The following is a 144,179-nucleotide window of genomic DNA, read 5'->3' as shown; positions in this document are numbered from 1 at the left end:
TGGTATCTTTCGCCCCTCTTTAACATCGGACATCAAAGCATTGTGATTGTGTTTACGCAGACAAATGCGTTTTGTTAAGTTCATATCGAATCGAGAACGTTGTAATATGTTTATACCTGACACTTTATCGTCGTAGTTTGTTTACACTGTTACCAAAATGTGTATTAATTATTAGCTCCCTTGGTTAAACTCCAAATTTCGTATTTAATGTATTTCATTGTTAAATGATTTACATGAAGCTTAATAAGTATATATATTTAATTGCATAGCTTTTGCTATTTGAATTCGTTGGTTAAAGATATTTATTTGTATTGCTTCCTTCTTTAGTTACCAATTTTGTCATTAACATTTATATTGTATAGGTCCCTATTCATGATAATAGATTACCAACCGTGAAAAGACTTTTTAGACAGTCATGGGATTTAGAAACATCCACTTGATATAAGATTTAGAAAAGTTTTCTGTCAGGACTGACATTCAGTCCAACCAAGGCAAGTCAAGCTTTCCAATCCCTTCATAATAGCGCATACTACTTGCCATCTTGTAATAAGGGTAAATTGAAGTATTGATTGCTCTATTTCTACTTTCAAACATTGGGCACGATGTTCCTATAAGACGACGTTACACTTAAAATGCGGCGTCGAAGAGGGTTTTTGACTTAATTTGATTAATTTTTGCAAGTTTTATTCGTTTTTTTATATGTTGGTTGATTCTGGTACTGTTCGTTTGTGATGTCATTTTATCATAAATTACTTCAAGTTGCGGAAATCGTTTTAATAATGTTTACCCTTTAAATTATTTCAACTAGAAATGCAGTACTGTCGCAAGTAATGTAGGTAGAGAAAGTGGGACGGAAGTACATATATTCGGTTTTCCATAAATATTATTTTTTTTAGATGTACAAAACTTTTATCATATGATGTTTAACTTTCAAGGTGCATATCATCTGTCATCGTAAAATTTCTTTATCTTAATTCAACCCCAATACAAATATATCTGACACTCTGCAAGTAAATCGAAACAGTTTTACCCTTGCTTAATTTTGAATAGAATTGTATTTTCCCGGGCGCATAATTTGTCCAAATACACCCCTTCAATTACTTGAACCTTGGCTTGAGAATTATTTCCCAAGTCATCTATAGTTAAAATTAAGAATGCAAATGGGGAATGTGTCAAAGAGACAACAACCCGAACATGGAAAAGACAACAGCAGAAGGTCACCAACAGGTCTTCAATGTAGCGAGAGATTCCCGCATCCGGAGGTGCTTGCTTAAATTGTTTATCTTCTGATATACATTTTAAAATATAGTAATCTACTCCTGGATCGTCCGCGAAAACGGCTTATATAATCCCAGGTTTTTATGAATTCGATGAAACGGTTTTCGTCGCTGTTTGGGATTCGTCTTTCAATTACCTCCATTTCATGCACAAGTTTATATTGATTAAAAGTTCCGGCTTCGCTAGTACATGAATTACTTTCATCACGACAGTTATAACATGAATAGCAGGACAATTCGCGAAGTAAAACATGGACGTGAACTAGTATTAAGACTTTTAATATTGGTAATTGCACCTTACTGAAGTGTCGACTTTAAATGATCTATTTCGGAGTACTTCCGCAACATAAATTTCAATTCGCATTTTACATTTAGAGGACTGTCTTGGTGTCTCCAATTTGTCTTTGCAAAAGTTGGACGAAGTTCATGTAATGATTTTTTTTCCCCATTTTACCATTCTTTTAAATATATCGTTTAAAGCTATAAACGATTAATAAAAATTATAAAATTTAACCTGTGTCGAACCTATGACGCTATGTCCCCGGGCGGAGTCTATAGCAACATGCACGGCAGCAATCATCAACCTCTTTTTCCAAATTTCATAACACGATTTGTTTTAATTACCATTAACATTTTATTGAAACTTTAGCAAATGTAACGTCGGAAATTAGTGTCTTTCGGATTTTAGACGTTTTAGACGTTTGGACAAATTGGCTACCGTTTTTTGTAATGTATGGAAGCATTTTATTCCTTTCAGACCCAAATATGTAGTTAATAAGAAAAGAATCTTGGCAGTTTTTACCAACTTTTGCAAAGACAAATTGGAGACACCAAGACAGTCCTCTAAATGTAAAATGCGAATTGAAATTTATGTTGCGGAAGTACTCCGAAATAGATCATTTAAAGTCGTCACTTCAGTAAGATGTACTCACCAATATCAAAAGACTTAATACCAGTTCACGGAATGTTTTACTTCGCGATTTGTCCTGCTATTCATGTTAAACCTGTCGTAGTGAAAGTAATTCCTGTACTAGCGAAGCCGGAACTGATCGTCAATATAAACTTATGCATGAAATGGAAGTAATTGAAAGACGAATTCCAAACAGCGACGAAAACCGTTTCATCGAATTAATAAAAAATCCGGGATTATATTAGCTGTTTTCGCGGACGATCCAAGAGTAGATTACTATATTTTAAAATGTATATCAGAAGTTAAACAATTTAAGCAAGCAACTATAGATGACTTGGGAAATAATTCTCAAGCTAAGGTTCAAGTAATTGGAGGAGTGTATTTCGACAAATTGTGTGCCCCGGAAAATACAATTCTATTCAAATTTAAGCAAGGGTAAAACTGTTTCGATTTACTTGTGTCAGATATATTTGTATTGGTGTTGAATTAAGATATAGAAATTTTACAATGACAGATGATATGCACCTTGAAAGTTAAACATCCTATGATAAAAGTTTTGTACATCTACAAAAAAATATTTATGGAAAACCGTAAACATGTACACCCGTCACAGTTTCCCTTCCTACATTACTTGCGACAGTACTGCATTTTTAGTTGAAATAACTTAAAGGGTAAACATATTTTAATCGATTTCCGCAACTTGCGGTAATTTATGATAAATAACATCACAAAACGAACAGTACCAGAATCAACCAACATATAAAAAACCGAAAAAAACTTGCAAAAAATAATCGAAGTCAAAAACCCTCTTCGATGCCGCATTTTAAGTGTAACGTCGTGTTGTAGGAACATCGTGACCAACGTTTGAAAGTAGAAAACGAGCAATCAATATTTGAATTTACCCTTGTTACAAGATGGCAAGAAATGTGCGCTTAATTGAAGGGGTTGGAAAACTTAACATGCCTTGACAGGACTGAATGTCATTCCTAAAAGGCTTGCCCTTAATAATCTTGCATCAACTGGAAGTTTAAATGAAGCCCTTGCACGGTCGGTAAAACAGCAAACAAAACACTATATAATGATACATACTTTCAGCAATAACAACAGGAATTAGGATTTTCCATCAATAAAATGTTAAGTCTCCCTATAAGTTCAAGATAAGTGTAGATTGTATTCCTTTTTTCTCTCAGTTTTGTTTTATATCAGCGTATGCACATTTTAATCGTCTCAGATATCAAAGAACGTACAACCTTCATCGTCATCGTTTTTAACATTAAGAACACATATAGTCCTTCCTCCTGTCGATACTTATATTTAAAATTTGCCAATGCAAAAAGGCATGCCTTTCTCAGCGTGTGTATGACTTCGTCATTCTAAATTTGTTTACTGATTGAAACTAAAGTCTGGAAAAACTTTTATGAGCTTTGGTTTTAGAATCTGCAGGTACTCTACGATTGATACTTTGTGGTTTTGTCTTTGTGTAATTTGTTGTTTAGCATGTGTATTGTGTCGATCTGAAGTCAATCTATTTAAAACTTTTTTAACAGTTTGTTCTTATATTTAAGAATTGAATGCTTCTTTTTGTAACTTCATTGGAGTGTAAAAGCGTTGACCGAAGTACATTTTGTATGAAGCGCGGAAGCGCTTCATACTAAAAATGTGCACACGGTCAACGCTTTTACAACCCTATGAAGTTACAAAAAGAAGCATTCAATGCTTATAATTACATTTTATTTAGCAATGATCATGAAAACACGAATTTTATTATTGTTTTATTTAATTCACCTGTGCATTTTATTGTGGGACCACGTGTTATCGTGAATGAAAAGTTTTATTGAGCAATGCAATTGCTTACGGAATAACACGTGATGTGCAGTTAGCCAATCAGAATAAAGTATCACAATGAAACATACATCTAATGTAATTATTGTTACACAACTGTCCGAGGTTATTGGTAGTTAAACGTCCATAAACAAGTTTAATATCCCGCTTACTTACATACATGCATGTCCCAAGTTATAAACATTTAGGTCTGTAGGTTGTCGTTTGTTCCTGTCGCCATATTTGGATCGCGTTTTGTTGATTTGAATATAAATCGGGGTTGTTTGTTTTCCAGTTTATTAGGTTATTTTACAGATTACTAATTGGTATATATCTGCTAATTGTAGATGGTCCTATGGTGACTTTTACTGTTTTACGTCATTGTCCTCTGGTCAAAGTGATGTTGTTTTCTTATCTCATACATCGTCTACGTATCTTTTTTGTTTTAATTACGCCAGACACATATTTCCCCTACAAACCAGTGGCGCAACCGGTCGGAAGGAAGTATAGAAGTATTGAAAGCCAAATTTTTGCCAAATCTGGCTAAAGCAATCTATGGCGAGGTGTTTTTCAAATGATTTTTTTCATTTTATGAACAGTTAATATGATTCCACTTGTAAGAATTTAATACAAAGTGGTATATTATATCCAGCTTTTATGATAATGTTATTTATATTCTTAAATCTTTTTTTTTACATTTGAAGTTATTGATTTAATACTGTTGTTTAAATTATCCGACTCTTGGCGAGATTCTGGACAGACACACATGTGTTGGTGTTACACAACCCATTTCATTGGCGGATCCAGGGGGGGGGTTCCGGGGGTTGGTTGGAAACCCCCTTTTTTTGGCCGATCAATGCATTTGAATTGGGACATTTAGTTGGACCCCCCCCCCTTTGTTCTGGGTTGGGAACCCCCCTTTTAAAATGGCTAGATCCGCCCCTGCATTTCATCCTACTACCTGAGTAAATTTCAAAAAATCTAGAAACGATATTTATTTCAATTTTATTTATCTCAAAGTCTATCATTCGTTTAAACATTAATATAAAAAGAACCAAACAGGCGCGGATCCAGCCATTTTGAAAAGAGGTTTCAAACCCCCGAAGCACCTTGAAATGTTCACATACTAGTATAGACAAAACCATCGAAAATGGGTTGGTTAGTCGTAAGTACTTTTAAACAGCAGGTTTAGATAAAAAAAAATGGATAGAACAATCGTATATGATTTTATACAGTTCTACCTATGTCAATTCATACAGTCTTGTGATATCGTTTCAAAGAATACTAATACTAGTATTACTGATGGCTGTTTACTCAATCTGCTTAATATATAGAAATTGCAAATCACATTACTGTTTTCTTTTAAAGAGTATTTTTAGTGATAGGTCCATTTCTCAAGTAAATGTTTCATTCACATAGTAAAACATCTGAATGTTGTCAAGTCGTACTGAATATTAAAGAGTCGATATCATTTACATCAGGGGCTTTCTATACTATTACTATAGAAAGTCCCTGTTTAAATGTACTTGAACTATTGTTACACAATATCACACATTTCTTAAAACCCTCAATTCTGTTCAGCGCTTCATGTTGCTGTTGAAGACATATTGAAGCAAATTTGAAAGTTTTTCGTACAATTGTCAATATTCAAAATTATCAAAATCTGTCATATTTGCGGTTTCTGGTGATTTTTATGTGTTTATAATTTAGTTTTGAAATAAGCCATACATAACAGTGTTAAAACTCGAAAGGACGTGCATTTGTCAATGATACCATGAATTTAAGCTCTGGAATTTAGGTATAGATTGAAAGCGTTTTCGAAAACAGCCCTTCTTAAAACGAATTGAGGGTAAATAGGTCCTACATCTTTATACAGTATCTCAACACGATCTAATACAGGGTCCACTATATGAATTCCAATACATAAAAGGAAAATAAATGAACAATGTTAGTTACGTTTCAAATACAGATGAGCGAACCAATAAATACAACCAGTTATATCTAATACATGTACAACCTTTATACAGATGAGCGAATCAATAAATACCACCAGTTGAACCTAGTACATGTACAACCTTTATAGAGATGAGCGAATCAATAAATACCACCAGTTGAACCTAATACATGTACAACATTTATAGAGATGAGCGAATCAATAAATACCACCAGTTGAACCTAATATATGTACAACCTTTATACAGATGAGCGAATCAATAAATACCACCAGTTGAACCTAATACATGTACAACCTTTATACAGATGAGCGAATCAATAAAAACCACCAGTTGAACCTAATACATGTACAACCTTTATACAGATGAACGAATCAATAAAAACCACCAGTTGAACCTAATACATGTACAACCTTTATACAGATGAGCGAATCAATAAATACCACCAGTTGAACCTAATACATGTACAACCTTTATACAGATGAGCGAATCAATAAAAACCACCAGTTGAACCTAATACATGTACAACCTTTATACAGATGAGCGAATCAATAAAAACCACCAGTTGAACCTAATACATGTACAACCTTTATACAGATGAGCGAATCAATAAATACCATGAACCTAATACATGTACAACCTTTATACAGATGACCGAGTCAATAAATACCACCAGTTGAACCTAATACATGTACAACCTTGATACAGATGAGCGAATCAATAAATACAACCAGTTGAACCTAATACATGTACAACCTTTATACAGATGAGCGAATCAATAAAAACCACCAGTTGAACCTAATACATGTACAGCCTTTATACAGATGAGCGAATCAATAAATACCATGAACCTAATACATGTACAACCTTGATACAGATGAGCGAATCAATAAATACCACCAGTTGAACCTAATACATGTACAACCTTTATACAGATGAGCGAATCAATAAATACCACCAGTTGAACCTAATACATGTACAACCTTTATACAGATGAGCGAATCAATAAATACCATGAACCTAATACATGTACAACCTTTATACAGATGACCGAGTCAATAAATACCACCAGTTGAACCTAATACATGTACAACCTTGATACAGATGAGCGAATCAATAAATACAACCAGTTGAACCTAATACATGTACAACCTTTATACAGATGAGCGAATCAATAAATACCATGAACCTAATACATGTACAACCTTTATACAGATGACCGAGTCAATAAAAACCACCAGTTGAACCTAATACATGTACAACCTTTATACAGATGAGCGAATCAATAAATACAACCAGTTGAACCTAATACATGTACAACCTTTATACAGATGAGCGAATCAATAAATACCACCAGTTGAACCTAATACATGTACAACCTTTATACAGATGAGCGAATCAATAAATACCATGAACCTAATACATGTACAACCTTTATACAGTTGAGCGAATCTATAAATACCACGAACCTAATACATGTACAACCTTTATTAAGCAAAAAGAAAATGAAAACAAAGTAAGTACGACAAACATATTATTACTTAATAAGTAGTGTAACAAACATTTCATAGTGACGCAACGTTAGATATTGCTACTACCACGAAAAATAGCGTTTAGTAAATATTTGGCCGGAAAATTTTTATAGAAATGCTGAAATAAATATTTCAAATTATACATGAAAATAAAGATTGATTCTTACATTTTCACATTATGATAGAGAAAGAATAAAAATATAATATTCACAGGCTTAGGAAGACACAGATTATCCGAAAAACGTTTACTAAAGCGTTGTCCCATGTAACAAACTCGGGACATAAAACTCGCACAATTCGCGAAATGTTCATGCAACTCTTCGAAATTTTGCATGAACATTCTATGACGTGATATATTTCAGTATTGGTTATAGTACGGTGACCAAGTCAGAAAAAGTCGCTTATTTAAGGAGTTTAATTGTCATTCGGACTATATGGCTAAAAATCACAGTATTGATAGTTCAAAGGTTACACTCAACATTTTGACTTGTCGTCAAAAAATCGTACGGTGCAATTTTCGTAAAATGGACTCTGAAGTACGTTAGTTTACTTGAACGAAAAATCGACTTAGAAAAGTTTTGAGGTCTACATTGTAAAGTAACATCCGTGATATAATTTCAGTTATTATATACATTGTTGTTACACCTTATTTTAACGATTTCAAATAACGTTTAGCAAAATTAACCCGTTTTTAAAGAGTCTATGGAAAAGATAAACACTACGAATATTTTGCTTTAATAGAGTACGTTTCAATTCAATTTTATCATTTTTTAACGCAAAATGTAATATAATTAACATTTATATGATATTTCATCCCCTTTTTAATCAATAATATCAAATTCATTTATCTCAGAAGCATTATTTTAGCAAATCAAGCAAGACACAAGTCCTAACACTCATATGACGGAGCTATTCGAAGCTCATATATACAGCCTCTTATAGAGACACATAAGTAATGGGGATGTGCTGTATCACATACATTCAAATACTGGGATATGTTCCTTGAAGCAGTAGACATTTTGCTGTCAAATGATAGAGCAGAACGAGATGAAAATTGGTCACTTCCTTCAGATCGTCATCTCAAATGTTACCTTATTTTTTTGTTACCAACCGTACCAATTACTGAAGGTGGATGCCAGATTACATACTCGATATGCTTCAACTTTCTGAGAATATTCGATCACCTTTTATAGATGGCTATTTTGCCTTTAGACATAAATCTGGACATTTTAACGGTACATGGACCGATATGGCAACAGAAAAGACGTTATAAAAGCTTCAAGGGGATCAGGTGGCACTGTAGGCATAACAAATCAAAAGTCTGCGCTTGTTAGATGGACCCTTACTAGACATTTCCCAGAATCCCTTAGTTGTGTAACGCTGAAAGGGGCTAGAAATGATGCAAATTCACAAGAGGAAACAAAATTAACAGCAATGAAAAGAGATGAAGAACATGTTATTGCCATTGTGGACCATCTGAAAGAACCATGACTGATCTGATCCCTTTGTTGTGGAATCCTATCCTCCATGTCATATCAATATCTCTTCTAGAATGCATGCTACAAGAGTTATTCGAGATTCTTTGCTCACCGCTGTCGAGGAAGGCTTGAACATGTCTAAACATTTCATCACGTGTGCTCTTTCTTTAGATCAGTACGGAGTTTTATAGTTCAATATTAAAGGCAAAACTAAAAACTAAAAACGTTTGCGAACATGACAACAAAAACAAACCTAAATTTAAATTTGGGGGAAATACTTTTAGGTCTCATAAATCCATAACTTGTATTTAGACGTGCACTGATTTTGAAAAAGGTAGAGATGATGTTACCATAGAACATGTGCTATCGCAACTTGTATGTTCCATTCCAATTTTTCTTTTTCAAGATGACGTCACCATGAGAAAGTCATACAAGTCTGCTTTTGTGAAGCAATTAAAATCTGAAGTCAATTGTGGGCTTTCCCTGCCTCCCTTTGCACCATCACTCACAACTTACATAAGAGATCATGTATTGATGTTAAGAAAGGTAAAACATTCGGTGACCTTGCAGCTATTAAAAAAATATGTCCCACTTAATTTCTGCAACGCACACAAAAGCAGATGTTGCAGATGTTTTTGACCGCTACGACATGAACAACTGTATGAAGTCTATCGAAAGGAAACACCGCAAAAAGTCTACAGCTTCCATCAGATTATTTAGGAGAGAAGTATTCCTAACTGGAACACTTTGACAAATCCCCTATGATTCCACCTTATGTGTGTTTTACATTGCCAGAACGTTGTGTAAATCCCGAAATTGTTTAAGTTATTTATACCGAAACTGTTACAGCAATGGCTTTCTTAACTTGTCTAGCACTCATGATCAAGAGGAGGCCGAAACTTAATGCCTTAAACTTAGACCCGGAGTTAAGAGAAATGGGAAATAGCGGAAGAACAATCATACGGACCTCTAATACAAATGTGATTGTTCTGTGTGTTCACTACTATAAATATATGAGACATACAAGCGAGTTGTGGGTAAAGATGGGGAACATAAGCAGTGTAAAGGTCGAGCGAAGATTTTCAACCATTCACTAACTACATGACTGTGTATATTTGTCTTTCTTTCCCCAAAAAGTATTGCCTGCTGTACATGCACTTACCGGATGCGACACAACTTAGTCTCTGTTTGGAGTAGGTAAGCAAACTGTCTACAAGACTTTGAAGGACGGTTTTCAGAGTTTCTGTAATATTGACAAAGATGAAGCCCTTGTTTGGGCATGAAAGTTAATTCCAAGGCTTTATGATTTGAAAAATCTCTTTGAAACCATCCAATCATAATAATTATCAAATGCACATCAAGCTTGCCGCCAGAAAAGATGTAAGTTTAGTCAGATTACTTCCCCGTGAGGCGACACTGAAGCAGCATGTTTTACTTACTTCGTTTCAAACTAAAAATTTGGACCGCATTACACATTGCTAAACCCCCTATTCCGTAAATTTTAGAATACGGTTGGTGAGAGATAAATGATTCATTACACCCCGTGTATTTCAAAGGGCATATGTCAGCAGAATTATTGCAGGATCTTGTGTTTTCATTGAAGGGAAAATCTCCATGTAAAAAGTCATTTGTTTGTTCGCAACAAAATTTTACATGTCCGGAGCTTTGACGGTAAACGGTCATAATTATGTAGATATTTCAAATCATGTTCCTTGACAGATGAATCAGAAGATACTCCTGGCATAATTCTGTTGTGTGGATCTGTTTGATTTGAGTTTTGAATTGCAACTGTTTTCGAGGTATTGAGTGCTTCTTAGATTTAAAGAATTACATGAATGAGCTTATGCAAAACACGCCTTCAATCATGGTAGTAGGCTTCGGGTACACTAATAATATTTATCCTTTATTGCTGAGGTTGAATGGCAGCCGGCAAGGTAACTACTGTAACTTTAACATAATATGTGTACAATAGATCAAGCGTTTGAAAAACGCCAATATCCAGAATAAATCGATTTCCTAATTAATTGTTTTTTACACTTTCAAGATAATTCATTGTTAATTGATTTGAAGAAATGACTGTTTCTGAAATTTAACCTAAATTGTTGTATATATCTTCAAATTTTGAAAGTATGGAAGAAAACAAATAAAAACAGAATTTGATCTTTGACCTTATTTTATGCAAAACTGTTACCACATTTTTTTTTGACGACATCGATTTTTCAAAAGTACTAATTTTTCCGAATCCAATGATATATAATATAGCCATATAGTATCTTTGACGATTAAATCTTTAAAAAATTGGGTCTGGTCACCGTACTATTAACATGGCTGTCTCCATTTAAAATTTGCATACATATTTTCAAAAGAATATGATGTACGGAAATGTCCCATCGGAAATTTAATTTGGAAACTTCAAACATTTCAGTTCAAAAATAAAATTTTGACAGAAAATCCATTAAATTGTAAGCACGATCGTTTTGTACTAAGTGTCAGCTTCCAAAATTCGAATTGAAAAATAAATTGAGCTACATATTCAATTCAAAACAATAGATTTGCAATGTCTTGCGGAAATGTCTGAGTTAAACTTTCATGCCTTCACAAAACTTTTACGGCCAAAAAAACAGAGATTTGATTTCGTGAAGATTATTTTTCGGCTTTGATAACCATACAAATAAAAAGAACTTTTAAAGTTGAAGTTGGTACACCAAATAGAATTAACATTACAGGGTTATCTATAGAAAATACAGATTAATGAAAATGTCTTGCAAGTTTGTCCGTTATCATAATTTGACGTCGCCAGAAGCGTTATGCTAGCTATAGGGACGGCATAAACTGCATTCGCTTGTTCCTTCCTCCACTAAATATAAATGTCCTGCTTTCAACTAAACTAAATGATGCACACATTACAAAAATACACATCTATAAGACGATCAAAAAGTAAGAAAACTTCAGTTTCATAACTATAAGCTATTGTATGTTACTGATTGAATAAAATCATACTCGGGTTGAATATATAATGCAGCAATATTCCTCCAAAAACACATAATTACTAGCAGTAAAATTGCATTTCCTATATTAATTATAAAATCATATTGGGTTGGATTCTCACGGCATTTACACTTGTGTGTTATACTTTGCATTTACCAAAAAAGGAAAGCAGGAAGAATTAGATAGTGTGCGTTTTCAATTTAACGTCATTTTTCTGTTACACTAAACGGTAGCAATATCTGACGTTGCCTCAGTGTGTCTCGTTTAGATGAGTAAACATTTTGAAAATATGTTTTCTTATTTCTAAAAGCCTCTTCAGCTAACAGCTTGCCTGCACTCCGTTTTTTTTTTTGTTTTTTTTTTGTCTGAAAGGAATACAAAAGATACAAAGAAGGCAATCAAAATCAAAAGGCAACATGTAAAGAAAAACAGACAGAATTCAAAAGTAGCATGTGCGGTATGCCTACATAGAAGTAAAATGAGGTTTAAGAATTTTATAATTTTATGTTGATACCACAATTCCTATAGAATGTTAATCCATATGATGCAAAGTTGTAGGATATTCCTCCAAAAATCATAACATGACCTACGATGATCTATCATACAACTGAAGGAAAACTCCCCAACTGACCACAAGGCGACGGTTATCATGACGTTGAATCATAATTACTGAATAAAGCTGTTTGCCTGTTTAAAAGATTTTATTTGCCTACTGCATAGTACCATCTGACATATGCGCTTCGACGTTGCCTTCTTAGAATATCGCCACAACAATGCATACTTGCCCGACATTTGTGCTGACTATGCGAAGAAAACGTGTGTTTGCTGCTAGGTATTAATTGTTGCGCTGCTTTTGTGCAGAAGGAAACCAGATATACCGATCGTGAACTGCAATTGAAAAACGAGGTCATATTTATACCGAAAACAGGAAATTTAACGAGTAACATCATAAAACCTTAGTTTAACCATCTTCTTATCTGTTGTATTATGGTGTTATGGCGGGAACGAAACATGACCGATGAATTACGATGTTGACTCGGTGGGATTGGAACAAGCTTTGCTTGAAAAAGGATGATGTTTCCATTTTTTATTCATTCGCCGTTTAATGTTTTACATTGGATGACATAACACTTATCAATTTTATTTTATCAATAACTGTATACCAGCAGCGAGATGACCACCAAAGATGATGTTTAATTTGTGCACAAAGTTGACCCTATATACAAATGTATCATCTCCATTTTTCAACTGTCCTAAAGTGTTCATTAACTACAGCGCAAAAATGCTGACCACCATGCACCGTAAAGCCAAGGTTGCAATAATTCGACTTGCATTTTTATATTAGTAATTTTCTTTGTCTATTAGCATGCTGTGAACCCTAGACAGGATCTGTCAACGCCTTAGTCCAGAAGAAACCTTTGTGAGTCATAGATCACCCTCCATAGCGTTAAAGTATTGGTTTTAGCATGAGTTACGAGAAAGCCGAAAATTTATGAGACAACCATTATTGCTGAAGAAATTTAAATCAATATCTTACCGTTTTATCCTGTAAGATGCATGTTTACTTCAATTACAAGTAATTTGAAAATTTTAATTGGATTTAATGCAGGTTTAAATTAATTGTATTTTTTATTCACAGCGACATTACTGAAATATTTTTCTCCAATTCTGATAGAGTGTATAGGTGCTTTACTTTTGTAAACTATATACATAGAGCTTTGTGTGTGTGTTTTTTTTTTTTTGTTTTTTTTTTTCATTTCGCTTCGAAAGTCACGATGTAAGAAAATACAGAAATATATGACTGCAACATGTGTTTACGTGTTTTTGAAATGTAGCCTTGGTTAAGCCACAAAAAAAATCTTAGTCTTTCACAATGAAAGACTAAGAATCTTTTGGCTTAACCCAGTTACTTTTGTTATACCAACAAACATTTGCAAAACAACGTGGAAACCTTATTGATATGCAATTTTGTTAGAAAAAATATAGGACTTTGTAAACAAGTCTATAAACAAATTCTCTGCATACTACCATTGTTTTCTGTCATAGTTTGATTTCATATATAAATACGACGGCAACATGTGAGTACATGGTTCTTATAAATATACATAGCCCTCACTGCTTTATTCCTTGTGAAATTTTAGTTATTATTACCTTGTCAGTTTTTGTCTTTCTACACACGTGATAAAACGTGACATGTGAAACGTATGGATCTCGTGTGACAAAACGGGACGTATGAAACGTATGCCATAAAACTGAAATCTTGTGTATAACAATTGTATTTGAATTCGTCTGAAAGACCATATCAATTTTCTGCTGCAATGCTTTATTCAATAAAAAAAGATGGAGAATATAGTCTTTTACTTATTATGGAAAGGGGCATTGTGGTCATTTTTGAAAGAACAAACACTTATAAGTCAATAGTAGTTTAAAGATGATTAATTGCAAGTGATTTAATAGCAGTTTCATCCAGTGTTAATGTGTATATGACCTTTTAATTTTCGTGACTTAATGACTATTCTACTTTATGAAAATAAATAAGTTTCTGTAATTAGTTCATGATTGCATCGTTCGGTAACCTCTTTTATCTTTTTTAACAAACGTGAACTTATGTTTTTGCGGATCAGAAAGATTGAATAGAAATTGCCTGATCTCGGCGTTGCTTGTCACTCTCAATTTCAGTGACGACGTTGTGATATCGTATACAAAGAAATAAGATCTTTTAGAAAATCGAACATTATATGAACTTCAAGTTAAATTCATGTAATCATATAATTACTTCGTTGTCGGAATACGTCTTTTCCGAAAAGGTATCACGCAACTAATTTTCTCCTCGGACTACTTTTTTAATGGATTAATGTATCAATGCGCCAACGTATGATTGGATGTTAACGTTATTCCGCAAGAAGCTATCACATTTACATTTTCATTTTGTTTTTGTTTTAATGGTTCAAAGAAAAACTTAAGCATACCGTTCAAAGCATTTCATTTTCATTTGAAAGCTTCTTCACTTGGTGTATTTTTTTATTTTTTTGTTTTTGTTTCGATTGAGTGACACGTTGATCTGTTCCCATTATTCAGTTTTGGGGCGGTAAAAAGCAGTAATATCCGACCAGTACAAAAGTGCTTAAGTAAACTCTGGAAAAAGTTGAAAATCAAATTTTAATTTTACACAACATAAGGTTCCTACTGAACCTTTTTACGGTTATTAATTTTCAAATTAGGCCGGGAATAACTTATTACATAATTCCAAAAGAAACACATGAAAATAAAATATGTATATCAGTTTATAAAAACCTGGAGAGCAATAAACTAAAATATGATAAGAACAAAAACTTAATTAAAACCATCCAGATGAGGAACATTTTGCATATTGCAAGTAAATATTTTAAAGACAATTAGAAGAAACAGCGGTTTTGGCTGAATTGTTATATATTGTCATTACTGCGACAAAATGTAAGATTTTTACTTTAGATATATTCTTTAAATTGAAATGAGAATTATCGCAGTATATCTATATTAGTTTAATATTGTGACAGTAAACTTTATATAAGTCTGTACCCGAGTCGAGATATTTCATTATAAAGTCATCTACCTTTATAGTACATTAAACGAAAAACTCTATTAATATTAACATTAACGGTACCTCTTTTATTGCACCAGATGAGTATTTCGAACATTACTGCAGTGATGATCGAGGCTAACATATTTGAGAGTCCAAAAACCTACACAAAGGTTGAAGAGGTAATAACTAAAAAGGACAAAAAGAAAAGACAAACTGGACAAGAAATCAAAACTAAGCATAGAAATTTATCCGCATTTTCGCGCAAATAGCAGTTGATAAATATAAAGAATTGTTAGGAAAAAGGATGTTTTTTGCTTTTAATACATATGTCAATGCTTGCCTTCATTTCTAAATGTAAAAGAAACAAATTATCTCAATGTACCTGATATGGTATGAACCTCGCGCTTCAAGTAAAGAAATAACGCATTCACCTTCAGTCTTTGAATCTAGATTCTAAATGAATCTTGACCAATAAAATATTTAAAAGTATCGTTGATACATTAATAAATTTGTCATCTTTTGTTGTCTTTCTCGAGTTTGAATTATGCTGTTGACCTTGGAAATATTTTTTGATTGATTGCAGTTATTTTGATAGCCTTGTTGCTTTTTTTTTTTTAGATATATTAAAGTGGATTTAATGTTTTAACTTTCACCTCCAGAGCAGAAATATATAAGTGTGAAAAGATTGGTCAGGAATTTCTTGAAAAACAATGCCAATGATATCAATGGTGTTTCTTTTGCAAACAATAATGGCAATAAAATCTAATTACAATATGTTGAAATAATGCTGTTGTTTCATCTCATTTATAGGTCTTAATGAACAAGTGTATAATTTGATTGCGTTATTTTTATTATTGAATTCTATATTTCTTTTTATCTAGAAGATTGAAAATTGTCGTGATTTATAAACATTACGGAGTTATAAAAATGCTTTTTATTGCAGATGTTGCGAAATTAGTCTTTGCTCCTCATTAATGTTTGTCTTGTACCTATTACCATTGACCACTTGTAGTCCAAGCACGGACGTTCGTCTTTTATCTTTCAAAATATCAAGTCAGCTGTTAGAAATTAACTTCCTTATTCAGAATGAGTGACGCAACCCTGCACTTCTGATCTGAATTTCTTCAAAGCAATGATCTGGTTATCAACGCCATAAATATTAGAAAATGACACTTGCACCTCGTGTCAGAATGTCTGGTTCTCAAGATGGACTTACTACAGGGGTTAATATAACAATTATTCTAATTAGATCAATCAAGTTTTATAAGCAGAGGCAGAAGGTTATATAAAGCTCATCAACAGTTAACATCTAAAACAGACCTTTCGCTTTGTGGGTACATAGGCTAATTGTCAGTGCACTTGAGGGTAATGTAGAAACTATTCCTCTGTGAGTTCATTCGTACATGCTCTGGTGTTTCCCTTTGATATTAATTGGATTTCAGATGACGGTAATTAGAAAAGGTTGCAGCATATGTAACAAGTTAATATGGAACTATTTCACTTATTCCGACGGCTCTCCGCCAATTTGAAAGAAATGCAAGTGTAAAAATTAGATTATAAAAAAAGAAATGCGGGCATCGTCATTTGTTGGTTATAGCTCTTTTCGTCCAAAATGTTTTTCGCAATATTCTTAATATGGTTCATTTGGTTTGTGTACTATTGCTATCTCATTGGCGTATACTAAGTACCCCAAATCTTCGTTTATTGTAAAGAGCACAAAATTAATAATTAATTATACCACTGGGCATGAAATGATACGGGGTTAGTGAGTTGACCGTAGGAGTCATCTCCCCTGAAGTTATAGTCTTTGAATCTGGCATTAATCATGATAAACAGCTTGATTGTAAATTTTCAGTTTATGAATTTTGTATTAGTTCTTATTAGAACGATTTTGTTTGTCTTTAGTTCTGTTTGGCAAATAATGTTGTCCGACCGGAAAACTTCTTTCTAAAGTTGGAAGTCCGTTTATCTGAGCGGGATGTAAAGATACTCAGCCAAGTCATGTCAGAAAGGGACGGTAGATCTGATGGTTCATATATATAAAGTGGGCACTATGATAAAAAAAAAACACAACATTGCAACAACTTTCTGAGGGTTCATAAGTGACCCGAAACAGGGCACAAATTCAGCCCTTATTCCTATCTATCACCATTGACCTACCTTGCAGAACCTACCGTCGTTTTAATTGTAAATATACTAGTCAACAAAAGAAACGATACAAGACTTTTTTTCAAATTAAAGATAAATTTTTCCGTTCATTGGACCAATATTGAAGGAAGTAATACTTAATCATTAAGGAAATATAAATCCGTTTAAAAAAAATTTTTTTTTTGCTTTTGTGACGTTTTTACGCGATTTTTTTTTTTCTTTTTTACAAAATTTACATAAAACGACAATTTTAAAAACAGAAGTTCCAACTAATGATGCCAACCTCTCATTTAAAGGTAAAGACAGTGTTTGCCATCAATTTGTTCTTAAAAATCATACAGTTTCTTCGTTTATTAGTTAAGCAAAGTTCGGCCCCACGAGAAATCGTTAAAATGTATACATTATCAACTGATTTACCATAGACAGTATGTGTAAAGTGATATTCAAAAAGCAGTAACAATCTTAAAACTAATCCGAAAGGTTCCAAATTTACTGTGTATTATTTTCATATCTAAAGCATTGATTTGAGACGAAAATAAAAATTTTTTTTTGCAATTTTTGAGATTTCAAAAAACACTTTTTTTCCCAAAAATTTAAAAAAAAAAACAATATTTCAACCCATTAGTTACAACATGAACATAACTTGATTAGCATATTGAATATTTTTAAACAAATTTGAAATTTTATTTAGTACTTAGAAAATTATGTGTCGATTTTTTATTCAACTTTCCGCAAAACTAATTTACACCCTATGATCGTTTACACGGAATTTAGATACTTTCCGAAAAGTTTTGATTTTCATAATCACATGTGCATACATTGCAAATGAAAACTTTTTAAAATAGTGTATATCATTTTGTTTTATATGTAACATTTTTGATAAATTTTATTTTAAAGTCGTGTATCGTTTCTTTTGTTGACTAGTATATATTCATATTCATTTTGTTTATTTTGTTTTGTTACCTCTTCTGACATCGGACTCTGTCTTCTCTTGAACTGAATTTTACTGTGCGTATTGTTATGCGTTTACTTTTCTACATTGGCTAGAGGTATAGGGGAGGGTTGAGATCTCAAAAAACGTGTTTAACCCCGCCGCATTTTTGCGCTTTTCCTAAGTCAGGAGCATCTGGCCTTTGTGAGTCTTGTATAATTTTCAATTTTATTTTCTTGTGTATAATTCGGAGTTAAGTATGGCGTCCATTATGACTGTACTAGTATAGATATTTGTTTAGGGACCAGCTGAAGGACGCCTCCGGCTGTGGGAGTTTCTCGTTGCATTGAAGTCCTATTGGTGACCTTCTGCTGTTGTCTGTTCTATGGTCGGGTTGTTGTCTATTTGATATTTGATATTTTCTCATCCAAACAATCTTCAAACCTCAGGGAATATTTTAACACAATAAGTAGTTTTCCAAACTAGAATTTGAAAAATGAGAAAATAGCGGGACGGGGGGGGGGGGGGGGGGGGGCAAAACAGGCCTTATCGTACCTTATCCTTCACTGCTTGCGTTTCAAGAATATTAATCCATGCATTGAAGTTAGGAAGCTGCTTCAAATAGGGTCACAAAAAAGGTCTAAACTTTCTGTTCAAAACATAGAAATTGTAAGCTACATATATAAACTCTTGTTTATAAACATTAAACTATTATATCACCAGGTAAACATATATTTTTGTTTCATTATATTAGTTTGTTTTGGTGTTTTTTAATTGTTTGTTGGTTGGTTTTTGTTTATTTCTTAGTTTTGTTCTTTTTGTTGGGCTTTTATTTTTGACTTTTGACTTTTTTGTTTCATTCTGTATATTATTCCAAATATGATCAAGTTCAATAAGTGACAAAAAAAAAACGTTCGGTCAGTTTTATAGTGTTTAAGGTGGTATGGGAGTCTAAAATAAAAATGATAGAATTTATTCATACTTTGCCAAAATGTTGTATCTATTGATACATGTTGAAAAATATAATAAAAATGATAGGTCACTGCGCATTTTCTCAAGCTACAGGACGGGACAAAATGACACATTTTGTATGGATTATACAGGAAAACACACCATTTTGTGATTAGAAACTAAACAAAATGATAGAATTGTTAAATACTTCAGGAAAAGATAGCTTTCAGACACTGCTTTGAGAATATCAAAAGAAAAGATAGGGTCACCGTACGTTTTTTCCGGCTAAAATACAAAATAGGAAAATTCCATACAGAATCCTTCAGAAAATGCACTTTTTTAGAGTTACCTCCCCTGAAAATGCCAATTTAAAAAAAAAATAAAAACAACCAAAAATAATTAACATTTGCAAAAATATCAATATTTAGAAGTTATATTCTTATAAATTGGTACTTTTAAATGAAAATGTACATTAAACATCTGCATTCCTGCATCAAATTTTGCTAACTTGATGGAAAATCTGGACCTTTGATTCTCTGTTTTTTTACAATCCAAGATGGAGGAAGACACCCATACCACCTTAATTCAGGTATGTATTTCATCTGTTGGATTTTCAGGATCAGAATAAATGCACTTTTTATAAGTTGGAAATATGGTTTTGCGTCTGAAATCAATGATGAAATAAAAACAATCTTTAAATCAATCAATTATCGTGATCACGATTCAAACCAACAGAACTGTTATATTTAAATAATAATTTAAAGAAATTGAGTTTCATATTTGAAATAGAAGATTAGATTGTTTAATTTCATAAAAAAAAAATATTTCTAAAGGTTAATCGAAAATTGAAAATGTGGGCCCCATGGGAACACACAATTCATTTGACGCACGATAAACTCGTAGAATCTGATTCTCTAAGATTGCGTAAGACCCTAATGCAAATAGATGATATAACATCAATACTTTATAAAGTTATTATTCTGTTGCTGATAAAAATCTACTGTTTATTGCAATTTACATAGAATTTAGAAGAAAATTGATAATAAGTGTCTTCAGAATATCAAGGGATGAATTTTGTCGCCATTGAATGTGTTTTTGAGATTGGCCTCGATCTGAATATGAGGATCCTGTAATACTATAGTGTCGTTGTAAGACAAGCCGAGTTTATCGATATCAGTGATATTTCAGGGGTGCTCCGAACGGAATGGAAATAGGCAATGGTTCATTGGACCGCAAAAGTCGCATGCAGACCAAGGTCATGACCATGCTATGGCATCTGATGAAGTTAAAGTCCATCTGAAGAATCTCCATCTTACCTGTATTTGATTCTCTCTCTCTCTCTCTCTCTCTCTCTCTCTCTCTCTCTCTCTCTCTCTCTCTCTCTCTCTCTCTCTCCTCTCTCTCTCTCTCTCTCTCTCTCTCTCTCTCTCTCTCTCTCTCTCTCTCTCTCTCTCTCTCTCTCTCTCTCTCTCTCTCTCTCTCTCTCTCTCTCTCTCTCTCTCTCTCACCCGCTCTTTCTCTCTTTCTGTACTTTACATCCCACTTCTTTTTTTGTAGTAAATTTTTACTAGGTTGAACATATATAAAGTGCCAATAATAACCTAATCAAATAATTGATGTTTTATCCTTAAAGAATAAGTATTTCATTGATTGTAGTAAACGCATAGTGATTAGAATGAAAAGAATATGTCCAACGCCATTTTTTAAGTTACAGAGTAAAATAAACATGTAAAAATCAACTGAATGGCATCTTTATTATTTCAATTAATTACAAATATAGCCAAAAAGAGGTAGAATCGTTCACAACACATTTATGCCTTTTGGTCTCATATACGGGTCTTGATCTTATCACAATATTCTAATTTAAGTTCAATCAAATTAAACAAGATTTGCTATTTGGTACAGTGAATACAGTATAACTCCTGGGGATGACTTTCAAATATTGCTTTGTCAGAAAATGAGATTTTTTGAATTATTGTTTCGACTTTTATACGATTGTTACTAATTACAATCATAGCCTTGTCAACAGTGATCAAGATGGAAGTGCACCCTGGCTTCCAAAGCATGTTTTTATGCCATCATAGAGGTCGTAAAACTATCATGCGTGTGGGAAATATAATGTAGTTAGGATTCTTTCTTTCCTGACGAACAAATGGAATTTAAATAAGCGTTTTTCTGACCTGGTATCTCTGTCTCTCTTTCGAGAAAAAGAACGATTTATGAATGTCGTAAATATTTCAGAATCTATTACATTAGTTATGTTCAAAAGACACCGACTGGTTGTTTATTTTAAAAAATCAGAAAACGTCTAATCATGTGGAAATACAATATCACAATCTGATTAAAAGTTTGTATCATACAAATTGCTTCACGCAGTGGACCACGTGCAGCATTGAATTAAAGCAAAGGTTTGGCTTCTGTAGGTGCAAACACAAATGTACTTCGCACAGGTGAAGTAAGTCTGTTTTAAACGTTACTTTATGTTTTTCCATACGTACAGTATACTGCTTTAACCATTTTATATAAAGGCTTTAAAGTTTTGCTATGAATATTGTTATATAACTATGAATATAATGTGAACTTTGTCTCATTAGCAATCATTCTGCATCCTCTAGTTTGTATACCAAGTCACGAAATGGACAAACCGCGGGACAAAACAAAAAGTATTATTACTTGATATAGATTTTTCCTCCCCGCGAGGACTTAATAATGATTGTTTTATTGAAATGTAGTACCATTCCTAACAGAATAATACTCAAAGCTGCTTTGCATAAAATCGGGTAGGGACATATGGTTGAAATCATAAATTGAAGCATCATATTTGTTGTGTACTAAAAATTCATAATGAATCAGATATAAGCTGAAACGATATGTACTACATATTTAGTCTGACTATGACTCTTTATCTTGTAATACAAATCTGTTTTTATAATAGAAAAGAAGCGATATGGTTTATCTATTCATAAATCCCCTTCTTGGACTTGTTCCATATGGTTCTTCTTCTAAACATCACAGTGAAGCCTTCATCTTAGTTTTCTGTCGATATATAAATTATCTTGGCGAACTCCCCTCCAACTGTATATTTGACAACTTAAATTAGCCTTAGCGAGAAAGCCCCACATTATATGAATATATTTACAATCATTCACAAAAGTTTATAAATCTCATCGGCTAAAGTTACATAAAAATCAAACCTTGTAAGTTAGAATTAACGAACAACTTGGTTTTCGATATACCTAAATTGCAGAAGCCAACCTTAGCATTCTTTTAGAAGTGAGATAATGTCTTTGTAATTGGCATATGCACATTACAAGTCTCGAATATGTTTGAACAAAATAGCACATATTTGGCACACATTTATAAAGTTGCACTCTTCATTACCTAATCATAAAAACAGGATGACCGGCAAATCCTTTGAATTAGCCCCCTTCTCGTTATAATGTTACAGAACACCCCTGCTCAGAAAGGAGTTGAATGTAATATGCAATTGAGACATATCAATACGACAGACAGCAGTAGATATGCAATTAAAGACATGTTCACAAGAATAACTCATTAATACAATAGTGTACAAACAGTAATATCATTATTCTATGTATAGGCAAATACAAATTCAGACTCTGTTTGCTTGTGTCACTCGAAAAAAGTATTAACACAACAGATCTGGTAAAATATATCAGGGGGTGTTCAGAATGGTTTTTATTTTGATAAATATCCGAGTGTTTCATAAATCAAAGAGAAACACACCGATTTCACTTACTGTTATGAAGTATAAAACAAATGACTTGTTAGGAGGGATCTGATAAAAGAAAAGATCGTCCATTTTCTTAAAAGAAAACATCCGCAAAGTACCAATTTTGTTACGTAATACTGTACCCATTATACTGGTATGTCATCTGCTGGAAAATTAAAAAAGCGCGCCAAGAATAAAAAAACAGAAATATACGGGTTTCAAATGTCTTTACAGTGTTGCTTTTGGAATAAAACAAGAATCACAACAAATGTTGAAGATTCTTATCAGAAAGTATGCTTTATCCAAACATCTAAACTATCCATAGGTCAACGAATATTGTCACGGACCAATATGGCGGACTGTCAGTTCTGACAGATCTACGACTAAGAATAATCTCCCTTGGAGCCCACTTCAGAAACAATTGTATCAGTTGCATAATACACTTCATAACATTAAGATTTATTTTTGAATTTGGTGAATCCGAGGGATCTGAAGAAACACATAAATGCTGACAAGTTTACAAGAATAGTTTTGATTTAGAAGTCCTTAGATTCTCCTCCAAGATTTTCACAATTGAAATACTTGAAGACGTATACAAATTACCTAATTATTATGATCAATACAATTATCTTGAAATTCGGAATTGGAAGAAAAACATTTAAATGATGCTACAACTAACCACAAGCAAATTACTCCATTGTAAAATGGAAGCATTAAATTTCGTTGTCACTTAAAGGAGAATTAAAAAGAAATTTACATCTTGTTCATTTTATATCATGTACACGTTCTATCCATATAATGAAACGGTTCCGCATTAAAAGCCAGAAAACAGGATTATAAACCTAATTTATTTTCTGAAATACACTAATTCCTAATTTTCTTTTGAAATTTATAAAGCTAGTATTAAATAAATCCATTTGAACGTAGATGGGTTTTTGGAATTGTTACGACGCTGTTGACGATGTATTTTTGTTTTCGAGTTTTTCACGAACAGTTTGTGACTTTCTTAAAACAAACACTTGGTTTGTTGCCGGAAATAGTACAAAAAGGTCGCGGTTTGTGCGATTTTTGCGCTGGTCTGTATAGACAGATCGTCAAGAGTACTTAATGGTCAAGTGTGATGTCCTCTTGTTCAACGAATTACATATAAGTTAAATTAATGTACAAGACATTCTGTACAAAATAGAGTTTGTAACATTACAAATGCAAAATCAAGGGGACACAGCTTTTATGCATTTTTAATCGTATGGTTTAGCATGATTTATATTTATAATGTTGGTCAATGTAAACTTGTTAATTGAATTAAAAAACAGCAGTACCATCGAGAATTCAAGCTTTGTATGTCTTTTTTCTTTTTTCTTTTTTAAATGGTCTGCCCGTTCTTATTAGGGCTGAAAATCCATCACATGTGTTTGGGGAATTTTATTTTCAAGTTATGTAAAAACGGGAAGAAAGACTTCGAAGAATACGCCACATATTTAAGGGCAAGAATCCGTTTCTTCACTTGGCGCCGGACGTTTGCGCTTTAATTTGTACGACAGCTACGCTTTTAAAAAAGGATACTTGCGCTTTCTCAGTAGTACATTTGCGCTTCATCAACACAACATTTGGGTTACATTATGATTACAAGTTAAAAAGATTATTTAAAACAAAAACACCATGAATTCATATATTTACAGACTAAAGATTGGATTTTTAGTCATCATCCTTGTGCCAGATAAACAAAACGGAAACATTTCAAGAGGACGAATGGAAGTAAATTCCTCATAACAACCATGACTCTTTCTAAAAGACAATATTAACAGCAGATGGTTTAAAAAAAATCAAATTTTGGTCCACACAAATTGAAACAAGCTTGCTAGATAAGTCATGAACGTATACAGTTCTACGAAATGTCTATGCAATACAGTGTAGTCCATTTTGAATCAAAGAATTGTTTTAAGCTGAGTTAGGAATTTATGGCAAATTTAAATGTTTCATTCATAAAAAAAATCGTTTTCTCTATCGCTTAGCCGTATAATTATTCTCTGATTTGTTTTTTGTTCAGAGGAACTTTCAAAGAATATGATAACATCTCTCTAAGGAATTAATTTGGTTAAAACTAAAGGTATAAACTAGCATAAAGCGCAAATGTCCGGTCAATTAAGTTCATGTGTATCATAGGTTTAAAGTGTAAATGTCCATAGTGAAAATTTAGAGCGCAAATATCCTTTCGAGCTACAGATTAAAAATCTCAAACGTTCTACCCTTCTCCACGGACACTCAAAATAAACGAATTATCAGGGAATATATATTATCACGTTTGCAACTTAAGATTTATATTTTGTACCTTCTTTTCGATACAAAAAAAAATATTCCTCTATATTTTGCAATACGTTATACTAGAAAAAAAAATATTTATCTGAAAAAGATTCTGGTAAATTATTTTTAGACTCTTTACATTTCTTTAAAAATATATTTTTCAAACAAATTAAACCATTTATAATTTCTGTTCACATGACTGAAAAAGAGTGAGCAGGAGACACTTTCCCGCCAAAACACGGACTATTTTCAAAATTGTTTGGATACAATTATGTATCTTTTAAAATAAATATAAATTATGCAAATGTTTTAAATTCTGTCGCATTCTGAAGCTTACAATAAACTGTTCAAGTAATTCTTTATACAGTTCAATTTGTAATAATCGTAATGCCAATCATACACATTTATAAGAATAAGAAAGTAAAGTGCAAACTATTATTAGTTATGAATAAAATAATGATAATTTTCAGTTATCATATTAATCAATTTTATAAAAACAAACTAATTTAGGTTTAAATAAATAATTATTATACAAATTTCACTTCTATAATTGATATTAAACTTTAAAATTTCTAATCATTCCACAGTGAAAGAATATGCAAATTGTGATGTTAGCAGCCAGTGACTCATAACGTATAAAAAAGCATAGAATCCTCTTGCAGAAGTCGTAAGCATGTGCGAATTTATTTTAGACACTCGTAAAATCTTCACATCGAATTTAAAATGAGGCAATAAACTAAGTTAATGATCTAACTTTACAAAAACGTTGATTTATATGTTATAAGTACCAAGTTGCTCTCGAACGGACAAAAGCACTTTATTGGTCCTTTTTCTGTTTTCATACATAAGTATGCTAATGTAGCGTTGGCTGAAACAACAATTCAGCACTACGTTTTGCCCATAAAAAGTGACATTTTGGATAATTACCCTCAAAATTAGTAAAGCATAATTACATATATTTATACGTTTTTATGTAAAGACATGAAAGACCATTTGAAAATGTTTACATATAGAAAAAACATTAGTCTTAGTGCATTCTTTTATCAGCTATATAATGGTGGTATAATGACACATAACTGATTGATGCCATGAAAAATTTGCGACGTTATTCAATCAAAATAAACGTTGTTGCATTAGAATGACACATGACTGTATTTAGAAGTTAGAACTCCGTTCCTTTATTATCGTATCGTATTTGATCATTCCATCCTAAGGGTGCATTGCAGGCAATCATGTGGTTTGCGGCTGTCGATTCCCTATATATATAAAAAGACGTGAATGGTTAGAAGAACTAGATAAATATTCATTGGGAACAATTTTATGTGGTTTATAGTATCATCCATACCCTGTAGTATACAAAGTAATATAAGTAAACTCTGACATATGCATAGTCCGATTTATTGATTGTATATCTCAGTAATGAATGAATTGAGATTAAAAGAATAAATAGAAAAAATCAGAAGAATGGGACACAGTTGGTACCTATTAATATGCCTTTTGTTTAATTGATGTAACGCCGTATCGATACGTAATTCTTGCCGAAATGCATACAGCATCCGCTAACGGTTTCTACAAAGTTAAGACAAAATGTTTCTTTGAAATTCTTTTGCAATGCAATATGCCATATTGAGGGATTTAAAGGTACATGTACCGTAGTGCTTGTTTGTGTTTTCACTGAAAATACATTTTTTGCAGTAACCATTTAGGTATATAAGATAAGAAATTATACATTGTATAAGGGGTCGGCAGGTGGCCTGTTGCAGAGCTATTTTTTCCCCTATCCAATATACCCACATTTTACAGTGGCATTTCAAATTTCCCGCCTTTTGTCCTGGTCCATCTAATATTAGACCCACCTTCTGTTTCAATTGTAAAATGTGTACATTTCCTGAACAGCATTACATATTTGCCACTGGACGTTAAGCAAATAGAAATCTATGTAAAGCCCCAGCCACACTGTCACGTTTCAAGAGCTACGTTTTACTACGTTTTGAAAGCGTAGCGAAACGGGAATATACGTAACGAAGCGTATCGAAACGTAGTGATCATTTGTTCAAAACGGGACCTGCCTCAAATGTTTTGAAAATTCAACAACAAACGTAGCGAAAACTGAAACGAAATAGAAACCTAGTAAATACGTATCAAAGCCTAGTGGAATGTAACAAAACGTGCTTACTACGTATCGAAACGTATCAATGCGTGGTGGAAACGTGGGTCTATACGTTCTAAAACGTAGCAAAACGTGATAAGAACGTAGCACAAACCTAGTAAACCTAGCTTTCGAAATAGCGGGACATTTTTATTCAAAACGTAGTTGAAACGTAGTATTTTAAAACGGAATAAAACGTGAAAGTGTGACTGGGGCTTTAGGCAAGTTTATTGGAAATTGGATTTTTATTGATGATTAAGGTTATTTACCATTGATAACATCGAATTTCTTTACGTTTGTACACTAAACTTCGTATAAAACGAAGATTGGAGTGCCTACCTTCTAAATTAATTTCAACATTTCAATGTATGAATGTGATGCTTATGAGGTGAATTAAGTCTTGTATCTATCGTAAACTCTTCAATTTTTCAAATTCCGAAACCATTAACACCTTACAAATTGATGAAAAGCTGAGAGCTTTTAATAGGTTGTTATATAAACTGTTGTGTTCCCCTCAATCTGGAGAATACTTGATGAGGGGACTAATTCATTATCAAAAGATCAACTGACAATAGTCTCCGTAGAGCAAATTATCTTCTAATTGTATAAAGCACTTAAAACTTTGGTAATATTCTCAAGGTCTGTTGCCACTAGTAGTGTGTTTTAAATGAAAGTGTAAAACACATTTCACCATAAATTTTAGATCAAAGCAGAAAAAGGCTATAGACCGCCCTGAACATTCACATTAAGATAAAATATGTACAATTCAACACAGTCAGATTGGATATTTCTCTTGTAAATATTATTTGAAATGGGATCACTCCTGGGTAGATTTAGAGAAATGGAGTAGTCGTATATTAACCCTATACCGCACAAGTAGGTGACAAAGATTGTGTTTTCATACTTTAAACAATTCATAGTTTTCTCCATTCAAGCGTAATGAGTCAGAAAGGCAATTCATGTACAAAAAACAACCAAACCGCTATTTACTCTTCTGAATTTAAATTTAAGCTTAAGTAAGAAATAAATTCTAACAACAATGAGTTGAAGCGTTTAACAGATATTGAGAAACAAACGACCAAGAGTCCATTAGAGCAAGAATTTTGAAATATGTTATACCCGAGCAAAATTAGTTTTATGAATAATCATTTTGTGTTTTCTTAAAATAATTGTTTTCCAAAAATCTGACCAATTATTTTAAAAGCTGAAATGAATGAAAACTTGAAAAAGTCTTTTTCTTATTTATTTGAATTTTTATTGAAAGTTTGTTTATATTAAATTGAACATTCAATGTACAATGGACTAAATAAATTTATTTTGATTAAAAGTCCTGGTTCAAAATCAAACATACATACAAGACCACAATGGTAAAGTTTCATTGGCTCATTTTCAAAGAAGTTTGAATATTGTATATTTTCCAGTTAGTTCGATTTGCATGTAATTCCAGTGTTTTCGTTAAAAAAAAATAACAAGAGGTATGGAGTGACAGAAAACGGTAAAATCTTTCACCTATAACTTCATAACAAATGTGGGATTTTTTTTTGGATTTATAATTCTAAAATTAATTCAAAATCTGGGGTATTTCAAACCTAACTGTTTATAAATCAAACATAAAAAGGAAATGTCCTTCAGAACAATGTCTATGTTAATTAAAATCATTTAAGAAAGGAATTGTTGTTGTTAAAAATAATAGGCAGCCAGGTCAAATATTTGGGCTTCGTTGTAGAAACTGCGTGAGAGTATTCCTAAATAATAATAATATGTTTTTGGTATTTAATTGTATCACTTGTATGTGTATGCTTTTACAGATATTGATTGCGTACCATAGAGTGCAAACGCTTTTTTTGGGGCTCCCATAGGTGACTGGAGAAAAGAAATATGGTCAGTTTTGGTATTCTTCCGGCCGGCAGTAAAATCTTTCAGATTTGCTGAGCTGGATGTACAAATACATAACCACGTTCGGTCAAATTCAATACGTCTTGTAAAGAGAGTTACATGATCTCTGCACGTTTAGAAGCCTAACAACAACTCGATGGGGATCGTTGGGGCCTGTTCCAAGGTAAAATTGATTTGCCTTTCCAATATACCCTCTTGCTCAGTCTCAGAAACAAGTTGGCTGAAACGTCTCGAAAGCCTCAATTTCTGTGGCAGTTCAAAATTTTCCAACCGTCATCCCGAACGACCTTTATTACAGGACCTACACATACTGAAATTATTATTAATATAGTGTTGTACTAAACATACATGAAATGTTTATCACTCAAACAATCAATAAAATGTTTTTTTGAGATACATTTTATTGCACTTTTTTTTTATCAAACTTTCCTCTTTCATTGCTCGAGATTAAAGGTTGGAGAGTTCAATGTTACAAAATAGTTTGACCAGCTGTCGCAAGTTAAGACTCTGGTGATGTTTGGAGTTATACATAAATTCGCATGTTTTAAAATAGTTTAAAGTACGATTAAACTGATATTCCGTTCAAATTTCCGTTGCGGGTTGTTAAAACTTGTACAATCTTTTAGTATTAAAGTAAACAGCCCCCGAAATCACAGTGTATAAAAAGTATAAACCCATTTCAACAATTTATGTACTGTGAAAAAAACCGGGAAAATCAAAACTAATGCATTGAAGCAAAACGACGAAAAAGACAAACAAATTTGCAAAACACAAAAATAAACCTAGAAATTGTGCAACTCGAACCCAAATGAAATCCGTTGGTGAAATCCGAATGTACACTGTAAAAATGATGTTTAGATCCTAAACACATTTCTAAGCACATCATGTGTGCACTTTTTTTACATGTTTAGGTCAAAACGTGTCTCGGGTGTAAAGGATTGTGTTTAGAATCGTGTATAGCTTAGAAATATGTGTTTAATTTCTAAACACTTTCATTTTTAAACGTGTTTAAATTCGTGATGTTTCGATATTATGTGCTTATTTAGAAATGTGTTTAGAATTTAAACACAATCCTAAACACGCTTAGATCTGAACATGTAACACAAGTGTTTATTTTCTAAGCACGAGTTTTACAGTGTAGTGTTTTGATTTCATAGACGCCTTTACAGTAGGGATATGGATTTCACAAACTGGTCAACATTTTTACTTAAAACTATATCACAAAATATACAGATATGTTATAAAAGTATGATTGTAAGAAAATATAAAACATGGCAGAATAAAGCTGATAGATTTGAGAATCCGTATCTTTGTCTTATTAGACTTTTTAATCTAATTATCAAGGTTGTCATATCGCTAATTCATTATTTGCAGTATACTTCAAATTGCATGAATTCGATAAAGAATGGCTTTTTGCATAAAATAAATTTATGTTGATGATTTTTATAAAGCTAATAAGTTTGGGAACTGCTTTTCAATCATGTCTCTTTGACTGAATAAACTTATTCATAAATGTTATCAATTGACTAATTCATAGCTTAAAATAGATGCTTTGTTGTTGTTTTATTTATTGACACTCATACCACATCTTCTTATTTCTACGTTATGTGGTATGTTTTTAGGAAACTTCATGTTAAAAAAAGTCCCCGTTTTGTCGGCAGCAAACTAACTGTACATAAACACAACCAGCTGAAACTTTTAACCTTTACTTCATGAGTTGCTGTTCCAGTTCTATGTTGTCTTCAATTTCAATCCAATTGATTATTTATTTGTCAAACACAAACCATAAAATTTGCATTTTTTTTAATTTCAATGTTTATAAATCTGAAAAGTTGAAAACAAAATGAAGGTAATTGAACGAAAACTGTATATTATTGTTGTCCATGATATTCCATATATTCCAATCCATTCGACAAGAGACCTTTTTTATCTTGAATCTGTTAAATTATTTGTTTTAATTTAACTTGAAGTAAATGAACTATAACATATAACATGCTGCGCCATGATGTTTTCCGTCTCTATTTGAATTATATTATTTTATTGTGCCTTTGGTACTTAACTTTTTTCTTTTCCTTCGCCACACGAGGGAAATACGAACAAGGGAAAATAAAATACACACCCCAGCTGTTCAGTTTATTATTTGCAGAATAATTGTAAAACAGTAAATGAAATTTTAAAATAGTTGATATTAAGCTCTGCAAATATCTGCATTGCATAGCGTACCTCACATATGCATGGAGTATTTTTTACTGCCTAGCTTTTACAAAAATATGTTAAATTATCCATCGATATGAAAGAAACCCCAAAAAAAATTGATTAGCATTTTTATTTTTTTTAATAATTGGTAAGTTTGAATTTATAGAAATAGCGTTTTACCAAGTAAAATTTAGAGCTTGACTAGACACTGTCCTGTTTTATGCTGGAGGCTGTATATGAACTTTCATAGATCTATGTCTTTTGGTTATCTGTGTTGTCAAGTTGCTGTCTCATGACGTATACCAACATCGCCTTATTTCATTAATCTGAAAGACTTTGTTATTATAGTGTGTCTTTCTATGCTGTGATGTTACACTATTGTTTCAGATAAGGGTGAAGGTTGGTACCTATTAAAACGTTTAAACATGCTGCATTTGTTTGCACCTGTTCTAAGTCGGGAATATGATGTTTAGTAGTTGTCGTATGTTGATGAGTTTCATAAGTTTTTTTCATTTCTCGTTTTTAACATAGATTAGACCGTTGGTTTTCCCGTTTGAATGGGTTTTACACTAGTTGACCACTTTAGAGCTTGCTGTTCGGTGTTAGCCGAAGCTCCGTGTTGAAGATAACGGTTTACTTTTACAAATTGTGATTCACTTAGATGGAGAGTTGTCTCATTGGCACTCATACCACATCTTATTATATGTATTTGCAATTCATGATATGCGGCGAGTTTAAGTTTAATGCATGGACTATTTTACCCATCATGGTTTCCGTATAAAAAAAAATGTATCCGAGCACCGTTTTGAAAAAAAAACTTAATTCCGAGTATTTTTCTATATTTTCACCACAAATCGCATTGCTTGAACTTGCAAAATGGTTAACGAAGTCAGTACTTAATTAAAGTAAGTATAATTATAAAAAAGAAATGAAATTATTTCAAATTTTTGCATTCAATAAAAGAATATAAGATACCATAGAGAATTTGGGTTCCTTTTAAAGTATGCTCATGTTGAACAGATGCATCTTATTAAGAGCCGTTCCAGATTGCATTTTATTTGATTTTTATTTGTTTTTTACTGTGGTTTTATTTCAGTAACGATTAATGTTTAATGTTATTCTCACGTTTCACGTTTCCCAAGATACTCTCTGAAGTTTCGTACCTAATTCACTTAAGACAATTATTATGCAACTATAATTAAGTAAAGTACAAAAAAATGCTTAAACAATGGGTTGACAATGTGGCGTTTATACGTCCAAATGGTGATATATTATATGGATCAAATCAATCTCTACAGAAACTAAAAAAATCTAAAGAATTACGTCTTAATCAGTGGGAAACTTCTTTGATATTTATTTATTTGTTATTCATTTATCTATTTTATTGATTTTATTTCTTTATTTAACTTTATCAGTCTTTCTGTTTTGATTTCCACGGTAAGATTCTTATACGTCCTTATACTCAAGTTATAGCTTTCAAATAATCGGTTTTGAGCGTTCCTGATGAAGGTAAATCCAGAATAAGCGCATCGAACGCATGACTTATATGAACTCTTTGTTTCATTTTTTGCTAGTTTGCAATAAGTGGGTCGAATTTCCTCGAAATGCAGCTTTTTTCAAATTACTAGAATAACATTCTTCATACATGTCCAAAACATTTGTATGACAGAGTCAGTGCTGAGTTATATATATATATGAATTTTGTGTACATCGAAATGATTCAATTTTTTGCAATTTTTTGGTCCAAAATGAAGCCGAAATTTACCCTTTCCACTTATAATGGTTCACATACAATGTTATAAAAATATATACAAGTATTTCCTTTAATGCGACTCAACCATACGTTAAGCATATGCATTACATAATTTTTAATTGGAATTTATCATTTACTGACATAAAATTTTGATCTCTTTATTTTTTTTTGTATGTTTTTATATTTTTTCAAATGTACCCTTTTCAAAGATTGTGAACAGTCACTATTAAGTTGCAATTAAAACGAAATGACATATAAGTCTGAACCTAACCATCATGGTCTCATCTATATAAAGATTCTATAAAAATTCCGCTTAAGGTAATTTCTATGATCCATAAAATACCAATAATGATTTGGTTCTTGTGGACTATCAATTAGAGTAACCGATTTTTTAATATAAATAAATTAAAGGTTAGTTGGTGTAAGCTGTTTAAAATTTCAAACGATCTATGAATGCTAAAACTATGACCTTTTTATAAAGGACATTAATTGACTTAATTTCACAGATCTATATCTGTTCCATTAAAAAATGAAAGCCAAAGCCGACAAAAACGACAAAAACGAACTTAATAAGTTCACAGATCATAAATCATTAACGCAATAAAACGAATTTTTAAAAATAGGATAAAAGTAAACAACAAGGAAGCTATGGTTGACTTTCAATTTAAAAAAGAGGCGAGAGATACCAAAGGTATATTGAAACTTATAAGTCGAAAACAAACTGGCAATGGCATGGCAACAACAAGAGACAAGAATCTATACACAAAAAACATTAAAGAAAACTGAGAAAAATTAAAGACTGAGCCAGATGAACCTCCATCAAACACCGTTTAAGTATCAGAAGACGGTTAGAGGGACCCTTTAATATTCAAAAGTTTGAACTTCAAACAAAAATCAAATCCATCCATAACACTATTTTTTCATAATGGTGGGCAAATCAAAAGCTCAATTTCAAATATTGAAATAAAATAACTGTCTACTGCGGTTTGCAAATCTATTTACAAATATACTTTATGTTACTCAATTTCTTCCGCGGAAACAGCACATTGCATGCATGTTTTAATTTAAAGAATACAATATCATTTTCTGTCTCAGTTAACTCGCAAATGAGAAGTGACGTTTATTATCATTGGAAGAAACACGATGGTTTCTAGTTTTTAGTTTTATTGCCAAAAACGTGAAAAAAATAAACACGAAAGATTTAGAGGAATTTAACTTTTATTGCTTGTGAAGTCAGTAAGACGAAGTCTGGAGTCATCTAAGATTTCAGTGGTAATTGCACCTAAAAGAAAGAAAAGAAAGATTGCATTCCTACCACATGTCGGACTGCTTAATACATTTGTTTTGTCTAAAATATGGGATATATCAAATATTTAATTTTTGTTTTAATTGTATTGTTGTGTCGTTATTTATTATTATTTTTACAAAGTGAATAATAATTTAGATTTTAAAAATAGCAGTTAAAGGGGGACAACTTAATTTAAATCGTGTGCCAAGTAAACCTGAGTTGCACATCTTTGTTTGGCGATAGCAAACATTTTCAAACTCAATAATTCAATTGTAAATTTTGCCTTTTTACATGTTAAAAGACAGGTGGGTTTATGTATAATAAAGAGAAACATCAAATAACTTGTGGTTCTTTTAATACTAAATAGGTATAACAGTAGTACATTTAATTATACCATATTTTTTTTATGTGTACACTGGTTTCGCTCAAAGAAAATTGGAATAACACCAGCTCAGGCAGACACAGAGTAAGTATCGTCTGCTATGAAACACACCCGTCGTACGAATCCAAAGGCATATAAATTGGAGTCCTTTATTTATTGATTCTTCAATTTTATAGACTATTTTCTCAGTGCTCTTTATCAATTTCAGTTTTCACTTTTTTATCTATATTTTTCGGCAACCCATCATTCTCTAATCTTTAATTTTTTGCTCTTAGTTCTGGACTTGTTGCCAATGATACTCTACTAGTATATTGTAAACCCTTCCATACCATCATATATCCCGTATACAAAAATGGAAAACCGCAGTCTTATAACCAGATGCTGATGATATTGGGCATGCTGTATTTTAAGAATTGAATGCTTCTTTTTGTAACTGCATTGGGGTGTTAAAGCGTTGACCGAAGTACATTTTGTATAAAGCGCGGAAGCGCTTCATTCTAAAAAAAAATGTGCGCACGGTCAACGCTTTTACAACCCTATGAAGTTACAAAAGAAGCATTCAATACTTATAGTTACATTTTTTAGCTATGATCATGAAAACACGAATTTTATAAAAAAAAAATTATTTAAGTCACCTGTGCACTTTATTGTTGCACTCTCTCTGTACCTATGTATCTGCAATGGTTATGAGAATAAAGATGATGATGAAGGCCACGTGTTATCATGAATGAAAAGTTTTATTGAGTAATGCAATTGCTTAAGGAATAACACGTGATGTGCAGTTAGCCAATCAGAATAAAGTATTAAAATGAAACATACATCTAATGTAATTATAGTGGTATAGATACCATGAAAGATAATTATTTGATCTGCTGCCTGCACCCCACAGCCGAAATCCTTAGTCACTTGTTAACAGGCGTAGTCACAGTGATAAGAACATACAACGGACGTTACCGGAATATTCTCCGTTTGAATTTTTATGGTTAAGAATAGGGCATAAAAACAAATTGAACACAACTGTTAGTAACTCCTGCTTTGTATTGTAATTGTTGCATTATTTGTATGAGACTATACTAGACAATTCTTAAAAACAATTGATTCCAGTAAACTACATCTTAGGTGGGAACTATAAGATGATTCACGTACACATGTACGTTCACAGATGAGGTCATTTATAAAACTCCCTTCAGGTATTTCGGAATCTGCAATTGGTGGATACACTTTGATATTCTGTTAATATTTCCCTTTCCATATTGGGTCATTATGCATTTATTTAAGGTTTTCTAAAAGTAACTTTAAAATTTCTGAATATGTTATCCTCAACGGGGATTCCTTTTCAAGGCATGTCTCTATTATTCTATCGAGATGGTTCTCATTGTCCGTTTTTGTGAACAGTGGATACATTAGTCCACTTTTGTACATGACGTTTGGGTTCGGGATTTCCAAAGGAAACATGAATAGACCATCTAGATCGTATAATATGTCTATCACAATCTGGAGTTTCTGAAATTCATGTAACAGTGCAATATCAAATGGCACTCTGTAGTCGTCTGCACAGTACTCAAACACCTTATCTACACATGCCGAGTCTACAGGGAGATCGTAGATATGTCCATATTCTTTGCTCAGCAGAAGCATGTGACAAAACAAAAGACATTTCATGCCTTTGGTTGATTCCTTCAATCCAGAATTTTTAGCGAGGTAGTTTAAGGCAAGTATGAACATTCGAGACACCTTTGGAATCATTACTAACTTTTCTAATGGAAACAGGAAAATATTTGCTAAGCATTTTAGCCTCACTTCTTCCTCGGTACCTTGCATCATATTCAAGGTAGGTATTTTGCCTAATTTTAAATTGCTGGTAATAGGTAAAATCCGTGTTTGCACCATGTGACAGTTTTCTCTGTGGTGTTCGACTATCACCTCCTGTAATTTTTTGCCAGTCGCCATCTTGTATATAATTTGACGGATCGGCGATGCAATTTCGTAAATGAATTCTTGTGTTAAGTCTTCAAGATTTGGTTTCAGTAAAACTCTTTTGTCAAGAACATTTATAATGAAAGGCGATATCTCGCAATTCCTAAAACTTTGAATAAGCCAAGAAGGAAACGGAATTACTGGTGTTACTTCAATCTTTTCTTCCGAATTAAAGAGATTATTGTTTTCTGTTTCGGTTACATTTTCCAGAGTAAACTGTTTTAAAATAACTTTTGCGTTATCAATAATTTGGCATTTTTCTTCGTTCGATAAGAATGCGATATGATTGTCAAGACATCTCGATAAAGCATCGATACCCTCACTTGTATCGGCGAAGGGTCGTAATACTTCTACCATAACATCGATTGGCTTCTTAAGCTTGTGTTCAGCTTTTTTGGCTGAAATCTTAAGTTCTTTTGACACGAACTGCTTAATAATTGCCTTATCTAACTTATAATAGTCATTGTCCAGAAAGACCGCAAGCAGAGGTAAAACAGATGGTGAAATTCCAAGCGATTCGTGAATATTCTCTGAATAGTATATTGAAGTATCAATATAGGTAATGCACTCAGTTTTGGTACGCCTGTTAAAATTTAGATCATTTAGGCGAATAAATCCTCCTGGAAGATCATATATGTAAAAATCATTGTCGTTTGACAGAACTGGACATTTCCAGGATTTAGCAAGACTGGCTATTTCATGATCAGCTTCGTAGTTACATGACTCGATTGGTATGCCAAGTTTTTTAATAGTGTAAGTAAAACATCTGTGGGACAAGATTGGGAAACATTTTTTACTTCCTTTTGATATATTATATATCCTGTTCTCGCATCTTTCTAAGAGACAATCGATCTTTTTATCGTCGGAATCGTAAGCACCATCCATGACCACATACGGTTGAACGTTGCAATTTCGTAATAAATTAAAAAAATTTTCCATGTGCTCTGAGAATACATCATAATTCCCGCCATATTTAGTTCCTGTGTATGATGTTTCCATTAAAACGTGGGAAAGATTTTTCCCATCTATGATTAATTTGGTATCTTGAAGACGATATTTTTTGGCAACATTCCGTCGTTGAATGTAACATCTTAGATTTGTAATTCCCATCGTTTATTTCAAAAATCTGAAAATAAAATGATTTCATATATATGGTCAACACGACAAAGAAATGAACCAATAAATTAAGATCGTGCAATGTGATATCAAACAAGAGAAGTAGTCCACAAAACTAGTTGTTCCAAACCATACTTAATCAGGTTTATGAAAGAAAAGGTGAAAAGATGAAGACCTTGAACACAAATCAACAGTACATCGGTCTTATACGAAAACGTCGTGGAACTGATGGAACTTCCTCTGATCTTAAGACGAATCCATAGTTCAGTTTATAACATAGATTGAAACGTTACTTCGACTTGGTTCCTTAATTGTAAAGCTTGGATTTGTCACAAAGAAGGGAGACTAGTGTTACGATTCATATAATGGCGTAAAAGTTTCGTGTATACATATATATATATAGAGAGAGAGAAAAAACGAATGTTGATAGCCGAACAAATTCACTACTGAACGATTCTGTTAGTTTTTCGTAAACGTTTGTATCGATAACGGTACATCTTGCATTAATTTTTGATACCCATAAACTCATTAAACTATTTTCTTCAATTTACATAAACGCTTGAAGGGTAATAGTCAAGTATATGTTGCTGACACAGTAGCATAGGGTGAAATTTGAAAGTATATAATGTGAATCTATTATATACCAAGGATATCTTGTATGAAATGTGTGATTTTATAAAACAAAATGAAAAATACTCATGATTCATACCATTGTTTGTAGATTTTGTGTATTCTCTTTTCTTCTTAGAGTATTGGGACAGGTTGTACTAGAGGCTGCATCCAAATCCAAATATTTTTACACAGAAATTTTACACAATATATTACTATGTCCTTTCAGCACTTGCCCTTGGTGGCTCCTGCATTTGGATAACTACATATTGATCTTATTTATGTGCTTTAGCCACAAGGAGGACTATAATATAGTAATTCTTTTTTAAGTATTAGTTGCTTGTGTTGTAAAATGTTTAAATTTTTCAGATTTCTCTGAAGAGGCTTGAGTGTCCTTTAAGCACCTGCCCTTGGTGACTCCTGCATATGAACAACAATACTATTTGCTCATATGCATCAGCCACGAGGAAGGACTTAACTCATAGTTGGTTTTTCTATAATGGATGTGATGCTGCTTCTGGTGCATGGTCAATAATCACCAAACATACAGGTTTTGATATGTGACTACATGTATTATTAACTCAATTTATATTTCATGTTTTTTGTCAAACGTATTTCAATTTTTATTTTTGTTTATTGTCTATTGCAAATGCGTGATAAAAAATCAATGTACTGATTATGCCCGTAATGGGTCCACTATTGGAAATAAAATATATCTTATCTTATCTTATCTTATACCTGATTGTGTCCACGCTCTGTTTGCAAGGATGATATGCACTTTTCTTCTCTCTGCATAAGGCCAAACAATATATAAAAGGTCAGTACTCATTGGAGCGTACCACCTTGATATAGAACAGGTTAGCAAAAGTATGTGAGTTTACAGTATCCCTACCTATTTAAATGTTTATCCCCTACCCTGAAGTTTTTTTGCCATTTTTGATTAACTATTAAAGTCACAATGTTGCTCAATGCAAAATAAATTTTAAAAAATTGTGAAATTTCCTACCTATCCACCTATTTTTTCAGCATGTGACAGTACACACACATATTTTCTTTGTTTGCCCTGAGGAATCTTTCAGAATTCTCTTGTTTTTTTAAATGATACAGACCTTCCAAAAATTGCTGAAATTAATTTGGCTGCTGCAACAGTTTCTATGAAATCTCTTGTAATTCATGTAGATTTCAGACCATAGGTTTTAAAATTTTTGTCAGCAATATCAACTCTTGGCCAAGGACTTTATCAAAAAGATTGCTCACTTCAAGATGTATAACGAAATCAGAGATATATAATTTAATTAGATTGCAAGATTTTTAACATATATAGATGTTGACAAAGTGTCTGTTCTGATAAGATATTGCCGCTCGTATCTAATTTGACTAAAAATTATGTGTAAAATCACCATCTTATATCAGATATGTCAATTTATGACGACATAGTACAATCTTGATCCCAAATAATATTTCTATTTTAAAATTTACAGAGGATTTTTTACGGGGATTCTGATGTCTGTTTTTGTATGTTTTTTAATCCTCAATCTGAAAGCCTGTTTGGCCCGTGAAAAATTGCCTCGAGTGTGCAGGTTTAATCTTTCGTGCTTTATGCTCAACGTGTAAATTTAATTATATATGTGTACAACTTTTGTATAATACAATGACCAACCCTTGATCAATATAATCCATCGATAGTGTTTGCTATATTGATCTGTGGCTCTGGTGTGTATCAACACCCGCGGTCACAATTAATTCATGCAAAAATATAAAAAAGAATTTTCCTGTGAGAAATCATCAAACCATGACACAAAAACTTACGTTCACGAATAGTGACTAAAATTGTGACCTACGAATTTGATATCTTATGGTAGCTTTGTAATGTAGAAGTCTTGATCTGCCAGTTAAATAATTAATAATATATGTTCGTATGTCCATTTTACCTTTGTTTATACCAAACATCAACTACTCTACACATGTGTTTATACCAAACATCAACTACTCTACACATGTGTTTATACCAAACATCAACTACTCTACATATGTGTTTATACCAAACATCAACTACTCTACACATGTGTTTATACCAAACATCAACTACTCTACACATGTGTTTATACCAAACATCAACTACTCTACATATGTGTTTATACCAAACATCAACTACTCTACACATGTGTTTATACCAAACATCAACTACTCTACACATGTGTTTATACCAAACATCAACTTCTCTACATATGTGTTTATACCAAACATCAACTACTCTACACATGTGTTTATACCAAACATCAACTACTCTACATATGTGTTTATACCAAACATCAACTACTCTACACATGTGTTTATACCAAACATCAACTACTCTACACATGTGTTTATACCAAACATCAACTTCTCTACATATGTGTTTATACCAAACATCAACTACTCTACACATGTGTTTATACCAAACATCAACTACTCTACATATGCGTTTATACCAAACATCAACTACTCTACATATGTGTTTCTCCTCTACATACACCATGTTGGCCATCTTATCCCAGAGCAGCTATGACAACGTCCATCTTAATGGCGTCACAATCATGACGTCCAAAGCGAACAATTAATTAAACAATTGTTACGAGTTTGATTATAACAAGTGTAAAACAGGTCAGCACTCATTGGAGCGTACCACTTTGATATAGTATAACAAGTGTAAAATAGGTCAGCAATCATTGGAGCGTCCCACCTTGATATAGTAGAACAAGTGTAAAACAGGTCAGTAATCATTAGAGCGTACCACCTTGATATAGTATAACAAGTGTAAAACAGGTCAGCACTCATTGGAGCGTACCACCTTGATATAGAAGATTGTACAAGTGTAAAACAGGTCAGCACTCATTGGAGCGTTCCACCTTGATATAGAAGATTATAACAAGTGTAAAACAGGTCAGCACTCATTGGAGCGTACCACCTTGATATAGAAGATTATAACAAGTGTAAAACAGGTCAGCACTCATTGGAGCGTACCACCTTGATATAGAACAGGTCAGCACTCATTGGAGCTTACCACCTTGATATAAAAGTAAAACAGGTCAGCACTCATTAGAGCGTACCACCTTGATATAGAAGATTATAACAAGTGTCAAACAGGTCAGCACTCATTGGAGCGTTCCACCTTGATATAGAAGATTATAACAAGTGTAAAACAGGTCAGCACTCATTGGAGCGTACCACCTTGATATAAAAGATTATAACAAGTGTTAAACAGGTCAGCACTCATTGGAGCGTAGCACCTTGATATAGAACAGGTCAGCACTCATTGGAGCGTTCCACCTTGATATAGAAGTAAAACAGGTCAGCACTCATTGGAGCGTACCACCTTGATACAGAAGTAAAACAAGTCAGCACTCATTGGAGCGTATCACCTTGATATAGAACAGGTCAGCACTCATTGGAGCGTACCACCTTGATATAGAACAGGTCAGCACTCATTGGAGCGTACCACCTTGATATAGAACAGGTCAGCACTCTTTGGAGCGTACCACCTTGATATAGAACAGGTCAGCACTCATTGGATCATACCACCTTGATATAGAACAGGTCAGCACTCATTCGAGCGTACCACCTTGATATAGAACAGGTCAGCATTCATTAGAGCGTACCACCTTGATATATAAAAGGTCAGCACTCATTGGAGCGTACCACCTTGATATAGAACAGGTCAGCACTCATTGGAGCGTACCACCTTGATATAGAACAGGTCAACACTCATTGGAGCGTACCACCTTGATATAGAACAGGTCAGCACTCATTGGAGCGTACCACCTTGATATAGAACAGGTCAGTACTCATTGGAGCGTACCACCTTGATAAAGAACAGGTCAGCACTCATTGGAGCGTACCACCTTGATATAGAACAGGTCAGCACTCATTGGAGCATACCACCTTGATATAGAACAGGTCAGCACTCATTGGAGCGTTCCACCTTGATATAGAAGATTATAACAAGTGTAAAACAGGTCAGCACTCATTGGAGCGTACCACCTTGATATAAAAGATTATAACAAGTGTTAAACAGGTCAGCACTCATTGGAGCGTAGCACCTTGATATAGAACAGGTCAGCACTCATTGGAGCGTACCACCTTGATATAGAAGTAAAACAGGTCAGCACTCATTGGAGCGTACCACCTTGATACAGAAGTAAAACAAGTCAGCACTCATTGGAGCGTATCACCTTGATATAGAACAGGTCAGCACTCATTGGAGCGTACCACCTTGATATAGAATAGGTCAGCACTCATTGGAGCGTACCACCTTGATATAGAACAGGTCAGCACTCATTGGAACGTACCACCTCGATATAGAACAGGTCATCACTCATTGGAGCGTACCACCTTGATATAGAACAGGTCAGCACTCATTGGAGCGTACCACCTTGATATAGAATAGGTCAGCGTTCATTGGAGCGTACCACCTTGATATAAAACAGGTCAGCACTCATTGGAGCGTACCACCTTGATATAGAACAGGTCAACACTCATTGGAGCGTACCACCTTGATATAGAACAGGTCAGCACTCATTGGAGCGTACCACCTTGATATAGAACAGGTCAGCACTCATTGGAGCGTACCACCTTGATATAGAACAGGTCAGCACTCTTTGGAGCGTACCACCTTGATATAGAACAGGTCAGCACTCATTGGAGCATACCACCTTGATATAGAACAGGTCAGCACTCATTCGAGCGTACCACCTTGATATAGAACAGGTCAGCATTCATTAGAGCGTACCACCTTGATATATAAAAGGTCAGCACTCATTGGAGCGTACCACCTTGATATAGAACAGGTCAGCACTCATTGGAGCGTACCACCTTGATATAGAACAGGTCAGCACTCATTGGAGCGTACCACCTTGATGTAGAACAGGTCAACACTCATTGGAGCGTACCACCTTGATATAGAACAGGTCAGCACTCATTGGAGCGTACCACCTTGATATAGAACAGGTCAGCACTCATTGGAGCGTACCACCTTGATATAGAACAGGTCAGCACTCATTGGAGCGTACCACCTTGATATAGAACAGGTCAACACTCATTGGAGCATACCACCTTGATATAGAACAGGTCAGCACTCATTGGAGCGTACCACCTTGATATAGAACAGGTCAGCACTCATTGGAGCGTACCACCTTGATATAGAACAGGTCAGCACTCATTGGAGCGTACCACTTTGATATAGAACAGGTCAGCACTCATTGGAGCATACCACCTTGATATAGAACAGGTCAGCACTCATTCGAGCGTACCACCTTGATATAGAACAGGTCAGCACTCATTAGAGCGTACCACCTTGATATATAAAAGGTCAGCACTCATTGAAGAGTACCACCTTGATATAGAACAGGTTAGCACTCATTGGAACGTACCACCTTGATATAGAACAGGTCAGCACTCATTGGAGCGTACCACCTTGATATAGAACAGGTCAGCACTCATTGGAGCGTACCACCTTGATATAGAACAGGTCAGCACTCATTGGAGCGTACCACTTTGATATAGAAGTTAAACAAGTCAGCACTCATTGGAGCGTATCACCTTGATATAGAACAGGTCAGCACTCATTGGAGCGTACCACCTTGATATAAAACAGGTCAGCAATCATTGGAGCATACCACCTTGATATAGAACAGGTCAGCAATCATCAGAGCGTACCACCTTGATTTAGAAGTAAAACAGGTCAGCACTCATTGGAGCTTATCACCTTGATATAGAAGTAGAACAGGTCATCACTCATTGGAGCGTACCACCTTGAATAGAAGTAAAACAGGTCAGCTCTCATTGGAGCGAACCACCTTGATATAGAAGTAAAACAGGTCAGCACTCATTGGAGCGTACCACCTTGATAAAGAACAGGTCAGCACTAATTGGAGCGTACCACCTTGAATAGAAGTAAAACAGGTGAGCTCTCATTGGAGCGAACCACCTTGATATAGAAGTAAAACAGGTCAGCTCTCATTGGAGCGAACCACCTTGATATAGAAGTAAAACAGGTCAGCACTCATTGGAGCGTACCACCTTGATATAGAAGAACTTATTTCATGTTTTTGAACTTCTATGTAGTCTTTACCGCTTTAACGACTACAAAATTGTAGGCCATACGAACAGTGCAAAACTCTTTCAGAATACTTTTTTGTTTCAGTGAATCACAGAAATGACGTAATATTTAATTTAACCTTTTAGTATTTTCTAAATCATTTTCGAAACGTCATCAAGAAAATCAACTATATATAAGCTTCGTTTTTGCTCTGTTTTGAAATTTCTTTCCCAAAACGAAAGCGCTATTAAAAGGACCCTTGAGGTGGATGTTACCTCCCATTTTATGGCAAATGTCGCGAATTGCGATTTACATCATTAATGTTTAAACATATTTCTCCTTTGATATTTTGTTTTACATGAAACTGTTTCTCCGTTATTCATATTTGAGTATCTCCGTTAACTTTTATAGAAAACTTGATATTCACTTAATTCTCGTCCTTTATGCTTTATTTGTCCATATATGTTAAACTGCTGATGTGTTTTTCATTATAAAATGAGGAATTAGTGTTGAACCTCTCAAACAAGCCAAACAAAAAAAATACAGTGTTCGTTAAAAATTACCTACGCACCACCAAAGTTGAAAAAAAAAATCATACAAACATATTGTGTTTTTTTTAAAACATACAGCCGTAAATTTGATAAATCACACAATTTCTTTATCAAAATGAAAAGTCTTACACATGAATTACATACTACCCTCAAAATTTGCATATTTCATGAAAGATCAAGACCGATTAGTATCTGCTTCTTTAAGATACAAGACGGAGAAAGACACCTCAGCCACATTAATGTGGATAGAACTGCTCATGCTTACTTCTTTACTTTAAAATGCTTGCTTGAATATACCAAGGAGAAATTCACCTAATATTGTATGATGCAGCATTATTATTTTCACCCTGTTTTTTGTTTCTTATCATTGGCGTTTTTGATTTTATAAACCTGTTTTTCAAAGTGTCACATCCACTGAATGCATGGACGAAAGAAAAGTAGCTACACAAGGACCAAACGCATTTGATATGTCACGTACAGGAAGCCAACAAAAGTCTTTATTCCTTCCATTACCTATCCACAATGTGTTCTACCTAGATTTGCGATTGCTGCAATTTTGATACTATTACATCTGTGTCAGTACTACCTAAAATTACATTGCAGTACATTTGGTAAAAAGGTTGTTGTGGTGTGTTATTGTTAGAAATTTATCAATGGTGTTAGTTGGAATTTAAAATGTTTTTTATAAGAAACAATCTGGCAAAAGTTTGTCGATTTAAAAAGGTCGTTGTGGTGCGTTATTTCTAAAACATTATAAGTGGTAATAGCTGAATTTACAATGGTTCTTGAAAGAAACAATCTGGCTATGGTTTTGTCGATTAAAATGGTCCTAGTGGTGCGTTAGTTCTTACACATTATAAATATTTTAGCTGGAGTTTTAATGGTTCTTAAAAGAAACAATCTGGCAATAGTTTGTCGATTAGAAAAGGTCGTTGTGGTGCGTTATTTCTAAAAAAAAGAGAATGATTTAGTTGGATGTTTAAATGGTTCTTATAAAAGCAATCTTCCTTACATGACTTAGTACTAAATATAACAAAAAAATGGAATTTCACAAAACAATAAAATGCTTCGGTGAGCACAGCATGACACAACCGCAGAGGTCAAACGCTGAACAGTTGGGCGGCAAGTTTGGACAAACTATTCAAGCTTGATAGTGTCTAAATTTGGATTGTAATAATTTTTTTTATATAATATAGATTTCTGCCACAAAATAAATGCGATTAAAGATGATCAAAGATCTTAAAATTTTGAAATGGGACATTTAATTGACCAAGAATGGTTTAATATCCACAATCTAACAACATGGTTAGATTCAACATATATAAAAAAAAATAAGATAATAATTTAAGTTGAAATCAAACAAATTTAAATTTTGGACCCTTCAAACCTTTGGACCAATTTGTAAACAGGACCAAAACTAAAATCCACATAAGATTCAGCATATCATTCAGCCGCCGTAATTCAGTTTTTGATGAAATCAAACAAAGTTTAGTTTTTTACCCTCGACCTCAGTGTAGACCAATGGGGCCCATAAACAAAAAAAGTAATACAAGGTCATAACCCCCAATATTAAAAACTTTAGATTAATCCCATTTAAATTGGTAAAAAGATTTGTATTTATTTTCAATTGAAGTTTTCTATTTATTGCGCAATACTGTGCATTTGAGATTTGTTTTATACTTGTGCAATACCGTGTTATTGCACAATACTGTGTTGTTGTGCAGTACTGTGCAATTGAAGATTTCTTGCTATTGTGCAATTCTGTGTAATTAAAGATTTCTTGCTATTGTGCAATACTGTGCAATTGAAGATTTCTTGCCTTTGCACAATACTGTGATATTGCTCAATACTGTGCAATTGACGATTTCCTGCTATTGGGCAATACTGTGTAATTGAAGATTTTTTGGCCACGTTTAAGCCCCATGACAGCGGAAATATAAAGTATTTTAAATTTATCAAACAATATCAATCAGATACTGTAAATCACTTCGCGACAAGGAAAAAAAAACAAAAGCAAAGATCTTCCATTCAAAATCACAGACTCTAAACAATGCTTACATTTTCATTCTTGTCACCCAAAACACATAAGAACAAACATACCGTTCAATTTGGAGAGAAGAATATGTACTATTGTCTCCAGTATTGAAATGAGAAATAAAAGACTCGAACAACTATGTCGTATGTCCATTTTACCTTTGTATACAGCATATATCACTGACTTCTGTACATACATATTTCTCCGCTACCAAAAGCATGCTGGCCATTTCATCCAAGAGCAGCTATGCCAACGTTTATCTTGATGGCGTCACAATCATGACGTTCAAAGCGCAAACCCAAATAGTTACGAGTTTGATGATAACAAATTTAAAATAGATCATGTATCATGAAAATACAGCCGTAAATATGATAAAACACATAATTGTCTTTACCAAAATGAAAAGTCTTACACATGAATTATACACATTACTCTCAAAATTTGCATTTGATTTAGACCGAAGAAAGAGGAAGACACATCAGCCATATTAAATGTTACGACACACAAATAAGAATTAAAGTTTCTGACGGCAAAGCGCAAGCGTGATTTTTGTAAAACATCAGTTAGTTTACATGTCGAAAAATCACGGGTCAAGTGACGATGAGAGTCTTATAGTCGTTTTGTAGGTCAGTATGCATATTCAGTCAATGTTAGGTTATTCACTTCGATTTCGAAAATATTTTTTTTTCTCCTCTCCTGTAAAAGGAAAGTTCAGATATTTAATGAACATATTGTTGTTTTTTAGAATAGAATATAGATTTTTTTTTATTTTCCAAATTACAGGGCACATAAAGAGCATACAGATCAAGTACAATGATTGAAGTCTTTTAGTCAACAATGAGACATTCCAGTATAAGATATCAACAAAAGCCATAACGAGCAGTCAGAATCAGAGCTAAAACAACTGTACACAACAAACAAATTTGTATTAAATAACAGTATTAAAACCTGAGTTCTTCTTATTAAAGTCAAAGGAACTAAATGTACAAATAAAATCACCAATTTCTTCCATAATAGTACAGTTTTCTTTTGTATACAAATTTTGAATATTCGTCTTACATTTGTAATTATAAAAGTTCTGACAAGACTGAAGTGCTTCAAATATACAAATTTACTTCCTCTATGATAGAGATTTGTTGTACATTTCAAGTTAACGAAGAGAAAATATGAGCACGGTCAGTAATGGTTCATCCTCAACTTGATCAGCTGTACAATTTTCAAAAACAGTTGCGCAATACGATTTTTTTCAATGAAATATAAGTGTCAAGTTTTCCTTTGTCAGTCACGGTTTGATTGTTTGATATTTTAGATGATTCAACAAGAGAAAAATTGACTTAAAGGGAAACTCCGCAAAAAAATCAAAAATTGATATTATGTCCATTCTGTATAAAAATGCTCAAATTCATAGATATTAAAGTTTTATTCTGCTTGATAAAAGATCACCATCGATTTTTAATTTAGAGTATCAATTCTCTGCGTGTAGCCATTTTGACCATCTTCTCCGTTTAACTGTTTATAAAACATATAGGCATACAATACATAATCCATCTTTCAAGCCTTTATAGCACACGCTTACTTCTTCACTGTAACATATTTTCTTAAACATTCAAAGGAGAAATCCACTTTACTGTATGATGCGTCATTATTATTTTCACCCTATTTTTTTATTTCTTATTATAAGATTTTTTTTTCATTTTGTAGTCTGTTGAGCAGTACATTCGATTTAAAAGGGTTGTTGTGGTCCGTTATTTCTAGAAATTTATTGATGGTATTAATCGGAATTTAAAATGGTTTTCAAAAGAACCAATCTGACAATAGTTTGTCGAAGTAAAAAGGTCGTTGTGGTGCGTTATTTCTAAAACCTTGTCACCCCTTTTTAGTTGAATTTACAATGGTTCTTAAAAGAAACGGTCTTAGTGGTGCGTTATTTCTAAAACATTATAAAAAATATAGCTAGATTTTTAATGGTTCTCAAAAGAAACAATCTGGCGATAGTTTGTCGTTTTAAAAAGGATCGTTCTGGTGCGTTATTTCTAAAACATAATTGGTTTTAGCTGGAGTTTTTAAAATGGTCAAAGTGGTGCGTTATTTCTTAATCATTAAATGGTTTTGGTTGGATTTTAAAATGGTTCTAAAAAGAAACAATCTTGCCATAGTTTGTCGATTATAAAGGTCGTTGTGATGCACTATTTCTATAAAAAATAGTTAGATTTTTAAATGGTTCCTAAAAGAATCAATGTGGCAAGAGTTTTGTCGATCTAAAAAGGTCGTTGTTGTGCGTTATTTTTACAAGATTAGTTGGATTTTTCAATAGTTCATAAAATAAACAATCTGGCTATAGTTTTGTCGACATAAAGGGTCGTTTTATAGGATATAAAGTACTAAATGGTGGCCCCATTGCCGGCAATGCTATTTTTAGCAATTATCTCCTTAAAAGGCGCTTTTAATAAACTAATTATGGAAAAACTGCTGTTGTCTAATTGAAGCTCGATATCTTTTTGCGATTTTACCGCACTCAAATATATATGGTCCCATGGCTTTTCTTGGTGAATTTTGGGGTTTTTCACGATACCTGACGATTTCGCAGAAAAATTTTCCTAATTATGAGCAACATAAAAAAAATATTTCCGGCCCTTCATACTATACATTTAAGGACAAATTTGTGCTTGCATGAAACTTCATTCATAATGCATTCCAGAAGAAAAATATGTAAAAGATATAACAACCAATCACAGAGAGCCATCTATTTTTATCTCTATGTCATGTTCTCTTCATAAAATGGCTGCGCCCATGTAATGTTATTTGGTACATTGTAACCTATACGGTAATAAACAATTTTTGAAATTTGATTTTTTTTGCCGCATTAGTTACTTGCACATTGCTTGACTTCATTCTACTATGCAAAATATCTCATTGAAAACTGTATAATACACAGGAATTAATTTCTGGAGCCTACCCCTGTTTAAAAATTGGTAAAAAATTACACTGATTTTTATAGACATTACGGTACTGTTTGTTGCAGGTGTAATATTTTGTCTCTTTGTTAGTATTGCCTTTTCGAAGTAATCATGTGCTTCTGATATTGATCAACAGAAAATTTAATTTGAGTGATGCTGTGCCGAAAACCAAATTAAAAATTCGGACCAGTTCAATATGAAATAAATTCACTATTTTGAAACGGACTATAGCTTTATAAATCGGATACATGTGCACACTTTGGCTTCTTTTCGTAAAAAACAGCTTCTGGTGGTCTATATTAGCTATACAAGTAGTCTGGTAAATGTTTTGAATGATGCGAAATCGTTTAGCATATGAATATACCCTTGGAGCCGTTTTTACCAAAAAAGGGGGAGGGTTAAATCCGAAGATTTCTGTGTCATGTGATGTGACAAGATCTAACAAGTATCGCCAAAAGTTAGGCCTATATATGGCTATCAAGCCTGTAAGACAAATTTTGGATAAAAACAGAAAAGACACATCAAGGCGATGTAATCCTGTACCTACCCGTATTTTGAATGCAAATAAGAAACAGACTATAGCATGAAAACGGAATTATTCACACATATCACAACACTAGTAAAGCGTTTTTGATGTCTAAATCTTTCTTTAAATACAATTTTTGACATATTTTGAGACCATTATAGGATATAAAGTACTAAATGGTGGCCCCATTGCCGGCAATGCTATTTTTAGCAATTATCTCCTTAAAAGGCGCTTTTAATAAACTAATTATGGAAAAACTGCTGTTGTCTAATTGAAGCTCGATATCTTTTTGCGATTTTACCGCACTCAAATATATATGGTCCCATGGCTTTTCTTGGTGAATTTTGGGGTTTTTCACGATACCTGACGATTTCGCAGAAAAATTTTCCTAATTATGAGCAACATAAAAAAAATATTTCCGGCCCTTCATACTATACATTTAAGGACAAATTTGTGCTTGCATGAAACTTCATTCATAATGCATTCCAGAAGAAAAATATGTAAAAGATATAACAACCAATCACAGAGAGCCATCTATTTTTATCTCTATGTCATGTTCTCTTCATAAAATGGCTGCGCCCATGTAATGTTATTTGGTACATTGTAACCTATACGGTAATAAACAATTTTTGAAATTTGATTTTTTTTGCCGCATTAGTTACTTGCACATTGCTTGACTTCATTCTACTATGCAAAATATCTCATTGAAAACTGTATAATACACAGGAATTAATTTCTGGAGCCTACCCCTGTTTAAAAATTGGTAAAAAATTACACTGATTTTTATAGACATTACGGTACTGTTTGTTGCAGGTGTAATATTTTGTCTCTTTGTTAGTATTGCCTTTTCGAAGTAATCATGTGCTTCTGATATTGATCAACAGAAAATTTAATTTGAGTGATGCTGTGCCGAAAACCAAATTAAAAATTCGGACCAGTTCAATATGAAATAAATTCACTATTTTGAAACGGACTATAGCTTTATAAATCGGATACATGTGCACACTTTGGCTTCTTTTCGTAAAAAACAGCTTCTGGTGGTCTATATTAGCTATACAAGTAGTCTGGTAAATGTTTTGAATGATGCGAAATCGTTTAGCATATGAATATACCCTTGGAGCCGTTTTTACCAAAAAAGGGGGAGGGTTAAATCCGAAGATTTCTGTGTCATGTGATGTGACAAGATCTAACAAGTATCGCCAAAAGTTAGGCCTATATATGGCTATCAAGCCTGTAAGACAAATTTTGGATAAAAACAGAAAAGACACATCAAGGCGATGTAATCCTGTACCTACCCGTATTTTGAATGCAAATAAGAAACAGACTATAGCATGAAAACGGAATTATTCACACATATCACAACACTAGTAAAGCGTTTTTGATGTCTAAATCTTTCTTTAAATACAATTTTTGACATATTTTGAGACCATTATAGGATATAAAGTACTAAATGGTGGCCCCATTGCCGGCAATGCTATTTTTAGCAATTATCTCCTTAAAAGGCGCTTTTAATAAACTAATTATGGAAAAACTGCTGTTGTCTAATTGAAGCTCGATATCTTTTTGCGATTTTACCGCACTCAAATATATATGGTCCCATGGCTTTTCTTGGTGAATTTTGGGGTTTTTCACGATACCTGACGATTTCGCAGAAAAATTTTCCTAATTATGAGCAACATAAAAAAAATATTTCCGGCCCTTCATACTATACATTTAAGGACAAATTTGTGCTTGCATGAAACTTCATTCATAATGCATTCCAGAAGAAAAATATGTAAAAGATATAACAACCAATCACAGAGAGCCATCTATTTTTATCTCTATGTCATGTTCTCTTCATAAAATGGCTGCGCCCATGTAATGTTATTTGGTACATTGTAACCTATACGGTAATAAACAATTTTTGAAATTTGATTTTTTTTGCCGCATTAGTTACTTGCACATTGCTTGACTTCATTCTACTATGCAAAATATCTCATTGAAAACTGTATAATACACAGGAATTAATTTCTGGAGCCTACCCCTGTTTAAAAATTGGTAAAAAATTACACTGATTTTTATAGACATTACGGTACTGTTTGTTGCAGGTGTAATATTTTGTCTCTTTGTTAGTATTGCCTTTTCGAAGTAATCATGTGCTTCTGATATTGATCAACAGAAAATTTAATTTGAGTGATGCTGTGCCGAAAACCAAATTAAAAATTCGGACCAGTTCAATATGAAATAAATTCACTATTTTGAAACGGACTATAGCTTTATAAATCGGATACATGTGCACACTTTGGCTTCTTTTCGTAAAAAACAGCTTCTGGTGGTCTATATTAGCTATACAAGTAGTCTGGTAAATGTTTTGAATGATGCGAAATCGTTTAGCATATGAATATACCCTTGGAGCCGTTTTTACCAAAAAAGGGGGAGGGTTAAATCCGAAGATTTCTGTGTCATGTGATGTGACAAGATCTAACAAGTATCGCCAAAAGTTAGGCCTATATATGGCTATCAAGCCTGTAAGACAAATTTTGGATAAAAACAGAAAAGACACATCAAGGCGATGTAATCCTGTACCTACCCGTATTTTGAATGCAAATAAGAAACAGACTATAGCATGAAAACGGAATTATTCACACATATCACAACACTAGTAAAGCGTTTTTGATGTCTAAATCTTTCTTTAAATACAATTTTTGACATATTTTGAGACCATTATAGGATATAAAGTACTAAATGGTGGCCCCATTGCCGGCAATGCTATTTTTAGCAATTATCTCCTTAAAAGGCGCTTTTAATAAACTAATTATGGAAAAACTGCTGTTGTCTAATTGAAGCTCGATATCTTTTTGCGATTTTACCGCACTCAAATATATATGGTCCCATGGCTTTTCTTGGTGAATTTTGGGGTTTTTCACGATACCTGACGATTTCGCAGAAAAATTTTCCTAATTATGAGCAACATAAAAAAAATATTTCCGGCCCTTCATACTATACATTTAAGGACAAATTTGTGCTTGCATGAAACTTCATTCATAATGCATTCCAGAAGAAAAATATGTAAAAGATATAACAACCAATCACAGAGAGCCATCTATTTTTATCTCTATGTCATGTTCTCTTCATAAAATGGCTGCGCCCATGTAATGTTATTTGGTACATTGTAACCTATACGGTAATAAACAATTTTTGAAATTTGATTTTTTTTGCCGCATTAGTTACTTGCACATTGCTTGACTTCATTCTACTATGCAAAATATCTCATTGAAAACTGTATAATACACAGGAATTAATTTCTGGAGCCTACCCCTGTTTAAAAATTGGTAAAAAATTACACTGATTTTTATAGACATTACGGTACTGTTTGTTGCAGGTGTAATATTTTGTCTCTTTGTTAGTATTGCCTTTTCGAAGTAATCATGTGCTTCTGATATTGATCAACAGAAAATTTAATTTGAGTGATGCTGTGCCGAAAACCAAATTAAAAATTCGGACCAGTTCAATATGAAATAAATTCACTATTTTGAAACGGACTATAGCTTTATAAATCGGATACATGTGCACACTTTGGCTTCTTTTCGTAAAAAACAGCTTCTGGTGGTCTATATTAGCTATACAAGTAGTCTGGTAAATGTTTTGAATGATGCGAAATCGTTTAGCATATGAATATACCCTTGGAGCCGTTTTTACCAAAAAAGGGGGAGGGTTAAATCCGAAGATTTCTGTGTCATGTGATGTGACAAGATCTAACAAGTATCGCCAAAAGTTAGGCCTATATATGGCTATCAAGCCTGTAAGACAAATTTTGGATAAAAACAGAAAAGACACATCAAGGCGATGTAATCCTGTACCTACCCGTATTTTGAATGCAAATAAGAAACAGACTATAGCATGAAAACGGAATTATTCACACATATCACAACACTAGTAAAGCGTTTTTGATGTCTAAATCTTTCTTTAAATACAATTTTTGACATATTTTGAGACCATTATAGGATATAAAGTACTAAATGGTGGCCCCATTGCCGGCAATGCTATTTTTAGCAATTATCTCCTTAAAAGGCGCTTTTAATAAACTAATTATGGAAAAACTGCTGTTGTCTAATTGAAGCTCGATATCTTTTTGCGATTTTACCGCACTCAAATATATATGGTCCCATGGCTTTTCTTGGTGAATTTTGGGGTTTTTCACGATACCTGACGATTTCGCAGAAAAATTTTCCTAATTATGAGCAACATAAAAAAAATATTTCCGGCCCTTCATACTATACATTTAAGGACAAATTTGTGCTTGCATGAAACTTCATTCATAATGCATTCCAGAAGAAAAATATGTAAAAGATATAACAACCAATCACAGAGAGCCATCTATTTTTATCTCTATGTCATGTTCTCTTCATAAAATGGCTGCGCCCATGTAATGTTATTTGGTACATTGTAACCTATACGGTAATAAACAATTTTTGAAATTTGATTTTTTTTGCCGCATTAGTTACTTGCACATTGCTTGACTTCATTCTACTATGCAAAATATCTCATTGAAAACTGTATAATACACAGGAATTAATTTCTGGAGCCTACCCCTGTTTAAAAATTGGTAAAAAATTACACTGATTTTTATAGACATTACGGTACTGTTTGTTGCAGGTGTAATATTTTGTCTCTTTGTTAGTATTGCCTTTTCGAAGTAATCATGTGCTTCTGATATTGATCAACAGAAAATTTAATTTGAGTGATGCTGTGCCGAAAACCAAATTAAAAATTCGGACCAGTTCAATATGAAATAAATTCACTATTTTGAAACGGACTATAGCTTTATAAATCGGATACATGTGCACACTTTGGCTTCTTTTCGTAAAAAACAGCTTCTGGTGGTCTATATTAGCTATACAAGTAGTCTGGTAAATGTTTTGAATGATGCGAAATCGTTTAGCATATGAATATACCCTTGGAGCCGTTTTTACCAAAAAAGGGGGAGGGTTAAATCCGAAGATTTCTGTGTCATGTGATGTGACAAGATCTAACAAGTATCGCCAAAAGTTAGGCCTATATATGGCTATCAAGCCTGTAAGACAAATTTTGGATAAAAACAGAAAAGACACATCAAGGCGATGTAATCCTGTACCTACCCGTATTTTGAATGCAAATAAGAAACAGACTATAGCATGAAAACGGAATTATTCACACATATCACAACACTAGTAAAGCGTTTTTGATGTCTAAATCTTTCTTTAAATACAATTTTTGACATATTTTGAGACCATTATAGGATATAAAGTACTAAATGGTGGCCCCATTGCCGGCAATGCTATTTTTAGCAATTATCTCCTTAAAAGGCGCTTTTAATAAACTAATTATGGAAAAACTGCTGTTGTCTAATTGAAGCTCGATATCTTTTTGCGATTTTACCGCACTCAAATATATATGGTCCCATGGCTTTTCTTGGTGAATTTTGGGGTTTTTCACGATACCTGACGATTTCGCAGAAAAATTTTCCTAATTATGAGCAACATAAAAAAAATATTTCCGGCCCTTCATACTATACATTTAAGGACAAATTTGTGCTTGCATGAAACTTCATTCATAATGCATTCCAGAAGAAAAATATGTAAAAGATATAACAACCAATCACAGAGAGCCATCTATTTTTATCTCTATGTCATGTTCTCTTCATAAAATGGCTGCGCCCATGTAATGTTATTTGGTACATTGTAACCTATACGGTAATAAACAATTTTTGAAATTTGATTTTTTTTGCCGCATTAGTTACTTGCACATTGCTTGACTTCATTCTACTATGCAAAATATCTCATTGAAAACTGTATAATACACAGGAATTAATTTCTGGAGCCTACCCCTGTTTAAAAATTGGTAAAAAATTACACTGATTTTTATAGACATTACGGTACTGTTTGTTGCAGGTGTAATATTTTGTCTCTTTGTTAGTATTGCCTTTTCGAAGTAATCATGTGCTTCTGATATTGATCAACAGAAAATTTAATTTGAGTGATGCTGTGCCGAAAACCAAATTAAAAATTCGGACCAGTTCAATATGAAATAAATTCACTATTTTGAAACGGACTATAGCTTTATAAATCGGATACATGTGCACACTTTGGCTTCTTTTCGTAAAAAACAGCTTCTGGTGGTCTATATTAGCTATACAAGTAGTCTGGTAAATGTTTTGAATGATGCGAAATCGTTTAGCATATGAATATACCCTTGGAGCCGTTTTTACCAAAAAAGGGGGAGGGTTAAATCCGAAGATTTCTGTGTCATGTGATGTGACAAGATCTAACAAGTATCGCCAAAAGTTAGGCCTATATATGGCTATCAAGCCTGTAAGACAAATTTTGGATAAAAACAGAAAAGACACATCAAGGCGATGTAATCCTGTACCTACCCGTATTTTGAATGCAAATAAGAAACAGACTATAGCATGAAAACGGAATTATTCACACATATCACAACACTAGTAAAGCGTTTTTGATGTCTAAATCTTTCTTTAAATACAATTTTTGACATATTTTGAGACCATTATAGGATATAAAGTACTAAATGGTGGCCCCATTGCCGGCAATGCTATTTTTAGCAATTATCTCCTTAAAAGGCGCTTTTAATAAACTAATTATGGAAAAACTGCTGTTGTCTAATTGAAGCTCGATATCTTTTTGCGATTTTACCGCACTCAAATATATATGGTCCCATGGCTTTTCTTGGTGAATTTTGGGGTTTTTCACGATACCTGACGATTTCGCAGAAAAATTTTCCTAATTATGAGCAACATAAAAAAAATATTTCCGGCCCTTCATACTATACATTTAAGGACAAATTTGTGCTTGCATGAAACTTCATTCATAATGCATTCCAGAAGAAAAATATGTAAAAGATATAACAACCAATCACAGAGAGCCATCTATTTTTATCTCTATGTCATGTTCTCTTCATAAAATGGCTGCGCCCATGTAATGTTATTTGGTACATTGTAACCTATACGGTAATAAACAATTTTTGAAATTTGATTTTTTTTGCCGCATTAGTTACTTGCACATTGCTTGACTTCATTCTACTATGCAAAATATCTCATTGAAAACTGTATAATACACAGGAATTAATTTCTGGAGCCTACCCCTGTTTAAAAATTGGTAAAAAATTACACTGATTTTTATAGACATTACGGTACTGTTTGTTGCAGGTGTAATATTTTGTCTCTTTGTTAGTATTGCCTTTTCGAAGTAATCATGTGCTTCTGATATTGATCAACAGAAAATTTAATTTGAGTGATGCTGTGCCGAAAACCAAATTAAAAATTCGGACCAGTTCAATATGAAATAAATTCACTATTTTGAAACGGACTATAGCTTTATAAATCGGATACATGTGCACACTTTGGCTTCTTTTCGTAAAAAACAGCTTCTGGTGGTCTATATTAGCTATACAAGTAGTCTGGTAAATGTTTTGAATGATGCGAAATCGTTTAGCATATGAATATACCCTTGGAGCCGTTTTTACCAAAAAAGGGGGAGGGTTAAATCCGAAGATTTCTGTGTCATGTGATGTGACAAGATCTAACAAGTATCGCCAAAAGTTAGGCCTATATATGGCTATCAAGCCTGTAAGACAAATTTTGGATAAAAACAGAAAAGACACATCAAGGCGATGTAATCCTGTACCTACCCGTATTTTGAATGCAAATAAGAAACAGACTATAGCATGAAAACGGAATTATTCACACATATCACAACACTAGTAAAGCGTTTTTGATGTCTAAATCTTTCTTTAAATACAATTTTTGACATATTTTGAGACCATTATAGGATATAAAGTACTAAATGGTGGCCCCATTGCCGGCAATGCTATTTTTAGCAATTATCTCCTTAAAAGGCGCTTTTAATAAACTAATTATGGAAAAACTGCTGTTGTCTAATTGAAGCTCGATATCTTTTTGCGATTTTACCGCACTCAAATATATATGGTCCCATGGCTTTTCTTGGTGAATTTTGGGGTTTTTCACGATACCTGACGATTTCGCAGAAAAATTTTCCTAATTATGAGCAACATAAAAAAAATATTTCCGGCCCTTCATACTATACATTTAAGGACAAATTTGTGCTTGCATGAAACTTCATTCATAATGCATTCCAGAAGAAAAATATGTAAAAGATATAACAACCAATCACAGAGAGCCATCTATTTTTATCTCTATGTCATGTTCTCTTCATAAAATGGCTGCGCCCATGTAATGTTATTTGGTACATTGTAACCTATACGGTAATAAACAATTTTTGAAATTTGATTTTTTTTGCCGCATTAGTTACTTGCACATTGCTTGACTTCATTCTACTATGCAAAATATCTCATTGAAAACTGTATAATACACAGGAATTAATTTCTGGAGCCTACCCCTGTTTAAAAATTGGTAAAAAATTACACTGATTTTTATAGACATTACGGTACTGTTTGTTGCAGGTGTAATATTTTGTCTCTTTGTTAGTATTGCCTTTTCGAAGTAATCATGTGCTTCTGATATTGATCAACAGAAAATTTAATTTGAGTGATGCTGTGCCGAAAACCAAATTAAAAATTCGGACCAGTTCAATATGAAATAAATTCACTATTTTGAAACGGACTATAGCTTTATAAATCGGATACATGTGCACACTTTGGCTTCTTTTCGTAAAAAACAGCTTCTGGTGGTCTATATTAGCTATACAAGTAGTCTGGTAAATGTTTTGAATGATGCGAAATCGTTTAGCATATGAATATACCCTTGGAGCCGTTTTTACCAAAAAAGGGGGAGGGTTAAATCCGAAGATTTCTGTGTCATGTGATGTGACAAGATCTAACAAGTATCGCCAAAAGTTAGGCCTATATATGGCTATCAAGCCTGTAAGACAAATTTTGGATAAAAACAGAAAAGACACATCAAGGCGATGTAATCCTGTACCTACCCGTATTTTGAATGCAAATAAGAAACAGACTATAGCATGAAAACGGAATTATTCACACATATCACAACACTAGTAAAGCGTTTTTGATGTCTAAATCTTTCTTTAAATACAATTTTTGACATATTTTGAGACCATTATAGGATATAAAGTACTAAATGGTGGCCCCATTGCCGGCAATGCTATTTTTAGCAATTATCTCCTTAAAAGGCGCTTTTAATAAACTAATTATGGAAAAACTGCTGTTGTCTAATTGAAGCTCGATATCTTTTTGCGATTTTACCGCACTCAAATATATATGGTCCCATGGCTTTTCTTGGTGAATTTTGGGGTTTTTCACGATACCTGACGATTTCGCAGAAAAATTTTCCTAATTATGAGCAACATAAAAAAAATATTTCCGGCCCTTCATACTATACATTTAAGGACAAATTTGTGCTTGCATGAAACTTCATTCATAATGCATTCCAGAAGAAAAATATGTAAAAGATATAACAACCAATCACAGAGAGCCATCTATTTTTATCTCTATGTCATGTTCTCTTCATAAAATGGCTGCGCCCATGTAATGTTATTTGGTACATTGTAACCTATACGGTAATAAACAATTTTTGAAATTTGATTTTTTTTGCCGCATTAGTTACTTGCACATTGCTTGACTTCATTCTACTATGCAAAATATCTCATTGAAAACTGTATAATACACAGGAATTAATTTCTGGAGCCTACCCCTGTTTAAAAATTGGTAAAAAATTACACTGATTTTTATAGACATTACGGTACTGTTTGTTGCAGGTGTAATATTTTGTCTCTTTGTTAGTATTGCCTTTTCGAAGTAATCATGTGCTTCTGATATTGATCAACAGAAAATTTAATTTGAGTGATGCTGTGCCGAAAACCAAATTAAAAATTCGGACCAGTTCAATATGAAATAAATTCACTATTTTGAAACGGACTATAGCTTTATAAATCGGATACATGTGCACACTTTGGCTTCTTTTCGTAAAAAACAGCTTCTGGTGGTCTATATTAGCTATACAAGTAGTCTGGTAAATGTTTTGAATGATGCGAAATCGTTTAGCATATGAATATACCCTTGGAGCCGTTTTTACCAAAAAAGGGGGAGGGTTAAATCCGAAGATTTCTGTGTCATGTGATGTGACAAGATCTAACAAGTATCGCCAAAAGTTAGGCCTATATATGGCTATCAAGCCTGTAAGACAAATTTTGGATAAAAACAGAAAAGACACATCAAGGCGATGTAATCCTGTACCTACCCGTATTTTGAATGCAAATAAGAAACAGACTATAGCATGAAAACGGAATTATTCACACATATCACAACACTAGTAAAGCGTTTTTGATGTCTAAATCTTTCTTTAAATACAATTTTTGACATATTTTGAGACCATTATAGGATATAAAGTACTAAATGGTGGCCCCATTGCCGGCAATGCTATTTTTAGCAATTATCTCCTTAAAAGGCGCTTTTAATAAACTAATTATGGAAAAACTGCTGTTGTCTAATTGAAGCTCGATATCTTTTTGCGATTTTACCGCACTCAAATATATATGGTCCCATGGCTTTTCTTGGTGAATTTTGGGGTTTTTCACGATACCTGACGATTTCGCAGAAAAATTTTCCTAATTATGAGCAACATAAAAAAAATATTTCCGGCCCTTCATACTATACATTTAAGGACAAATTTGTGCTTGCATGAAACTTCATTCATAATGCATTCCAGAAGAAAAATATGTAAAAGATATAACAACCAATCACAGAGAGCCATCTATTTTTATCTCTATGTCATGTTCTCTTCATAAAATGGCTGCGCCCATGTAATGTTATTTGGTACATTGTAACCTATACGGTAATAAACAATTTTTGAAATTTGATTTTTTTTGCCGCATTAGTTACTTGCACATTGCTTGACTTCATTCTACTATGCAAAATATCTCATTGAAAACTGTATAATACACAGGAATTAATTTCTGGAGCCTACCCCTGTTTAAAAATTGGTAAAAAATTACACTGATTTTTATAGACATTACGGTACTGTTTGTTGCAGGTGTAATATTTTGTCTCTTTGTTAGTATTGCCTTTTCGAAGTAATCATGTGCTTCTGATATTGATCAACAGAAAATTTAATTTGAGTGATGCTGTGCCGAAAACCAAATTAAAAATTCGGACCAGTTCAATATGAAATAAATTCACTATTTTGAAACGGACTATAGCTTTATAAATCGGATACATGTGCACACTTTGGCTTCTTTTCGTAAAAAACAGCTTCTGGTGGTCTATATTAGCTATACAAGTAGTCTGGTAAATGTTTTGAATGATGCGAAATCGTTTAGCATATGAATATACCCTTGGAGCCGTTTTTACCAAAAAAGGGGGAGGGTTAAATCCGAAGATTTCTGTGTCATGTGATGTGACAAGATCTAACAAGTATCGCCAAAAGTTAGGCCTATATATGGCTATCAAGCCTGTAAGACAAATTTTGGATAAAAACAGAAAAGACACATCAAGGCGATGTAATCCTGTACCTACCCGTATTTTGAATGCAAATAAGAAACAGACTATAGCATGAAAACGGAATTATTCACACATATCACAACACTAGTAAAGCGTTTTTGATGTCTAAATCTTTCTTTAAATACAATTTTTGACATATTTTGAGACCATTATAGGATATAAAGTACTAAATGGTGGCCCCATTGCCGGCAATGCTATTTTTAGCAATTATCTCCTTAAAAGGCGCTTTTAATAAACTAATTATGGAAAAACTGCTGTTGTCTAATTGAAGCTCGATATCTTTTTGCGATTTTACCGCACTCAAATATATATGGTCCCATGGCTTTTCTTGGTGAATTTTGGGGTTTTTCACGATACCTGACGATTTCGCAGAAAAATTTTCCTAATTATGAGCAACATAAAAAAAATATTTCCGGCCCTTCATACTATACATTTAAGGACAAATTTGTGCTTGCATGAAACTTCATTCATAATGCATTCCAGAAGAAAAATATGTAAAAGATATAACAACCAATCACAGAGAGCCATCTATTTTTATCTCTATGTCATGTTCTCTTCATAAAATGGCTGCGCCCATGTAATGTTATTTGGTACATTGTAACCTATACGGTAATAAACAATTTTTGAAATTTGATTTTTTTTGCCGCATTAGTTACTTGCACATTGCTTGACTTCATTCTACTATGCAAAATATCTCATTGAAAACTGTATAATACACAGGAATTAATTTCTGGAGCCTACCCCTGTTTAAAAATTGGTAAAAAATTACACTGATTTTTATAGACATTACGGTACTGTTTGTTGCAGGTGTAATATTTTGTCTCTTTGTTAGTATTGCCTTTTCGAAGTAATCATGTGCTTCTGATATTGATCAACAGAAAATTTAATTTGAGTGATGCTGTGCCGAAAACCAAATTAAAAATTCGGACCAGTTCAATATGAAATAAATTCACTATTTTGAAACGGACTATAGCTTTATAAATCGGATACATGTGCACACTTTGGCTTCTTTTCGTAAAAAACAGCTTCTGGTGGTCTATATTAGCTATACAAGTAGTCTGGTAAATGTTTTGAATGATGCGAAATCGTTTAGCATATGAATATACCCTTGGAGCCGTTTTTACCAAAAAAGGGGGAGGGTTAAATCCGAAGATTTCTGTGTCATGTGATGTGACAAGATCTAACAAGTATCGCCAAAAGTTAGGCCTATATATGGCTATCAAGCCTGTAAGACAAATTTTGGATAAAAACAGAAAAGACACATCAAGGCGATGTAATCCTGTACCTACCCGTATTTTGAATGCAAATAAGAAACAGACTATAGCATGAAAACGGAATTATTCACACATATCACAACACTAGTAAAGCGTTTTTGATGTCTAAATCTTTCTTTAAATACAATTTTTGACATATTTTGAGACCATTATACGGTAATAAACAATTTTTGAAATTTGATTTTTTTTGCCGCATTAGTTACTTGCACATTGCTTGACTTCATTCTACTATGCAAAATATCTCATTGAAAACTGTATAATACACAGGAATTAATTTCTGGAGCCTACCCCTGTTTAAAAATTGGTAAAAAATTACACTGATTTTTATAGACATTACGGTACTGTTTGTTGCAGGTGTAATATTTTGTCTCTTTGTTAGTATTGCCTTTTCGAAGTAATCATGTGCTTCTGATATTGATCAACAGAAAATTTAATTTGAGTGATGCTGTGCCGAAAACCAAATTAAAAATTCGGACCAGTTCAATATGAAATAAATTCACTATTTTGAAACGGACTATAGCTTTATAAATCGGATACATGTGCACACTTTGGCTTCTTTTCGTAAAAAACAGCTTCTGGTGGTCTATATTAGCTATACAAGTAGTCTGGTAAATGTTTTGAATGATGCGAAATCGTTTAGCATATGAATATACCCTTGGAGCCGTTTTTACCAAAAAAGGGGGAGGGTTAAATCCGAAGATTTCTGTGTCATGTGATGTGACAAGATCTAACAAGTATCGCCAAAAGTTAGGCCTATATATGGCTATCAAGCCTGTAAGACAAATTTTGGATAAAAACAGAAAAGACACATCAAGGCGATGTAATCCTGTACCTACCCGTATTTTGAATGCAAATAAGAAACAGACTATAGCATGAAAACGGAATTATTCACACATATCACAACACTAGTAAAGCGTTTTTGATGTCTAAATCTTTCTTTAAATACAATTTTTGACATATTTTGAGACCATTATAGGATATAAAGTACTAAATGGTGGCCCCATTGCCGGCAATGCTATTTTTAGCAATTATCTCCTTAAAAGGCGCTTTTAATAAACTAATTATGGAAAAACTGCTGTTGTCTAATTGAAGCTCGATATCTTTTTGCGATTTTACCGCACTCAAATATATATGGTCCCATGGCTTTTCTTGGTGAATTTTGGGGTTTTTCACGATACCTGACGATTTCGCAGAAAAATTTTCCTAATTATGAGCAACATAAAAAAAATATTTCCGGCCCTTCATACTATACATTTAAGGACAAATTTGTGCTTGCATGAAACTTCATTCATAATGCATTCCAGAAGAAAAATATGTAAAAGATATAACAACCAATCACAGAGAGCCATCTATTTTTATCTCTATGTCATGTTCTCTTCATAAAATGGCTGCGCCCATGTAATGTTATTTGGTACATTGTAACCTATACGGTAATAAACAATTTTTGAAATTTGATTTTTTTTGCCGCATTAGTTACTTGCACATTGCTTGACTTCATTCTACTATGCAAAATATCTCATTGAAAACTGTATAATACACAGGAATTAATTTCTGGAGCCTACCCCTGTTTAAAAATTGGTAAAAAATTACACTGATTTTTATAGACATTACGGTACTGTTTGTTGCAGGTGTAATATTTTGTCTCTTTGTTAGTATTGCCTTTTCGAAGTAATCATGTGCTTCTGATATTGATCAACAGAAAATTTAATTTGAGTGATGCTGTGCCGAAAACCAAATTAAAAATTCGGACCAGTTCAATATGAAATAAATTCACTATTTTGAAACGGACTATAGCTTTATAAATCGGATACATGTGCACACTTTGGCTTCTTTTCGTAAAAAACAGCTTCTGGTGGTCTATATTAGCTATACAAGTAGTCTGGTAAATGTTTTGAATGATGCGAAATCGTTTAGCATATGAATATACCCTTGGAGCCGTTTTTACCAAAAAAGGGGGAGGGTTAAATCCGAAGATTTCTGTGTCATGTGATGTGACAAGATCTAACAAGTATCGCCAAAAGTTAGGCCTATATATGGCTATCAAGCCTGTAAGACAAATTTTGGATAAAAACAGAAAAGACACATCAAGGCGATGTAATCCTGTACCTACCCGTATTTTGAATGCAAATAAGAAACAGACTATAGCATGAAAACGGAATTATTCACACATATCACAACACTAGTAAAGCGTTTTTGATGTCTAAATCTTTCTTTAAATACAATTTTTGACATATTTTGAGACCATTATACGGTAATAAACAATTTTTGAAATTTGATTTTTTTTGCCGCATTAGTTACTTGCACATTGCTTGACTTCATTCTACTATGCAAAATATCTCATTGAAAACTGTATAATACACAGGAATTAATTTCTGGAGCCTACCCCTGTTTAAAAATTGGTAAAAAATTACACTGATTTTTATAGACATTACGGTACTGTTTGTTGCAGGTGTAATATTTTGTCTCTTTGTTAGTATTGCCTTTTCGAAGTAATCATGTGCTTCTGATATTGATCAACAGAAAATTTAATTTGAGTGATGCTGTGCCGAAAACCAAATTAAAAATTCGGACCAGTTCAATATGAAATAAATTCACTATTTTGAAACGGACTATAGCTTTATAAATCGGATACATGTGCACACTTTGGCTTCTTTTCGTAAAAAACAGCTTCTGGTGGTCTATATTAGCTATACAAGTAGTCTGGTAAATGTTTTGAATGATGCGAAATCGTTTAGCATATGAATATACCCTTGGAGCCGTTTTTACCAAAAAAGGGGGAGGGTTAAATCCGAAGATTTCTGTGTCATGTGATGTGACAAGATCTAACAAGTATCGCCAAAAGTTAGGCCTATATATGGCTATCAAGCCTGTAAGACAAATTTTGGATAAAAACAGAAAAGACACATCAAGGCGATGTAATCCTGTACCTACCCGTATTTTGAATGCAAATAAGAAACAGACTATAGCATGAAAACGGAATTATTCACACATATCACAACACTAGTAAAGCGTTTTTGATGTCTAAATCTTTCTTTAAATACAATTTTTGACATATTTTGAGACCATTATAGGATATAAAGTACTAAATGGTGGCCCCATTGCCGGCAATGCTATTTTTAGCAATTATCTCCTTAAAAGGCGCTTTTAATAAACTAATTATGGAAAAACTGCTGTTGTCTAATTGAAGCTCGATATCTTTTTGCGATTTTACCGCACTCAAATATATATGGTCCCATGGCTTTTCTTGGTGAATTTTGGGGTTTTTCACGATACCTGACGATTTCGCAGAAAAATTTTCCTAATTATGAGCAACATAAAAAAAATATTTCCGGCCCTTCATACTATACATTTAAGGACAAATTTGTGCTTGCATGAAACTTCATTCATAATGCATTCCAGAAGAAAAATATGTAAAAGATATAACAACCAATCACAGAGAGCCATCTATTTTTATCTCTATGTCATGTTCTCTTCATAAAATGGCTGCGCCCATGTAATGTTATTTGGTACATTGTAACCTATACGGTAATAAACAATTTTTGAAATTTGATTTTTTTTGCCGCATTAGTTACTTGCACATTGCTTGACTTCATTCTACTATGCAAAATATCTCATTGAAAACTGTATAATACACAGGAATTAATTTCTGGAGCCTACCCCTGTTTAAAAATTGGTAAAAAATTACACTGATTTTTATAGACATTACGGTACTGTTTGTTGCAGGTGTAATATTTTGTCTCTTTGTTAGTATTGCCTTTTCGAAGTAATCATGTGCTTCTGATATTGATCAACAGAAAATTTAATTTGAGTGATGCTGTGCCGAAAACCAAATTAAAAATTCGGACCAGTTCAATATGAAATAAATTCACTATTTTGAAACGGACTATAGCTTTATAAATCGGATACATGTGCACACTTTGGCTTCTTTTCGTAAAAAACAGCTTCTGGTGGTCTATATTAGCTATACAAGTAGTCTGGTAAATGTTTTGAATGATGCGAAATCGTTTAGCATATGAATATACCCTTGGAGCCGTTTTTACCAAAAAAGGGGGAGGGTTAAATCCGAAGATTTCTGTGTCATGTGATGTGACAAGATCTAACAAGTATCGCCAAAAGTTAGGCCTATATATGGCTATCAAGCCTGTAAGACAAATTTTGGATAAAAACAGAAAAGACACATCAAGGCGATGTAATCCTGTACCTACCCGTATTTTGAATGCAAATAAGAAACAGACTATAGCATGAAAACGGAATTATTCACACATATCACAACACTAGTAAAGCGTTTTTGATGTCTAAATCTTTCTTTAAATACAATTTTTGACATATTTTGAGACCATTATAGGATATAAAGTACTAAATGGTGGCCCCATTGCCGGCAATGCTATTTTTAGCAATTATCTCCTTAAAAGGCGCTTTTAATAAACTAATTATGGAAAAACTGCTGTTGTCTAATTGAAGCTCGATATCTTTTTGCGATTTTACCGCACTCAAATATATATGGTCCCATGGCTTTTCTTGGTGAATTTTGGGGTTTTTCACGATACCTGACGATTTCGCAGAAAAATTTTCCTAATTATGAGCAACATAAAAAAAATATTTCCGGCCCTTCATACTATACATTTAAGGACAAATTTGTGCTTGCATGAAACTTCATTCATAATGCATTCCAGAAGAAAAATATGTAAAAGATATAACAACCAATCACAGAGAGCCATCTATTTTTATCTCTATGTCATGTTCTCTTCATAAAATGGCTGCGCCCATGTAATGTTATTTGGTACATTGTAACCTATACGGTAATAAACAATTTTTGAAATTTGATTTTTTTTGCCGCATTAGTTACTTGCACATTGCTTGACTTCATTCTACTATGCAAAATATCTCATTGAAAACTGTATAATACACAGGAATTAATTTCTGGAGCCTACCCCTGTTTAAAAATTGGTAAAAAATTACACTGATTTTTATAGACATTACGGTACTGTTTGTTGCAGGTGTAATATTTTGTCTCTTTGTTAGTATTGCCTTTTCGAAGTAATCATGTGCTTCTGATATTGATCAACAGAAAATTTAATTTGAGTGATGCTGTGCCGAAAACCAAATTAAAAATTCGGACCAGTTCAATATGAAATAAATTCACTATTTTGAAACGGACTATAGCTTTATAAATCGGATACATGTGCACACTTTGGCTTCTTTTCGTAAAAAACAGCTTCTGGTGGTCTATATTAGCTATACAAGTAGTCTGGTAAATGTTTTGAATGATGCGAAATCGTTTAGCATATGAATATACCCTTGGAGCCGTTTTTACCAAAAAAGGGGGAGGGTTAAATCCGAAGATTTCTGTGTCATGTGATGTGACAAGATCTAACAAGTATCGCCAAAAGTTAGGCCTATATATGGCTATCAAGCCTGTAAGACAAATTTTGGATAAAAACAGAAAAGACACATCAAGGCGATGTAATCCTGTACCTACCCGTATTTTGAATGCAAATAAGAAACAGACTATAGCATGAAAACGGAATTATTCACACATATCACAACACTAGTAAAGCGTTTTTGATGTCTAAATCTTTCTTTAAATACAATTTTTGACATATTTTGAGACCATTATAGGATATAAAGTACTAAATGGTGGCCCCATTGCCGGCAATGCTATTTTTAGCAATTATCTCCTTAAAAGGCGCTTTTAATAAACTAATTATGGAAAAACTGCTGTTGTCTAATTGAAGCTCGATATCTTTTTGCGATTTTACCGCACTCAAATATATATGGTCCCATGGCTTTTCTTGGTGAATTTTGGGGTTTTTCACGATACCTGACGATTTCGCAGAAAAATTTTCCTAATTATGAGCAACATAAAAAAAATATTTCCGGCCCTTCATACTATACATTTAAGGACAAATTTGTGCTTGCATGAAACTTCATTCATAATGCATTCCAGAAGAAAAATATGTAAAAGATATAACAACCAATCACAGAGAGCCATCTATTTTTATCTCTATGTCATGTTCTCTTCATAAAATGGCTGCGCCCATGTAATGTTATTTGGTACATTGTAACCTATACGGTAATAAACAATTTTTGAAATTTGATTTTTTTTGCCGCATTAGTTACTTGCACATTGCTTGACTTCATTCTACTATGCAAAATATCTCATTGAAAACTGTATAATACACAGGAATTAATTTCTGGAGCCTACCCCTGTTTAAAAATTGGTAAAAAATTACACTGATTTTTATAGACATTACGGTACTGTTTGTTGCAGGTGTAATATTTTGTCTCTTTGTTAGTATTGCCTTTTCGAAGTAATCATGTGCTTCTGATATTGATCAACAGAAAATTTAATTTGAGTGATGCTGTGCCGAAAACCAAATTAAAAATTCGGACCAGTTCAATATGAAATAAATTCACTATTTTGAAACGGACTATAGCTTTATAAATCGGATACATGTGCACACTTTGGCTTCTTTTCGTAAAAAACAGCTTCTGGTGGTCTATATTAGCTATACAAGTAGTCTGGTAAATGTTTTGAATGATGCGAAATCGTTTAGCATATGAATATACCCTTGGAGCCGTTTTTACCAAAAAAGGGGGAGGGTTAAATCCGAAGATTTCTGTGTCATGTGATGTGACAAGATCTAACAAGTATCGCCAAAAGTTAGGCCTATATATGGCTATCAAGCCTGTAAGACAAATTTTGGATAAAAACAGAAAAGACACATCAAGGCGATGTAATCCTGTACCTACCCGTATTTTGAATGCAAATAAGAAACAGACTATAGCATGAAAACGGAATTATTCACACATATCACAACACTAGTAAAGCGTTTTTGATGTCTAAATCTTTCTTTAAATACAATTTTTGACATATTTTGAGACCATTATACGGTAATAAACAATTTTTGAAATTTGATTTTTTTTGCCGCATTAGTTACTTGCACATTGCTTGACTTCATTCTACTATGCAAAATATCTCATTGAAAACTGTATAATACACAGGAATTAATTTCTGGAGCCTACCCCTGTTTAAAAATTGGTAAAAAATTACACTGATTTTTATAGACATTACGGTACTGTTTGTTGCAGGTGTAATATTTTGTCTCTTTGTTAGTATTGCCTTTTCGAAGTAATCATGTGCTTCTGATATTGATCAACAGAAAATTTAATTTGAGTGATGCTGTGCCGAAAACCAAATTAAAAATTCGGACCAGTTCAATATGAAATAAATTCACTATTTTGAAACGGACTATAGCTTTATAAATCGGATACATGTGCACACTTTGGCTTCTTTTCGTAAAAAACAGCTTCTGGTGGTCTATATTAGCTATACAAGTAGTCTGGTAAATGTTTTGAATGATGCGAAATCGTTTAGCATATGAATATACCCTTGGAGCCGTTTTTACCAAAAAAGGGGGAGGGTTAAATCCGAAGATTTCTGTGTCATGTGATGTGACAAGATCTAACAAGTATCGCCAAAAGTTAGGCCTATATATGGCTATCAAGCCTGTAAGACAAATTTTGGATAAAAACAGAAAAGACACATCAAGGCGATGTAATCCTGTACCTACCCGTATTTTGAATGCAAATAAGAAACAGACTATAGCATGAAAACGGAATTATTCACACATATCACAACACTAGTAAAGCGTTTTTGATGTCTAAATCTTTCTTTAAATACAATTTTTGACATATTTTGAGACCATTATAGGATATAAAGTACTAAATGGTGGCCCCATTGCCGGCAATGCTATTTTTAGCAATTATCTCCTTAAAAGGCGCTTTTAATAAACTAATTATGGAAAAACTGCTGTTGTCTAATTGAAGCTCGATATCTTTTTGCGATTTTACCGCACTCAAATATATATGGTCCCATGGCTTTTCTTGGTGAATTTTGGGGTTTTTCACGATACCTGACGATTTCGCAGAAAAATTTTCCTAATTATGAGCAACATAAAAAAAATATTTCCGGCCCTTCATACTATACATTTAAGGACAAATTTGTGCTTGCATGAAACTTCATTCATAATGCATTCCAGAAGAAAAATATGTAAAAGATATAACAACCAATCACAGAGAGCCATCTATTTTTATCTCTATGTCATGTTCTCTTCATAAAATGGCTGCGCCCATGTAATGTTATTTGGTACATTGTAACCTATACGGTAATAAACAATTTTTGAAATTTGATTTTTTTTGCCGCATTAGTTACTTGCACATTGCTTGACTTCATTCTACTATGCAAAATATCTCATTGAAAACTGTATAATACACAGGAATTAATTTCTGGAGCCTACCCCTGTTTAAAAATTGGTAAAAAATTACACTGATTTTTATAGACATTACGGTACTGTTTGTTGCAGGTGTAATATTTTGTCTCTTTGTTAGTATTGCCTTTTCGAAGTAATCATGTGCTTCTGATATTGATCAACAGAAAATTTAATTTGAGTGATGCTGTGCCGAAAACCAAATTAAAAATTCGGACCAGTTCAATATGAAATAAATTCACTATTTTGAAACGGACTATAGCTTTATAAATCGGATACATGTGCACACTTTGGCTTCTTTTCGTAAAAAACAGCTTCTGGTGGTCTATATTAGCTATACAAGTAGTCTGGTAAATGTTTTGAATGATGCGAAATCGTTTAGCATATGAATATACCCTTGGAGCCGTTTTTACCAAAAAAGGGGGAGGGTTAAATCCGAAGATTTCTGTGTCATGTGATGTGACAAGATCTAACAAGTATCGCCAAAAGTTAGGCCTATATATGGCTATCAAGCCTGTAAGACAAATTTTGGATAAAAACAGAAAAGACACATCAAGGCGATGTAATCCTGTACCTACCCGTATTTTGAATGCAAATAAGAAACAGACTATAGCATGAAAACGGAATTATTCACACATATCACAACACTAGTAAAGCGTTTTTGATGTCTAAATCTTTCTTTAAATACAATTTTTGACATATTTTGAGACCATTATACGGTAATAAACAATTTTTGAAATTTGATTTTTTTTGCCGCATTAGTTACTTGCACATTGCTTGACTTCATTCTACTATGCAAAATATCTCATTGAAAACTGTATAATACACAGGAATTAATTTCTGGAGCCTACCCCTGTTTAAAAATTGGTAAAAAATTACACTGATTTTTATAGACATTACGGTACTGTTTGTTGCAGGTGTAATATTTTGTCTCTTTGTTAGTATTGCCTTTTCGAAGTAATCATGTGCTTCTGATATTGATCAACAGAAAATTTAATTTGAGTGATGCTGTGCCGAAAACCAAATTAAAAATTCGGACCAGTTCAATATGAAATAAATTCACTATTTTGAAACGGACTATAGCTTTATAAATCGGATACATGTGCACACTTTGGCTTCTTTTCGTAAAAAACAGCTTCTGGTGGTCTATATTAGCTATACAAGTAGTCTGGTAAATGTTTTGAATGATGCGAAATCGTTTAGCATATGAATATACCCTTGGAGCCGTTTTTACCAAAAAAGGGGGAGGGTTAAATCCGAAGATTTCTGTGTCATGTGATGTGACAAGATCTAACAAGTATCGCCAAAAGTTAGGCCTATATATGGCTATCAAGCCTGTAAGACAAATTTTGGATAAAAACAGAAAAGACACATCAAGGCGATGTAATCCTGTACCTACCCGTATTTTGAATGCAAATAAGAAACAGACTATAGCATGAAAACGGAATTATTCACACATATCACAACACTAGTAAAGCGTTTTTGATGTCTAAATCTTTCTTTAAATACAATTTTTGACATATTTTGAGACCATTATAGGATATAAAGTACTAAATGGTGGCCCCATTGCCGGCAATGCTATTTTTAGCAATTATCTCCTTAAAAGGCGCTTTTAATAAACTAATTATGGAAAAACTGCTGTTGTCTAATTGAAGCTCGATATCTTTTTGCGATTTTACCGCACTCAAATATATATGGTCCCATGGCTTTTCTTGGTGAATTTTGGGGTTTTTCACGATACCTGACGATTTCGCAGAAAAATTTTCCTAATTATGAGCAACATAAAAAAAATATTTCCGGCCCTTCATACTATACATTTAAGGACAAATTTGTGCTTGCATGAAACTTCATTCATAATGCATTCCAGAAGAAAAATATGTAAAAGATATAACAACCAATCACAGAGAGCCATCTATTTTTATCTCTATGTCATGTTCTCTTCATAAAATGGCTGCGCCCATGTAATGTTATTTGGTACATTGTAACCTATACGGTAATAAACAATTTTTGAAATTTGATTTTTTTTGCCGCATTAGTTACTTGCACATTGCTTGACTTCATTCTACTATGCAAAATATCTCATTGAAAACTGTATAATACACAGGAATTAATTTCTGGAGCCTACCCCTGTTTAAAAATTGGTAAAAAATTACACTGATTTTTATAGACATTACGGTACTGTTTGTTGCAGGTGTAATATTTTGTCTCTTTGTTAGTATTGCCTTTTCGAAGTAATCATGTGCTTCTGATATTGATCAACAGAAAATTTAATTTGAGTGATGCTGTGCCGAAAACCAAATTAAAAATTCGGACCAGTTCAATATGAAATAAATTCACTATTTTGAAACGGACTATAGCTTTATAAATCGGATACATGTGCACACTTTGGCTTCTTTTCGTAAAAAACAGCTTCTGGTGGTCTATATTAGCTATACAAGTAGTCTGGTAAATGTTTTGAATGATGCGAAATCGTTTAGCATATGAATATACCCTTGGAGCCGTTTTTACCAAAAAAGGGGGAGGGTTAAATCCGAAGATTTCTGTGTCATGTGATGTGACAAGATCTAACAAGTATCGCCAAAAGTTAGGCCTATATATGGCTATCAAGCCTGTAAGACAAATTTTGGATAAAAACAGAAAAGACACATCAAGGCGATGTAATCCTGTACCTACCCGTATTTTGAATGCAAATAAGAAACAGACTATAGCATGAAAACGGAATTATTCACACATATCACAACACTAGTAAAGCGTTTTTGATGTCTAAATCTTTCTTTAAATACAATTTTTGACATATTTTGAGACCATTATAGGATATAAAGTACTAAATGGTGGCCCCATTGCCGGCAATGCTATTTTTAGCAATTATCTCCTTAAAAGGCGCTTTTAATAAACTAATTATGGAAAAACTGCTGTTGTCTAATTGAAGCTCGATATCTTTTTGCGATTTTACCGCACTCAAATATATATGGTCCCATGGCTTTTCTTGGTGAATTTTGGGGTTTTTCACGATACCTGACGATTTCGCAGAAAAATTTTCCTAATTATGAGCAACATAAAAAAAATATTTCCGGCCCTTCATACTATACATTTAAGGACAAATTTGTGCTTGCATGAAACTTCATTCATAATGCATTCCAGAAGAAAAATATGTAAAAGATATAACAACCAATCACAGAGAGCCATCTATTTTTATCTCTATGTCATGTTCTCTTCATAAAATGGCTGCGCCCATGTAATGTTATTTGGTACATTGTAACCTATACGGTAATAAACAATTTTTGAAATTTGATTTTTTTTGCCGCATTAGTTACTTGCACATTGCTTGACTTCATTCTACTATGCAAAATATCTCATTGAAAACTGTATAATACACAGGAATTAATTTCTGGAGCCTACCCCTGTTTAAAAATTGGTAAAAAATTACACTGATTTTTATAGACATTACGGTACTGTTTGTTGCAGGTGTAATATTTTGTCTCTTTGTTAGTATTGCCTTTTCGAAGTAATCATGTGCTTCTGATATTGATCAACAGAAAATTTAATTTGAGTGATGCTGTGCCGAAAACCAAATTAAAAATTCGGACCAGTTCAATATGAAATAAATTCACTATTTTGAAACGGACTATAGCTTTATAAATCGGATACATGTGCACACTTTGGCTTCTTTTCGTAAAAAACAGCTTCTGGTGGTCTATATTAGCTATACAAGTAGTCTGGTAAATGTTTTGAATGATGCGAAATCGTTTAGCATATGAATATACCCTTGGAGCCGTTTTTACCAAAAAAGGGGGAGGGTTAAATCCGAAGATTTCTGTGTCATGTGATGTGACAAGATCTAACAAGTATCGCCAAAAGTTAGGCCTATATATGGCTATCAAGCCTGTAAGACAAATTTTGGATAAAAACAGAAAAGACACATCAAGGCGATGTAATCCTGTACCTACCCGTATTTTGAATGCAAATAAGAAACAGACTATAGCATGAAAACGGAATTATTCACACATATCACAACACTAGTAAAGCGTTTTTGATGTCTAAATCTTTCTTTAAATACAATTTTTGACATATTTTGAGACCATTATAGGATATAAAGTACTAAATGGTGGCCCCATTGCCGGCAATGCTATTTTTAGCAATTATCTCCTTAAAAGGCGCTTTTAATAAACTAATTATGGAAAAACTGCTGTTGTCTAATTGAAGCTCGATATCTTTTTGCGATTTTACCGCACTCAAATATATATGGTCCCATGGCTTTTCTTGGTGAATTTTGGGGTTTTTCACGATACCTGACGATTTCGCAGAAAAATTTTCCTAATTATGAGCAACATAAAAAAAATATTTCCGGCCCTTCATACTATACATTTAAGGACAAATTTGTGCTTGCATGAAACTTCATTCATAATGCATTCCAGAAGAAAAATATGTAAAAGATATAACAACCAATCACAGAGAGCCATCTATTTTTATCTCTATGTCATGTTCTCTTCATAAAATGGCTGCGCCCATGTAATGTTATTTGGTACATTGTAACCTATACGGTAATAAACAATTTTTGAAATTTGATTTTTTTTGCCGCATTAGTTACTTGCACATTGCTTGACTTCATTCTACTATGCAAAATATCTCATTGAAAACTGTATAATACACAGGAATTAATTTCTGGAGCCTACCCCTGTTTAAAAATTGGTAAAAAATTACACTGATTTTTATAGACATTACGGTACTGTTTGTTGCAGGTGTAATATTTTGTCTCTTTGTTAGTATTGCCTTTTCGAAGTAATCATGTGCTTCTGATATTGATCAACAGAAAATTTAATTTGAGTGATGCTGTGCCGAAAACCAAATTAAAAATTCGGACCAGTTCAATATGAAATAAATTCACTATTTTGAAACGGACTATAGCTTTATAAATCGGATACATGTGCACACTTTGGCTTCTTTTCGTAAAAAACAGCTTCTGGTGGTCTATATTAGCTATACAAGTAGTCTGGTAAATGTTTTGAATGATGCGAAATCGTTTAGCATATGAATATACCCTTGGAGCCGTTTTTACCAAAAAAGGGGGAGGGTTAAATCCGAAGATTTCTGTGTCATGTGATGTGACAAGATCTAACAAGTATCGCCAAAAGTTAGGCCTATATATGGCTATCAAGCCTGTAAGACAAATTTTGGATAAAAACAGAAAAGACACATCAAGGCGATGTAATCCTGTACCTACCCGTATTTTGAATGCAAATAAGAAACAGACTATAGCATGAAAACGGAATTATTCACACATATCACAACACTAGTAAAGCGTTTTTGATGTCTAAATCTTTCTTTAAATACAATTTTTGACATATTTTGAGACCATTATACGGTAATAAACAATTTTTGAAATTTGATTTTTTTTGCCGCATTAGTTACTTGCACATTGCTTGACTTCATTCTACTATGCAAAATATCTCATTGAAAACTGTATAATACACAGGAATTAATTTCTGGAGCCTACCCCTGTTTAAAAATTGGTAAAAAATTACACTGATTTTTATAGACATTACGGTACTGTTTGTTGCAGGTGTAATATTTTGTCTCTTTGTTAGTATTGCCTTTTCGAAGTAATCATGTGCTTCTGATATTGATCAACAGAAAATTTAATTTGAGTGATGCTGTGCCGAAAACCAAATTAAAAATTCGGACCAGTTCAATATGAAATAAATTCACTATTTTGAAACGGACTATAGCTTTATAAATCGGATACATGTGCACACTTTGGCTTCTTTTCGTAAAAAACAGCTTCTGGTGGTCTATATTAGCTATACAAGTAGTCTGGTAAATGTTTTGAATGATGCGAAATCGTTTAGCATATGAATATACCCTTGGAGCCGTTTTTACCAAAAAAGGGGGAGGGTTAAATCCGAAGATTTCTGTGTCATGTGATGTGACAAGATCTAACAAGTATCGCCAAAAGTTAGGCCTATATATGGCTATCAAGCCTGTAAGACAAATTTTGGATAAAAACAGAAAAGACACATCAAGGCGATGTAATCCTGTACCTACCCGTATTTTGAATGCAAATAAGAAACAGACTATAGCATGAAAACGGAATTATTCACACATATCACAACACTAGTAAAGCGTTTTTGATGTCTAAATCTTTCTTTAAATACAATTTTTGACATATTTTGAGACCATTATAGGATATAAAGTACTAAATGGTGGCCCCATTGCCGGCAATGCTATTTTTAGCAATTATCTCCTTAAAAGGCGCTTTTAATAAACTAATTATGGAAAAACTGCTGTTGTCTAATTGAAGCTCGATATCTTTTTGCGATTTTACCGCACTCAAATATATATGGTCCCATGGCTTTTCTTGGTGAATTTTGGGGTTTTTCACGATACCTGACGATTTCGCAGAAAAATTTTCCTAATTATGAGCAACATAAAAAAAATATTTCCGGCCCTTCATACTATACATTTAAGGACAAATTTGTGCTTGCATGAAACTTCATTCATAATGCATTCCAGAAGAAAAATATGTAAAAGATATAACAACCAATCACAGAGAGCCATCTATTTTTATCTCTATGTCATGTTCTCTTCATAAAATGGCTGCGCCCATGTAATGTTATTTGGTACATTGTAACCTATACGGTAATAAACAATTTTTGAAATTTGATTTTTTTTGCCGCATTAGTTACTTGCACATTGCTTGACTTCATTCTACTATGCAAAATATCTCATTGAAAACTGTATAATACACAGGAATTAATTTCTGGAGCCTACCCCTGTTTAAAAATTGGTAAAAAATTACACTGATTTTTATAGACATTACGGTACTGTTTGTTGCAGGTGTAATATTTTGTCTCTTTGTTAGTATTGCCTTTTCGAAGTAATCATGTGCTTCTGATATTGATCAACAGAAAATTTAATTTGAGTGATGCTGTGCCGAAAACCAAATTAAAAATTCGGACCAGTTCAATATGAAATAAATTCACTATTTTGAAACGGACTATAGCTTTATAAATCGGATACATGTGCACACTTTGGCTTCTTTTCGTAAAAAACAGCTTCTGGTGGTCTATATTAGCTATACAAGTAGTCTGGTAAATGTTTTGAATGATGCGAAATCGTTTAGCATATGAATATACCCTTGGAGCCGTTTTTACCAAAAAAGGGGGAGGGTTAAATCCGAAGATTTCTGTGTCATGTGATGTGACAAGATCTAACAAGTATCGCCAAAAGTTAGGCCTATATATGGCTATCAAGCCTGTAAGACAAATTTTGGATAAAAACAGAAAAGACACATCAAGGCGATGTAATCCTGTACCTACCCGTATTTTGAATGCAAATAAGAAACAGACTATAGCATGAAAACGGAATTATTCACACATATCACAACACTAGTAAAGCGTTTTTGATGTCTAAATCTTTCTTTAAATACAATTTTTGACATATTTTGAGACCATTATAGGATATAAAGTACTAAATGGTGGCCCCATTGCCGGCAATGCTATTTTTAGCAATTATCTCCTTAAAAGGCGCTTTTAATAAACTAATTATGGAAAAACTGCTGTTGTCTAATTGAAGCTCGATATCTTTTTGCGATTTTACCGCACTCAAATATATATGGTCCCATGGCTTTTCTTGGTGAATTTTGGGGTTTTTCACGATACCTGACGATTTCGCAGAAAAATTTTCCTAATTATGAGCAACATAAAAAAAATATTTCCGGCCCTTCATACTATACATTTAAGGACAAATTTGTGCTTGCATGAAACTTCATTCATAATGCATTCCAGAAGAAAAATATGTAAAAGATATAACAACCAATCACAGAGAGCCATCTATTTTTATCTCTATGTCATGTTCTCTTCATAAAATGGCTGCGCCCATGTAATGTTATTTGGTACATTGTAACCTATACGGTAATAAACAATTTTTGAAATTTGATTTTTTTTGCCGCATTAGTTACTTGCACATTGCTTGACTTCATTCTACTATGCAAAATATCTCATTGAAAACTGTATAATACACAGGAATTAATTTCTGGAGCCTACCCCTGTTTAAAAATTGGTAAAAAATTACACTGATTTTTATAGACATTACGGTACTGTTTGTTGCAGGTGTAATATTTTGTCTCTTTGTTAGTATTGCCTTTTCGAAGTAATCATGTGCTTCTGATATTGATCAACAGAAAATTTAATTTGAGTGATGCTGTGCCGAAAACCAAATTAAAAATTCGGACCAGTTCAATATGAAATAAATTCACTATTTTGAAACGGACTATAGCTTTATAAATCGGATACATGTGCACACTTTGGCTTCTTTTCGTAAAAAACAGCTTCTGGTGGTCTATATTAGCTATACAAGTAGTCTGGTAAATGTTTTGAATGATGCGAAATCGTTTAGCATATGAATATACCCTTGGAGCCGTTTTTACCAAAAAAGGGGGAGGGTTAAATCCGAAGATTTCTGTGTCATGTGATGTGACAAGATCTAACAAGTATCGCCAAAAGTTAGGCCTATATATGGCTATCAAGCCTGTAAGACAAATTTTGGATAAAAACAGAAAAGACACATCAAGGCGATGTAATCCTGTACCTACCCGTATTTTGAATGCAAATAAGAAACAGACTATAGCATGAAAACGGAATTATTCACACATATCACAACACTAGTAAAGCGTTTTTGATGTCTAAATCTTTCTTTAAATACAATTTTTGACATATTTTGAGACCATTATACGGTAATAAACAATTTTTGAAATTTGATTTTTTTTGCCGCATTAGTTACTTGCACATTGCTTGACTTCATTCTACTATGCAAAATATCTCATTGAAAACTGTATAATACACAGGAATTAATTTCTGGAGCCTACCCCTGTTTAAAAATTGGTAAAAAATTACACTGATTTTTATAGACATTACGGTACTGTTTGTTGCAGGTGTAATATTTTGTCTCTTTGTTAGTATTGCCTTTTCGAAGTAATCATGTGCTTCTGATATTGATCAACAGAAAATTTAATTTGAGTGATGCTGTGCCGAAAACCAAATTAAAAATTCGGACCAGTTCAATATGAAATAAATTCACTATTTTGAAACGGACTATAGCTTTATAAATCGGATACATGTGCACACTTTGGCTTCTTTTCGTAAAAAACAGCTTCTGGTGGTCTATATTAGCTATACAAGTAGTCTGGTAAATGTTTTGAATGATGCGAAATCGTTTAGCATATGAATATACCCTTGGAGCCGTTTTTACCAAAAAAGGGGGAGGGTTAAATCCGAAGATTTCTGTGTCATGTGATGTGACAAGATCTAACAAGTATCGCCAAAAGTTAGGCCTATATATGGCTATCAAGCCTGTAAGACAAATTTTGGATAAAAACAGAAAAGACACATCAAGGCGATGTAATCCTGTACCTACCCGTATTTTGAATGCAAATAAGAAACAGACTATAGCATGAAAACGGAATTATTCACACATATCACAACACTAGTAAAGCGTTTTTGATGTCTAAATCTTTCTTTAAATACAATTTTTGACATATTTTGAGACCATTATAGGATATAAAGTACTAAATGGTGGCCCCATTGCCGGCAATGCTATTTTTAGCAATTATCTCCTTAAAAGGCGCTTTTAATAAACTAATTATGGAAAAACTGCTGTTGTCTAATTGAAGCTCGATATCTTTTTGCGATTTTACCGCACTCAAATATATATGGTCCCATGGCTTTTCTTGGTGAATTTTGGGGTTTTTCACGATACCTGACGATTTCGCAGAAAAATTTTCCTAATTATGAGCAACATAAAAAAAATATTTCCGGCCCTTCATACTATACATTTAAGGACAAATTTGTGCTTGCATGAAACTTCATTCATAATGCATTCCAGAAGAAAAATATGTAAAAGATATAACAACCAATCACAGAGAGCCATCTATTTTTATCTCTATGTCATGTTCTCTTCATAAAATGGCTGCGCCCATGTAATGTTATTTGGTACATTGTAACCTATACGGTAATAAACAATTTTTGAAATTTGATTTTTTTTGCCGCATTAGTTACTTGCATATTGCTTGACTTCATTCTACTATGCAAAATATCTCATTGAAAACTGTATAATACACAGGAATTAATTTCTGGAGCCTACCCCTGTTTAAAAATTGGTAAAAAATTACACTGATTTTTATAGACATTACGGTACTGTTTGTTGCAGGTGTAATATTTTGTCTCTTTGTTAGTATTGCCTTTTCGAAGTAATCATGTGCTTCTGATATTGATCAACAGAAAATTTAATTTGAGTGATGCTGTGCCGAAAACCAAATTAAAAATTCGGACCAGTTCAATATGAAATAAATTCACTATTTTGAAACGGACTATAGCTTTATAAATCGGATACATGTGCACACTTTGGCTTCTTTTCGTAAAAAACAGCTTCTGGTGGTCTATATTAGCTATACAAGTAGTCTGGTAAATGTTTTGAATGATGCGAAATCGTTTAGCATATGAATATACCCTTGGAGCCGTTTTTACCAAAAAAGGGGGAGGGTTAAATCCGAAGATTTCTGTGTCATGTGATGTGACAAGATCTAACAAGTATCGCCAAAAGTTAGGCCTATATATGGCTATCAAGCCTGTAAGACAAATTTTGGATAAAAACAGAAAAGACACATCAAGGCGATGTAATCCTGTACCTACCCGTATTTTGAATGCAAATAAGAAACAGACTATAGCATGAAAACGGAATTATTCACACATATCACAACACTAGTAAAGCGTTTTTGATGTCTAAATCTTTCTTTAAATACAATTTTTGACATATTTTGAGACCATTATAGGATATAAAGTACTAAATGGTGGCCCCATTGCCGGCAATGCTATTTTTAGCAATTATCTCCTTAAAAGGCGCTTTTAATAAACTAATTATGGAAAAACTGCTGTTGTCTAATTGAAGCTCGATATCTTTTTGCGATTTTACCGCACTCAAATATATATGGTCCCATGGCTTTTCTTGGTGAATTTTGGGGTTTTTCACGATACCTGACGATTTCGCAGAAAAATTTTCCTAATTATGAGCAACATAAAAAAAATATTTCCGGCCCTTCATACTATACATTTAAGGACAAATTTGTGCTTGCATGAAACTTCATTCATAATGCATTCCAGAAGAAAAATATGTAAAAGATATAACAACCAATCACAGAGAGCCATCTATTTTTATCTCTATGTCATGTTCTCTTCATAAAATGGCTGCGCCCATGTAATGTTATTTGGTACATTGTAACCTATACGGTAATAAACAATTTTTGAAATTTGATTTTTTTTGCCGCATTAGTTACTTGCATATTGCTTGACTTCATTCTACTATGCAAAATATCTCATTGAAAACTGTATAATACACAGGAATTAATTTCTGGAGCCTACCCCTGTTTAAAAATTGGTAAAAAATTACACTGATTTTTATAGACATTACGGTACTGTTTGTTGCAGGTGTAATATTTTGTCTCTTTGTTAGTATTGCCTTTTCGAAGTAATCATGTGCTTCTGATATTGATCAACAGAAAATTTAATTTGAGTGATGCTGTGCCGAAAACCAAATTAAAAATTCGGACCAGTTCAATATGAAATAAATTCACTATTTTGAAACGGACTATAGCTTTATAAATCGGATACATGTGCACACTTTGGCTTCTTTTCGTAAAAAACAGCTTCTGGTGGTCTATATTAGCTATACAAGTAGTCTGGTAAATGTTTTGAATGATGCGAAATCGTTTAGCATATGAATATACCCTTGGAGCCGTTTTTACCAAAAAAGGGGGAGGGTTAAATCCGAAGATTTCTGTGTCATGTGATGTGACAAGATCTAACAAGTATCGCCAAAAGTTAGGCCTATATATGGCTATCAAGCCTGTAAGACAAATTTTGGATAAAAACAGAAAAGACACATCAAGGCGATGTAATCCTGTACCTACCCGTATTTTGAATGCAAATAAGAAACAGACTATAGCATGAAAACGGAATTATTCACACATATCACAACACTAGTAAAGCGTTTTTGATGTCTAAATCTTTCTTTAAATACAATTTTTGACATATTTTGAGACCATTATAGGATATAAAGTACTAAATGGTGGCCCCATTGCCGGCAATGCTATTTTTAGCAATTATCTCCTTAAAAGGCGCTTTTAATAAACTAATTATGGAAAAACTGCTGTTGTCTAATTGAAGCTCGATATCTTTTTGCGATTTTACCGCACTCAAATATATATGGTCCCATGGCTTTTCTTGGTGAATTTTGGGGTTTTTCACGATACCTGACGATTTCGCAGAAAAATTTTCCTAATTATGAGCAACATAAAAAAAATATTTCCGGCCCTTCATACTATACATTTAAGGACAAATTTGTGCTTGCATGAAACTTCATTCATAATGCATTCCAGAAGAAAAATATGTAAAAGATATAACAACCAATCACAGAGAGCCATCTATTTTTATCTCTATGTCATGTTCTCTTCATAAAATGGCTGCGCCCATGTAATGTTATTTGGTACATTGTAACCTATACGGTAATAAACAATTTTTGAAATTTGATTTTTTTTGCCGCATTAGTTACTTGCATATTGCTTGACTTCATTCTACTATGCAAAATATCTCATTGAAAACTGTATAATACACAGGAATTAATTTCTGGAGCCTACCCCTGTTTAAAAATTGGTAAAAAATTACACTGATTTTTATAGACATTACGGTACTGTTTGTTGCAGGTGTAATATTTTGTCTCTTTGTTAGTATTGCCTTTTCGAAGTAATCATGTGCTTCTGATATTGATCAACAGAAAATTTAATTTGAGTGATGCTGTGCCGAAAACCAAATTAAAAATTCGGACCAGTTCAATATGAAATAAATTCACTATTTTGAAACGGACTATAGCTTTATAAATCGGATACATGTGCACACTTTGGCTTCTTTTCGTAAAAAACAGCTTCTGGTGGTCTATATTAGCTATACAAGTAGTCTGGTAAATGTTTTGAATGATGCGAAATCGTTTAGCATATGAATATACCCTTGGAGCCGTTTTTACCAAAAAAGGGGGAGGGTTAAATCCGAAGATTTCTGTGTCATGTGATGTGACAAGATCTAACAAGTATCGCCAAAAGTTAGGCCTATATATGGCTATCAAGCCTGTAAGACAAATTTTGGATAAAAACAGAAAAGACACATCAAGGCGATGTAATCCTGTACCTACCCGTATTTTGAATGCAAATAAGAAACAGACTATAGCATGAAAACGGAATTATTCACACATATCACAACACTAGTAAAGCGTTTTTGATGTCTAAATCTTTCTTTAAATACAATTTTTGACATATTTTGAGACCATTATAGGATATAAAGTACTAAATGGTGGCCCCATTGCCGGCAATGCTATTTTTAGCAATTATCTCCTTAAAAGGCGCTTTTAATAAACTAATTATGGAAAAACTGCTGTTGTCTAATTGAAGCTCGATATCTTTTTGCGATTTTACCGCACTCAAATATATATGGTCCCATGGCTTTTCTTGGTGAATTTTGGGGTTTTTCACGATACCTGACGATTTCGCAGAAAAATTTTCCTAATTATGAGCAACATAAAAAAAATATTTCCGGCCCTTCATACTATACATTTAAGGACAAATTTGTGCTTGCATGAAACTTCATTCATAATGCATTCCAGAAGAAAAATATGTAAAAGATATAACAACCAATCACAGAGAGCCATCTATTTTTATCTCTATGTCATGTTCTCTTCATAAAATGGCTGCGCCCATGTAATGTTATTTGGTACATTGTAACCTATACGGTAATAAACAATTTTTGAAATTTGATTTTTTTTGCCGCATTAGTTACTTGCATATTGCTTGACTTCATTCTACTATGCAAAATATCTCATTGAAAACTGTATAATACACAGGAATTAATTTCTGGAGCCTACCCCTGTTTAAAAATTGGTAAAAAATTACACTGATTTTTATAGACATTACGGTACTGTTTGTTGCAGGTGTAATATTTTGTCTCTTTGTTAGTATTGCCTTTTCGAAGTAATCATGTGCTTCTGATATTGATCAACAGAAAATTTAATTTGAGTGATGCTGTGCCGAAAACCAAATTAAAAATTCGGACCAGTTCAATATGAAATAAATTCACTATTTTGAAACGGACTATAGCTTTATAAATCGGATACATGTGCACACTTTGGCTTCTTTTCGTAAAAAACAGCTTCTGGTGGTCTATATTAGCTATACAAGTAGTCTGGTAAATGTTTTGAATGATGCGAAATCGTTTAGCATATGAATATACCCTTGGAGCCGTTTTTACCAAAAAAGGGGGAGGGTTAAATCCGAAGATTTCTGTGTCATGTGATGTGACAAGATCTAACAAGTATCGCCAAAAGTTAGGCCTATATATGGCTATCAAGCCTGTAAGACAAATTTTGGATAAAAACAGAAAAGACACATCAAGGCGATGTAATCCTGTACCTACCCGTATTTTGAATGCAAATAAGAAACAGACTATAGCATGAAAACGGAATTATTCACACATATCACAACACTAGTAAAGCGTTTTTGATGTCTAAATCTTTCTTTAAATACAATTTTTGACATATTTTGAGACCATTATAGGATATAAAGTACTAAATGGTGGCCCCATTGCCGGCAATGCTATTTTTAGCAATTATCTCCTTAAAAGGCGCTTTTAATAAACTAATTATGGAAAAACTGCTGTTGTCTAATTGAAGCTCGATATCTTTTTGCGATTTTACCGCACTCAAATATATATGGTCCCATGGCTTTTCTTGGTGAATTTTGGGGTTTTTCACGATACCTGACGATTTCGCAGAAAAATTTTCCTAATTATGAGCAACATAAAAAAAATATTTCCGGCCCTTCATACTATACATTTAAGGACAAATTTGTGCTTGCATGAAACTTCATTCATAATGCATTCCAGAAGAAAAATATGTAAAAGATATAACAACCAATCACAGAGAGCCATCTATTTTTATCTCTATGTCATGTTCTCTTCATAAAATGGCTGCGCCCATGTAATGTTATTTGGTACATTGTAACCTATACGGTAATAAACAATTTTTGAAATTTGATTTTTTTTGCCGCATTAGTTACTTGCATATTGCTTGACTTCATTCTACTATGCAAAATATCTCATTGAAAACTGTATAATACACAGGAATTAATTTCTGGAGCCTACCCCTGTTTAAAAATTGGTAAAAAATTACACTGATTTTTATAGACATTACGGTACTGTTTGTTGCAGGTGTAATATTTTGTCTCTTTGTTAGTATTGCCTTTTCGAAGTAATCATGTGCTTCTGATATTGATCAACAGAAAATTTAATTTGAGTGATGCTGTGCCGAAAACCAAATTAAAAATTCGGACCAGTTCAATATGAAATAAATTCACTATTTTGAAACGGACTATAGCTTTATAAATCGGATACATGTGCACACTTTGGCTTCTTTTCGTAAAAAACAGCTTCTGGTGGTCTATATTAGCTATACAAGTAGTCTGGTAAATGTTTTGAATGATGCGAAATCGTTTAGCATATGAATATACCCTTGGAGCCGTTTTTACCAAAAAAGGGGGAGGGTTAAATCCGAAGATTTCTGTGTCATGTGATGTGACAAGATCTAACAAGTATCGCCAAAAGTTAGGCCTATATATGGCTATCAAGCCTGTAAGACAAATTTTGGATAAAAACAGAAAAGACACATCAAGGCGATGTAATCCTGTACCTACCCGTATTTTGAATGCAAATAAGAAACAGACTATAGCATGAAAACGGAATTATTCACACATATCACAACACTAGTAAAGCGTTTTTGATGTCTAAATCTTTCTTTAAATACAATTTTTGACATATTTTGAGACCATTATAGGATATAAAGTACTAAATGGTGGCCCCATTGCCGGCAATGCTATTTTTAGCAATTATCTCCTTAAAAGGCGCTTTTAATAAACTAATTATGGAAAAACTGCTGTTGTCTAATTGAAGCTCGATATCTTTTTGCGATTTTACCGCACTCAAATATATATGGTCCCATGGCTTTTCTTGGTGAATTTTGGGGTTTTTCACGATACCTGACGATTTCGCAGAAAAATTTTCCTAATTATGAGCAACATAAAAAAAATATTTCCGGCCCTTCATACTATACATTTAAGGACAAATTTGTGCTTGCATGAAACTTCATTCATAATGCATTCCAGAAGAAAAATATGTAAAAGATATAACAACCAATCACAGAGAGCCATCTATTTTTATCTCTATGTCATGTTCTCTTCATAAAATGGCTGCGCCCATGTAATGTTATTTGGTACATTGTAACCTATACGGTAATAAACAATTTTTGAAATTTGATTTTTTTTGCCGCATTAGTTACTTGCATATTGCTTGACTTCATTCTACTATGCAAAATATCTCATTGAAAACTGTATAATACACAGGAATTAATTTCTGGAGCCTACCCCTGTTTAAAAATTGGTAAAAAATTACACTGATTTTTATAGACATTACGGTACTGTTTGTTGCAGGTGTAATATTTTGTCTCTTTGTTAGTATTGCCTTTTCGAAGTAATCATGTGCTTCTGATATTGATCAACAGAAAATTTAATTTGAGTGATGCTGTGCCGAAAACCAAATTAAAAATTCGGACCAGTTCAATATGAAATAAATTCACTATTTTGAAACGGACTATAGCTTTATAAATCGGATACATGTGCACACTTTGGCTTCTTTTCGTAAAAAACAGCTTCTGGTGGTCTATATTAGCTATACAAGTAGTCTGGTAAATGTTTTGAATGATGCGAAATCGTTTAGCATATGAATATACCCTTGGAGCCGTTTTTACCAAAAAAGGGGGAGGGTTAAATCCGAAGATTTCTGTGTCATGTGATGTGACAAGATCTAACAAGTATCGCCAAAAGTTAGGCCTATATATGGCTATCAAGCCTGTAAGACAAATTTTGGATAAAAACAGAAAAGACACATCAAGGCGATGTAATCCTGTACCTACCCGTATTTTGAATGCAAATAAGAAACAGACTATAGCATGAAAACGGAATTATTCACACATATCACAACACTAGTAAAGCGTTTTTGATGTCTAAATCTTTCTTTAAATACAATTTTTGACATATTTTGAGACCATTATAGGATATAAAGTACTAAATGGTGGCCCCATTGCCGGCAATGCTATTTTTAGCAATTATCTCCTTAAAAGGCGCTTTTAATAAACTAATTATGGAAAAACTGCTGTTGTCTAATTGAAGCTCGATATCTTTTTGCGATTTTACCGCACTCAAATATATATGGTCCCATGGCTTTTCTTGGTGAATTTTGGGGTTTTTCACGATACCTGACGATTTCGCAGAAAAATTTTCCTAATTATGAGCAACATAAAAAAAATATTTCCGGCCCTTCATACTATACATTTAAGGACAAATTTGTGCTTGCATGAAACTTCATTCATAATGCATTCCAGAAGAAAAATATGTAAAAGATATAACAACCAATCACAGAGAGCCATCTATTTTTATCTCTATGTCATGTTCTCTTCATAAAATGGCTGCGCCCATGTAATGTTATTTGGTACATTGTAACCTATACGGTAATAAACAATTTTTGAAATTTGATTTTTTTTGCCGCATTAGTTACTTGCATATTGCTTGACTTCATTCTACTATGCAAAATATCTCATTGAAAACTGTATAATACACAGGAATTAATTTCTGGAGCCTACCCCTGTTTAAAAATTGGTAAAAAATTACACTGATTTTTATAGACATTACGGTACTGTTTGTTGCAGGTGTAATATTTTGTCTCTTTGTTAGTATTGCCTTTTCGAAGTAATCATGTGCTTCTGATATTGATCAACAGAAAATTTAATTTGAGTGATGCTGTGCCGAAAACCAAATTAAAAATTCGGACCAGTTCAATATGAAATAAATTCACTATTTTGAAACGGACTATAGCTTTATAAATCGGATACATGTGCACACTTTGGCTTCTTTTCGTAAAAAACAGCTTCTGGTGGTCTATATTAGCTATACAAGTAGTCTGGTAAATGTTTTGAATGATGCGAAATCGTTTAGCATATGAATATACCCTTGGAGCCGTTTTTACCAAAAAAGGGGGAGGGTTAAATCCGAAGATTTCTGTGTCATGTGATGTGACAAGATCTAACAAGTATCGCCAAAAGTTAGGCCTATATATGGCTATCAAGCCTGTAAGACAAATTTTGGATAAAAACAGAAAAGACACATCAAGGCGATGTAATCCTGTACCTACCCGTATTTTGAATGCAAATAAGAAACAGACTATAGCATGAAAACGGAATTATTCACACATATCACAACACTAGTAAAGCGTTTTTGATGTCTAAATCTTTCTTTAAATACAATTTTTGACATATTTTGAGACCATTATAGGATATAAAGTACTAAATGGTGGCCCCATTGCCGGCAATGCTATTTTTAGCAATTATCTCCTTAAAAGGCGCTTTTAATAAACTAATTATGGAAAAACTGCTGTTGTCTAATTGAAGCTCGATATCTTTTTGCGATTTTACCGCACTCAAATATATATGGTCCCATGGCTTTTCTTGGTGAATTTTGGGGTTTTTCACGATACCTGACGATTTCGCAGAAAAATTTTCCTAATTATGAGCAACATAAAAAAAATATTTCCGGCCCTTCATACTATACATTTAAGGACAAATTTGTGCTTGCATGAAACTTCATTCATAATGCATTCCAGAAGAAAAATATGTAAAAGATATAACAACCAATCACAGAGAGCCATCTATTTTTATCTCTATGTCATGTTCTCTTCATAAAATGGCTGCGCCCATGTAATGTTATTTGGTACATTGTAACCTATTTGTAAAATGTTATCAATGTCAGTGAATGTGTTTAGTTTGATATTTTTTAAAGGTCCTTTAAAGAAACTATCTTGCAAAAGGATTTGTTGTGTTGAAATACTCTCTCTTAAAAAGATAAGTTGTGTGTAGTTAAGCAGAGTGAATTTCAACTCGATTTTTCAATATTCTATTACTACTACTACAATGTTCAGAGTTGTCACTGCACATTCTAACTTGACCAATACTCAATGCTTCTGGTGGGCGCAAGTAATACGGTAATTTCATAAGATAAAACCAAAAATATATTGAGCACCACCCCTTGGTGTATGATGCAGTACAGAAGCCTACACTATTCTCAATACCTATTACTGCAGTATATTTTATTTACATGAACTTCTTTTACATTTATGTTTGTTTTTCTGCATAAGAGAAGAGGAGGATTGTAAGAGCTTTGAAGCTCACAATTCTAGAGCATCGTCCCTTGGTGCCTGTTGCATCTAAACAATGATCAATCGATCATTTATATTTATGCATTTCCAGCAAAAATATGATAAAATCAAATAAGAAAAAAAGTTTGCCACATCTCTGGAGTAAAACCTTAATATGGACTAATTTGTAGACTCATTTGTAAACAGTTCCCAAAATAAAATACACAATAAGATTCAACATATCATACAACCGCAATATTTCAGATTTGATGCAATCAAACAAAGTTTAAATTTGAACCTTTAGACCTCAATGTAGACCAATTTAATATGGGACTCAATAACCAAAATAGTAATACAAGGTTAGAACACCCAAAAATTAAATACTTTAAATTGATCCCATTTAAATTGGTGAAAAGATTTGTATTTATTTTCAATCGAAGATTTATTGCTATTGCGCTATACTGTGTAAATAAAGATTTCTTGCTATTGCGCAATACTGTGCAATTGAAGATTTCTTGCTTTTGCTCAATACTGTGAAATTAAAGATTTCTTGCTATTGCGCAATACTGTGCTATTGTGCAATACTGTGCTATTATGCAATACTGTGCTATTGGAAATATTTTGCTATTGCACAATACTGTGCAATTGAAGACTTCCTGCTATTGCTCAAAACTGTGCAATTAATTTTTTTGACCACGTTTTAGCCCCATGACAACGGAAATATTAATGTATTATAAATCTATCAAATAACATCAATCAGATACTGGAAAAGGGAATATTCCACTCAAATTCACAGCGAGAACTTTATAACGGATAAAAAATACCATCACACTGAGGGCTGTCCAAGACGCAATAGCAGTGGTAAGACATTAACAGATGGCCATAAGACATAATAGTCTACCAGATATTTAGGTCACTTTAGCAGCTTCATTTTTCAACTGTGTCTTACATATTTTCTTATTTGCAGAATCCTAACCTCTAGAATTTATGAAAACTACACAAACTGTCAAAATAGAAATCTTTTGAAAGTTTGTCATCAATATTTATTCTTGTTCAAAATCTTAATCAAAAAGATAGCGAGGTATACAAGATGTTTTACACCAGGATGAATTTTAAATGTTGGTTATAAGTATCTTTTAAGATAAGACATTGGATCAAATATCTATTTTTACTAAAAAAAAATATGTAGCGTTACCATATCAAATCAATTCAGTTCAAATATGTCAATTACAGCAGATTTATGAAGATTATTAAAGTAAAAGCTAAACATTGACATTTCTAATTTACAGAATGTATCAACCTATTCGCAATAGAACTTACATAATTTGAAACAATTGAAGAATTTTCCCTTTTTCATTGGGGAGGGGGGCTTTAGGATCATCTCATATTGCATGGACCAACACTCAATCATTATAGGCCCTCGATCGTGTTGTCCATATTGCCGCGTGATTGTTGGATTGACTCGGGTTTGTCTGGCGAAATCGTCCAACATCAGCAGTAAAAAAATCTATCATGCGAAAATGCAGAAACATCTTTTCCTATTTATAGAGAAATATAAAAAAAAACCATCATGACACGAAAACTCCTTTTTTTACCCTTTTTCTCGATTAGTGACTGAAATTGTGACCTTCAAAATTGATGTCTTATGGTAGCACACCTTTGTTATAAATCCGTCTTCTTCTGGCAGTTAAATATATATATATTATATATATATATATAAGTGCCTATAAATAGCAGCACATGACATACAAATCTATGAGAGTGTGGATTAATCAGTACAGAGATCAATTCAATTACACAAATAAAATTATAGATTGCCTATCAGTGTAATTTTAACACACTATGATTTTTATCATTTTGTAAATATTTTAAACATTTTAATATTTACATACTAAATAGTGTGTTAAAATTACATTGATAGGCAATCTATTTTATATATATACGAGTCTAAATTGAAAACTACGTTCAAACCTATGATTGCGTTGGATAAAAACCGCAATTTTTATACGTGTGCACGTAAAACAAATTTCGTTGTAGAAGGGTCTAAATACAGCACAAACAACATTTTCCAAAAGACCAAAAAAGTGAAGAAGTATATTTAAACAAAACGCATTTGACTAACAGGTCGAACAACTGATGTTCTTTAACCCTGCTGACTGCCATTGGCGATTGCCATATAAAATTGATCACAAGATGTAACAAAATGGATCTTAATATAAATTTAATACTAAACAGAATTTTTTTTTTTACTTCTGGCCACGATGTTATGCCACAAACATAAGGTGTCAATATTTTTTCAGTACACCAGGTCCGGATTTCGACAATAAATGTCTCTTCAGTGATGTTAGGGATCGAAACGGTATTTGGAAGGCCATATAAAAAGTACCCTCATTTTTAGATAAGGTACCCTCATTTTAGATAGACTCTTTAATTTTAAGAGTCAATATAGGATGAACGGATCATATAAACTGGAGGGAAATTATGATACAAGCCCAAACGAAAAAATATAAACGAGTCTAAATTGAAAACTACGTTCAAACCTATGATTGCGTTGGATAAAAACCGCAATTTTTATACGTGTGCACGTAAAACAAATTTCGTTGTAGAAGGGTCTAAATACAGCACAAACAACATTTTCCAAAAGACCAAAAAAGTGAAGAAGTATATTTAAACAAAATGCATTTGACTAACAGGTCGAACAACTGATGTTCTTTAACCCATATATCTTTGTATGTCCATTTTACCTTTGTATACAGCAAATATCACTGACTTTTGTACATACATATTTCTCCGCAACCAAAACCATGCTGGTCATTTTATCCGCAAGAGCAGCTATGCCAACGTTCATCTTGATGGCGTCACAATCATGACGTTCAAAGATCGTGGTGAGGTCGCGGTATGAGCGGCATGAAAATGTAAATTTTCGTTGCTTTCACGATGCTACTACGTCCTCATTACGCTTCTACAACGATCCCGCTACGATTATAACACGTTTTCACCGCGCTTATTCTGCGACCTTACTACGCTTATCAAGATCTTTCTACGCTCATCACGTTCTCACTACGACCATGCCAGGAGTTATCCGATTGCAACACGATCTTACCACGCTTCTACTGCGATTATTGCACGTTCTTACCACGATTACACTACGTTCAAACCACGATCTTACTACGCTCTCAGCAATAACGTCAACATCGTGTTCCATATCAATACAGTATCATTCCTTCAGTTATATTTCTGATTAATACGTAGATTTCTCGAAGAAAAAAATACAGCCATGCCACCAAAATCTACTAGAACACGTGGGCGTGGTGTTAGGGTTGATGTAGAGGCAAATGGAGCTCTGATAGTAACGAATCTTGATCAAGTAGAGATGTCGGACCGACCAATCCGACCTAAATTACAACCTATTGCTGGTCCATAAAGCTGAAATGACGATATTTTAGTGAACGATAGCAGATATGAAACAGATGTGTCAATAGATATAGAAAGATGTGGTATTAGTGCCAATGAGACAACTCTCAATCCAAGTAACAATTTTTAAAAGTAACAATTATAGGCCAAGATACGGCCTGCAAGACGGAGCCTTGGCTTACACCGAACAGCAAGATATAAAAGGCCCCAAAAATTACTAGTGTAAAACCATTCAAACGGGAAAACCAACGGTCTAATCTATATGAAAACAAGAAGCATAGTTGAGCCGTTAGAGAAAATGGTCAAGAAGTCCCAATTACCTACAGACAAACAAAACCTGGAGAGAATTAATATATTTTATAGGAAAATGACAATGAGAATAATGGTCGTAGTATGAACGTAGTCAGGTCGTAAGAAGATTGTGATGAGGACGGTAAGGGCGTGCTAGAATCGTACTATGGTCGTGAACAGCGTGGTTTAGTCGTAGTGGAAGCGTAGTTTGGTCGCGGTGAGAACGTGATAGTCGTAGTGAGGTCGTAATAACGTCGCAATGAGATCGTAGCGCAGTTTCTCCGAATAAAATCACGCTTTCGCTACGCTCTCATTACGATGGTACAGCGACCTTTGCGATCTTACTACGATCTTAGTGCGCTCTCACTACGCTTCTACTACGACCTGATTTCGCCACGACCGCACCACGATTGTTTTGAACATGTTCAAAGTTTGCCACGCTCATCACGATCTTGAAGACCTCACCACGACCGTGATACGACCTTACTGCGATCTACAAGATCGTACTACGATCATTAAAATTTGCATTTTTTTCACAGATCGTAGTGCGATCGTGGCCTAGTGGGACTGGGGTATAACATCTACAAAATAAACACAGAATGGAAACTTTTGTCTGGATCATAAAAAAAACGTAGGTGAAAAATGGTAAAAATATAGGTGCAATTTAACTATTGTAACTATGTATATTGTTTTGGCGAATTATTAAAAAAAAAAATGATAATGATACATTGTATTAATTCGTTCATTGTGAGCTCTTTTAATGGAAATAAAACATCCTCTTTTTAAACGCTTTGTCGATTACCACTGTGCCTGAAGTGAAACATCTATAAATTGATACCAGAACGCGGACGTGATAGAAAGCCTATTTAGAACATTGTCTAGTCTAGAAGAAAGCCGGGAAGGAAATAAGATGAGTTAAAAGTGGATTTGCATTGTATACCGCTAATACGTCCGCCAGTTCTTATAGGAAACAAATCCCCCTTTTGCGTAGTACTTAGCGCGTCTCAGTGTATCCGACATAATATCCATTTCATTTCAAATTGTTCAAATGAAGAAAGACAGTGTGGTTCCAATATTAAGATTCGTCTTCGTCTTTTCACATTTGCGGCATCTTTATACCGTTACAGTAGAGAATAATGAACGCTGCAGTCATCTTAGCTATTATGGTTTAATCACAGTCGTTTGAATATATCTAGCGACTTTTTTTTATTTTTTGTTTTTGTTTATTTATCACTAAAATTCAAACGACTGTGGTAAAAATCGAATGAAAATCGAATGGAAAATCGTATCGTATGAATGCACCTTAACATATGTTTATACAACTCGTCTTAACATCAACCCAACAATGTTAGATCTGTAAACTTGAATTTTCATAATGTTGAGATCTCCCTACCGTCTTTTTACGTCAAAACTGTCTGACGAGCTCGCGTTGGAGTTAAATTGTTTGTGCTCTTAACTGAAAATAAATTGCCTAATACTTAGTAATTAACTCACCAATAGATAGAAACTTTAAGGTTCGTCGGAATCCTGTGTTTAGCCTATGATTGTTGCGGTCAGTGAAAAGGTGTAAGATTGACATAAAAGGTGAGTCCATATATCAGTCAAATACAGAATGGAATTGAAATAGAATCAAACTCTTTAAGATGCTATTTCTTGGTCTTGAAGATTAGCGTCTGTCCAAGTTTCATAACAATCCATGAAGTTTTACAAATTCGTCATGTTAAAAAAATATCAATCCCAGACTGTCTGTAAATGCAAACAGTAAAAACTAGAGGCTCTAAAGAACCTGTGTCGCTCACCTTGGTATGTGTGCATATTAAACAAAGGACACAAATGGATTCATGACAAAATTGTGTTTACTTATTTTTAGGACTTACTTTTCTGTACATTATTGCTCTATCTATAGTTTATCTCTATCTATAATAATAATCAAGATAATAACCAAAAACGGCAAAATGTACTTAAAATTACCAATTCAGGGGCAACAACCCAACAACTGGTTGCCTGAATGGTCTGATGATTTCAGGACATATAGATCTTGACCTAATGAACAATTTTACTCAGTCAGATTTGCTATAAATGCTTTGGTTTCAGAGATATAAGCCAAAATCTACATTTCTTTTTTTTTTTTGCCAAGTCTGCCATCTTGGTTCGCAGGCGGGTTCATCGGACACAATTTTAAAACTAGATAACCTTATGATGATTGTAGAAAAGTTTGGTTAAATTTGTCTTAATAGTTTCAGAGAAGAAGATTTTTGTAAAAGATTACAAAAATTTATGAAAAGTTGTTAAACATTGACTATAAAGGGCAATAACTCCTTAAGGGGTCAACTGACCATGTTGGTCAAGTGACTTCTTTGTAGATCTAACTTTGCTGAACATTATTGCTGTTTACAGTTTATCCCTATCTATACTTTTATTCCAGATAATAACCAAAAACGGCAATATTTCCTTAAAATTACCAATTCAGGGGAAGCAACCTAATAACAGGTTGTCTGATTCATCTAAAAATTTCAGGGCAGATAGATCTTGACCTGATAAACAATTTTACTCAGTCAGATTTGCTATAAATGCTTTGGTTTCAGAGATATAAGCCAAACACTACATTTTATCCCTATGTTCTTTGTTTAGCCATGGTGGCCATCTTGGTTGGTTGACCAGGTCACCGGACACATTTTTTTAAACAAGGTACCCCAATGATGATTGTGGCCAAGTCTGGTTGAACTTGGTCCAGTACTTTCAGAAGAGAAGATTTTTTGTAAATTTCAACGACGACGGATGACCGACGGTCGACGGACGCCAAGTGATAAGAAAAGCTCACTAGACCCTTTGGTCAGGTGAGCTAAACACTAAGTCCATCTAGCAGAAAAATACTGAAATGAAAAGAAAAAAAACTAAAGTTTGCTTCAGACATTATCTCTTAAACATAAAGAAGCTTCTGCAAAAGCTTTATAAAATTTTATGAAGGTATGCCAAAGTAATTGATGTGTAACATATTTATCCCCAGACTGTAACTATATGTTTTCGAAAATTTGCCCTGGATACTGTATTTGAAGGTTTGACAAAGTTATTAAAAATACTTTAATTTAATGTTGACGCCGCTGTCACCAACGAGAGAATCTAGGAACCCTGTCTCACTTTCCCGATATAAATAGTGCAGTATGGCGATATAAATTATCAGCATAACAAGATGTGCAAACAATTCATTATGTCTAAACTCGTCAGTTTACTTCTAATTTGAGTTATTGCATGTCCTTTTTTTTAACTTTGAGATACGTATTATTAATTTGTTATATAGTATATATAATCTTTGTTTATCTGTGAAAAAAAAATAACAGATAATTTCTCATATTTTTGTATTTTTAACGTAATTGTTAAATGACGGCCAATGTAGGTATTATTTTCTTTAATAGATATTAACAACAAGACAAATGCTTAAACGATAGAATAGAAAGAAATCTGTTTTTGACTCCAATGGCAAGTAAGAAACAGAAAATAGAAAATTTTCCAAATTGCCGCCAAATTATTTTTTCCGCGAAATTAACTCAATTTCAGAATGGATAGTCTTGGGGTCCTGACTAAACCTTGTCAGTATGGTCTTGTTCTTGATGATTAATGATTAATGTTTTTTTGAAAATATTTTTTTTATTGAAAAATGTATGTCTTGATGAGTTTCTCAAGCTTTAACACTTGATTATTCAATAAATCATAATTTTCCGCATTTTATAAGTTTCAAGGTGTTGAAATTGGTTATTTTCGTAGAAAAATGGAAAATCTGGCTCCCTGTCATTATATCATCTCATAGCTGGGACCAGAGGAAATATTGTTTATGAACTTCTTTGGTAATGTTGTTGGCACACTTAACAAGATTTCAATCAAATCTGATCATTTGTGGTCCATTTTGCATGGTTTTATTTTAGACTTGGTGTTAAAAAAAAGAATTGATCTGGCGATAGTTTTGTCGATTTAAAAAGGTCGTTGTTGTGCGTTTTTACTAAAAAATTATAAATGGTTTTAGTTGGATTTTTATGATTCTTAAAAGAAACAATCTGGCGATGTTTTGACTTTAAAAAAAGGTCGTTGTGGTTTGTGTGATTTTTTAAAACAAATGGTTTTAGTTGAATTTTTAAATGGTTCTTAAAAGATACAATCTGGCGAAAGTTTTGTCGATTAAAATGGTCGTTGTGGTGCGTTATTTCTAAAACATTATAAATGGTTTTAGGTGGATTTTTAATGGTCCCTAAAAGAAACAATCTGGCGAAAGTTTTGTCGATAAAAATGGTCGTTGTGGTGCGTTATTTCTAAAACATTATAAATGGTTTTAGGTGGATTTTTAATGGTTCCTAAAAGAAACAATCTTGCGAAAGTTTTGTCGATAAAAATGGTCGTTGTGGTGCGTTATTTCTAAAACATTATAAATGGTTTTGGTTGGATTTTTAATGGTTCATTTATGAAACAATCTGGCGAAAGTTTTGTCGATAAAAATGATCGTTGTAGTGCGTTATTTCTAAAACATTATAAATAGTTTTAGGTGGATTTTTAATGGTTCTTAAAAAAAACAATCTGGCGAAAGGTTTGTCGATAAAAATGGTCGTTGTGGTGCGTTATTTCTAAAATATTATAAATGGTTTTAGTTGTATTTTTAGATGGTTCTTAAAAGAAACAAACTGTCGATAGAAATTGTTGTGTTGAAATACTCTTTTATGAAAAGATAAATTGTGTGTAGTGAAGCAGAGGGAATTTCAACTCGAATTTACAATATTTTTGATGGTACATATTCATATAAAATTACAAATGTCTCAGTTAAAGTACATTTTATGAAGATTTATAGCTTATTCCGCAGCTAGTATTCATGTGTTTAAGAAAGAAATTATGCTGACTGAGTGACTCCGACCTGGCTTTATCCACTGACCATTTGTCGTCTGCAAATCAAACTTTACTGTTTTTACTACGAAAACACCATAAATATTGCATATTCTACATAGCGATCAGCTTTGCCTCTTGATATTTAGGTAATAAATGTTAGGGAGTTACCATTTGATTTTTATGGGGGGGCTAGGATGAAAAATTTTGTCCTGCTTTTTTTTTAGTTGTAATCTCTGTCCTGCCTTTTTATTTTTTACTCTATTCGGTCCTGCCTTTTTTTTTACGAGTTATCCTGACTTTTTTTTACACAAATTGTCATCCTGCCTTTTTTTTTTTACCAAGTTGCTCATACCTTGGCTTATACATCAGCAAGGACCTGTCTTGGCGTGAGCACATTAACCAGACCACAGCCAAAGCCTCCAGATCTGTTGGATTCCTGCGAAGGAACCTCAGGAGTTGTCCTCAGGAAGTAAAAAGTCGAGCCTACACAACTTTAGTAAGACTCGTCCTCGAGTCTGGGATCCCTACCAGCAACAACAAATCAAACAACTGGAAAACGTACAACACCAGGCTGCTAGATTCGTAATGGGGGACTTTTTCTCGAGGGAACCAGGTTGTGTGACTAAAATGACCCAGCAACTAGGTTGGGAACCACTGGAACATAGGAGAGCCAGGAGCAGAGTCATCATGTTTTACAAGATAATAAACCATATTGTAGAAGTTCCTGTTCACCACCTGCTCAGCCATCATGATACCAGAACCTGTGGTTCCGTGTCAAATAACATCAGACAGATAAGGACCAGACTGGACTGCTTTAAATATTTATTCATCCCAGCCACCATCATATCCTGGAACAACATACCTCCAGATATCCGAGCTTCCCCGTCTGTGGAACACTTTCGACATGCCATCCAAGATGTCAGCGTGTCGACACTACTCCACATCTAAATTACAGCACCGTTTTTAACTGTACATACAGATCTCTTTTTAACTGTACATACTTGAAGGTTTTTAGCTGTTCACTCACTCTGGAGTATATACACTCAAATATGAGTCCACTCCTTGACGGGAAGATAGATAGATAGATAAGATCCTGCCTTTTTTTTATTCAAAACTCCTGTCCTGCCTATTTTTTTCAAATTTCATCCTAGCCCCCCCCCCCCCCCCCCCCCCTAAAAATCAAATGGTAGCTCCCTTATACATTGTTTAATTGTCCACTTCAAGCCTTGCAAGACGTCATAATTTTTTTTTATAGGTCTCACTATATTAACATCTACTCTAGTGAATCCGGGTTCGTTCGCGCCCATTCATGTTCGCACCCACTCATGTTCGCCCCCTTTCACTTTCGCACCCTACATGTTCGCGCCCAATTTTAATTGGTTTTGTGTTTAATAACTTTGTTATCAAGTTTTGGCAAGTAGTATTCTTATAAGTATAATTGTTTTCATTGTCTCAAAATAAAGTGAAACAGCATTTTTTTTTTGTGTTGAATAAATCTTAATCATGTTTTGGATAGTGTATTGTTAAAAAAAAATAATATTCCTTTCTAAATTAAGTGGGATTCTGTCAACGTTTTATTTTGTGTTGAATAAACTCTTAATCATGTTTTGGTTAGTGTATTGTTATTACTTTGTTTCATTGACTTGTTTAAAAATGAAGTGAGATTCTGACTACTTTTATTTTTTTAGGTTTGTTGAATAAATTTTATCATGTTTTGGTTATAATAGTGTATTGCTATATTTTATTGTTTCATTGTTTCAGATCAAAGGGACCAAGCTGTTAAAAACAATTATCTTTTGTGTTTTTCATTTAAAATCTTCAATCTTTTACTCATACCAAGCTGTAAATACATTTAGTATTTACACGAAAGCAATTAAAACAACAATCATGATTTTCCAATTATTAAACTGGAATTTGAATTAAAATTGGGTGCAAACGTGTAGAGTGCGAACGGACCTTGGGTGCGAACATGCGAGGTGCGAACGTGTAGGGTGCGAAAGTATATTGGGCGCGAACGGACCTGATACCACTCTAGTGATCTACATTCATTGTACTTGAACTGTCACACTTGACCAATTCTTAACTCTTCCAGAGGGTGCAAGAAATACGTTAATAAAACCAAAAATATATAAGCAACCATAAAGTATAATCAGGGATGATTCCACTATATAGTTTAGGGCCGCTTAGCGTTTTAAAACAAGTGGCCCTTAAATTCTAGTCCAAGATTACTCTGACGTCCAACTCCAACGGCTGTTTTGCCAGACAAGCTGGGGTCCCACGGCCCCAGCTTGTCTGGCAAAATAGCCGTTGGACATCAGAGTAATCTCAGACTAGTACCTTTCCAGGTCGACAGTGAAGCCTTATATAAACGATGTTTGTGACCAAAATTAGGTGTACACTTTCGAAATGAAAACAAGCGGCCCAAAAAAATGTACATGAAAATGAATTCCCAATTCAGGAAAATAAAATAAAAATCGATATTTCCGGAAAAGTTTCTGTCACCGATTAAGGCAACTATAATTTTTCATAGTTTGTTGTCAAAACGTTTTAAAATCCGGATAAGAATGCTGTTTACGATCGCATCTTAGTAACAACGATTTAATTATGTCAACATGTGGGAAACAATTTTAGCAGCCGAATACAATTGATTAATACTAGAACACACCCGCAAAATCGCAGGCATTCAGAGCGTAGTTTAAAGTATGTAAAGTGTTGTTGGAAGAATTTTGTGAAATATTGAATGATTGGAGAATTTCAGCAAAATTATCATAAATCATAGGTTATTGGGGACAGGAAAATGTTTTTTTTAATCCCTCCTCCTTTATTTCCAAAATTCCCAATGTGTGGTTTTCTATCAATTTCAATATGAATATATACATTTAGTATGTTATGAACATTTAAGTAAGGAGCCTGTACTTCAGTGGTTGTCGTTTGTTTATGCGTTACATATTTGTTTTTCGTTCATTTTTTGTACATAAATAAGGCCGCTAGTTTCCTCGTTTGAATTGTTTTACATTTTCATTTTGGTGCCTTTTAAAGCTGAGTATGCGGTATGGTCTTTGCTCGTTGTTGAAGGCCGAATGATGACCTATAGTTGTTAATTTCTGTGTCATTTTGGTCTCTTGTGGAGAGTTGTCAACATGGCAATCATACCACATCTTCTTTTTTTTGTAATCAATGAATTTTGTAAAAGATTTAATGACTGGAGAATTTCAGAAAAGGTATCAAAAGTGCACATGAATAATTTTAGCGCTTATCTGTATATTATGAACATTCACTATATAAATAAAGTGTATTTACTTTCAATTGTAAGTTTTCTAATCGATCCATGGTGGTCATTGATATAGTATACAGACCCTCTCTATTTAATAAACTCTGTGACCACCGTGGATAGTAAACTTGAAAATGATAGCAGATAGAATTCTGAAAATACACTTTATTCGTAGTTTATGTATGTTCAAAGTATACAGAAAAACGCAAACCGGAAGTATAATCTGACTTAAAATTTTGTCCAAGGACGACGGGACAATATCCGGAAGGCCCTTTTTCTCGATTTTCTCCCAAAATAACTCAATCTGAATAATCATATGAATGGATGACAAATGCCACTATGCACTGTACCTATAGGACACAGAGGCGTGTTGATTAATTTATTGTGGAAAGAAGAGAAGCGACACCCATAATGAGGTCTTCTCGTTTAATAGTATAGATGTTATGGGAGTATTGGATCTTGTAAAAGCAGATCCCCCAGCAGGTTGATAAAAATGGGTGTCAAAGCAGACCTCGGCAGAGAGCAAATTAAAATTTTGATATAACATTGATGGATAAGGTTTAATGGACGCCGGTCTCGTAAAAGCAGATCGCCCAGCAGAGCTGGTTATATAATATGATGAAAACTTGTTTTGTAGCAGAAATTATTTCCTCAAAAGACAAAAGTTTGAGCGTTTTTTTGAAAATAATGTTGATGATAGACCATTATATTCATGAAATACGATGTCATCATTATTGAACTATTTCAAAAGTTTTAAAGATGATCCAAATAATTTTAAAGAACACTGGTTCAATGCTTTAAATACCTTATCAATTAAGTATATAACTTTTGTAATTGCTTTTCTGAATTCGACAATTGACCAGTTCAATTTGAAATCCATTTGAATTAAGGTAAATATATAGAGATGACCTGCTGTTGAAAAAATACCCGATGAATGATTTTTTTCAGTGGTTTTTGTTAGCTGAAATATACATTTTTGTAATAGGCCTAGGTAACTATAGCTAAGATGATAAACTAGTTCATCATGTTCAATGATATTCATGTAATAACAGTAGCCCAACCAGAATTATTCAAAATGTTACAACTTACATTAACATCAGTGTACAGGTTAAACTTAATAATATACATTTTCTGTTTTTCAGGAAAATAATGTTATTTCGTCTTAGATTTTATGCTTAAAAAATTCCCAATTAGAATAAAAATTCCCAATTTGATGTTCAAGGGACCCAGTTGAAAACACCTGGAATCATCCCTGATAATAGAGAGAAAAAAGAAAAAAAAAATTATAAAAATTAATAAAGGGGGAGGGGTACCCATTTGTTGTCTTTCATCTGGCCTGAACCAACCTGGCTTCCATGGCAGTATGAGGAAATAATCCTTGCCGGCACAGCTCCAGTCCATCATTTGACTTGAATGACACAGACTAGAAAGAAAGTATTGAAAAATACCAAGGCAGGAGCCTCAGCTTATTGTTGCTTGTAAAAGAGTTCCAAACAGTTGCTTATAAATAGGAAAACACTGTGCTTGTAGCCATTAGTCTTAGTTGAATGTTGCAGGAACTTCTTGGTATGTGATGATCTTGTTCTTGATGCGTGGTGTTAAACAAGTGTTGCATGGTTACTGTTAATATCCGCAAGATCTATTTAACCACTTTGTAGAGTAATGTTAAATTAGGGACAAGAAGATTTATAAAGCAACAAGATTTATACACATTTAGCTTCCAGTTATAAATATAGTTAATTCAAATAAGATATATAGAAATAGAAATGTTTTTTTTAAATATAGATCTTATGATGATTGTGCTTTTTCATAGAGTTCGCAGGATTGCTCTTTCTGGGAAAAAATAAAATAATCCCAGGTGTTCTCATTCCAAAATTTTGAACATCAGAAAATAATAAAATGTTTTGCTGAGCTCAGTCTGATATGACTGCAGAGGTCAAACCCTGAAAAGTTTGGGCAAGTAAATTAGTTTGGACACAATATTCAAGCTTAATTCTGTCTGAATTTGGATTGTGATAAAAATTTTGACATAATATAGGATTAATAACCAACTTAGTACATTATTGTCAAAAATGTGCAATTGAAGATTTCTTGCCATTGCACAATACTGTGCTAAAATGCAAAATGCTGTGCAATAATGTGTAACTCTTTTAATTTTATAAGATTAATATTTATCTGTGAAATTTAAGTTATTTCAGCATTTTTCATTTTGATATCGTTTTTGAAAAACAAGTTGTGATCCATTATTATCTGTATTTTGAAATAGTATTGATATATTATTGTTTGAATTGGAACATTCATACTTGTTTTTGTGCTTAAATTACAAATGTCTATTATCTGAATTTGCAAAATACATGTCTAAAATTTAAAAAAAAAATCAATGTGCATAACTTATTTCATTGACACAAAGTTGTCTCATGCCAATAAAATTTCTATATATTTCCCCCAGCGCCTTTTCTTTTCACCAGGCGCTTTTTTTCTTGCCAGTGCTCTTTTTCTTTTCCCTGGGCGCTTTTTCTTCTCCCAGGCGCTTTTTAGTAGGACCCCAATACTGTGTTATTGTGCAATTGAAGATTTCATGCTATTGTGCAATACTGTGCAATTATTTGAATTTTTAAAAAAATAAATTAAAAAATATGAACCCTGTAAAAAAATTGAAAAAAAATCCCCCTTTTCCCTTTTTGAAGTTATTCCCCCAAACTTAATCCTAGACTTCCCTTTGTTGTATGGAACCTTGAAGTACAGTTATAGAGTAATCCTCACTCTTAAACACAAGTTATTGTCTGGAAACTAGAAAAAAATGCTTGTTTTTTGGCCCCTTTTTTGGCCTTAATTCCTTATCTTTTGGGACAATTACCCTCAAAACTTAATCCCAGCCTTCCTTTTGTGATATGTAACCTTGTGCTATAATTCCAGAGAGATCTATACATTTCTTGATAAAAGAAAATCAAATTGTCCAACTCCTAAGGCTGCTGAAATTCTAATCTCACTTGTGTGTTTCCAAAGTATTAGATATAAATTAGATAATACATGTACTGTTGTTAACTGTTGACACAATTATTACAAAATGTAAAACCCATGTACTTCACAGAGGCGGATTTAAGGCCCAGCCCAGCCCCCTCCCCCCTTTTTGGGAAAAAATTGGGTTGCTTATATAGGGAATCACTGAAGCGTGACTGGAGCGGCCCCTCACCCTTAGGCAGTCAGTGGGCCCCCACTTATGAACTAGATCCGCCAGTGCTTTTTATGCAAAAATGCTACAAATGTTACTTATAATACATTCTATGTAGTGTAATCTAGGAAATGGCCTTTACTCAAATTATTCATTATTTGTAATACTTAAATTTTTAACACAACCTTCAAATAAATTGCTTCACTGAGCCCAGCTGGATACCACCGCAGAGATCCAACCCTGAACAGTTGGTGCAAAAATTTGACACAATATTTGAGCTTGATACAGGTCCGAATTTGGATTGTAATTAAATATTCGACACATAATAGGTTTCTGACACACAGGATAACTGTATTCAATTTTTTTGCTTTTGTGCAATACCACTATGCTGTTGCAAATTGTAACTTCTAAAATAATTGACAGCTTTTCACCTCAAGACAATACAACATTTCTTTATAGTAATTTACAAGCAGTGTAAGGGAGGTAATCCAAATATACACAACATTGGACTTTAAATGTGATTGGATTACCTTCCTTACACTGATTTGAAATTTTTGAAATTGTCTTAATTGTCCATTAACCAGGAAACCCTTGTTTGCCCATAATTCCATGAGCCATAACAACACCCCCCACAAAGTCAATCTTAATCATCCCTTTGTTGTATTGAAACTTGTGGTATATTTCAGAGAAACTCATACACTTTTTAAACACAGTTTATTGTCTGGAAACTACAAAAATGCTTATTTGGGCCCCTTTTATTGCCCTTAATTCCTAAACTATTTGGACCATGACCCCCTTAATCAATCCCGACCTTCCTTTTGAGGTTATAAACTTTGAGTTAAAATTTCATAGATTTTTTACTAGAGTTATTGTCCGGAAACCAACTGTCTTTAGAAAAGGCAGAGGACGACATGATACCAAAATATGACTGCAAAAAACTTTTGCGTTCGTATTAAAAGGGAAATAACCAAAATCCTAGTTTAAGTCTTAAAATTCACAGATAACAAACAGACCTCTAGGTATCTTTTGATAATTTGTGAAATTGGGTTGTGATCTGTTTTGTGTATATATAACCAACCTCAGTTTTTATTCATAAATATGTGATAGTCACAGGGTTAAACATGATTGTTTCTCTCTTAGCACTAACCTTAACTTCATTCAGACTGAAATTTTAGTTTGGTCTGTGTTTCTTTAAAGTTTGTTAATACAATGTGCTGATTTTTATGCTGCAAAGACAAAAAAAATGTTTTAAAATTATTGTCATTCTGTGGTTTTACGTTTGCAAAATCCACTCAATATACTATTAATTATTAGACAATGTGCCTCTTTTCAGATCTCTTCAAGTCTTGCAAGCTATATTCCATATTATTGCAAGATCAAACATTAGATAAGGAGTCTTTTTATTTCAGGATAGAGGGAAAAGTACACCTGTTCCAATTTTTAACTACAGAAAGAGACCAAGGCAAGCAGTTATTGCTGATCCTCAGGATGGACATTCTATTTCAAACAAATATCAAGGTACAGTCATTTATAGATAGGTTTATAGTCACTTCCTTATATTAATTTTTCTTAGCACTTATCCAAGCATTGTTCATAATTAAATATATGTTCCAATTCATTATGCATGCATGTACACATTCAATTCAGATTACTTAATCCCTCAGTAACAAAATAAACAAATAGCACAAAATGCAAAATGCATAATAATAACTAAAATAGCTATTTTTTTTGTATCTGATATTCATAGGTGTCAGAACTCATCTAGTCTGGTCAAAAGCCATCAGATATTTAGAAATTATTCATAGTGCAATAAGTTACTGAGGATTTTGAAAGATGCATTTTAATAAAGTAAGGAGTTTATGGCAAATATGAAATGAAAAATAGTTTAAATTATCTCCCATGGTGTACTACAAGCCTAAAGCAACATTCTGGTGACCTTTGATCGGTATGCTACTTTTTCTATGGTTATTTTTAAAATATCTTTAACACTTTCACTACTGAATTTAATTTTTTCGCGGGATTCCCTGGCCGAAATTTATTTGCACGAGCCGTTTGCCTGACCGGGATTAATTTCACATGTGCTTCAGCAAAAACGACCTCGTAGTTTTGGTCATTGAAAACTCGGGAACTGTAGCGAGTTGTGCGGTCAAATTTTGATAAAATGTAGATAAATATCATAGGTTGAGCGTCCGTAACCTTTTCATAGAGTGAAAAGCAGTTTACCTTAAAAACGCGTGTCGAAAACGTAGATTGATTGAATCGGAAGATAATTTTTGTCATTGCCTACCGTATATCACTTTCACTTCCATTCGGAAACATTTGTTAAGCACACGTGTGTTTCAAAATTCTATTTCTATGAGCTACTGAATTATTTTCTTTCAAAACCCGTTTCCGTTTTCGTTTTCTTGGCAATAATACTTGTAAATCGAGACTGTCGTTCACGTAGATTTTGGCCGCCATTTGTTTACGGTTTCGAAAGAAGAAAGATAACTCGGGCTCGATAACGGACAATAACTCTTCGAGACGAGTTGTATAATACCCCCAGCGTTGATGTGCGATTACTGAACTAATTAAAAATAATTGTTAACTGCAATAATAATCGATGGGACTTCATTACTTTATGACTTAACCCCAGTAATGCCTTAATTCTTCCACATGTGAATGAGATAAAGCTTTCCAATAGATAAAATAAATGAACCCAAAAAGTGATTTTTTTTTTAAAGTTCTAAATCCATGAAATTTCCTATAAATTTGATTTGAGTCATGGGGGTTGTATAATATAAAAAAATATTTAAGCATTAATAAATGTACTACAAATAAGCAAATATTCAGCTGTATCTCAAGATAAAGAGCCTAGTGAATTTTTTTTTTTTTTGAAAATTGTTGAAATTAAATTTGAACTTTGTAGTCAAAATTTAGGATGTATAAGACAACATAAAATTGACAAATACATCAACTGATGTTTGTTAAAGCAGCACAAATAAATACTAAAAGCTGGCAATTAATATTTTATAAATTTATTTTCATCATAGTTAAATTTATTTTCATCATAGTTAAATTTATTTTCATCATAGTTAAATTTATTAATCATATTCAGTAGAGGTAAAGAAGATAATATATGCTGACAACTACTGGGTACTGTTTTATTTAAACTCATGATATGTAGACACAGATGCAAGTCGTTGAAAACTATTGCCAAAAAGGGATTAAAATACATCATGTACATGTTTTACTGCAAAATGCAGTTTTAAAATTTATTGATGGAAAGCTACACCAGGGAGCTGCATGATATAGTTTGTAATAACATTTGGAAGCTATGAAATTTGTTTTAGTTTATAATGCTGCATACTCATTGAATAGGAGGATTCATATCATAAATTTTGATTTTAAAATTGAGTGAGGACAATGGAAACTATTTTTTTTAATTTTCTGTTTATATTGTTGGGTTAATTAATGGAATGGTTTGTCAAAAAGTGAATAAAAATTACTTGAGTGAGGTTGTTATACTATAACCATTGTTACCACCAGTCTATTAATTAATCTTTTACATCCAGCAGCAAGTGTTACTTACATATAAGCCTATATATTAATGTGGTATGAAGATACCTGCTTATGTGTACTAGTCCCATAAACAGTGTTAATTTAAGAAGCTGACTTACAAGGTGACAGCTACAAGACCCTAATGTGGTCCCATTATCCCATTTCCAATTTGATCAGTTTTTTCTCTTACTCCTTACTACTACATGTATATGACTTGGCATCTGAGAGAAGAAGCAATTTATCTACCATTTGAAGTCCCTTTTTGAACACAAAAAAGATGTTTCCTAGTGTTAAAAATGGTTGCTTATATTGGCATTACAAATTGTAATAAACTTTAGGCACAGCCGCACTGGTCATTCATCTTTTGTGTTAGTGTGCTACATGAGGGGGAGTTCTTCCTCATAATTTCCAAAACAAAAAATTTAACCCCTATATTGTTTTCAGAAACATACAGGAACAGTATTATTTTACAATAATAAATGATGCCATCTCAAGATTAATCAGAAGCAACAGACAACACCTTATGTTATTTCACTTTGGGGAAAAAAATCACTTCCCTCCAGCAAAAAAAAAATTTTTTTTTCCCCTTTCCAATTCTGAAAAATTTTTTTTCCCTTCCCTTCTAAAACAAATATAATTTTTTTCACTTCCCTTCTTTGACAATGTTTTTTTTTTTAAATGAGAAAGAAAACAATTTATTACATAAAATAATCATCTTGGCATCTTTCAGGATTTTTTTACTCTCTGTCTGTCAACATTATTTGTTTTTCAAAACAACTTTTAAAATTTTTGTATGCTGAACAAGACTTTTAAAAACCTCTGTCTCAAGACGAGATACATCATGGAAAATAATTTACAATCGATTAAAATACGAATAAGATTGCAGAATATTGTCTCATCTTTCGAAACCACTTTTATGTAAAATAATAAATCTATGAGATGTAACAACACGTGTTTTTATGAACCGCACTATTTATAGACTCAGCTGTCAATTTTGTCAATATCCGGTTCTATTTAAAATAAAAGTGGACTTTCGTTTTGTCGACCTACATACTGCAGTACAGCCTTTCAATGAAAAGAAATAAAACCCGTAGCACTACAGACTCCTGAGAGTGTCTAAAACGATGATAAAAGACTCTGACTCAATCGGTAATGAAAGGTTGACTGTCAAACGGCAACGAGAAATAATTATTTACAGTCGTGCACCTGATGGCGACAATCAAAGTCTCGATTTCAGGTTGTTTTACAAATATCCTTCTCACAACTCCAAAATATACGTACAATCACTACTTTTGTTCAATTTAAACGACTTTCATGACCGCAGGTTAAGTTTTCTCAATGTTTCAACTCGAAATGAAACTCCTGACCACGATTGTTTATGATTCCGCCATTTTGTTTTTCACGAGGTTTTTTTTTTCTCAACAATCTTTGAAAAAACATATTTTGACAGTGTTTTTACGCCCGATACTAAAATATCGAATGCATTTGGTGTTTATCATAACATCCATGGAGCAACGGGGCCAAGAAACATGTTTAAACGTTACTTTTACTGTTTGCACTGTGACCGTCTAAAAATAGAAGGCACTGGCTACGGTTACATGGAAATGTAACAATAATAAAAAATATTATTGTTACATTGGAGACTAATTGCCGGAATGCAAAGTTGGGTGAGGAACCGATTAATTTCAAATGTAACAATAATTACCGAGGCTACGGTTACATTACGTTATTGTTACATGAAAAACAGCAATGTACGCTAGATTGATTAAACTTAAATCTTCTATAGTTGTATTGCCTCATTCTTTCATATGTACTAAACAATACTTGTAATTTAATACTGATAAATAATAAATATTATTATTCAACAAATGGTGTACAACTTGAATAGTTTTACTACGTATTAATGGTTTTGATGTTCTTAAAGATACTACTCAAGATTAGGAGTGTGACTGTCAAAGGCGAAAAATATAGTTCAATGGTTTCACTTTTTAAAAGTATTTAACTGCACACCTACTCTTATTACTGTCATTATACTTTGGACCAATTTAGTTTATGGTGAAAAAAATAAAACTTGGGATGCGTTTTAAACGAAACTGAAACAATATCAAGACATACATTTCATACAGCTTTATAACTTGACGCAAATGAATAATCAAAAGCAAAGTTTGCTAACTGTAACTTAAATACTAAGAAATTCTGTATGTACGTGAACGTATATTATATGTGGAGGACGTAATTTCGTTCATCAAAAATGTGTCGGACTTTAAAAACAACTTACTGGATTTGTAGAAATTGTCATTGTAAATAAAAAATTACAGTAAATAAATTGTATGTTATAAATGTATGTAATAAATGTCCTCAACTTTTATCATTTAGTACATACTACTAGTCCCATCGTACATTGCTTTTTTTCATGTAACAATAACGCAATGTAACCGTAGCCTCAATAATTATTGTTACATTCGTAATTAAACAGGTCCTTACCCAACCATGCATTCCGGCATTTAGTCTACAATGTAACAATAATATTTTTATTATTGTTACATTTCCATGTAACCGTAGCCAGTGCCAAAATAGAAATCTATGTATCCTTAAGGATACATTCGGCATCTACACGGGGGTGCCAAAAGGATACATTCGGCATGCGCGCGGGTGTGCCAAAAGGATACATTCGGCATGAAAGGGTTAAAGTTCCTTGTCATAGCGCAAAAATGACAGGTTTGAAGATTATATATTCATAAATCTTTCAATACAAATTCAAGATCTGTAAACAGTAAAATTAGTTGAACATTTTTAGCTTTAAAATTTAACCTTAAATAAATGTTTTACTCTCTTACTCAAACTGATGTAGGGTCCTTGAGGTATGACAATCATAAATATTTATCAGTCTTGTCAGGCTTAATTTACCATAAAAAGGAACATAGTTCAGCATACTGTCAATTTTGAGATGTTTCATCATTTCACAATTTTGAAATACATGTATTTCATCATTTTACAATTTTATATGAATTTGGTTAAATATACTTACCATGAAATTACATTTATATTATATAGAATATGTTTGCTTTCACAACATGTTCTCATCGCAATTAACTAGGTGATTAAAAATTACATCCATGAGATGTACTCACCTACGTCATAGTTCACCTGTGTAACATACACTAGCTTTAGTTTTAATTTTTGCGTTCAAGAGAACGCATGTTTCTCGTCGGCAAGGATTTTTAACAGTTTACTGTTGAAAATCCTTATGTTTTATAAAAGACATTATTTGTTTTCGGAATATCGATATACGATTAATTTAATGTAAATTAGAATACAGCGCTTCTGCCAAGTTTCTGATATGCACGTTTTCGTCACACTTACAGCTTACGAGTCTGGAAATACGACGACATAGAAAATGACCTTTGTTTAGCCGCCATTTTCAAACATTAAATCGGGTCCGAGGAAAGGCAGAATTTAGCTGTCAAAATCGGACATGTTACGTGAGTGCTACGTTTTTAAAAAGATATATATTTAAACGGATGTTTATTTCTTTATTCACGCTCAGCTGACCGGATTTTTCACTGCATTAGAGCAATGCTACGAAACGGGTCGAGTGTAAAGTTTGGATAAAGTCGATTGTTTACAATTTGCAGTCTGTACACGAGACTGTGTAAACACATCACTATATTAAAATCAGAATAGGTATTATGACCAGATCTGATTGTTTTTTCATGTGGAAAACGTCCGTATGGGAGCGTATACCACTATTGTCACTAGAACCTCAATTGGTTCGGTACGTCTAAACACTGCTAAGGACTCCTTAGTGCACTAAGGACTATACAATGCCACTAAGGACTAGAAGGAGTGCTGTTGTGTGTATTATTTTTACATATTATGTTAGAGATTGATATTTTATGCATAAATTTCAAATTTTATAGAAAAATAATCATAAATAAACAAGATATTCAACATTATTTAGGCACGTGACCGTTTTTCTTTGATATGCCGAAAATCAATGAACCGTTTGACACGTGCCAAATGACAAAACAATTCATTAAACAATCATAATCTTTTTATTTTAGGTAATAAACAATTGTATCTAAAAAAATGTATGCTTAATATTTATAATTAAATGTGTTGTTCTTATGAAAAATTATTACAGAACAAATAATTTTGTTTTTGTTTTACTTCTTTCCCGACAAAGTTATTTGCCACAGGTGCACGACTTTGATGTGCGCCTACTAAATGACTAATAAGTTGGGCGCACTACGTTTGCGCGCATTTGGGGATTAAAATGTTTTACGTTTGCGCGCAGCTTTTGATTACATTTGCGCGCATTCATTTTACAGGTAAATTCAGGTAAAAATTTAAATTAAATTACAATTGACTATATATATTTTTCATTTTCATAATAAACATGACTATCAATTATTAATTTTGAAAATATTTATTAATTCAAATTATAATTTGTTCATATAAAATTGTAAAACAAATTTTAAAGTGAGCATTATAAACTCCGTAGTATAGCTTAAGACATACATGTAACTTCATTGCGAATGTTTCAGAATAAAAAGTGTTTCAATGAATAGTGATCGTTTTTAAAATTAGTAGATAATTTAAGTTATTTTTTTAAAGTTACACCAAGGCACAAACATGGAGTTTCGGCACGTAACAACATGTGAAGTAATGAATTTATCAATTATACCTTTACCTTTTTTAAGATTAGCTATGTTTAAGCATTTTAACAATTTTATCTGTATAGATTTCTAGGATTTAGTGTTTGTGCAAAATAAAACGGAATTATCTTGCTCGAAATCCCACTTCCACCTCATCGTTGGTGAGCAGGGTAAATAATTGAACAAATTATAAATAAATAAGTATTATTACCTGTATTTTACCTGGGTTTACCTGTCAAAAAAATGCGCGCAATTGTAATCAAAAGCTGCGCGCAAACGTAATGATTTTTGCGCGCAAATGTAGTGGTAATGCGCGCAAACGTAATGCACCGAATAAGTTAGAGTGTGGTCAGCTTGTTATGTAAGAGATATGAAGACAAAATAAATATATATATTGATAAGTGTTTTGTTTTTATTTTAATTTCGACAAAGATGCGTGTATATATACAAATGGTTTCACTAAAACAATACGATGGAATTGAGAGAGAGAAAATTATGTGTCGTTCTTGGGGTTTATCCAAACCACTAGTTTTCAACCAGCTTGATATTTGTTTACAAAGGCTTCATACGGTACTTATTTGTTTGTATATTTCGACATTTTATTATTCTTCTAAAAGTAAAAGAAGTTAAAAAAATCATTTCCCGATTTTAAGTCAGATTAAGTTTCATTTTCAAATATATAAAAGAGACAAATGTTTTAAAAATGTTCCACATTTTTTAGTACAGTATTCACGAATTTTTTTTTCAGTATGTGTAAATTTAGAGCTAAAGATACAATTCTGACAGAGAAAGAGAATGCTTCGTATGAATGCCTTGAAAATATGCCTTTACCACATGATGTGTAAATAATTATTTTTTGTAATGCAATATAATCAGAATATTTAAACCTAAATATATCACGCGAAAAAAAGAAAAAGCCGACAGAAATATTTTCAACTATAATTTCTTTAAATCTACTTTTCTTAAAGAAGAACAAGTATCACAGGCACTTGTCTCAGAAAAGGTATATAGGAATTTTTTTCTGAGACAAATGCCTGTGGCAAGTATGTCAGAAGGAAATCCGATTTGTATTGTTTTTAACAAATTGTCTGCTTAACATATCGTACGAAATAATTTATGAAATAATGACTATGTGCTATGCGCTTTACTCACTGTTGAAGGCCCGAAATATATTACTCAAACGGGTCATATATGAACTTAGTGTGTTGCATGTAGTAAAAATGCATTATCTTATTGGTTTCGTTTTGTCCAGTTATACATTTCTTAAAATGTCTTCATATATGAAAATAAATTTTGAACAGTGCACCATAAGAAACAAACTAAAGTGTTCCAGCTCCAAACCAGTCTATTGTTCAAACGCATGTCCGTCGTCGCCTGTCACCACATTAAAGCACGCTTGCAAGAAAAAATAAACAGAATAGAGATACGGGTACAAAACACATTATAGATAATGTGTCCGACCACCTGAAAAATAAAATTGGTTCAAGAGACAAAGAACGCTACGAAATATTAGATTAATTTTTCGGTACTACCGTGCTTATCACAGCCCAATAACAAGATGAATTTTATGAAAACGCAACAAGCATCTGCCGGTTATCCAAACTTCAACACGTACTTTAAAAAAAATATATATAAATGTGAATTAAATATCTATAAAAAAATTTATTTCAGTCACTTATTAATATGAACATCAAATAAAAATCCGACATTAGATATATTTCTCTGGTGACAAATTTATTATTTACAAGAAATATACACTTGAGAAAATACTTCTTCATTCAGATTATTTTGTTAATAAAATTTCAACAACAATTCATTTATTAGTATCCAACTTTACCAAAAGGATTCCCGTGTAATCAATTAATATGTAATTTGACACGTGTCAAACGGTTCATGGATTTTCGGCATATCAAAGAAAAACAGGCACGTGTCTAAATAATGTTGAATATCTCCTTAATTTATTATTATTTTTCTATAAAATTTGAAATTTATGCATTAAATATCAATTTCTACCGTAATATGAAAAGAAATTGCATGTAACAGCTCTCAATCTAGTTCTTAGTGGCATGTTATCAGTCCTTAGTGCACTAAGGACTCCTTAGCAGTGTTTAGACACACCCCAATTGGTTCGATTGTTTACAATTTGCAGTCTGTTACGTGTACACCTGGTACACGAGACTGTGTAAACACATAACTATTAAATCAGAATAGGTATTTTGACCAGATCTGATTATTTTAATGTGGATAACGTCCGTATGGGAGCGTATACCACTATTGTGACTAGAACCTCAATTGGTTCAATAAATTTCAATCAGAAAAGGGAATCTGCCCATTTCTGATTGTTTTATTTGGAAAACGTTCCATACAGGGAGCGTAGACCAACAGTGATACTGTTTTAACAGTTGATAAATACATCACAATCAGAATAGGGATTTTGCCCACAACTGATGATGTTTATTTGGTTAACCTTTCATTCAGGGAACATAAACCATATTTATTGAAAATAAAACGTGCTCAATGGATCACTATAGACTTAAAATAGAATAGGGATTTTGCCCAAGTCTATTTGATTAATGTTGACATGTTTCATACAGGAAACATAGGAACTAGAACAACATGCATGATTTAGAATCTGTAAGTTGCATTCATTCTAATAAAATACAGATTTGATATCTTACATAAAATTAGATCATAACTATTTATTTATTGCACATTGATATTTATGGAGCATAGAATTGCACGTGGATGATTGTTGCAAATACAATAAATTAGAATCAGACTAGTGAATTTAAGTCCAGGTCTATCTGACTTTTCTAGACATCCTTCCACCCAGGGAACATTATGTCTATTTTTATTATATTTTAAAACACCACAAGCATAGCTAATATTTGGTTGCACATTGTTTTTTGTGATGAACCAACAGTTTAGTCAATAACATATTTGCTCATATTGATAATATATTGAGCAAGTGTCTGGAAATAGTCAAGACAGATATTAAAGACACTGAAAATGATAAATTGTTATCTAGTACAATACAAATGTGATTGTAGTTTAAGCATACCAATACATACTTCTTTTAAATATGTCCAGTTTAAATCAGGACAGTAATTCTTAGAAGCCTGAAATATTTTTCCAGAACAGCAAATTGCTGTAAATATTTAATTATTTTTTTACTGATAAATAATTCTCCAATGCTCTAACAGACATGGAGACAGTAAGAATGGAGCACTGTTCTAAATACAGTTGATAGCTTGTGACAACTCTTTTTACTTATATTAAATTTCATGGTCAGTTTACTTATGACAAGAAGAACATGAATATTATAAGTATGAACTGCTATAACCAATTGTTTGTTTTTGTCGGCAGTAAGGAAACAAAGGCTTTTATATGTTTTTATGTAAACATTAGATTGTCTATTGAATAAAGAATTTAGGGGATGCCATGATGCATTTCACAAAGACTCATTCAAGGTAATGGCTTATATATTGATTACATAATTCAGAGTGTACATTGCCAATGCATTTATTAAATATAATATGTACTAATTCTGTTTTGTTTTGAGTACAAAAAAAAAAAAAAAAAAAAAAAAAAAAAAAAAAAAAAAAAAAAAAAAAAAAAAAAAAAAAAAAAAAAAAAAAAAAAAAAAAAGAGGTGATAACGTAAGACTTAAGAGACTATCTTACCCTCACTATATGGGAATCACTGTCAAATTATACATATATCTTCCAATCATGAAAGCAAAAGGAGTTTGGATGCTCTTTTAAAGATAGAAAATTATGCCTTAATTTACATCTTAAGTTTTCTAAGCAATGCCAACAGATGGGCAAGTTTCTGCTATAAGGATTCATTCATTGGGTCCGTTTTATTCTTATTGTGAGATTGGTAGAACCCAACAGTTTATGCAATGGCTACACATTGTTTTTCCTAGAGTTAAATATTGATTCAGAATTCTGAAGTATAGAGGACTCAAATATGCTGATTTATAGAAACAAGATTATCATTAATTTAGATCTTGTAAAAAAATTAGTAAAATATTGGTAAATAAATAAATAAGATTTAAAGCATTGTGGATGCAGGATTTATTTAAAATGCTAGACATGGTCTAGGAAATTGAAGTAGTTCTCAAGATTTGAAACTATCTATTATACAGCTCTTTATATAAACCTTTTATTTAGTCAGTCTTTACAAGATGCAGAAAAAAAAAAAAAAGAAGAGGTTTTTTTTGGAGTAACACATGATGTACCAATATAAACATATAATATATATACATTTCAATTGGTTCTCAAATTTTAGCACCAGTGTAGAAGCAGTTAATCTTACAGCAAAATGTAGGAAAAGCAATTTATTTAAAAGACTGATTAATAGTTAGCAAATAGCTTTCAATAGTCTAAGAATAGTACATGGAAGTAAAATATAGTATGATAATTCCATGATTATATCAAATCAAATGCGAGACATTTTCTTAATATTATACCTAAATATTAAAATGTCACTGTTTATGTTTATTTTTGCTCATTATAAGCATAAAGTTACAAAAATCTAGTCTGGTCAAAGTCAAGTTGTATATTATCTATATGCAGGAAGGTTTTCCGAATGCATGTGATTTTAACCTCGGAATTGATGGTAATTATTCACTTTTCAATTTCCATATTACCAGCCAGAATAATATAAATATATAGCATACAGTTAGTATCTTATGCAAGAATATGCTACACAAAATTGAAATGTGTTTATTTTAAACAATTACTTTGAATTTTGATTCAATATTGTTTTGAAAGATGTGATTATTTAAATCACATTAATTTTGTTTTTGCCAAATCTGGGGACAAATGCAAAATTCTTCTGAGTGACTAAGTTAACCAAATGACTGGGTTGAAGTCACAAAATACTACCAAAAGCTGTTTGGTTGATATATACATGTATTGAATCATATCAGAATGTATAGGATTCAGATGAGGTGAACCAAGACAGAAATAAAATGAGCATTTTTGATAGTGAAACCATTTCTGAAATAACTAAGAACACTTAAGGATACTGCAAGTTGGTACAAGTGTTTTCCATATTGCCAAACAAGTGTTTTTCTTTAAATACAACTATAGAACTATATTTGACAAGTTGCATTTTAGTATTTCTGATAGCGAAATAATTTCTGAAATTAATATAAACAATTGTCAAGAGCAACATACAAGAGTTGTTCATTATGTCAAATTTTTGTTTCTTTAAATTTGGAACTGTACATGGCAAGATATTCTAGAAAGTTAACCGTTGTGAATGTTAATTATAAATATCAAAACATTTTATTTTAGACAGATTTTTCATAGCTGGAGAAAATCATCTGTTAGCATTCTTTTTGGACTTATAAGGACAACAATCATGGCTTTAATTCAGCTCAACATCCAAATGTTCTGTGGAAGCAGTATATCAATGGAAACATGTATACTGAAACTTTTCCACTGATTTGTCCATTTCTGTATTTTTACACTTGAGTAGTCCATTACAAAACAAAAATATTGTTCATGGTTGAAATGGTAGACATTGTATTCAAAGGTTCTACCACTCATAGAAATTTTATCAGATTTTTTAAATTTAGTCAGTTTAGAGAATTGTCATTATACAATAGTACAGGACTTCTCTTGATGAAAATATTTTATTCTAAATCTATGAAATATTAAAAGTAGTATATCTAGCAGAGAAGCAAATTCTCAGGGACTATAACTTTAAAAAAGTTTAAAGATTAATCCAGATTTAACATAATCATGAAACAACTTTGGTTTGAGTCTTTAATAAACTTTGATTGTATTAAGGACACCTATTTACAAAGTATATTTTAATGGTTTATAATTCTTTAATTAAGTAGAAAAGAATTTATTTCGAAAGATGTGATATTGATCAGGTTATCAAAAGACGACAGCAATCATATATTATCTGTTATTATATTAATATAGAGAAAACAATGGAAAGTTAAAGAAAGGTAATAATGTTTCCAAATAAACTTAATTTTCAAAGTGGAAAGTAATGAAATTAAGGTTGGATTAGTTCTTGTCGATTTGTACAAGCAACAAGAACAACCTATTCAGAAATAAATGCTTATTTACTGTTGCATAAATATTACAACACATTTAGCTCATAATGAAGGAGCTTTAATATAATTATTTCTATACTGACCTGCAGATTATTTATTCATCAGATATAGAAATATGGGGTATATATATACATGTGAGTGCCATTGAGACAACTCTACATCAAGTCTATTAATTTTGCATACTTGTATTTATACAATCTGCAAAGTTTGCCATTGATACATATAGTTATGCAGCATAGCTTCATTGTATAATAAATTCAGTAATTTTGGTTTTTACTAATATCCGTATTTACAAAATTTAATGGAGTTACTTTTTAAAAAATTTCACATAATTTTTTATATGTTGAAATTGTATGTGTGTGAGAGAATTTATCCTCCACCAAATGAAATACTGCTTGTTAATCAGTAAATATTCTATATAATATAAATGTAATTTCATGGTAAGTATATTTAACCAAATTCATATAAAATGGTAATTTTTGAAATCTCAAGAAGAGATTTTATATGAATTTATAGGGTTAAATATACTTACCACAATCCACCACCACCCCTGGAATAAATTCAGTTTTTTTGTTCACTTAATTGAAATTATTCAATTAAACGACAAATTAAAACTAAAGCTAGTGTATGTTACACAGGTGAACTATGACGTAGGTGAGTACATCTCATGGATGTAATTTTTAATCACCTAGTTAATTGCGATGAGAACATGTTGTGAAAGCAAACATATTCTATATAATATAAATGTAATTTCATGGTAAGTATATTTAACCCTATAAATTCATATAAAATCTCTTCTTGAGATTTCAAAAATTACCATTTTATAATTTTGAGATACATGTATTTCATCATTTTACAATTTTAAGATATTTCATCATATTAACACTGAAATAGTGTGATTATGTTGAGCAATTTTATTGTTTCCAACACTGCAAGTGAGACAAATAGTAATAAAATTGATGGTTAAATGTGTAATGAAGAAATTTTTATATCTGTCCATATTTTTGTAGGTTTGATGCCAGTTGGTGGATTTGAAAACAAGTCAAGAAATAACAGTTTGTACCTTATGTTAATGTTACTTATATATATATATGTGTGTGTGTGTGGGGGGTAGATGTTGATATAAGAACCTTACAACACAGACAGATGAAAGAAAAAGATATACAAATACAGATGTCAATTGATAAAATAAATTGAAATAATACTAGTTTCACCTCTCCATAATTAAAACATACAAATTGGAATCCATGGAAGGCACTTTGATATCTCAACTATAAGAATTGTCAAATACTTTTTTTAAAGAGAAAATGTAAGTGTAATTTTAAAATTGTGTCTGCAGTTGGTTATCCATTTTCAATATCATGGTTTTGCCAAATTCTGCATATCATCTTTTAGAAAGTGTGTAACTTATTAAATATTTAAAGGAGTAGGTCCGGTAAGGACAGATTTTGGCCTCAAATTTTAGATTCATCTGACAAAAGATTTTGACCACTTTATAAACACTTAAGTGTCTATTTCATTTGATTCAATTAATTTATGTGAAAGATTTTAACTAATTTAGTCATTAAAAACATCTGATTCAGGCTTAAATATGAAAAATCTACCAAACATGCCGAAAAATGTCACTTTTCAGATGGTTTTTGTCAAAAATAAAAGTGGCCGCATCCGTGTTCATCCTCAACCTTTATATATATGTTAATGTATTATCATCAAATACAACTTACATTCCAATATTTAGGATGAACGCAACTGCGGCCACTTTCGTTTTACACGGAAACCGTCTAATCTTTAACTAAAATACCAGAATTATGAAGATTTCAGTAATTTAGCATGACTTATTGGTGCTAGTACCCAATATATGTGCATTGTATTGTCAAAAACAGCCCATATTTATGAAGCAGAAGCATTCTACTGTCCATTAAATAACTAAAAGTTTACATTTTAACAATTTTGTAAAACTGCTATATTTTGGGGCCAAAAAGGGGTCTTACTGAACCTACTCCTTTGTGGTTAACATGTACCCATGGCATCTACAAATACTAATCCTGCAAATAGTAATGAATCCACAGAAGGCCGGCCGGTGTTCTGGAGTAATTAGACTGTAAAAATCTGAAATTAAGAAACGCATGCTTATCATGAGATCATATTGCAACTGATTATTTTTTGTTTATACTTGATTTGATTTTCATGTTGGAATTTATTGCAGGTCAAGGTTTCCAGAGGTACTCAGCTTTACAGAATGGTCAAATCAGTGAAAGGGGAGATCAACCAACACATCCCTTTCAGCAAAGAAACTATGGTAACCAGCAGGAAAATGGTCAAAAGCCAATCAATCAGTCAAATACTGGAGCATCATTCACCACAAATAGAAATTCTTTTTCTAATATAAATCAAATGGGAGATTCTTCCAGACCAATGAAACAGCAAACTAAGGGAAATAACTCCGTTCCACAGCAACAGAGTGTTCTTTACCTAAAAGGAGGATATGCAAGTCAAAGTAAGACAAGTTATGTTGATCAGAGTAAAGTCAACCAACCAAGAAGATTTCCAAGTGCTACCATCACATCTGCAAATCAAAGAGTCTGTAGTACTAATTTCGGACTTCAGTATGGTCAGGAACAAGGAAACAAAAGAAATCAGCAGCAACCTACACAAACTCCAATGGTTAAAACATATCAAGGTCTTCAAAATAATCAACAGAATTATAGAAGTTATAAACAAAACACTCAGCAGAGCTATGGATCAGCCCAAAACACTCAACACAGCTATGGATCAGCCCAAAACACTCAGCAGAGCTATGGATCAGCCCAAAATACTCAGCAGAGCTATGGATCAGCCCAAAACACTCAGCAGACCCATGGATCAGCCCAGCAACAAGGTTATCAACAGAGCTCTAAAAGTAATCAACAAAATAAACCTTTCAACAAAGTTGCCATGCCAAGTATGTTTCAACAAGAAAGGTAAGCACTGCTATATTTGTTGTTTAACTTACCTTTCTTCTGTTTCCTGTAGTTATCTTTCTTCAATTATCATAGATATAGGAAGATGTGGTGTGAGTGCCAATGAGACAACTCTCCATCCAAATAACAATTTATAAAAGAAAACCATTATAGGTCAATGTACGGCCTTCAACACGGAGCCTTGGCTCACACCGAACAACAAGCTATAAAGAACCCCCAAAATTACTAGTGTAAAACCATTCAAACGGGAAAACCAACGGTCTAATCTTTATAAAAAACAAGAAACGAGAAACACGTATAAATTACATAAACATATGACAACTACTGTACATTGGATTCCTGACTTAGGACAGGTGCAAACATTTGCAGTGGGATTAAACATTTTAATGGTACCGAACCTTCTCCCTGTTTCAGAAAAATAGTATAACATCACAACATAGAAAAACACATAGCCTATTAAAGACTCATTTTGTTCTTGTAGTAAATTCATAATCATTATCTTAAGCATTTTCAATTGGAGAATTAATGGTCATAAAATATGTGAATTTTTTGGGGTTTATTTGGCACTATAACCACCCCTTTTTTATCGCAGATTTATTATTAAATTAAAAATAGATGGGTTTTTTATTTGTTATTTTTTGTTTTTTTTATTCAAGTGGTACAAGGGGTAGCCCTTTTACTGGCGGTATTCCTATTGACAAGAGTCCAGCTAGGGGTGTTGTTTATCCTGGAAAGGTTTTTAGTAATGGATCCCAAACCAGAGATAGCTTTCAGAAAGAGGTGTAGTATTTTTAATTTATTCCATATTAAAAAATATCCAAATTAAATAGCTCTTGCTTGATAAGAAAGTAATAATACGTACTTCAACACTAATATGATTGATAATGTACAATTTTATAGAATTTCAATGTTTTATTTTTTTTTTATTTTGGGGTCAGATCACAAATTGAAAATCATTATCTATTTAATCAAATTTTTGGACTTTCACAGCTTTCCAAAAAATATACTAAAGTAAGTTTAACTTCATAGAAACCAGATATGAGTTGTACATGTATCACCATTTTACATACAAATTTAAATTTTTTAAAGTCTTGTAGTGAAACGCATCAATTAAAGAAACTCTTTTCTCTACATGATGTAGAGTCAGATCCTTGCTATAGGAGCCTTGGACATGATCTGTTTTTCAAGATTATTGAAAAATTTCAGACAGATTGAAAATGCTTCATTTTCTTGATGAAATTCCATTGGGAACACTAAAACTAAAAAAATATATAAAGGAAACAGCCAAGTTCATTTAGATTCAACTTTACCTAATAAGATTTTTGCTGAGTTGAAAAATTGAAAACACTTTATTTTCTTGATGTACTTTCATTGGGAACACTCAAACTAAAAAGAATCTAAAAGAAACAGCCCAATTCACATTTAGATTCAACTTTTGTCACTTAATAAAATTTTTGCTGAGTTGAAAAAACGGCTATATTTTTTAAAAACTGAAATGTTTATTTTTATTTCAGAAACAGCAGAACAAAAAGCCTAGCGAGAGGAAGATAGACCCAAGTTTACATGTGATGACTCTTCATCTCTCGAGCGTGCCTCACTGGGCCAAGTATAGAGATAACATCAATATGATATTTGAAGTATTTGGTAAATATTAATGTTATAACAGGTTCTGTATTGGCAATATGGTCACACAAAGACTCCATGAGGTCCTTAATTTATATGCTTATATGGGCAAGAAGATGGTAACCTATTACAGTAATGAGAATATATGATATAAAATTATAAAAAGAAAAGTAGGGTTTAAGCCAGCAAATTTTTTTATAGATTTGCAATATCTGACAGACATATATTTTGGAGAAGACGTTACTAAGTTGAAAAATTAACTAATTGTGTCTAATCAATTTGTCATTTTTGAACAGTAAAATATTTTAAACTAATATCTGACAAAAAGATTAAAGACCGGAGTAGCAAACAATACCTCCTGTAAGAACTGTGACACCCGTATATGACATGGAAACCAGGCGTAAAAACCATACTTTATCCTGGCGGCGTTGCAGTGTTTACAAAATGCATGTCCAGGCGTCAACCAGGCGTAAACCAAGCGTAACTGAGGCGTAAACCAGGCGTAAAATTAGGCGTAATATTTAAATGAGTAAGCCTGGTTCACAAAAAAATAGGCGTAATATGCAAAAGAGTACGCCTGGTCAATAAATAAACCAGGCGTAATATCCTTACATAATACTACACTTATTTTAGTTCAGTGTATTAACCTAGCTGTGTACTTTTGTGTATTTGATACAAACTTCTGTACTGTTGCTTTTATTTCTTATTGTTTGACAACAAACTTGAAATATTAACCATTGAAGAAGCTAATATAGAAATAAATACATTTTAGGCAGACACTGGCTCAAATAAGATTAAGTTTAAATAAGAATTATGACAATTATTTTTTCTTGAAATAAAAGTAGTATTTTAACTAAGTTGTTTTTGAAAATTATTGTCTTTTGAACTAAAATATAAATGATAATACATGTATTGCAATTTAACTTCAAAGATTTTAATGTTATTATCGAAGGATACAGGTTTTGGGATTTCAAAATCTCTGATAGAACATAATACTTAATAACTTAGTTATACTCACATTATTATTATTTACCAAGTATTACTACTTTCCTTTTATTTCACAATTTTCATTAATTTATTTGATTCAGTATTTTTAATTTCAGATTCTTCCAAAAAACACAAAACAAGCTAATTATCCCTGAATATATGAAGCTGCCATGTGTCCAACTCTTGCAAACTAAAACCAAAGAGCCAAATTTTGAAAAAAAATCCCATGATCCTTTAAACAAAGCATTATGGGTATTTCTGTTTACGCCATACCAACAGTTTTAAGCCCGTAAGAAAATTTACGACTTGCTTATTTCAATTTACGCCCGTAAGAAAACTTACGCCTTGCTTATTTCAATTAACGCCAGGTTAATTGCTTTTTTCTACACCCGTAAGGACTACAAATTTATGTTTCCTGTTTCCTTTTGCCTGGATCAGACTCGTAACTAACACTTACGCCTGGTTTATGCCTTATTTCCAGGTGTAATACGCCTTATAATTTCGTACCGGCATCCATAATTAAGATTTTAATCTTTGTGTAAAGCCAATTTGTTACATTAGCTCTATAAGTACATACAGATTGCAGACATATTAATCATTATATTATTTCCTCCATTAGGTATTATAGATTCAGCTGTTATCAGAGATGCTACAGGCACCCACAGAGAATTTATACTGAGAGATGAGCAACATCATTTGAAGTGTGTCTTCTATGAGATCGTAAGTATTGTTATGCTCAATAGACTTTTCTGTTGGTATGCCCAGCAAAGGTACTCTTTACTCTGCAATTAAAACAACATGTAGGTGCCAATAACAATGCTTAACAATTGTATTATGGTTATCTTAAGTTGTAAGAATAATTTATTTTAATAAATATATATCATAAAACATTTGAATAATTCAAAACAAAGTACGTAATTGTTTGCTGAAAGATGATACTTGTACATACATTTACTTGTCAGATCATTTTTCTGAACAAATTTGTTTTTTATTCATTACCGTCTTTTGGTGTGTATATTGCGCATTTGTGTATAGTGTGCACCCCCTTTGTGGTCCAAGAAACGAGAGAAAAAAAGTTTATTGGTCATATAATACTCCTAGACATTTTCGGAAAAGTTACAGCTCCAAAATCGGCAAACAGGAAGTTTATCGGTAAACAGGAAGTTTTGTAAATGGACACCAATGTCGGAGAATTCCGTACGGAATACGTAATTAATATGAAATTGAAAGTATTCTGACAAATGAATAAGAATTTCATTAGATTAAGATAAATATTTTAAACCCAAATTTAATAAATTGTTTGAGTATCAAGGACAAGATTAAATGTCCAAATTATTGTTCTGATTCAAACAATAAAATAATTACGAATCAGTCTAATAATTATAATTAATGTCATTAGTGCTGTAATAAATTGTTAAACTCTCTTTGTTTTTATTTTTTTGTTTGATGATTCTAGCTGTTAATCCGGATTATCACACCTCAATCAGAGACATATAATACAATATATGTCTCTGCCTCAATCAACGGATCTAATCGATGTCAAAACAAATCAGTGACAGGTTAACCTTGTTCCTAAGTAAATTTGTTCAGGTTACAATTATGGGATTATCATGTTTTCAATCATAATTTCTTGAATTGTTTCAAACAGTTGTTTAAAAGTTGAAAAGTTACAAGTAAAAACATATTTTTCCTAATAAAATTTTCATAGAGTAAATCATCACTTTACAATATTAAGTCACATGACTGACCCACATGACTTGTGATCACCTGATAAATACATTAGAAAAAAATGGTGGTTTATCTGGTCAAAACGAGCGTGGTTTATTCAATTTTAATACACTTTTCTTCAACTCTCTATAATGAACACATACAAAAACAGTAAGTTATGACAACAAGGAACACAGAAGCTAATTTAATCGACAGCAAAAGCTTTATTGTGTCTTTATTAAGACTTGGCAAATTTCCGGATTGCAAAACAGATGGACAAATTTACACAATAAAGGTAACAACAAAGATATAAAATGTATTTAATTTGAATAAAACATGACAAATCAAAAACAATACGATACATATTACAATTATAACATGTAAAACATAAAAACAATCAAGGTACAAAAAAAATGTATTAGCAAAAATATTCCATATTCTTCACTTCACTTGGAAATTTCCTTGTCGGAGTTTGGACCTGTAAAAAAGACTAAGAAATTGTTTGTAGTCATGTATAACACGCACCCCTCCTACAAGAAGCATGACCTAGGGTATAAATGTGCGCGTTATACATACCAAAAGATGCTAATAATTATATTGAATGATGTTTTGTTTTTTTTTAAATATTTTAATAGAGAGTAATAACAATTATTTCCTATTTTAACTTTTGAAACTGGCAGCAAAAATTACAAAGTATGGTAGAGTTGAATGTGTCTACATGTATATGCAAATCAAAAATAATATAAGAATTATAGTTTGTTTTATAACAAATTATGTTTGATATAGGATTGTATTAAGACAAGTTTTCTTTATGATTTACAGGATAGAGAATTACAAAAGTTAATAAGAGGACACTGGCATAGGTATGTATACTCTTTAGGTGGTATAACATATGAGGTCAATCCCCTAATTAGGCTGTAAGTGTTTCCTGAGGTAGATGATAAGACATATCTTTTGCTGTGTAAGTGCAACATGTCCAATAATAGTTTGTCTCAAAAATTGTTCTGATCCAATCCTAAACCCAAATTTTCTTATTACCTGACCTTGCCTTAAGGTCAATGTGAGCTTTTCTCATCACTTGGCTTAATTCTGTCGTCTGTCATCTGTCAGCTATCTGGCATCGTCCGTTAACTTTTACAAAAATCTTCTCCTCTGAAACTACTTAGACCCATTTAACCAAATTTGGCCATAATTATCATTAGCTAGGGTATCTAGTTTAAAAAATGTGTCTGATGAACCTGCCTTCCAACCAACAGGGCCTGAGTGAACATGGCTAAAAATAGAACAAAGAAGTAACAAGCTGTGCTTGGTTTATATCTCTGAAACTAAAGCATTTAGAGCAAATCTGACAGGCATTAGCAGGACTACATTGCCATACTGTAAGTCTTTAAAGTGTGTATTTTACATTGTACATTACTGCAAGGAACAGGTTGTGAAGTTGCATAGAATAACAATGTTTACTGTAGTTGCAGTGGAACTTTGTCAAGTTTCTAATGTGTATTTATTATTTTACAGATGTGTTGGTACATATGATATCAAAAATGGATGTTTTAAGTGTGTATCCGTCAGAGCTGCTACTATGGAGGAGAAAAATCATGGACAACAGCTGGCAAAATCTACAAATGAATTGTTAAAACAGATGACAAGGCATCTGCCAGAACAATGATCCTGATACTGAATTTAATCTAGAAATGGATATTAATATTCCATAATTGCATATTATTGTATATGTAATAATCTATGGGGAGAAAAAGTGAATTATTTATATTTTATTTTCACATCTCAAAGTTGAAATCAGTAAAACGAATACTTTCAGAATGTTAAAGATTAATAAATCTATAAAATAAGGGAAAAGTGGCTTGATTCTAATGTATTCAAATATGTGATGTCCAACAAGTGTCAATCATAAAATGTGTTTAAACAGTACAAGTAAATGATTGAGGGGTAAAAAATAAACCATCTGTTTATTTACATGTATGGGATAATGAAGAACAACGTTTATCTTAAGAATACAAGAAATTTAGTATGCTTACCCCAGAATATAAGTACTGCTCTATTCAGTGGTTTTTAAAACTTTATCTTACTTTGATAAAAAAAAAAAAAATTTAAGTGCTGTAGCATATTTAGCTCATCACAAAAAATGTATGGGACCATTTAGTAGACTTTTTGTTTGTTTAGTGTTATACATTTATGTTCCTCCTTTAAGATGCACCTGAGTTATGTTCCCTGAAAATGAGGAAAACTGCACATTTTTTTATGGTTGAAAACTTTAGTTTGCTTTGAAAAAAATCTTATGACAGAAGCGACTATAAAAAAAATAAACAATACAGAATAGGTTCTCCTTTTCAATGTATGTATTTCATTATCCAAATATGTGCCACTGGACATAAAGCAAATAATAATATATCAATCCTTTGATAAATGTATTAGTAGTTTGATAATTGGATTTAAATTTGGGTTTTAGAAATTAAATAGCACAGGGATTACGCCTCTATAAACTTCGTATTTTGAATTCCCTAGGATTTCTTTGATTAAAATTTGTATATGATGTCCTCATTTACTTGTTATAGTTAAACCTGATATCAATGCCTCCTCTTATCTGGGGTATTTTTATCACAAACTTTTCCTGAGTTATTCCCCTTTATTAATAATGCCTTTAAATTTCTACATGTTGATATAGATTTTACACATGTTACAATGATGTGAACTACAAAGGAATTCAAAGAGCATCTGTTTGGTTGTGCCAAATATTTACTTATCTTTACTATTGTGCTTTTATATTGTTATTAACAAAGTTTCATGTGATAATAGTTATCAAAGGTACCAGGATTATAATTTAATACGCCAGACGCGCGTTTCGTCTACATAAGACTCATCAGTGACGCTCAAATCAAAATATTTATAAAGCCAAACAAGTTCAAAGTTGAAGAGCATTGATGATCCAAAATTCCAAAAAGTTGTGCCAAATACGGCTAAGGTAATCTATGCCAGGGATAAGAAAATCCTTAGTTTTTCGACAAATTCGATAAAATTGTTATATAATGTTAAAACTTTTTGTTGTTGATAATTAATTAAAACATTACTGATAGTTAGTTTTTATTTTGTTTTTTCAATAACAAAGGTAAACTGGTATCTAAAAAGTGGTATATACATAATCAATTAAATGGTAAAAGTTTACTGCACTTGATACACATTTTCACAGTTAAGTCTCTTCAGATATGCTCCATCAACATTGAACGACAAAATTTCTTCCTATGTGACGTTTACATTTTGTGACATCAGACACACAAAGCAATGAATGTGTTTTTAATTTGAAAGATGCTTTTGTGCTTTTTTGTAAATGATTGTATGTTTTAAGATTGTAACACAGTGATGACTGTTGTACCCATATTTTGACTATTTTATTTATTATGTCTGTTTTGTTCAAGCATCGTTGTAAATATAACAGAATTTGATGAGACTGTCGTACAAGTGAGAGGTTTAGCGCTATAAAAGCAGGTTCAATCCACCATTTTCTACATTTGCAAATGCCTATACCAAGTCAGGAATATGACAGTTTTTTGTTCATTCTTTTGAAGTGTTTTGTCATTTGATTTTGCCATGTGATTAGGGACTTTCTGATTGAATTTTCCTCGGAGTTCAGTATTTTTGTGATTTTACTTTTTCCTTAAACATTTGAAAACAAAAACTTTATTAAAGAGCTGATAAAATTGAAATGGACCAAAAGTATTGCTAAATTCAGACAAGAAAGCCGAGATATGCATAAGGGAGATAATTAGTTCATTCAAATTATTTCCCTTGTTTTATTACAAAAAAATACAATAAATAAATTATAATATCTGTATGTTCATGCCAGCATACAAGTGTTTAGCTAGTGAATAAGATTGCTTAATGAATTTAAATAGCAAGTTTGAACATTTTATAGTAGATAGTATCTCTGAGTAGGGAAAAAGACTAAGGTTTCTATGAAAAAAAAACTTTTTATAATGAACATCTTCAAATATTGTATGAATTTGGTGTATAGGATAGTTGTTAGATTTATCTGTCTGTCCGTCCGTCCGTCCGTCCCTGTCTGTCTGTCTGTTTGTCAATGATCTCTTGATTTTTGCCTTTTTGTCACAGCTGAAAAAACGTAATGAAGTTTTCAGGTTTTTGTCAGTTTGTCGTATATTATAAGCAGTACCACAATCATTCAAATATTCTTATGTTAAAAAAAGTAACAACTCTTTGATATGAGTTGTCTTATGGCTTCTTCTCAGGGATCAATGTAATTTTTTCAATTACAGGTGAGATTCTCATTTCTTATGAGTTTAAGATTTTTCAAGCTTCAGAAATGTGTCTTTTCTCATTGATTATGAATGAGAACTAGTTAACTATCATCATGATTACGGAACTGTTATGTGTAAATGTCTATATAAAATATCATTTACTATAGCAATGGGTTAACCATAGTTGGTCTATATAACAATTACAAGGTGTACATGTCTAACTTATATCGGTATTTTTGATTAGGTAAAAAGAAATGTAAAAAAAATACCTAAGGGATATTTAAACTAATAGTTAGAAATAAACTGACATCACCATGCGAGGCATAAAAAGATAAAGAACAAAATACAATCAACAGTACACAAAACACAACATTATAAACATTTCTGACTTTGGTCAGTTGGTATTAGGAATAGGTCAACATATTTAATCTGTGATATGGTTGTAAGTTCTACATGTCCATTAAAGTAAAATCCTCAGTGACCTTGACCAGTCTTTTCATGGTTCATTGATCAATTATTATGTTTAGTGGCAAATATGTCATGCATGTCCAGGACCATATTATTCAATGTAATGCATATGATCACTTTTCTGTAAACATCAAGAAGACCAAGCCAGCCTGACCTTGACATCATGTTCAGAATAAGCCTTATGATGTCTATATTCCTACCTAACCCTTAATGTTGTCTATACCCCTAACCCTTATTAATAATGCTGTCTATAACCCTAACCCTAATGATGTCTATAATCCTGACCCTAATGATGTCTATAACCCTAAACCTAATGATGTCTATAACCCGAACCCTAATGATGTCTATAATCCTGACCCTAATGATGTCTATAACCCTAAACCTAATGATGTCTATAACCCTAACCCTAATGATGTCTATAACCCTATTTATGTCTATAACCCTAACCCTAATGATGTCTCGTGAGGTGCATATGCTTGTCTGACCTTGACCTTATTTCATGGTTCAACTTTAAGTTTTGATAATGTTAATAGTAACTCCCTAATGTCAAAATATGATTTAGTTATAATCAATTCAGCAGACACTTTGCACACCGAAAATATTTTTAATCGGGAATTGAGTTTTTATTATTAATATTTTATATTAAAACCAATATTTCCCCCCATTTCTAAATAATGTGTGATTGGTGGAGTAACCCAAAATAACAAGCCAAGCAGCAATCAATACAAGAGTGCACAAGCTGAAATGTCTCGCCTTCTATACTGATCATTGATATTATGTTGATAGTCCTAAGTATAAAGCTAAGCTTTATTACAACTGTCACATAAACTTAACATTAACCAAGATAACTAAACAAAGACCAATGAACCTTGAAAAAGAGGTCCAGGTCAGATGAACCATGCCAGGCAGACAGGTACAGCTAACAATGCTTCTATACAACATATATAGTTGACACATTACTTATAGTTTAAGAAAAATAGACCAAAACACAAAAACTTAACACTGTGCAATGAACCGTGAAAATGAGGTCACGGTTGAATAAAACCTGCTCGACTGACATAAAGATCATAAAATATTTCCATACACCAAATATAGTTGACCTATGGCATATAGCATTAGATAAAAAGACCAAAACTCAAAAACTTAACTTTGACCACTGAACCATGAAAATGAGGTCAAGGTCATATGACATCTGCCCGCTAGACATGTACACTTAACAATCATTCCATACAACAAATATAGTAGACCTATTGCATATGGTATGAGAAAAACAGACCAAAACACAAAAATTTAACTATAACCATTGAACCATGAAAATGAGGTCAAGGTCAGATGACACCTGCCAGTTGGACATGTACACCTTACAGTCCTTCCATACACCGAATATACTAGCCCTATTGCTTATAGTATCTGAGATATGGACTTGACCACCAAAACTTAACCTTGTTCACTGATCCATGAAATGAGGTCGAGGTCAAGTGAAAACTGTCTGACAGACACGAGGACCTTGCAAGGTACGCACATATCAAATATAGTTATCCTATTACTTATAATAAGAGAGAATTCAACATTACGAAAAATTTGAACTTTTTTTTCAAGTGGTCACTGAACCATGAAAACGAGGTGAAGGACATTGGACATGTGACTGACGGAAACTTCATAACATGACACATCTATATACAAAGTATGAAGCATCCAGGTCTTCCACCTTCTAAAATATAAAGCTTTTAAGAAGTGAGCTAACGCCGCCGCCGCCGGATCACTATCCCTTTGTCGAGCTTTCTGCAACAAAAGTTGCAGGCTCGACAATAAAAACTGGAAGATGCGGTATGATTAATTGCCAACAGGGCAACGATCCACCAGAGGCCAATGACGTAGATGTAAGCAACAATTAGGTCACAGGTCGATTATCCAAAACAAAAATTCCATTTGTGCATATAGAATAGATATTTGCAATAGCATGAAACACTATAGCACGAAGAGGCTTTATACATAACTAAAATAAAAGCTATGAATGTTTTACCAGGGCTGAGTTCAATATCGAAGCAGCTACGTAGTGCTACGTAGATTTTGACTATTGAACGTGTAGCTATAGACTAGCTGCTACAAAGATATTGATAGCAGCAACGTAGCTGCTACGATATTGAACTTAACCCGGTACTAGCTTTATTGAGCTACCCTTTGTTATGCATCACTTTTTACTGCTCATTGAGATTAAAAAATTAAAAAGGTACACTTGGTTCTCTTTCTTCTCGCTAAAAAATTGACGACAAGCTGGTCTTCCGGAAAACTCTCCGATATGTAAGGGGTCATCCATAATTGTCAACAATTTTCCAAAGTGTACAAAACATACACTTTTTCAGACCCCACCCTCCCTCAAAAAGTGTACATCAACCATTTTCAGATTTCAAGACAAAATCAATCATCTTAATAAAACGAAGATCAAGTCTATTATAGTTTCGTTTAATATAGAAATTTGCATCGAAAATAAAATGAAACATAGCTAACCCGCCATATTCTGTATGTATGTGTCTGTCCCAAGTCAGGAGCCTGTAATTCAGTGGTTGTCGTTTGTTTATGTGCAGGTTTTCCGTTCATTTTTTGTACATAAATTTATGAGGGTAGTTATGCCCTTTAAGGGCATACGATACAGTTTTTATCCCGTGTTTACATTTTAATAAAATTTTCCATATAGACTAATTTTTACCTGATTGAATCAAATATGTAATAAAAATATATATATATATACCTTCATGCGACTTTTTCAGTAAAATGAGGTCGAAATTGGGTATATATTTGCTCAAAATTCGGATTTGTGGTCGTATTTTCCCTTTCGAAAGAAAGACACAACTTTTTTGTTTTAATTTCTGTATTCTAAAAGTATCCTTAAAATTTCTACATTTTTTATTCAGAAATAACTCATATTTATCGAATGTTCATGAACGTAGAAAAAAAACATAATTTTTTGCTGTATATTTTTCAAATTTAAAAAAAAATGCACTATTTACGTTTTCATGAAAATTTGCACACATAATCTTCTCGAGTAATCGGCAAACCAAATGGCATTTTAAAAAAGGGGGGTCCATGAACTCGTTTTCAAGCTAAATAAGTTTGAATGATAAAAATCGGTCGAAAACTGAATCTTTTCCCGAAAAGTCATAGTTACCGTCATTTTGGATAAAAAATTACGTGATTGGACAAAATCAGTCGATGTTTTTATCGTCAAAAAGAAAGTGTACCGTTAATTAATTAACGTAATTTGACAGGAACTTTCACCGTTATTTATGGAACGCCATCACTGCCTTGTAAGAAGAAACTACTATGACATGATGCAAATGTGGCTTACATGATGTGAATTCTTCTTTATATGATGTGAATTATTCATTACATGATGTGAATTCTTCTTAACATGATGTGAACTCTTCTTTACATGATATGAATTCTTCATTACATGATGTGACTTCTACTTTACATGATGTGACTTCTTCATTACATGATGTGACTTCTTCATTACAAGATGTGAATTCTTCTTTACATGATGTGAACTCTTCATTACATGATGTGAATTCTTCATTACATGATGTGAACTCTTCATTACATGATGTGAAAACTTCATTACATTACATGATGTGAAAACTTTTTACATTATGTAACAGATTCATTACATGATGTGAAAACGTCTTTACGTGATGTGGTTGTTTCATTACATGATGCGAAACTTTCCTTATGTGCTGTTAAAATAAAAACCCTTGTAAATGATGCGAATACTTTAGTGTATGATGTGAATATTGCAGTACGTGATGCTAGAACTGCATTACCTGATGTGAACGTCACCTTATAAGTATACGTCATGTAAAATGTTTAATGAGACCATTTAAGGGTTCAAAACTTGATAGAAGCGTGCTTTGTGGGTTTTTTTTATTATTAGGTTTGGCCGTTTTCGGTATTCTGGTGCTCCATAACTCCTTAACCCAAATCTGTGACTCTATATTCACTATAAACGTGTTGTTGGACAATCCATAGTGTCGTGGGCCTCAATCCTTTTTGTTGTCTGGGGGGACTATGGGATTGAAGTCACGCTTTTCGTTTTCCAAATTTTATTTTACTGCCATTTAACAAAACACATGGGTGACAGACGACACTAACTGTTCGCCGCCGACAAGCATAAAAAGGTATACAGTCCCGTAAAATACAATAAACAGGCTAAATTATGTCCTACATTTCCGGTAACCAGAAATACCAAATAGAGGTATATAACATCCCCCGCCCAAATATAAAATTTGAAAAATTTTGGTCTGGTCACTGGAAATGCAGACAGCAATATGACATAATACAATAATAATAATAATAAAAAAACGTTTCAAATTTGTATACACCCTTTCTCACTCCGTACATGGACACAGTTTTGTTTGTACTTGCATATATACTATATCATATATAAGATGAATATAACTTTCATACAGTTGACTCAACTCTTAAGTTTGCTATATATTGGTTACAATGTGTGCTCTAATCACAGTGCTGCTAGCAGAGACCAGAAACTCTTAATATAAATATTTTAAATAACACAATCTAGTATAACACTATCACACACACACTTATAAAGTAGCCAGAAGTTTCATGAAAATAATTTTGATAGACATATATACATACACTCTCAGCCTCAATAAACAATGTTATAGAAAATATACAGGTTTTCACTCCAGCAGACACTAACACTCTGTACACCGTTATATATTCAACTGAGAAAAACTTTCGCAAGTATTTGAAAAACTTTTCAATTCTGTTGCATGTAACACATCTAGTTCAATTAATGCCTTTTCTAGCTTCATGATATATATACCTTTTTGAATGAAACATTTGATAGAAATGCATATCTTTAAGAAAAATCAAAACAATCAATCGTAATATCATACGAAAATAACAGTAAATAAAAGTACATTAGTGCAATTCAATTAAAGCGATGCTATCATCACCAAAAACGTCACAAATCAAGAAGATTATGTCCTTCTGTATAGTCCATAGCTGAAAATCAGGGTATGACTGTAACTGCTCACATCTCGCGATCTAAGGTATGTAAGTTTAGCGATGCAATCATCACCAAAACAGCAGAACAAAAGTCCAACCATGGGTATTGCTTAACGGAGTGTAAATAAATTGAGCGATGCAATCATCACCAAAAAAAAAGTCACAAATCAAGAAGATTATGTCCTTCTGCATAGTTCATATAAACTGTGTATATCCCGCAATCGAATGTTATGTTAGTTTAGCGATGCAATCATCACCAAAACAACAATATACATATATATTTATCTTCCTCAAAAGTCCAACCATAGGTATTGCTTAACGAAGTGTAAATAAATTGAGCGATGCAATCATCACTTTAAAAAGGTCGCAACTAAATTTTGTAAGACATCCAATCAATGCTATTTTTAAACGAAGTGTATAATTTCAGTTAAGTGATGCAATCATCACTTTACAACGCACGCATTTTCTGTTTAGCGATGCAATCATCACCAAAACAAGGAATTAAACCGATTTCTGAAATTTCATCTACGGCACTCTGATTGTTTCATTGGAATAACTTTTCAATATATGACATATTTGACTTGAGCTAATCGTTTGGCGATGCAATCATCACCATGCGAAATTTTACTAAAAATAGAACTACTGAATCAACGGCGGTGGTCTTGAAAGTAGCAAGGTTTGTGCTTTGGGTGGTAATTTTGATAAAGGGAGCCAAATTGCATTCTGTGCTGGTTCTCCTACTTTCTGAATCAAGTAAACGAAATTTGCACCGTCTTTTCGCTTGGCAAGAATACGTTTTACTTTCAATTGATTGTTTTCGCATGAATCCACTATTTTATCGGGGTCTATATAGTTATCATCACGGTACCGCACAGGCTTCTGAATATTCCTTCTTGGTCTATTTAAATTTGTAGTATCATGTTGAGAAACCACATCTGTATCCGGGGCGTCACTTTCTGTCGTAACATTTGTAGAAATAGACTTAGAATTCTCCGAGGTGTCTCTGTCAACGGAGCTAGAACTATTATCCGACTTACTGCTAGAATTTTCACTTTCATTGGTTTGTAGGTTAAAATAAGGTGCTGGTAAGGGCACCCGTATATGTGCAAGCTTTAATCTATTGATGTGCACGGGACGGCGAAAATTTCTCTTTCCTGTTGGATCTCTTAAAAAAACTAGATGTGCACTCGGAAGACATGTTACAGTAAACGGTCCATCATAAATATGCTGAAATTTCCTGCCTTGTCCAACGGGCTCTCTGGATAAATAAACATTGTCGCCTACAGTCAAATCTAGTTCATGTGCATTTTTATTTTCGGTCTCTACCATTTTCTGTTGAGCAACAAGGGTATTCAATTTTATATGCTCTCGAATAATGTTCAAACGGGCATCCAAATTCTCAATATATGTTTTGACATCTTTCGGAATGTCTTTAAAATCAACTATGTAAGAAGGCGATAACGGAAAATTTGGCCTTTTCCCGTAGACTATTTCAAAAGCAGAGTATTTTGATCCTGAATTTACACAACTATTGATTGAGAATACTATTCCAGGAAGCATTTCTTCCCATTGTTTATTGTCTAAAACATAAGGCGTTAAACGCTCCGCTAAGGTACGATGTGTACGTTCACAGCGACCCAAACAGTGATGCATCATACTAGGTGTAAATTCTTGCTCTACATTCAACATTTTGCAAACTTCCATTGTACATTTCGCAATAAATTCTGATCCTTGGTCTGAAATAACCGTGCTACACACACCAAAATTACAGAAAAAATTGAAAATTGCCTGAGAAACTGATATTGCATCGTTATTTCTTAATGGCACAGCAAACAAGAAATTACTGAAAGCATCAACTGCTGTAAAAACGTATGTATTGGCATTATTTGATGAAACAAGTGGTCCAAAAATGTCCATTTGCCATACTTGAAATGGTTCACTAGGAGTAGGATATGCTACTATTTTTGCTTTCGTTTTTAAATTGCTAACTTTACGTGACTGGCACTCATGACAAGATTGCACGTATTCACTGATTATTTTACCCATTCGCGCAAAATAATAACGCTCTCTAACAGAGTCTAACGTATTCTGAATTCCACTATGTCCACCTAATGGGGAGTCATGAGTAATTTTTAAAATTTGCGAAATCAATTGCTTAGGAATAACAAGTTGAAATTCACTCATGTTCTTTGTCCTTTCTGATTTTGCCTTTCTACGGTGATATAACACATCGTCAACTAAAATGAAATCACACGACTCCAATAAAATACGGCGAGATTCTTTTTGTGAATCTGGCAAAACATCATCTTCTAAATATGCAATGATTTTCTTTAAATCGCTATCTTTCCGTTGTAACTTTTTGATGTTAGAGGTATTTGCACCAACTTGAAACTCGCGCAAAGTATTAGCAAGTTGTTCAACGTTCTGATTATTTCTGCCAAATTTCTTTTTGCGATTATGTACATAAGAGTCTGACTCGTCCGTATCGGCATCATATGGATCATTTAGCGAGTCATGCTCGTCAGTTTCTACACTGTATACATCGATGTGCTTGTCAGCTACTATGTCTATAGCCTGTACAACAACGTCGGTATTATCATTCGATTCAAATAAATCAACAAATTTAACTCCACCGGGTAAACGTATTTCTCCTGTATTTTCTGTTACCAAGGGGAAAAACGGATCATCTTCTGCAGGGCTTTCGATCGGAATGTTTTGGGGATTTTCACATCTTGAGAGCGCATCAGCGACTTTCATTTGTTCTGCAGGCTTATATTGAATTTCAAATGTAAATTGCTGGAGAATGGCAAGCCAACGCTCATAAATAGCTCCTTTGAATTGCTTCATAAACAATGGTTGGAGTGCTTGGTGGTCGCACTCCACGATAAATTGTGTACCCCTTAAATAGTCCGCACAGTCAAGAATACTAGTGACCATTCCCAACAACTCTAATTTCGTAGGACCATACGACTGCTGCCATCGTGATAAAGACTTTGATCCGAAACGAATGATATTTGGTTTTTCCTTTGTTGGGTCCTTCTGATAAAGCATGTACCCTATTCCTTTTGATGAAGTATCCACAGCCAATATAAACGGTAAATCGAAACGGGGGAAACTGAGATTATCGGTATTTACAAGATGAGTTTTAAGATTTTGAAATGCTGTAGATTGTTCAATTTTCCATTCAAATTTTTGATTTTTCTTCAGAAGTTTAATGAGTGGACTAATTATAGCACTGAAATTTGGTATAAACTTTTTAAACCAGTTAAATAATCCAATTGTGCGACGAAGTTGTTTTATATTCTGTGGTGCTGGAAAGTCGACAATAGCCTTCACTCGATCTTTTGGGGGTCTTATCCCATGTTTAGAAATCTCGTGTCCAAGAAAAATACACGTCTCACTTGCAAAATGGCATTTTTTCTGTCCAAGTTTTAGTCCTGCATCTCGAAATCGTTTAAAGATTTCTTTTATATCGTCTAAATGCTTTTCAAAGGTTTCAGAGCAGATCAATACGTCATCTAAATAGCACAAACAAGTTCTGAATTTTAGACCACGCAGTACCTTGTCCATTAGAAGCTGAAATGTGTTAGGTGCCGTCTTTAACCCCATTGGCAGCCTTAAAAACTTGTACGTTCCAAAACATGTGTTGAAAGCGGTATATCTTGACGATTCGGCGGATATGCCCATCTGAAAAATTCCGGAAGATAAATCTATCGAAGTTATATAATTTGGTACTATTTCAGCAAAGGATTCCGTCAGTTCCTGTAAGTTTGGTATAACATATTTAAAATCTTCTGTTTGCGCGTTTAAATGTCTAAAATCACAAACAAACCTATAACTTTGAGTTGAAGTCTTACTATTCGACGCTTCATTTCGCTTTGTGACTAATACTATCGGACTTGTAATGGGTAGCTCCTCTTGTTCACTAACTGGCACAACTATTCCTTGTTCAAGCAAGTTATCCAGTTGCTCACGCAAAACCTCACGTTTGTAAGGGGGTAACCTGTACGGCTTATAATGTTTACCAACAGCATTCGGCTTCAGATGAATTCTATGCTCCACTAAATGTGTATATCCAAGGTTTGGATTTTCTTTCGTCACAAATAAATCAAGATTATCCAACAAACATTCAGCTAATTCCGATTTTTGATCGTGTGTTAAATGATCGGATAAATCAAAATCTGTCTTAATCTTGGTCAAAATTTCTTGCCTGTCGGGACTGTCTGTAATGTCACATTGCTGTTCGGAATTATCGGTCCGCAGTCCATTTTCATTAGCAACCAACTGAATATTCTGCACTTCGGGTATCTCGGGGTTTTCAGACATTGCAACATAGGTGTACTCATTCGATAATGTTGAAAATTCAGCAATATTTTTGCCTTTTGGAATCGTTATTTTCACATTACTAGCATTCAATAATTTAATCGGAACTTTGCGATTGACAGGAACGACAACTAAAGATTTGGCAACTAAAAACTTGTGGTTAACTGAAAATTTGCTGTTTACGCATATCCCTTGCAATCCGACTGTAACGTAATTTGGTAACTTCCCAAAAGTCAAGTATTCTGTATTCGGTTCAAGTTCTATCCTCTTAACTGTTTTAACTCGCACAGTCTTCTGATTACAACTAAAATCACTAAAATCTAAAACAATTTTATTTTCTCGTAAATATTCAGTACCGAGAATCAAAGGATGAGATGTTTTGGGAATGATATATGTTTCAATAATTTCATTTTTCTGATGAATTGTGGCTTGAAGTTTGGATATTCCGTTAATTCTGATTTTATCGTTGTTGGCTAATCGAATTTCCGATTCACTTAGTTGTTCAAAATAAAGTTTATGACGATCGGATATCGAATCATACAAAGATTTAGAAATGACATTGATAGAGCTCCCTGTATCAACTAATGCAGCTATTCTTAGATCACCAAATAAAACAGTTATGTACAAAAATTTATCTTTAGTTGAATTTTTATCAAAATCGGCACCAATAGACGAAGTTAACCCGGACGATTGTGCCCCACACCCGGGTTGGTTCTGTTTCCCTGTGCATAAAACTCCAGTTTGGTACAAGATTGAGCAGTGTGGCCATTCTGATTACAAAGTTGGCATTGATCAGACGGTTGAAATTGACCATACCCGTTCCAGTTACAAACTCTTTGAAAATGACCGAGACCTTTGCATCTCCTACATTCAGCTGAGTCAAAACGAGACGTATTTGCATTATTCGTGCTTGTATTTTCAGGTCTTTGTGGTTCTTTGTGGGGTACTTCCCTGACTGCCATACTAGTTATCAGACCGTTTAACTGTCCGATTTGATCCCTAATGTCATGAACATCAGAACGTGATGGTTCACTCTGAACATGCTCCTTGCGTTTACCCTGAACTAAGTCGGTAAGAATAGCAACCTGATTTTGTAAATCACGGATAACCTCGCTCTGGTTGGAATCAGTACTGTTTGATTTTCCTGGCAACTGCCGAGGTGCATGTTTATTTTCATGTTTAAGAGCATTTATAGAGTCTCCGTGTTGTCTATACCCACAGGCTTCCGCCATTTTTGCAGAAGTTAAGGCATGGTGTGCATCGACTGGTTGACCAGCACGTACAAAAAACGACATTTTTTCGGGCAACCCACTTATAAATTTTGCTACTAACTCGTGGTCATGCTTTCTTAATATTTGAGCTTTTTCCGACAGCTGACTGAAATAATCTTCTAACGACTGACCCGGAGATAATACCATGTTTTGGAAAATTTCACTTTCCATTATAACTGTTGCGCTTTGCCAACTAAAATTTATATATTTTTCCTTGAACAAAACACAAATTGTTATCCACGAACTTTTAGACTCGTCACTCAAAGAATTGTACCAAGTTAACGCAGGCCCCTTTAGATGTAAATGAAATGCTGCAATGCGTCTTTTGTCTGTTTCTGGCAATTCATGGAGAAGTGCGTAAGATTCAAATTCACTGAAAAATCCTTTCGCATTATCTTGGGGGTATCCTGAAAATTCACGACACCTGACTAATTTGCTCATTATTGAAGTAGTCTGAATCTTAATAGGTAGATCAACCGATTCTGTGGGGATTTCTGTTACATTTAACGGTTGTGGGGTAGATGTAATTGGACTTGCCTCGGCTAATAACACATTTATTTCTGGTTCAAAATTTGCAGTGTTGTCTGGAGAATTAACATCACCTACATTTTGTAAATCAAACTCTGTTAGTCCTACAATTTCGTTATCCTCAAGGAATCCGTCACTTAATAATGATCCAGAAGATAAACTTTGTATGTTACTGTCCGTTTCTGAATCGCTTTGATATTCGTTGTGTTCTATAGAAGGCTCGGAATTTTCATCTGACATAATCACCATTTACCGGTACAAAACTTTGTGTTCATGTTAATAG

At 33.0% G+C, this 144,179-nt stretch overlaps 2 protein-coding genes across 7 annotated transcripts; one reads left to right on the top strand and one right to left on the bottom strand.

Annotated features, from left to right (window-relative positions):
- Window positions 1-36,266: 36,266 nt before the first annotated feature.
- On the bottom strand, window positions 36,267-94,279 carry LOC143062701 (single-strand DNA endonuclease ASTE1-like). Of its 6 annotated transcripts, none has more exons than XM_076234456.1 (3): window positions 94,184-94,261; window positions 39,689-39,739; window positions 36,267-38,351 (listed from the first exon to the last, which is right to left on the bottom strand). In XM_076234456.1, exon 3 carries the CDS (start codon window positions 38,333-38,335, stop codon window positions 36,518-36,520), a length of 1,818 nt encoding a protein of 605 aa, XP_076090571.1. In that variant the 5' UTR covers window positions 38,336-38,351; window positions 39,689-39,739; window positions 94,184-94,261; the 3' UTR covers window positions 36,267-36,517. The 6 variants fall into 6 exon arrangements, with proteins under 6 accessions (XP_076090571.1, XP_076090568.1, XP_076090570.1 ...); XM_076234453.1 differs by lacking the exon at window positions 94,184-94,261 and adding an exon at window positions 47,771-47,868; XM_076234455.1 differs by lacking the exon at window positions 94,184-94,261 and adding an exon at window positions 40,882-40,922.
- Window positions 94,280-99,812: 5,533 nt separating this feature from the next.
- LOC143062700 (uncharacterized) lies at window positions 99,813-130,812 on the top strand. Its single transcript, XM_076234452.1, has 9 exons — window positions 99,813-99,914; window positions 107,863-107,971; window positions 121,744-121,788; window positions 122,940-123,693; window positions 124,350-124,473; window positions 125,208-125,337; window positions 126,923-127,023; window positions 128,833-128,873; window positions 129,526-130,812. The coding sequence occupies exons 1-9, from the start codon at window positions 99,912-99,914 to the stop codon at window positions 129,674-129,676; spliced, it is 1,458 nt and encodes a 485-aa protein (XP_076090567.1). The 5' UTR covers window positions 99,813-99,911; the 3' UTR covers window positions 129,677-130,812.
- The last annotated feature ends 13,367 nt before the right edge of the window (window positions 130,813-144,179 follow it).

Source organism: Mytilus galloprovincialis, chromosome 2, assembly GCF_965363235.1.
Source record: "Mytilus galloprovincialis chromosome 2, xbMytGall1.hap1.1, whole genome shotgun sequence".
Lineage (NCBI taxonomy): Eukaryota > Metazoa > Mollusca > Bivalvia > Mytilida > Mytilidae > Mytilus > Mytilus galloprovincialis.
Note: the sequence above shows the minus strand (reverse complement) of the source record. Positions and strands in the feature narration are given on the sequence as shown.

What these genes read in the sequence shown, in the direction of transcription:
- LOC143062701 (XM_076234458.1), bottom strand. Translation starts at nt 38,335, where the DNA reads ATGGGAATTACAAATCTAAGATGTTACATTCAACGACGGAATGTTGCC.
- LOC143062700 (XM_076234452.1), top strand. An exon ending in AAACAAGTCAAGAAATAACA is followed by an intron (nt 121,789 to 122,939) that starts GTTTGTACCTTA and finishes AATTTATTGCAG; the next exon opens with GTCAAGGTTTCCAGAGGTAC. An exon ending in GAGATAGCTTTCAGAAAGAG is followed by an intron (nt 124,474 to 125,207) that starts GTGTAGTATTTT and finishes TTTTTATTTCAG; the next exon opens with AAACAGCAGAACAAAAAGCC.